Genomic DNA, 107500 nt, shown 5'->3' with positions numbered 1-107500 from the left:
TGAATGAGTAAGAGAGGCAGGTGACACACAAATGTTCCTCTAACTTCTCTGCTCACATTTCCCATACTCACTGTTTGCCTGTTTAAAGGGACATTTCACTCCCAAAAAAGTATATTTGTAAAACACAACAGCTGTTTCCAAAAACATCGCTACAGGTAAGAAGAAAAATATCTTTTTCATTTTGGTGTGAATTGTCCCTTTAACTGTGTCTTCCTATACAATATATAGGCCAACACTGTATGGCCAAAAGTAAGTGGACACCTCTATTCTTGTATGTGCATTCCTTCACACTAGGTCCCATAGTTCCATTGAAAAAAGGCTTAACAAATGTTTTAGTTTCGGAAAGAACTTAACAGAGCATGTCTTGTGATTCTTGCAGTTTATGAAGTTCGAAATCAAATTTCAATAAATTATATACATTTTTATTCATCTATAAAGCTTTGAAAGAGATGCTCCCTCACTATATTTCATGCCTTTTAACTCTTCACTCACATAATCTTGTGACTCATTCGCAGTATAGCTTGTTGTTCCACATTCCCCAAATAAGAACTGAACTAGGACAAATGTTATTTTCTTACAGTGCACCTTATACATGAAATAATCTGCAAAAGAGCTATAACTTGGACACTCTTCCACCATTACTGCTGTTCAAATGCTTTATTTCAGATATTTTTTTAATTGATTGTAAATGTTTTAAATTATACTTCGACACATTACACGTTTGTTATCCTGTATTTTTATTTTTTAGCTATTTACACTGCTGTTATTGTTTGTTATTTTGCTTGAATTTCTTTCTATTTTAATATTATTTGTTTGCTTATTGATTGTTTTTAATGCCTTTGTTCGTGCTCGGCATGAATTGATTTCATGAGTCTTAAATAAAGGTTTGAATGAACAATTAGCATAAAAAATAATGCTGCTTTTAGTATTCAGTTTCATTGTAGAGATTTACTTTGTAGTCTAGTCTAACACTGTTTTGATCCTCGGCCAGTCAAATCAAAACTTCATAATCATGCAGCAGAAGCTACACCATGCTACACTTACACATTCTTCACATTGGAAATGCTACAAATATGCACCAATATAGTCACAAAGTTTTGACATACGTCAGCTTCATGAACCAAAACCATCAACAACGGCCAGGTTTCTGATCATGCACGCCTTTATGTAACTCCTCCACATCCTGTCAGTTCTGCACCAACTCAGCTGAAGGTGAATATACTTTTGTTTCTGGCTGCCTGAACATTGCTGCATTTACAGTATAAATAAACACTGCTGTGTTTACACAAGCTGCTCCATTATTTCTTTGAAACTTTGGCTCGATTTCTTTCAAAAATATGGGAGGAAGGCCCTGAGCAACTTCAAAAGAAATGAACTTTAATTTAGCAAGAACTTTGTAAAAACAAAATTACCTGAACATAGGCAAAACAAGAAAAGTTAAAAAAGAGAAGAAAAATACCTTAAAAAGTGCAAAAATTAAAATATAATTTTTAAAAGAGCTGTGAAATCATTTTAAATATAGAATTGTAAACATAGTAAATAGTACTTTGTACATTTTTCCTTTCTTTGGATAATATCAAATAATCTCCCCAAGGCTAATTTTCAAGTCGTTTTTCTTTTCACCTTTTTTTTCTTCTTAATTTTCAGGACATTTCTTGCCAAGATGCTTATTGCCCTTTCCCCCATGTTTTCAAAAGAAATCAATCCAAATTTCTCAGGTATGCCTGTGAATGCCGTCTGAACGCAGCACAATAAACCTGATGTAGATCCAGGTTTCAAAGGGTTAAGGGTTAAGGAGCTGTTTAGCTGTCCACATACTTTTGGCCATACTGCGAACTGTAAGAAGGGCTTTCTCTTCGTCTTTTTTTCTTCACACCATTCTGTTCTACTTTTGGATTGAATCTAATCGACAGACTGCTCCTCCATCCTCGTCACTGACACCCCTCCATCACCACCTCCATCCTCGCTCCTCTTCCTACGGGCGCTACTTTCAGCACCGGACAGCTCCACGCTCCGCCCACCTCGTGCAGACTGGCAGCGGGAATCAGCCACACACTCCGGTGGGCGACACTTAGGTGGCCTATTAGGGTTTCACTGGGAGGGACGGAACTTCAAGAACAATTTGCACCGCTCCTCGTCATCCTACTCCTCTCACATGGATTTCTCCGGGAAGGAGTAAAAGACGGGAGACCGCGGTTATAAACGTCGCTGCGCGTGAATGGACTGCGGACTGATGAGGAGTCAGTGTGTGTGAGTTAGGAGGCTGGAGGATCAGATAGTGGTGTAAAAAATATCCGGAGAGTGTGTGTTTTTTTGCACAATGCACAGGATGAGAAGTGGACAGATGGTGAGATTTTCAGATTTGTGCTTCTTAAAGTGTTTCTAATCGAGCTGAAGAAAGAGCTTTGATGATGCTCGCCTCACTTTGCCAAGTGGTTTCTTCTCTGTGCCTTTAAAAAGAGAAACGATATGGCTCTCCTGGTCGTCCCGCTGCTCCTGCAAACAGGGCTCGTGCTGGGATCAAACTACGGGTACGTGGAGTGGTCGGATAATGAGCGCGAAGACAAGAACCCACCGGTGTTCAGCACCCAAAACATCAACCGGGAGCCGCCCCACCACCCGACCTTCTCCCCGCTGCCGGCCACCGAGCGCGCCGTGGTGGCGCACAAAATTGAGGAGGACCTGCCGAGGGTGGTGACCGCTTTCCTGCACACCGGGGACTCCTCTGCGCTGAGGCAGGTCAACTGCTCACGGAGGTACGAGCTGAGCAGCCTGCGAGGCGGCCTGCACGTCGCCTCCCACTACTCCCTGCACAGCATCCTGGACACCGTAGCGCACGCCACAAACTTCCTCAACATGATCCTTCAGGCCAACAGGTCCCGGGAGCAGACCGCGCGGAGGGACATACACTGGTACCACGCACTGGTCCAGAGCATCCTCGAGGGGGACCCTAAAATCCACAGAGCGGTGGTGACCTTCCACGCGGACGCGCTGACGCCGGGCCCCCACGTTTTCCTCCAGGCGACCAGGACCGAGAAGGAGGTGGTTCTGCAGGACCTGTCCGGCTCCGCGCACCGGCACCTGAGGAGCAGGAGCCCCGAAGCGGAGTGGTATAATGAGTTTAGGGACGGGAGGAGACCGCACGCGCACAGGAGAGTCCCGGAGACGTCGGGCACCGGGAGTGGGAGCTACCTGCTGGACAAAAACCAGATCAAGTGGTCGGCGCCGTACCTGGAGTGTGAACACGGGGCGTTTGTGCCGTACTGGCTGCTGACCTTGTCTGCGGGCTTCTACGGACTGAAGAGCAACTCTGCACCGGAGTTCAGGTGAGAGGAAGAGTGTATGAAGGAGAGAACATGTTTGGGTTTGGTAAGTCTTGTGAAGGGAGTTTTTGTCCACAAAATGTATTAACATGTACAAGTACTGGCAAGTTTATTTATAAAGCATTATCATACACAAAGGTTATTCAAAGCGCTTTACCAGCAATACAAAAAAAGGATTCAACCCTTTCAAATATGAGAAAATGGCACTGATTTCCCTAAAAACATGGGGAGAAGGCAGAGCAACTTAACAACATGGCTCAAAAATAAGCAAGAAGTTGGTAAAAAGTTAAAGGAAAGTTACCTGAAAAGAGGAGAAAAGGTTTTTTTTTTTTAAGTAAACAAACAAACAAAAAACCCAAAAAACAAGGTGTATATATAGAGATATATATATATCTCTATATATACACACACATATATATTCACCAGGCAGAGCCCCAGGTGCAGGCTGTGCAGAGATGCCCTAGAGGCAGTCCAGCACATAACAGCAGGGGGTATGATGCAGGCATGTACAGCCTACATGGAGTGCCATAACCAAGTGACTAGCATTGTGTACAGAAACACCTCTACCTTCCTGAAATTTCACTGGGGTATACGGTATTTGACGGTGAAAGTGTGCTGTGCCAACACCCCCAGTGAGCGTGTTACTTACTTTCAGCTTTTCAGACTTAAAATATTTAATAGAAACCTACAAATGTGAAGGAAATAATATTCTAATATAGTAATACCTATTGTCATCATTAAACAGAGAAATACAACCTTTTAAATTCAACTTTCTCTCTGTTGCTGAAGACTGACGAGGCTTAATTACTGTATTAACTCATCATAAAACACACTTCATTCAAACTTAAAAGACACAAAATGCCACTGTTAGGTGGTGCATGCTGTGCACTACATACAATGACTTAAATAGAAAGAGGAGTGCCTGTATTTATGACAGTTTTGAAAAACATGCCTTTGGAATTTCTATATACCCTGGTATAGAGTAATATTGCCCACGCCAAATACTTGCACAAATCACAGGCAGAACTCTTATGACATTTTAGGTATCCTTCTGCATCAGCTGATAGTGCTCCATGAGGCCATTATTGTGATGTCAACAAATACACATTGTGGGATGAAGCAGCACAGACCTTATATTCATACAACAGCACATGACAACCAATGACGACTGTCAAGATGGTTCGAATTAGTTCGAAAGTCACGGATGATTAGGTTAAATCAAAAGAGGCACATAGTAAGGTGTAGAAAAAAAAACTTACTTCCCCCAAAGGGGAAGTGAACTCTGGACTCCCTCATGAAAGTCTCTTGTTTGTGGGACCTGTCCACCGCCCCTCCTGTCTGCCCTTTAGGTGCACTCTTGGTCCTTACATTATGTCGTTACCGGCAGTATTATTACTTGATGCTATACTTCAGGGATTCATGCATGTGAGCCGTTCCATCCGGCGGCGATCTCAAGTCATGACGCCTGTGTGCGTAGCATGTGGATGCACCTGGTTGAACGCGGAAGATGGCTTTTTGCGTCATGCTTGTATGCTGAAAGCACTGACAGAACGTACGTGTTTGACAAATTTGGAGTGAGAATGGGCTGGTAATACCAAGCGGCAACCTCAAAGGTTGAAAAATGAAGCCAATGCTGAAGTGCCACAAACTGTAGTTCATCAAATGCCTCCTGAGGCTGTCTCCAAAACAGAGTCAGTCCCCATAGACCACCGTGTTAAAATGCCCAACTTTACAGCATTTTGAGCATATTGGAATACCAGGGGGGATGTGTCCCTGTAGTCATACTGCTTCATAAGTAATAAAAATATAGTCTTATTATCATGAACAGTGGAGCTGAACTAAGTATCCAGCATTTGATTGACAATAACCCTCCCTGAGACTGAATGTAAATATGGATGCTGATGATCTGCAGCCTTGATGCAACAAACAGATGGTGTAAAAAAGGCTTCACAGACATAGGTAGACCTTTCTCATTTAATATGCTCGCCTGTCAAAGCACAGCTGTGCATCTCTGCTGCTGCAGCCTACTATCTAATGATCACTGCAAGCTCAACACTGTGAGTTGTTAGTGAGGGGATCTATACAAGCTGGCATCTGCAGCAGTTAGGCGCTTAAAATCACCCAAAGATCTCATATATCAGGGCTCCGAAAAGATCAATTAAATCATGAATAAACAATGAAAGATCACAAACTGCAATGTGAAGCCAGTGTGAATTTCAGGTGCACCCAACATCCGACAAGTAGAGATGTATCACACACACAAAGACGTTCAATACTATCATCACTCAGCTGGAAACCCGTTATGAAGACATTTTCTCGAATGTTGGAGCCAAAATTTGACTACAAATGCCAAACACACATCTATTTACACCACCAGCAACATATAATTAAACTCTACCCACACCCTTTGAAACCAAATTGGTTTGATTTCTTGAAAGTCATGGGGAGAAGGCAATGAACAATTTAATAAAACATGGCACAAAAACTGTGAAGAAATTACTTAAAAGTTACAAGAAAATGACCTGAAAAAAAGAAAGAAAGAATGAAAGAAAATGACCCAAAAAAGTGCTGAAAATAATAATAAATAAATAATAATAAAATTATTTTTCAGTAAAATAATTAAAACATATATTTCTATTGATTATAAATATTTTTTCACCTAGTTTTTGATAATTTTCACCTTTTACTAATTTCATGCTAATTGTGGGACATTTCCTGTGGTGTGTCCAGATTTTTTTTTTCTACTAATGTGGCCCAAATGGGCACATGCATTAATTAACCATACCATACTATACCGTCTTTAAATACTTACATTGCAGTGTCCTGTTTATAGTTTAGTTTAAAGGATAAATAGACTTATCATGTACAACACAACAGAGTGGCACTTCACAAATGTAAAATGAAGTTTCTATACTTCTACCTTTTTCAAACATTTATTTATGATTTTATAAAGCAGTATAAGAATACAATATTTGTATAAAATTTTTACCAGATGTATCAGGTTATTTGTATGGTATATTATTCAGGCTAGACATTAATCTGGCACATTACTGCCTCTCAGATGTAAGACCGAATTACACTTGTAAAAACAAAAATTCATGTCACTTATCAAACAGCTCAGACTGACTGGGCAGATAGCCCATAATAATGGGATGGCACCTGGGGCGGCCAATCAGATTTCAGGGATGGCCCATGCCCCCTAGATACGCCACTGTTTCTTGCCAAGTTGGTCTTTGCCTTTAACCCCATGTTTTCAAAAGAAATAATACCAATTTGCTAAGGTTTCAGAGGGCTAAACAGGTTTAAAAGGCAACTGAATGCAGCAAAAAAAAAAGAAAGACAAAAATGTTTCAAAGAGTTAACTGCGACTAGAGAGTAAATAGGGTAAATTAATGTGGGTGACATTAAATGTGAAAGATACAGAATTGTAGTTTTCTGTGTCGTGCTGGTGATTTTGGCAGACATCCACCCTGCTGACGTGTCCCTGAGCAAAGTGCTGCATCACCACAGGGACAGTCACTCTCCCGGGTTATGGAGCTTGAGATGTGTCCAGGAGCCGCTCTGGAGTTACCACGAAATCAGTTTGATCAGAATCATCATTCATTTTTAGCTGCCACAGCAAGCTATGAAGTTTCAATTCACTGTAACGGCTCACATTTCTGGCTGTGATGCTCCATTTGTCTCCAAAAATGAGTTATCGTCTGTCTAAGATTGTTGTCTGAGACATCAAACCATCAGTGACGAGGATGTTTAGTTGAGAGAAATAGAGGATCTGCTTGTGCCAGCTGCCCTAAGTGTCTGTTAATGTTATGTTTCATTGAATTAATTCTGCAGAAGAATTCATAATTAATCAACTGACTGCTCGAGCTACGCCAAGAGGCCTTTTGAGAGAGTGTTGAGATGATTGTGACATTTTACAAGTGACTGTGATTTGTGAGAGAAGAAGAAAAGTCAAATATTTTAAGCTAGTGGGTCCCAACTGGTCCAGCCACTGGGTCCAGATTTCTCCTTAGTCATTAGTTCAGGGTCCGCACATAAGAGAAATTACCACATATTCAATGTTATTTCACATACATGGGCTTAAAACATAACTAAATAAAACATTGCTAGAAGACAGAGCAATTTGTTAAAACCAGGGGCATATCCAGGATTTGAGGACATTGGGAGCTTAGCCCAGAGAACATTTTGGCGATTTGTTTTTTTTCTTTTAAATTTAAAAAAAAAAAAAAATAACTTTTTTTTCTTTAAACCTTTTGGCAATATTGTTTATCTTTAATTTTTTGAGTATTTTTTAGACATTGACAGGAGAATTGACAGAGAGGCAGCTCAGGCTTAAACATTAATTAGATAATTAACATAAGCATATTTAGTTTACTCAATAAAAAACAAGGTCTAGACCGGGGGTCAGCAACCTTTGCAATCATTTGACCAAAAATAATTTTTTGAAAACTGTCTGGGGCCGCAAAACATATGTGAGCCTTATAGTTAACGTAACACTGCCTATTAAGTCTAAATAACTCTTTCAACATTATATGTCTAAATAAGTATTTATTGATATGTTTTACAATGGTGTGGCTACTCTACAGTGAGCTACTCATGATTATTTGCTACTTTAACTTTCTAGAGTTGGCAGTTAAAGCAAACAAATATTTAATATTTTAATATTTTTTACACACTGTTAAATTCTCTTTTTTCCTCCGACACTTTACGGTTTGTAGTACATAACTAGCCAACGAGGGCAGGTCGAGACACGCAACATGAGGTTTGGCAAAATTTAGAGGACAAGCCGTCAGGCCATAGATGTATGACACAAATATTAGTTAAGTTTAAGTTAATTATTCAGTGGGTTTTTTAAAAGTGGAAAATGTATTTAGACCTAGAAGAGAAAATAAATAAATAACAATATGAAATTTTATTTCCATGATTTTTGTTTTCTTTTTTTTTTGGATGGCGCCTGGCTTGATGGTTTAAATAGTAAGTTAAAACTGTCATGACTAAAATAGATAAGCAAAGGACTAATTGTGGGGTTTGCCTACCTGCCAACTTGGGTGTCCATTAGGCTAAAAAAATGCAGGCACATGCAGGCTCTTTTCCAGAAAGGCGCCGTATTTTAAGCTCCCTGTTGTCCGTTTCTCTCTTCGCCTTCCTTTTTGCTGCGCCACCGGTCCGCCATTTTTTAATCCATTACGTTCGGTCTTGGCGCCTTCACGGTCACGTGACTCATCATCGTCATCATCACAGGCACGTCGGCAAAGTTTTTTTTATTATTATCAATTAAAGTAACTGCGTGAATTTATTCATATTTCAACACGGATGCTAGCATAAAGTTACGTATTTATTTTATTTTGTATTTTATTATTATTTTTTAAAGAGAAGCAGAGGCTGGATGCTACAGTTGGTGGGGTTTGGAGGACCCCTACCGGCCGGAGGCCTCCGGGCACCGGTGTCTGACTAACAGTCCGCAGGAAGTGAAGCTCAGGTAACACTCACGACAAGTTAAGCGTATTTTAAAGCAACGTTATCGCGTCGTCTGCCGGTCATTCCTCCCCGCAGAGCTACCGGACTGTAAAGGCTAGTAACCGGCTGCGAGCCCGGCTAAAGCTAACCGTGCTAGCCTAACAAAACCGGAAGTCAAATTCGCGAGGCTGGACGGTAAAAAGCAAAAGAAGTCTGATAAACAACCGAAACACGGCCCGCCAGTACTACCGCAACCTGAAAATGATGGAGGAACAACAGGAGAGCAACATGACACAGCCCCCGAATTTAAGGGTAAGCAACATGTATTAGTAATATGATATACTGCATCACTGACTTTGGCTTGGATTGATAAAAGAGCAAAATATTAATACAATGGTGTCATGTCCAAACAGGCCTGGTTATAAACTGCTTTGAATGAGGAGGGCAGTAAGATATGTTAATATGAGTTATTTTTTTATTGAATTGGTTCATGTTGTCAATTTTGTGCCTTTTGGCAGTAATACTCAGTTTACAATAAAAATAAAGTAATTTGCACTGGGAGTTGTTATTCTACTTTTAGTATAGATAAAACGATAGAGTGCTTAAAACAACATCAAAATAGTGGTTGTTTATCAAAAAAGTGACAGTGGAGGGTGCCCTACACACCAGACAGAGGTCCTATATGCCCCCAATGTCTAAAAAATCATAGAAGTGTCCCAAAATCCTAGAAATGTACTAAAATCCTAGAAATGTCTGAAAGACCGAGTAACATCTTAAAGTCCAAGAAGTGTCCTAAAATCCGAGAAATGTTCTTAAATCCTAGAGATGTCCTAAAATCTGAGAAATGCACTAAAATCTGAGAAATGCACTAAAATCGAAGAAACATACCAAATCCTAATAATGTTGAAAAAATCAGAGAAATGCCCTTAAATCTGAGAGATGCCTTAAAATCAGAGAAATGTTCTATAATCTGAGAAATATCCCAAAATACAAGAAACTTCCTAAATCCTAGAATTGTCCTAAAATCCTAGAAATGTTCTAAAATCTGAGAAAAGCTTTAATATCTGAGAAATGTCCCCAAATCCTAGAAACTTCCTGAATCCTAGAAACGTCCCCAAATCCCAGAAATGTCCTGAATCCTAGAAATGTCCCCAAATCCTAGAAACTTACTGAATCCTAGAAATGTCCTAAAATCTGAGAAAAGCCTTAATATCTGAGAAATGTCCTAAAATCCCAGAAATGTCCTAAATCCTAGAAAACAAACACACGCACAAACACAGAAATCCTAAAAGCGACTAAGCTCACATGTGAACAGATTAGATTTTCAAGACATCTGAGAAAATTGCACCTGCAGATGAAGACCATGTCTTATAGTGGAAAGCTCCAGAAAGACACAGTTGAGTGTGTCTTTGACTTTTCCAGCAGCAGTAATGATGTCAGCAGAGGGAGCTGAGAGGGAACATAATAAAAAGCTTGTTCGACCAGACCAGAGTGTTGTACAAACCTCACCCCCTAATTGAATGTAACGATTGGTTGCAGCTTCAGACCGGATGCGTGTTGTTTTCCTCCTCACTCTACTTCTTGTCATTGTGAGTTGTGGTCCGCAACTTTTGCTGCGACTTGTCCCACTCATCTCAGTCGTCTGATGACATTTCTAAAAATAGAGCTGGTCGGCTCCGAACAGAAAAGCATAAGCTAGTGAAGATGATGGAGTCAGTTCCACCATGTCTGCGACTTTCTACCTCAAAGCAAACTCTTTCTCATCTTTTTTCCCTTTCTTACTGTCCTTCAAAGGCACAATTTAAAACTCTCTCTGTGGCCGGTGCAGATAGTTCTGGTGGTGGCTTTTACTACGACACAACAGAGGCCATTCGTTTTTTTCTAAACTGAATCAAAGGAGAAGCAGGTTTTAGTTTCTGTGCTCCCCACCTGTGGAACAAAGTCATAATTCCTAAGGTCTGCTGAAATGGTTAACTCATTTAAATAAGGGCTTAAAACACTTTTTTTTTTTTACTGTGGCTTTCTGATAACAGTTTTTTATTTTTTATTTTTATTTTTTATTTTAATTTCATTGTCTTTAAATGTTTAAATGCAATTTCAATGTTTTCTGTATTTTGCAGATTTCTGCCCCCCTGTAAATCACTTTGATTTGATTTGATTTTAGTTTGATTTGTTTGATTTAGCACATATTGACAATTACAATGTTATACATTTCAAGAAAAGGAGACATGTAGGGGAAACCCAGAAAATCCTCAAAGGGCTTGACAAGTGAGGTTCCCCACAAAACTATAAATCACTGCATACTTCGTCTCTTAACTATGATCAAAAACAATTACAAAATTGTTAATATATATATATATATATATATAGGCTATAATAAAAATAGATAAATAAGAAAGGACAGGCAGATGAGGACAGAAATAATTATTTGAAGACATGAAAAACCTCACATCATATTGGGCTGTTGTAGGATATTTTTCACAGAATGACTTTGTGTCGGCTTATGTCTGAAGGGTGCTTTATAAATACATTTGCCTTGCCTTACAGTAGGTTTGAAGCTGGTGATAAAGATGTCAAAGGTTAATCATTAATTTGTGAAATTACTTGTTTCATTGTCAGGATTTAATCCATTCAGTTCGACAAGCATTTTTTAAGTCTAGAGGAGCTTCATAATTAAATTATCCTCTTTGTTAGCGGTTAATGGATATCAGGCTTTTGAAAGCAAAATTAACTGAAACTGATATCCTTAGGTGGAATAGGTATCACTTTTTTTTTAAAATCACAACCAAAATAATGCTGAGACATCACAATGCAACAACAGATGACACCATCTCTATGGAGACTCAGCCTCCGCTCAGGTCAGATTATGGAGGAACAAAACAGAGCACATAATGCTGCTGACAGTTTTGTACAGCAGGTGGTGGAATGAAAATGAATGACTAATGACTTTTTTTGTGACAAATACGGATTCATTTTAACATGGTCTTAAAGATTAACAACCGTTCCTGACTAAAAATATCGCTAAGCATCTATGCCGACTTTATTTTTGCTCAAAATTTGTGCATTGTGTTACTTTGCATGAGTCCACAGATGGTTCTCAGATGTAACATCTATAGCATCCTTCTGCTGGCTCGACTGATGTCACTGTCTGTCAGCACTTGACCTGTAAACACAGACTGAAACACACACACACACGCACACACACACATGCATTCTGTCACTCAGAGGTATCAGGACCTTCGCCTCCCTCTCTTTCCGCCTGGTTGTGTACTTGCAGAGAGCTGGTGGCCAAAGCCTTTCTCCGTGCGTGTTTGTTCCGCTCCCCAGCAGCCAGATGGGAATAACGGGTGTCAGGCCCATCCACCGAACCACAGAGGGGAGAGAGAGGATGCATGTCAATGTTCAGCTTGTACGATGGGCTGGTGGAGGAAATAAGTAGGAGGGGGTGAATAAAAGAAGACTTAAGCATGTTTTACATGTGCATGTAAGAGATAGAGAGAGCGAGTCAATGCTCGACACAGAAAGCTACACGGCAACAGCTGAAGCGAACTTTTCTCCACTGGTTTAATGCTGATGTTAGAAGGTCGTAGTTTCCGAGTCAGGAGGCCGTTCTTCCGACTTTGTTGTGATCGTGTGGTTTTAGGTTGTAAAGTGGCGATAACATGAAAGCAACAAATAAGGTGGGTTGTATTTTAATGCTAAGAGCATTTAAACAAGAGGTTGTAGCTGTTTCAAAGTTATTTACTTTTTTTAGTCAATTTCAAGTCAAGTCAATTTTGTATGTAAAGCCCACAAATCACAATTTGTCGCCGAGGGCTGTACGACATCCCTCACGTCGACTAAGGAAAAACTCCCCCCAGAAAACCCTTTAAGGGGGAAAAAAGAGGTAGAAACCTCAGGAAGCGTGACTGAGAAGGGATCCCTCGAAAAAATTTAATTTAATTTTTTACATATTATTGTATTTTTTATATATATTTTTATATTGAATTAAGGTTACTCTAAGTGGACAGCAGTTAACATTAATACCATGATACGCTTAACATCTAATCAGAGCTTTATTTCAATTGATCAAACATTGACTTTTGATCGCCTTGTTTACACATTTGTAACATCAAGTCGGCCACTCCTTTTATAAAATAACATTGTTATCAGTGTTAGTATACTTGCCTGGCATGTTTTATAGTTAAACGTTTGCTTGCTTGCTACAGCAAATAGATGCATATACTACAATGTGCAACTACTAAAAGAAAATTATAACTACTAGGAATATCAATTGTTGACACTATTTCCAAGCCTTAAGTCATTTCTGCAGCCCTGAAACGTCACGCAAATGTCACAACTGGGCAACTAAGGTATTATCGAAATTTCCCAATTTCCAACTTGTAATTAGGACTTTTGAGAGCTTGTAACACATAAATATAATATTTCCGAGGAGCACGCTGGTACCTTCCACAGCTTGCCGGCCCTGACCCAAAGTAAGGAGCACGCTGTTAATTAATGCTAATATATTTTGGCTCATTATGAGCTGGTAGCTGGCTTCTAGTGGTCCCGAAAACTCAGTTAAATGAACAAAGAGTGAGGTGGTCAGATACCTCTGGCTTAAAGGGGACGGTGAGCTGGTAACAACTTAAAAGCAAGGCAGCACAAGTCCCAGGTAGTTTTCCTCTGATGCTGTATTGCAGTCACATCCCCGAACAGTATTTAAACTTATTCAGTCCACAGTGTGGATCTGTGTTGGCTCACTGCTGCAGCTGTCTCAGTATATTGAACTGCATCAGTGCCCTGCAGAGGTGTTTGGGGCTGCAAGCAGAGAGAAAACATGAGATTCTTTCTCACCTTAGGTGGGAAAACATCACGTCTGCTGTGTTGAAGAACTCTGGATGTCTAATTATGGTCTTTACCAATATCTTTCTTGGGGTTTTCAAGTATAACAGATATTACTTATGAATAAAATAGTCTTGGCAGCAAATATGGTACATCATAAAATGAAAAGGCAAAACAAAACAAAAACAACAACAAAAACAGCAATAAAATAAATAATAATAAAGCAGAGTTGAAAAACAATTGTACAGAAACTTTGAAGATTACACAGGCTAAAACACTATATAATCATATTTCTATTTGCCCTGACCCCCACTCCCATCTTTGGTTATATTGGTCTTTATCAACATTTTGCTTCAGAAAGTCCATAAAGCCCCCCCCCCCAAATATTTTCAAAAGCTGACAGCTTTTCTTTAATAATATATATTAGTTTTTCCAAAACATGTGTTGATAAATCCTTAATATATTGCTTTATACTCAGTTTATTCACATCGTTCTATCCCATAGCTGTTGCTCTCTTAGCTTGTAAGAGATTCAAGTCTATTAGCACACGGTCATTCTTCCAGGTTGTAAAATCACCTGCATAAATACCCAAGATGCACAAATTTGGCCAACAAGGGACTTTCAGTTATCTGGCTCACCATGAATTACAATCTTTAAAAGTTAAATTGAAACTAGCTTGGGCATATATTGATATTATATAAATATGATGATATGACACTAGATATTGTGTTTTATTTTTTATATTGTAATATTGAAAGTGTTGTCTTTTCCTGCTTTTAAAGGCTGCATTACAGTGGGAGTAGGTGATATATCGGATATACTCGAGGTATCACGGCATGTGTTATATATCAAATGACTATATTGCAAGCATTGAGTATAAATTGTCACATAATTTTTATAAGCCATTGTTGTGACTAGACTGTAAATATTAAGCCACATTTTGCGATGATGGAGTACTACTGCGATTTGCAAATACTATACATATATGAACTGGAGACATGTTAGTTTGTTTCCATCTTACAGTGAATAAATCATCCACTTTTACGGCGCTGCGGTAACAGTCTGAGTGGGAATTGTACTTTTCTGAATTCCTGTGCCTTTACCCTCTTAACCATTATATCCACATTACTGATTATATTCATCTAAAATCTCCCAGTTTAATTATTAGCATATTCTGTGAAAGCAACAATAGTCAGTCAGAGTTGTTATAGTTTTGTATTTTTATTAGTTTTTTTATATTTAATTTTTAATTTTTGTTTTTAATTTGTTTTAGTTTTAAGTTCCAGAATGGGTATTTAAAAAAACAAACAAAAAAAAACATAGTTAAATGAATAATAAAAAGTAAAAACAAATCCTTCATTTCTTTTATGAGAGGCAATTTTTCCTTTATTAAAAAAAGTTAGAAAACTTGATATTGTAGTTTGTCCTCTGGTGACCAAAACAGAACAAAATTTATCTCTCAGTGCATCTTTGATGTCTGGAGAGCAGTAACCTTGTTTAAGTATTTATTGAAATCTCAACCTGCCGTTTCCTTTTTTTTCCTCCACCTGCTTCTCTCTCTCTCTCCTCTCTGTTTCACTCCCATCACTCTTAATTTCTTCCTCGCTTTCAATCTATTTCATTCATTCCTCTCTATTACCACCTTCCCTTTCCGCACTTCGTCCACCCTCGACCTTACCTCCCCTGAGCATCGCTCTTCCTGTTCTTTTTAATTTTCTTCTCTTTCATTCTGTCCGTCTCCCTCTCCGCCTCCTCCTCCTCCCTCTTCTCCATCGCTCCGATTTGCTTAACCCTCATGCAATCTTGTCACCTCTCCCCTTTTCTTTCCCTTTCTCCCATGTCTATCATTTCTACATTACTGACCCCCATCTTTTCTCCTGTCTATCACCTTCCTTTTCCTTCAATCTCACTTCTCTAATATCCTCACAAAATGTGTTTCTTTTCTTCTTCACTTCTCTGTTGTCATTTATCCCCATCTACTAATTCTGCGTCTTACATTTTTACTTAAATTCTTTGCCGCACTCCCTCCTCCTAATTTAATTTTGCCTCCTTATCGTTCCCATCCTTTTATCTCTTCCCTCGCTCTTAACTTTCTCTTGTAATTGCACCATCTTTTCATGTGATTTAACTCTCACTATTTCCTCATCACTCCAACATGTTGCCCCTTATTTTTCTTTCTGTCTTGCAGGGGTGTGGTTCGAGTGGATGTGAACCTGCAGGACGTGGACATTGACCAGTGCTCAACCAGTGGCTGGTTCGCCGGGACTCATCGCTGTAATCTCACCAGTATGGAAGTGAGTCTGCTCTAAAGTACTCGTCATTTAGCCAGGCATGACAGAAAAAAACATCTATATCACTTCAGTTTTCTTCTGTCTTGTCATTCTGGTTCCATGTTGTCATCTTTTCACCCACACACCTTTCAGTCTGATCATTATTTCCTCAAAAATGCAGTGAAACATTGTGATCAAAGCAATTAAATGTGCATCAAGTGGAAGAAATAACAATAGCTATGTAACATCTAAAAGTCAGAACTTAAAAGAGGCATTTGATAAGAGCCCTTTTTGTTGGATATAAGTGTTTTTTTTCTCTCACAGCCAGACTTCTTATTAAAGGGTCCTTGCTGCCTACTCACCGCAAGGCTCTTTGGGCATCAGCTAACTGACCAAAACTGAAGGAGTAAAGTTGTTTTTTGACTCACTCAATATGGCAAAAAAAGTTTGAGCAAAACTAAAGGTTTTTACACATTGGGAGTGTGACAAATAACACTAAAAAGTTAAAATCTTTTATGCATGGGAATATTTCCCATCACAACTATCCACGCCTTCAGTAATGCAAATCTGTGACAGTTGCAACAGGTGTGCTATTGTTGTGATGTGACATCTGTTCAGTGTGATTTGATTTTTATTTTCAGTGCAAAAGCTCAGAAAAATCGTCTGCTTTACAAACAAAAAAAGGTGCGTTTTTAGCAGTGCAGCATACACAATGTCCATGAAAAGCGCTCATGACAAAATCACCAGATCGAAAAACTATAAATTGACGTGTGAAGTAATTGCACACGCACAAAAAAAATGCACCTGGTGTGAAAAGGTCTAAAAGTAGTAGTATTTTCAATCGTATTTTCCCATTTTTTTGTTGAAGTGACTAATGGAGGTCTAGGATTGAGCGAGAAACAGGGTGCAATGTAACCATTCAGGGTATTTGTGCAAGTCCAGCAATTTATGTCAACTAAAAGTTTTAACCACTGACAGGATCAGATTATGTGAGTGTATGTAAACATTATTAAAAAGATCCCCACAGAGATAGACCTTTTTTTTTTTTAAAAAAAAAGAATAAGATCATTTTCATTTTTCCAAAAAGAGCCCTGAAATATCCATTGCCAAACACACCAGGCTCCATTAAAATATATAGTAATTTAAGGGTGTATGAAGCTAGCATATTTTCACATCTAACTGGGTGAATTAAGGGTTTATTTCAACCAAACCAGAGTTGCTGATTGATGGAATAATGGAAAGATAAACCAAGACAGTTTTCGTGAGTTTTATTTTGCTTCTATTGACTTTGAATGAATGGTGTATTGTGATTATAAAATTAGTTTTTATTTGAATGGAATTTTGTTGGTATGGCGATGGCATTTTCAGGGCTGTGTCTGATTCAGACACAATCAATCAGACTGTGATTGATTGTGTCTGAATCAGACTGTAGTGGGGATCAGGGAATTGACAAAGTCGTAAAGATTCATCGTCTGGGAACCATGAACTTCAGTCTAGAGCTTCGTGACAATCAATCCAAAGGATGTTGGGATATTTCACTGGATAAGGGAAAAGTTTTGACCTGCTGATGGCACCAGGCGAAAGGTTGGGGCATCACCAAAGTTAAGATTCATCCTTTGGTTACCATGGATGTTTGTCCCTAGTTTCTAAAGGGTTTTTAAGCCTTGACCAAAACCTGCAGCTTAAGAAACATGTTGGCGCATTTAATATTTTAGCCAATATAATATTCAATTTTATTTATAAAGCCCATTATCACAAATCACAGTAAAAGCCATTTAATACCTCCTTTCTCGTTTATATATATTTTTGGAGCTCCTGGTTTGCCTTTATCTGTATCCCGTTGTTTTCCTCGAGCGCCTGACCTTCTGTTTTCATCTACATTTCAGCATCAAGAGAAACCATCATCTCTTTTTCCAAGTCCCAGGGATTGTTGTCATCATTGTGTGGTAGATTGTGTGAAAACCCCAAAACCTCAGACAGTAGTCCGGTGTGTGCAGACCTCATTGAGTGCCGCAGGGTGTCTGTGATGATGACTGTAGGTGACGGTGGTGGTGTATGTGTCCTCTCCGTGGTGCTTCCACCTGTGTGACCACTGTGATGGAACTGGCAGCAGCCATACATCATGTTTGTATCTATTAAAGCTCCTGTGTGCTGGTTGCATGTGTGTCGGTGTGTGTGTGGGGGCTCGGCTGTGCGTTAGTGTCAGCGCCAAAGCGTTAGTTTTTACGTGATGTATTGCAGGAAGCCTCTCTTTCTTCAGCGGGGGAGAGTGGCTGCTCAGGCTTGCGTGGCATGTCGCTGGCCATGTGATGTATTATAAATGCAGTGTAATGGATTGATGCAAGATGTGGTGAATAATTGACCATGCTCTTTGTCTGTGTGCCCCCCCTTCTCGGCCTGTCATGGAGGGGGACTACAGGGGAAACATGTTCGTCTCCATTTTCGTCTTGATCTGTTGTGTTGGTTTCATTTTTATAAGCAACTCTTTCATGGCTGCTGTCTGGTGAAATCTGAATGGTGCTGATTATAGTGCTGTAGTTCTGGTCTCAGATGTGTGTGTGTGTGTGCAGATGGTGTGTGATGTCTCTGTATTATCATCACAGTGGAGGGCAGAGACAGCCTTTTAGTTACCAAGGCCATTCCAGCCTGTCTGTCCAAGACCACTTTCATGGAAATGCTTTGAATTAGCAGAGTTTCTCCTGTGTGAGTGAATGTGTTTTGGTTCTAATTGAGTACGTTATTATGTACGGAGATTTCTGCAAATGCTCTCCGTGTGAACGTTTGCTCTTGTGCTGTAAATAAAATCAAACCTGAACATGGAACATTTATTAGAGGAGATTTTCAGGGGATCATTACAGAGCTTACCACTCATTACTCTCCTCCTCTGGTGATTCTCTTTCACACACACCATATTTGGCCAGGCGGCAGTCAGTGACTCAGTGCCATCTTGAATCAGCAGTGTTATTTGTCTCAGATGTAGGAAATGTTGGAAGCAGGAATTAAGAAAACAGTATCGAGTTGAAACTCTAAATTATGTTCATTCATTACAGTGTTTTGTTAGAGGGGACAAGTATTGACTGTGAAAATCTATCTGTTTCTCAAAGTGTCATCAATCTTGTCCTTCTGTTCTGTGTATAATTTAATTTAGTAATGAAATCAATCAACCAATCAACAATTGGAATAGAAGTTTCTTGCAGGATGAATGTAGATAGCTGTCCTCTATATGTAAGGTCAGTCTCTTCGGATTTAGCAGCAATAGCAGTTTAACACCACAAACATGAAAAACTGACAACAAGAAAATGCAAAATACTACTAATTTGTACTAGGAAGTTTTCCATTAACCCTCAAATTGTGCAAAATGAAATTGCGAATAAAAAATACACCTAATGGAAACATGTCAGTTTAGGAAAAAAACTCCCGTTTATCCCCAAAAAGTTTTTAAGTCACATGAGGTGATATTTCAGGCAATTTGAAAAAGCCATATATCACAAAACTGCAATGGAGACCCTTTTATAGCTCATATGATGTGCAACACCAGATGTTGGTAATGTAACTTTATTGATGCCAATAGCCACAAAACACAAAAAAGAAGAAGTACAACAAAGTCAAATGACATTTTATAAAACATGTCTCGGTATGTGTGGAGGGAAGAGTGACGGAGATCTTCTTGACTCTTATACCAGACAAAGAAATCACGGCGATATTAGATTGGCTTTAATGAGTGGCTGCAATAGAAATAAACGTGCCAATGTTTTGGAAATCCATCGCTGTGCTTCTTGAAATGTTATTGCCAGAGTCACGTAACATCGCGAGAGAAGTGGCTTAATATCCCTCAATGGAAATGCAGTCAATTGCAATTGTATTTTATCGAAATTTCAAAATATTGCTTAAGTTTTGCTCAAATCTGTAATGGAAACCCAGCTACTGCTACTGCAATGTGAACAACAACAGTTTTGCAACAGCAAAGTAAGAGTTTTAGTGGAGCAAAATGTTTCAGCACATTTTACCTACAAGGAAGTGGCGAGGCATGAGAGCTGATGGTGTTTCAGCCTCTGTAATATCTGCAGACTGTCACTTTAATCACTGTTATATAAAGAGAGATGAGCATCAGTTATTGTGTATGACAGGAAATGATAGAGCTGACATAATGTTGAAAAAGTGAGTGAATCTATTGTAAATATAATTAAATAACAGGCTATAAAGAATTAACACATGGGAATACAGGCAGTTTGTCTGATGATCACAGTGCTCTGTGACATTTCGGTTTAGTTTTAAATTTAGGATGGGAAATGTTCAGTGTCTTGTTTCTTTTTCCCCCTCCGTCATTTGTCCTTTTGTGCTACGTCTCTCTCAATAATTCACCCTTTTCGTTTCTTTTCCCAGCTCGTTCCTACTTGCTGTAATCAATTGCTTATTGCGGTTGTTCAGCCAGCCCATTCCCCACACTTTTGTGTAATACTTTAGGGACTTCACCTCAATTTTCTTGTTGAAATCAAAGTCTGAAAACACTGCAGTCAAGAGCTTCTAGGAAAAAATTATTTGGCTGCTGAAGTAGTATCCCAGTGCACCACACACACAATACTACATTTAGGTAAAACTTTAATAAAAGAAAAACTAGTTTTTTTTTAACTTAATATCACAGACCAAGAAGAAAAGAATTGCCTTTTGTCCCGTAGACCCCATTAAAAAACTGTTCATTTCTAAATCTCACTAAATACATTTTTTGGGAAATGGGCTGTGGAAAGTCAGTGTGAGGCTCATTGCTTTCTCCATTGAGAACAAACACACCCCGAGGCCCTGTCTCTGAGAGACAGATAATAACGAGACAGACTCTAGTAATGTGACGGAGCAGAGTATTACCACAACCACTCACTTCTCATTGTTACTATGCTGTAATGACTCAGTTTGTACTTAAAAAACCTTTATGTTAAAAACGCTGTGTTTTTAAACTCTGTTTATTCTGTATGATGGTGAACAGCTTGTTTTATGTCCCGCCCCTCATTGTAAAGGCGGTTTAATGAAACCTGAGGAGGTTTGGAAATGTCTGGCGATTTTTTCCTTAATTTGTTTATTTCACTTTAATGTAACACCTCTTTATAACTCATCTTTAATGTTATGACCGTAATATATAGGCTTTAATAGGGTTATCAGCTTTATAGGCTAGAAGGCTCCTGCTAAACCAACGAGAATAACGTTATCAACTTATTAAGTGGCGATTGGCGAACTTTACATTTCTTTATCTCTCAACAACACTGCAGTTAACATGTAGGCACAAAAATAAATTGGTTATAGGTAGGATAATATCATGCACAAAAGCTGCTGGAAACGGTGACTGTTCGCTAGAAACACTCACATTTGGGGACACAAATGCTGCTAAAAAAGCAGTGACTGTTTGCTAAAAACGCCCACATTTGGGGACACGAATGCTGCTAGAAATGCTGCAATATGCCGCTAAAAAAACACCTACGTGTGGTGATACAATCACTACTAGAATCACCTCAATGTGTTGCTAAAAACAGACAAGTTTGGGGACACAAACACCACTGGAAACATTGTGATGTGTTGCTAAAAAAAATACTTTTGGTGGCACAATTGCCTCTGGAAATGTTGCAATGTGTTGCTAAAAAAAACACCCATGATTGGGGTCACAAACACCACTGGAAAACTGCGATGTGTCACTAAAAACACCCACATTTGGCAGCACAATATCATCACCAGTTTTTTTTTGGCGACACTTGGTGGCGTTTGTGGCACCAAACCTGTGTGTTTTTGTTGGTGTTTCTCCAGCAGATTTTGAGCCACCAAACCTGAGTGTGTATCACCCACCTGTCCCTTATCTGCGCTTTTTAAACCACCAAACTTGGATGTTTTAAACCAAAATGTGATCTTTTCTTAACCATAATCAAGTGTTTTGTGCCTAAATCTAAATAAACTTTACTAGAGCCTTGTTGAGAAAGTTTCAATGCTACAAAATAATGTACAAATGTAACATAACCCCAGTTCGCATAAACCTTTATGCAGATATTTTGGAGACAAACAGTTTGCTTTTGGGCAGGTAGCACACAGCAGTTTTTATTCTGCATCTGAAAAGTGGGTTGTTGAGAGTTTTTGTGGGAAAAACAAAACAAAACAATGAGCTGTGAGTTTATGTGTATGTTGTCTAGACAGTAATTATGATCAGTCAAGTGGGAAAAATGGTCCCCTTCAGCCTCCTAGTTGTATATCCAACTCATTGTTGTAAATTTCCAACAGCTATGATATTTCCCAGTTGGCAAAGAGAACAACAGAAGTGTCAACAAACCTGTGGCAAAATGGCTGCAAAGCCATCTGTTGTGGTCTAGAGGAAACCTAGACATAACATGCTGTGCGACTCCCCACTCTTCCCAAGAAAAGCCAGTTTCACAGTATGTATCAAAATTCAAAGAAAACAGTTTCAAACTTCAGAGCTGTGCAATGCCCACAACAACAAACAGAAGCTCAGGAGCTAAAACCGTAAACTTCCTGAACAAAAAACAGCATCTGAAGTCTCTAACCTGAGATCGTACCCAAGAACAAGAGAAAAATGTTGAACAGCAAAAACAAAAAAGGCTTCTCACTCCTACCAAACTGCTGTTAGGCACTCCATATTTACAGTGTACAAATTAACAGATCATTAACAAAAATACTAAAATGAATATAACACATCTTAACAAAGTTGCTAAATTCTAAACACAATATCAAACAAATTTGCCGAACATCTTGCTAAGTCTCTAATATCAATACAAAGAACGAGATGCTGGCTTATTGTTGGAATTGGTAGAGGTGAAGGAAGGAAGGTTGCTGTATTTCTGCTGTCAAGTTAGGCAATTTTGGGGTCTTTTAAGACTGACTGGCTAATGGAGCCAGCCTCAAGTGGCTGTTAGAGGAACTGCAGTTTTTGGCACTTACCATTAGCTTCATTTTATATATATATATATAAATGCTTGTTGTGGATTGCCATTTAATACCTTTAAAGAGCTTAGGTCAACTGAAAAATAATTTTGGCGTTAAACCCAAGTTATTTGGTTTCATTAAGGAACCAATATAACCATTTAACTATAAGTCTGTGTTTACATTTCCTGTATATGGATGAGCACCCTTTTTCTCAGCTTCTTCTTCTTGGCCTTTTTTTCTGGTCTGCCCGGATACAGCGAGGCTGTGGAGGAAGGTAGAATGTGTCACCATGAACCAAATACAAGACTTCATGCATTATGGATCGTCAGTCGTAGGGGAAGCATCTTACATAAGAAGCCTCTGCTTATATAATTAGACGAGGACTTGGGAATGATTAGTGTGGGTGATTTGTGACTGGATGCATCTGAGTAGGTTTATATGTTTTTTTTGTTCTTTTTGTGTGCTTTTGAAATGTAAGTAGCCTAAGAATCAATGTTTGTGTGATGTGTTTGCATATGCATGTGTGTGTGTGTGTGTGTTTTCTCTCCGCCCGTCCTGTGAAACGTGCCGCTGGAGATAAAGGGCTTCAAAGGAAGAGCTCTGCTAATGAGTGTAAACTGCTGTGACAGCCAAGGAGGGTTACCCCCTCTGTCTCTCCTCTCGCTCTCTCTCCTCAATCAGCTACACTTCCTCTTCCTGCTCCTTTCCACACGCTCTGTTTCCATGGCTATTTACACCCTCCCAAATCCCTCTAACTATCTTTGGCGATCAATCCTTCCTCATCTCTCTTTTACGCTCTTGTTTTCCATTTTGGCCCTCTCCATCACCCTGACTCCCATCTCTGTCTACATTTTCTTAAAGCCAATTAACTCCTCTGAGAAGGGCAGAAAGACAAGCCAGAAATTATCCTTCCATCTGTCTATATTAAATTACGTTAAATCGTTATCTAAGCTGACCAAGTTATAATTTAAAAATACTCCCCTAACCATTTTCTAATTTACAATAAAAATAAAGTGGTTAACACTGGGAATTGTGATTGTACTTAGTGTACATAAGGTGTCAAAGCACATAATACAGCATCAAAATAGAGCTTGTTTGTCAAAAAAAGTGTCAGTGGAGGATCCCCTGCACCCTAAGCCTCCAATGTCCTAAAATCCTTGAAATGTTATAAAAACCCAGAAAAATCCTAAAACCCTAGAAACGTTCTTAAGTCTGACAAGTGTCCAAAAATTCAAGAAACTTCCCTAAAATACTAGAAACGTCCTGAAATCTGAGAAATGTCCCCAAAAATCCTAGAAACATTCTAAGATCTGAGAAACATCCTAAAATCCTAGATACGTCCTAAAATCCTGTAAATGTCCCAAAATCCTGGAAACCTCAAATCCAAAGAAAATCCTGTAAATGTCTCAAAAATCCCCGAAACACCCTAAAAAGCTAGAAATGTCCTTAAATCCTAGATATCTCCTAAAATCCTGGAAACATCCTAAAATCCAAGAAATATCCCCAAATCTTAGATGTCCTGATACAGGAAAAAAATCTTAAAACGTGCCCAATATCCCTGAAACGTCCCAAAATTCTGAGAAATGTCCTAACGTTCTAGAAACTTCCCAAAATTCCAGAAAGGTCCTAAAATCTGAAATATGTTCTAAAATCCTGAAAATGTCCTAAAATGTTTATCAAAAAAGTACCCTGCAGGCCCGACAGAGGTCCAAGTTAAGCCCCTGATGTCTTAAAATCTAAGAAATGTCCTAAAATCCTGGAAATATCCGAAAGTCAGAGAAATGTTCTTAAATCCAAGAAATGGCCTAAATTTTAGAAATATCTTAAAATCCTACAAACATCCTAAAATCCTAGAAACATCCTACAATCCGAGAAAGGTCCTAAGAGCCTTGAAACATCCTTAAATCCCAGAAACATGCGACTGGCCCCTGGCCCTCTGTCATTTTGCAAAAGTGGCCCCTGAGCAAAGCAAGTAGAGTGCTGCTGCTCTTCACCTTCTTCTGCTCCTCTAAACGCTACATCCTCCTCAGCATGAATCTGTGACCTCTGCATTTATCTGTGCAGCGTGAAAACTCCAAATTTGTGGATGTCTGCAGACACAGAGCGCCATGCCGCAACAGCTGCATTATTTCTAGCTGCAGCTCAGCTACTGTTTATAGTGATGTCTCTCTATTCTGAAAAATTAATTACCTGGACACATGTGGCCCCGCTCTGGCCCGCTGCAAGAAACCAGGCTCTGCAGTCTCGGGCTGTATGGGGTGAAAAAAAAGGGACATAAATTATTTGTTTCTGCCTTACTGTGTGTCTTTTTTGCTGTTCTTATCGTCTCTGGCACATTGCGGAGAAAGAAGAGGATTTAAGCTTCAAAAGTCTTAAAGTCAGTATAAATACTGCATGTAAGGAAAGGGATACCCAACTGAATAAGACACTGAAAAAGCCTGAGCAGAGTGTTAGCAGTAATGGGTGTTTAGGTGGAGGGAATATGCTGGATTTGAGGTTTCTACGAAGATATGTCATTCTGTATTTGTCAGGGAAGCAGACGGTCGCTGTTTTTTTTACCTGCCTTATCTTGGGGGGGGAAAAAAGTTGACTTGAGGAGCAGAGGAGACAGAAAATAACCTGTTCTGCTCCGTCTTTTCCTGTTTCGCTCTCTCCTCTTTCTGTTTTGTTCTGCCAGGGGCTCTCCGTCTCTCCTCGGGGAGTCTGAAGCTCTACAGTTTCAACCGCTTCTGTACACCAATTGGCAATGCATGTGTGTGTTTAAGGTTTTTTTTTCCATCATCAAAGAAACCATTAGTGTTTATATTCAGAGCTGGATTTACAAAAAAGGTCAAACCGAGGTAAATAAACCCTCAATTTAATGAGGTGAGCTTTACTGTACAGCTGTGAAAATGTATATCTACATTCAAAAAGACTTTTCTCATCTGGGGGCGGCGGGAAGCGCACACAACAGAGCATGAATGCACATTGTAAATTAACATAAAGTACCGTATCCAATAAAGCCTATTGCCATCTGGAGTGATCCTATGTGCCGCCATGACTGTGACACTGAGGGCTTTCTTTCCAAATGGGCCCACTCATGCAAAACACCCATGCCTCTGCAAAATGCTTGGTATGAAAGCATCCAGAAAAAGGTGTTCATTATAATTCAGGGTCACTGGTTATTTCTTCATGTAGTGCACAGACACACATACACTGAAGACACGGTCTAGATCAAAGCCGAGCAGCACTATTTACCAGGAGGGGTTTATTACTTGACCTTTGTTATTACAAAAACCACATCAATAATACAACACCACACATAGTTTAGCTTTATGATAGTCACTTGTTCTCAGTACTGGTGCACTGACCATAAACACTTTTTATTAAAAAGGGAATTTTGCAATATATTTTTATTCTTTAATAAAACACTCAGCGGAAAGATACTGCAGGCAAATGTCTCAGCTCTCTTAGTGTCAGTGACTCTTTCAAAGTTCACAGACTTAAACTTTATTAATCTATAATGACAGTAATCTTAGTAGTAATTGTATTATTACCCTGAAAAGACAAAATATTATTGATTTGTATTTAACAACAGATAAAATACCTGCTTTTGGTGGCTTAATCCCAGCAGGAAACATAGTGATGTCTAAGTAAAAATCCATTGCTTTTTGTTGCACTGTCCCAGCTGGAAATACAGGGATGTTTCTGTAAAAAGCAATAGCTTTAGGTGGCACAAAGCCAGAAGAAAACATAGTGATGTGTGTTTTTTGGGCTTTTTTTTAGTAAAATGAAAATCACCTGCTTTTTGTGGTACTATCATGGCAGGAAATATCTTGGTAAAACGCAAACACTTTTGGTGGCACTGTTTGGCGGGAAACACGGCCATGTCTCTGTAAATACAGCTAATTTTGGTGACGCAATTCCATGAAGTAACATAGAAATGTCTCAGTAAAAAAAAAAACAGCCATTTTTTTCGTGGCATTATCTCAGCAGGAGCTGCCGTTATGTTGAAATGATGTGAAACAACCACATTTAGCGGCACAATTCCAGAAATGGCATGATGTCTTGGCACAAATCCGCCACATCTGTCACGATGTTTTGGCAAAAAACAATCTCTCATTGTGAGACTATCCTGACAGAAATTAGAGCAATGTTTTTGTTAACGACAGACACTTTTTGTGGCACTAACCAGACAAAAAACAGCCATGTCTATGTATACACAGCCGCTTTTGGTGGCACAATTCCATCAAGTAACATAATGATAACAATCACTTTTTGGTGGCATTATCCCGGCAGGAACTGCAGTAATGTGTCTTTATAAAACAACCGCATTTGGCTGCACAATACCAGCAGGAAATGGAGGAAATGGTGCGTTGTTTTGGTAAAAATTCACTGCTTTTCATGGCATTGTCTGGGCAGAAATTGCATCAATGTTTTTGTAAATGACAGCCACTTTTCATGGTTCTAGCCTGGCAGGAAATGTAATGATGTCTCGGTAAAAAACGGCTGCTATTCACAGCACTATGCAGGCAGTAAACACAGCAATGACTGGCCAAAAAAATAACTGGTGAAATTAATATCTGAAATATTTCATCAATTTAGCTCATCAAAACTAGTCATGGATAAAAGTGCACAGCCAGGAAAAAAAGTTGTAAAATGTCCTTTTTGTCTGGAGGTACTTTTCAATGTCTTATTTTCAAAGTTTTATGACATTACCGGAGCTATTTTCACTTAGACTTGCAGTCTCACATTTTCCAAAGAAAACCTGGGTCACAAACTCTCGGCATGAAGTCTGAAAGAGATGGCAGAGAAGGGTGACCAGTCAAGTTGTATTTTTTAGACATAAAGCCACAATGAGCTCCATCCATTGTTCAGTATCTCTGGCAACACATTGTAACAGTTCTGCACCAGGTCATTTTTGATCGTCGAGGTTTTCTTCTGCCTCGAGTCCTTTCAGTGAACACTTTGAGATGCAATCTGTCTCCTTTCAAAGCACAAGGCTGAGCCATCACAGTCACCTCTGCCTTATTTCTGAGAGGAGGTTCTTTTTTTTGTTTAGCTCTAAGGTTGTGGTCTTGTTAAATCAGAGGATACTACTGATACACTTTTCAGGAATTCATTGTGGAATGTTTCAATCCTTTTCACATCAGCTTTGGTTTCTGCATTCAGAACCAAACAACAGGGTGGACATGACATTACTGTTAAACAGTTAGATGGTTGAAGTTGTGGGCAATATATTTAATATATTTGATGAATCATGTTCTACCTGAGATATATAAAATGTTCGTTCTCTAAGCCACCGGCATGAGACTGGCTACAGCGTTTCTGTTCTCCCTCTCTTTTACTGCTCTCTGCCTCTCACTGATACACACAAAAAGCGGTGCTTTTGCAGAGCTCCAGACATTGACTATTTCGTTGCATTTTGCAACCATGGTTGCATCAGCAACTATGACTTGCAGATACAATTAATATATGAACTAAAGGTCTGTTTTTTGCAGCTTACAGTAAATACATCCTCACATTTAGCAGTGCCGAGGTAACAGTTTAACTCTGCTAACACTAACATCCATCTGTTGATCAGAAGCATCCAGTCCAAAACAAAAACATCAACACTTCCCGCCTAAGACAAACCAGGTACTTCAAATTAAATGGGTTCTGCTTTGATTTATTAAATTATTACAATACTACTCCATACCCAGGGATATGCGCCACAACCTTATGCAGACCACAGACCTATATGTTGTTGCAGACTTTACCAAATCTGCTTTGTATTGTATGTTTTTAACCACTGTGAAAGAACGAAAAAATAGCGCTTTATTTCTGTAATTCAAGCTGCAATTTCACCTTTGATCACAATTTGTTTTATTTTTATGAAGTATTTTTATACAAAATGGGCATTGGCATTGGGTAAATGAGAGAAAGTGCTTTGGCAGTCATTACCTATGGCAATTCTTAATGCTTATGTGCAATTTTCAGATTGATTTGGTAACCCATTGTGGAGAGAAATGGATGCTGATAGACAGATGGACGGACAGACTTTTCTTATTTTATAGTAGGATTTCATTTAACTTCATTGCAACAGTGCTTTATTTAACCTAATTATTTGGCAACAGCTGCTTTAATGAACTTTATTGCACCTGTTTATGTAATAGTTTTGTATTTGAATAGTCTACATTAGTTTAAAAGAGATTTCAAAATATTAAGATATATATTGTGATTTGTTATATAACCTAAAAGTATTGTGATATCTTTTTAAAGGCATATTGCTGAGCCCTGGATGGTTGTTCTCAGGGTGTATTGCATCGTCCAGATGTTTGGGGAAACAAAATTCTCGCTAAAAATTCTTCCTAAATGAGTGACATTCTTTAAACTTGACTCTTGTAGGTCCCCAAAATGTCAAGTTACAAGGAAATGTGCAAATATAGCCAACAGAAGTGCTGTAGAGGCCCGTAAATTCCTGCTTTCTGGAAAATTCTTTACACTTATTTAACTGTAACAATTTACCATTATAAATATTATCAATGTAAAAATTATATAAAGTAGACAATACTCAGACTGCTTTTTATCAAACGGCAGGTAGTGCATATGCGTTGCAGTATTTTCTGGCAAATCCAGCATATTTCTCCTTTGATCTTTAATTAGGCTGATGATGCATTGTAGCATGAAGTGAGGGAGGCGAGCGGAAGGACAAGGATGCATATAGGATGCAGAGCAGGACAAAGACGGGGAGGGAGGGATGAGGAGTGACAGCGGAGAGGGACAGTCGTTGGGGAGGATTCATCCTCCACAGAAAAACACCATTCACTCTCTAATCTGTTGCCTGCAGCTCAGCGGCTGCCGCGGCCAAATGTAAGAGCCTGTCAAGTCAGCGGCAGCAGTTGGATCTTAATTGAGTGCGGCCTCCCAGTCGAGTCCATGCAGGGAGCTGGGGACCACCCACCCTCATGTCTGTGAGGGAAAACTGAGGGCTCATCTCATCTCTCAAGTCCTAAAATGCCAAGTGAGACGTGCTTTTCACTTATGACATATTTCCCAACACTGTACAGCCAATCAGTGGTAACGTTTTGAACAGTTTTCGCCCTCAGCTAACTGTTATATAAATCACAGCCCTAAATTACTGAATTTACAATCCTATCACCTGCATTTCTTTCAGCTCCCAGTTGAGGAGAAGTCTATAATCACAATACCAGAGTAGTTTACCTGAGCTTTTATAGACGCAAAACCATGATGGGTAAGGTTTCTTTTATCTATGCTGGTGCTGCGGAGCGAAACAAAATGCCTCTTGCGATAAAGGAGATGCAGGACTCCAAAGCCTTTAAGAAAAGGGTCAAACAGAGGCTGCTAGAGAGCATATCCAAATATGATCATGGTCTTTTTGCACATTGAAATCAGGTTTCTTTAAAAATGGATGTATATATATATATATATGTGTGTGTGTGTGTGTGTGTATTGGGTTTTTTTTACTGGTATGTATATCCGTGGGTGGGTTGCTGTGTTTGGATGTGGCATGTTGTGGTCGAGAATTTTCCTCTTGCTGCTTCTTGTGAATATCTTACGTCTCCTTAGACTCAACGATGAGCTGATTGGATTTTGGTGGTCAAAGGTCAAACAGTTAATGTCACTGTGACCTCTCATTCTCGTCAATATGATATCTCAAGAACACGGGGGATTTTCTAAAAATTCTGCGCAAACGTTCACAATAAACTGATTAGATTTTAGTGGTCAAAGGTCAAGGTCACCTGACCTTGCGTCCATCTCATTCTCGTGAATGAATATTTCAAGAAGACCGCGAGTAGGACTGGCCAATGTGCTTTAAAATAATATCACAATATTTTTAGGCTATAGCGCGATACGCAATATATATCTCGATATTTTGAAATCTCCTCCACACTACTGCAAAATATTAAAATACAAAATTAGAAAATGAACAGTTAAAAATTAAGTAGCAACTGCCATAGAATAAAGTTGCATAAACAACTGTCACAATAAAATTTAATAAAATACTGTTAAACAAAGTATAATGTTATATGAAGTACTGTGAACTAAAGTTAAATAATGTATTGTTATAATTAGATAAATCAAAGTGGAACCTATGGAGCTTTGATTTCGGCACAAACATCCATCTGAACTTAAGAATTAACTGAGAACTTGTTTAGATGTGTTTGAAGCATCCGTGTCTCAAGTCTTTACAGACAATTGAAAACTTTAAGTGCAACTTGTGTGGTTCACAGGGCACACAACTGCAAGGTGGTGATTCTAAATTACTGCTGGATTTAACTTCTTGTAAAATAAACTAAGCTAACTGGAAAATTAGGGTTGAGCCAAATACTCGGATGAAATGAGTGTCATAAGTGTGATAATTTACTTCTATCATTCAAATAATGTTTTTATATCAATACTGGCTGATGAAGGAAAATCCTTATGTGGGTTCTGGTGTAAATCCCGCTTTTTACAAGTACAGACAGAGATACATATAATTTAGTTGGTTAATCAGATACAGATACAGAAAAAAAGCTAACGTCCTTTAGGGATGCAGGGAGCCCAGCAGCTGCAGACAGCTCAGCCCTCTCCAGTCACAACCCTGTAACCGCGACAAGCCACCAATCAATAAGCAGCTATATAATCGCAGTTTTTGCCTCTTAAATTGATGGAGAAATTCCAGACAGGCGCAAGTCCAAGGTCTCCTCTCCTCAGACATCCGCTGTTTCAGTGGTTGGTCGTCTTGTGAAACAGCAGCAGGCAGATTCCACACCCAGGGGACAGAGTGATTGTAATGCTTTTAGGGTTTAATGCTTTCAGTGTATTTATAGATCTCTGAGGGACGCAGAGTGCTAGCTCTCTCTCCTTCCCTCCCTCCCTCCTTTTTCCTCCTCTTGCCAACTCCCATCTTGGTGTCGTGTTCGCAGCTTTTTATCAAATTGTACGACGAGAAACCTAAAACAGGTACCACAGGCTGCAGTCCAAACATGAGGGGCCTCGACGTGAAAGTTTCAGATAATTCATTTTTAGGTTTCAGTCTGCGGAACAAGTTGTAATCACTCGCATGTGAAGTATGTTTTTGCACTTTGCGCGATGGTATCAAGAGATATTGTTATGTGGTGCTCTGCTGGGAGCTCTGTGGTTTTCTACTTGTTTGACTGATTAGCAGTTGCTCGCTGGTTTTTATAGGGCTGTTGTTTTAACATTTTACTATTTGTATCATTGAAGATTAATTCCCAAATTTTTTCAAGGGAAAGTCGTTCTTAAAGACTATCTTTAACCCTTTGAAATCTGATAGATTGGCTTTATGTCTTTTAAAAACATTGGAAGGCATAGGGCAAGATTTGACCCCAAAAATAACAAAGACAAAAATAGTTTTAAAAAAAAGTAAAAAAACAAACAAATCAACAAGGAAATGACCTGGAAAAAGTGCTTAAAAATGATAATTTTCTGTAATGCAATTTAAAATATGTTATTATGGTAATTCTAAATAATTATAGTGATTTTCCCTAATTTGTTTTTATTTTTGTATTTTTCTAAATCTACTACTCTTCTTGCATTTGTGGAACATTTCTTACCAAGTTGCTCATCACCTATCTTTCTCATGTTTTTGCAAGTATTTGAACCATTTCCCTAGGTTTTTAAGGTTAAATACTTTTGAAAGGCATCTGAAAGCAGCACAAAAATTATGGCGATCCACATTTCAGAGACACTGTAAATATTTCCACCATAATAAACTTTATTTGAAGAATAATTGGAAGGTATGCCGTATAGTTTGGATATAAGTGTCTCCTTTGGATTCAAAGAGCAGCAGGATCTTTCCAGACTCATCATTTTATAGACATTCATTTATTATAGAAAGAGAAGTCCATCCCAGAAAAGCGAGAATTGACAGTGATTTCTTAAGACCATAATGCAATGCAGCAACTAGACTTTTTAGGTACTGTGCTAATGCGTTAATGCAGTTTTAACCCAAGTGGGTCCACACTTTTGAATCACTTAAACTTTTCAGATTTTTTTTCCACAGTTTGAAAAAAAACATGGTGGTCTGGAAGGTGTAGTTTGGAGTTTTTCAAGTGTGGATGTTTGAGACACTTATCCATAGTCAGTGTATTACATCCAATAGATGGCGGTCAGCACGTCAGTCGAGTAATGCCACAGAAGCTAAGCAACGTGCTGCTGTGGATGCAGGAAGCAGCAAAAATGTACACTGCTAAATTAAGACACACTTAAATATCTCTGTATAACACCAAGTCTTTATAAAATCTGCGATATCTATCTGTCCCGTTAGGAAGTGGAAGCGATTGTGAAATAATTTCATCTGCTTTGGTACAAAGGTGAGAAACAACAGGTAGACAGGAGAGGCAACAAGACAAGACAACTCACAAAAAAGAAATGGGTTTTGCAAAGTTATCAAAGGTCCGTTCAAAACTTTTACAGTTTTCCCTTGACGCAGCGTAACATTTTGATGTCTCGCCATAAAACAGGAAATTGTTGTAACTTCAGTGTACATTGTCCAATTTGCTTGAAACTTCATATGTTTGATAAGAGTCCCACTCTGAACACATCTGTATGACAGTATTCACTAGTCATAATAGCGCCACCTACTGGCAAGAGCAAGTAAGCCCTGAGAGATGATTATCGTTGGATTTGATTTTCATGGTTTGGTCTAATAATTATGTACACCAAGATGACATGGAATTTGTGTCCCCTCCTCTGCCACCGTAATTGCCGCTTGAAGTACTACACCATGTGAAATAGCTCACTCCAGGGTCCAAGCTCGCTGCATGCATTGTCCAACTTTCAAAGTCATGAACGGCCGCTTTAGCCGGTGTCCCATCAGTACCCCGACATACGTGGGGGTGCGAGGGCCCTTTCATCGCTGCTTGGAGCTTTAATTTGATATGAATCTTTTTAACAACCTCTACTGCACTGTTAAATGTTGCCAAATGGCAAGAGCAAAACAACACCACCACCGACAACAACAAAAACCCTGACAACAAAAATTGACTAACAGACTCAACATCAGGCTAACTGATGAAAAATTAAATGGCAATTTAGTCTGTTTTTTCCTTTATGTGTGTGCTTTCATTAAGCTTTCAGGAAAATTGAGCACCTGTGTGGTTTTTTAATGCCTAGACTTTGCTTAATATAATAAGACCAGAGCATATGCATAAACCATCTCAAACTGTTTACATTTGCAACCACATTGTTAAAGTATACCAGGGTATCTTTCACCCCCAGAATTAGCACTTTAATGATATCGTGCCTTTTAAGCAAACAAGGTCTGAGAAAATGCAAAGATCAGGTCTTGGCTCTATAATCAAACATCCTCTGCTCGGGCTGCCCAGCTGAAAAGATAAGTCTTCAGCGCTCTTTGTGATTGACAATGCAACCTTGAGCCCCGTCAGCCGAGTGTTAGAATAAAACGTGAAATTAAAAAGCCCCCACTGCATCCAAAGTAAGGTGCAATTATAAAATACTTTCTCACTTTCAGCCAGCGGTCTGATGAAGGTGATCCATCAAACGGAGACACGTCAAACGAGCGTTTCATAGCCCTTTCATAGTGGCTGAGGGAAAGCGAGGCTGGCCTTGGCACCGCTAAACCCCCTGCCTTTAGATGTGTGTGTGTGTGTGTTGCTGCGTGAGTGTGTGTTTTTTGCTGGAGAAAGCAGCACTGGTGATGGACGACATATGGAGCGGCGTGCAAGTGAGGCAGTTCGGGGGTATTGGGTGACATTAATCTGGTTTTGATGGTCCTTGTCGATCTGCTGTGTGGCGTGCGTGTTTCCTGTATTATACTCGTGGGATCTGCACTTAAACTAGTTCTGAGAGACGAATGAGCTCGAGTAATGTGCTCATGTCAGAAAAGATAACGGGTCTCATTCATAAAACGTGAGCAGAACTAATTCGTGTTTAACATGTTCGCTGAAAGAAATGTACGTGTATTTTAACAAGGAGTCAACCGATATTGTTTTTTAGGGCCGATACTGATACCAATTATTAGTAGTTAATGAGACCGATAACCAGTATTTGGAACCGATTTGCATTTATAATAAAACTGATTTTTTTTTCTGTGTTCAGTGAAAAGTTAGATAAAAAATGAATAAATAAAATAGCTCCCTGAAGTTTTACAAAGTAAAAGGTCCTCTCATGCTTTCTTTGCATGTATTGCAAACTGCCGTCCCTGCTGTTGGCTGAGGGAAATACACACACTTTTTTAGAAATTAATTTTTATAGGCAATCATTAAGATAAAATGCAGACACGTACTGGCTCTGATAATCATCCAGGCCGATAATCTGTTGACCCCTTGTTAATATACGCAATAAATAAACCCTAAAAACAAGACAATTGAAAGACCAGCTAAGACACACCCTGACATTGGCATGCAGAAGATGACATACAAAAGTCCTGCAAGAGTGCTTTGAAACAGCTTAAAGCTTAACTTAAAGCTGCACTCTTTGGTTCCTCGCGGCTGTCAAAGCCTCGAGGAACCAAAGAGTGCAGCTTTAAGTCTTTCTGCAGGAAATTCCACTTATACGCAGCTGTATACATGAAGGCTCGTTTTCCAAACTCCATACGAACCCGAGGTATCGACAGTGAGAACACGCTCTGTGAATGTAGTGCTTGTTATTATTCGGGGTGTTCAAGTCGTGTGCACTTATTTACTTCACACTCTTATTTGCTGTACTTTAAAATGCACCTGGGAAGCGAAAACTGCTTTTGCTGTGATAACGCGGACAGGTTTAATAAATGCAGTGATTGGGATGCACAGAGCCCAATAACGGTGTGAAACAGGCATCATATTTCATCCTTGCCCACCTCAGTGGTCCTGGGTGAGTCTCATCTTAATGAGTCTCAGCTTCCTTTGGACCGAGCCGAAAATACGTTCATAACAAACACCGCTGCTGCGTGTTTATGTCTGTATCAGCCCAGACACTTCATCGACTATCTATCTATCCATCGATCTATCTATCTGTCTGTCTGTCTCACTGTCTGTCTGTCTCACTGTCTTACTGTCTGTCTGTCTTACTGTCTGTCTGTCTCACTGTCTGTCTGTCTCACTGTCTGTCTGTCTTACTGTCTTACTGTCTGTCTGTCTTACTGTCTGTCTCACTGTCTGTCTGTCTCACTGTCTGTCTGTCTTACTGTCTGTCTGTCTGTCTGTCTCACTGTCTGTCTGTCTTACTGTCTGTCTGTCTTACTGTCTGTCTGTCTTACTGTCTGTCTCACTGTCTGTCTGTCTGTCTTACTGTCTGTCTGTCTTACTGTCTGTCTTACTGTCTGTCTGTCTTACTGTCTGTCTGTCTTTCTGTCTGTCTGTCTTACTGTCTGTCTGTCTTACTGTCTGTCTTACTGTCAGTCTGTCTTACTGTCTGTCTTACTGTCTGTCTCACTGTCTGTCTCACTGTCTGTCTGTCTGTCTTACTGTCTGTCTCACTGTCTGTCTGTCTCACTGTCTGTCTGTGTATCTAACTGTCTGTCTGTCTATCATCTATCTATCTGTCTATATGTATATCTATCTGTCTATTTATCTATCTATGTCTGTCGTTCTATCATTCTATCTATATATCTGTCTATCTATCTATCGTTCTATCTATCTATCTCTGTCTATCTGCCTGACTGTCTATCTAACCTTCTATCTACCTGTCTATCTATCTATTGTGCTATTGTTCTATCTATCTATCTGTCTATTGTTCAGTTGTTCTGTCATTCTGTCGTTCTATCAGTCTATCTATTGTTCTATCTATCCAGATGTCTGTCTATTCTTCAATTGCTCTATTTATCTATCTATCTATTGTTCTATCACTCTATTGCTTAGTCTATCTATCTATCATTCTGTCAATCGTTCTGTCTGTCTCATTGTCTATCTATCTATCGTGCTATCGTTCTATCTATCTATCTGCCTACTTTTCTATCCGTCCATCTCATCTCTGGCTCTCAGCAGATGTTGGTAGTTTCAGAGTTGGGCTCAGAGTGTTTTCGGGGCTCTCTGGGAGGCTGAGTTGTCGGCTCACCACCTGCTCCTCCACTCAGAGAGGTGGAAACATCCTGGCCCAGACCCAGACTCATCCTCGTTTGAAGGGATAAAAAAAAAATGATCAGGCTGTAGCTGGAATCGGTGCCCTTCTCCTGTGTTTTGTAGACTTTAATTTCACAGGTATGCTTATCTCCTGAGACAGAATACACACAGATAATACACACACACGCAGATGCACAGGTTTGCTTCAGCCGTGGATGAGCTGCAGCTTGCTGTTTCTGTTTGCTGGGTTCCAGTTCATGTTTTTATGCAAAATGTGGTTTAACAAATGAGAAGGCTTGCATGAAAATTACATATTTTGCTGTGGCATCATCACATATATGCTGTAAATGCAACCCAATCGACAGAAAAAAAAAGAAAAAGGCTATCCACAGCAGTTTAAATGTATTTATTTTATTATATTTTTGCTGTCAAATGATTTATTATAGGATTATAATTATAAATATAGTTTTAAGGACACTTTTAACGATTTCTAAAAATAATTTTCTTATAATCCTTTCCCTTTCCCTTCCCTGACTTAGGGCTACAGTTGAAATTGCGCTAATTCCGGTATATTTACATTGATGCTTACTGCAGATGTGTTGATTATTGTGCACTGTCCTAACTCAATAAACTGAATAAATTAGATTAAATAATCCTTCCATTTTTGAAAACAGTTTTTTTAGGTAATTTTCTTGTCACATTTTACTGATTTCTTGCCATTTGTGTGACTTTTCTTGCCAAGTTGCTTGGTTACTTTTTTACCCCGATGTTAGGGAAAGAAATCAAACCAGTTAATTCAGGTTTCAAAGGGTCAAATAGCTCATGAAAGGTGTCTGAACACAGCACAAGACAGTTTCAAAGGGTTAAAGTCAGTGGGCAAATAAGACTATATGCTAGAGTGCTGATTGGTTTGTATGAGGTGCTTTTGTCGTGGAAATGCAAGAAATATTTCAAAACCCCAATCTGATATGCTCTCACATGTGTTCTCTTGCTTTGTGGTTGATTATGGTATAAATACACAAACTTTACAGTAACTTCACAATGGCTGTAAATGTAATCACAACCCTGATTATCAGCTGTCTTTTTTTTTTACAGTAAACGAGGGTACAAATAAAAGAGGCAGAAAAGTTCAAAATGAATTTATATCTGTTGATACAAAACAGATGAAGCACATAAACAAACGTGACTGCTATTTTTAACACTGTACAAACATTACATTTGTATATTTTCTCCTGCATTTTTTTGTTTTTACCCAAAATAACTTTTACTATCTCCATCCAACACAGATCACATTTCACAAACCTCATAGGAAAAATGCAAAATAAAAAAGTTGAAGTCTCCAAGCTGTTACACTAACATTCCTTCTTCCAAAAAATGGAAACATGCATCATAACTCCCAGGCCTGCCTGTCTTCACTGGTGCAATACTGGAGCAATGATTTACCGCCTCTGTTTATTCTGTCAGCCATTTGCACTTCAGTTCAGACACTTAAACCCTCTTCAGCTCATCCCTCCTGCTGCTGCTTCCCAGTTTAGAGATTTGGGGCTGTTTGTCAGCTTTGAAAAACAACTGATCTGTGCAGAAGTTCAGCGGGAAGCTTTAGTATGAAGTCTTCCACTTGAGAAAAATAAAGACATAAAAATAAATCGTATCAAAAGTGACATGGAGTTAAAGGAGAGCACCACTGAAATGCCAAACTCAGATGTGTTGTACGTTGGATTTATGTTTTTTTTTTCTTAAATGTTTACAGCTTCTGTTGCTTTTAAATGTCACACTAAAGCTCTGCGGGAAAATATCAATATTTATTATATATTTTATATATTATGCTGCAGCAGAAGTGGTGGGTCTGCTATGTTGGGGATATTTTATGGTCAAAATCCGTTTGGTCGGATAAAAGGATTATGTGAGACACCAACCACAACTTCTGTAGTTGGAGTCCGACTGGGGACCTTTTTCGCCTCTCTCTCTGTCATTTCTTGCCATCACTTTAGTGGCGATAAAGGAATAAAAAACTCCCGAATATAAAAATGATATTTTAAATAAATCCTCTTGGTAACATTTTTCATTAGCAGCAGGCTTTTTCTACAAATCTGCACATTCCAGTTGATTGCACCCCCCCCCCAAAAAGCAATCTCATTCTGCTTTTTAAAGAATGTGTTTGACATTTTGAGAACTGCGGTTATTCGCTCTCTTGCCGAGAGTCGGATGAGAAGATAAATATCACTCTCATGTCTGCATGCTAATGCCACATGCATGTCATGTCGTTCGGATGTAATTATGAGCAGCCAAGCTGGACAGCGCGTACAGTGATGGTATCTCACACGGGGTAAAAATGACCACATTAGTATCCACAAATCAGTGCAAAGCCACTATCGCCAGCAGTTACATCAGCACCTATTATGCTCATTTTCAGGTTCATATTTGTAATTTGGGTTTCTGCTAGAACATTAAGGCTATACTACATGCTTTAATAATCTCTAAAACCTGTATTCAACCTCTATCTAAAGCTGCTTTCACATAGAAATAGGCAGACGATAGACAGAAAACGGCATCATTTTAATGGACAAGAGCAGGACGGTATAATTAGATGAGGCCGGCAGTCTTCAAAAGTGAAAATATTTTATTTTTTAGCTGTGTTTTGCAACAGAATTTACACCCAAATGTTGTTTAGTTCCTTCCTTAATATATTTTATTCCATTTTTTGGAAACAATAGGACATCACAATCGCAACCTTGTTTTATTTTACCGTCCTGGAATTATGTCCAATTGTTTGTTAGTCCCGGATTGTCCTGAGGTTGTTTTCTGTCTGTCTGATTTCATGTGAAGCAACATAAAGCTGCGTTTTAGCGCCTGTCTCTTTAAGTCCCCATCCAGAAAACGTCCACTGTGCTCTGATCGGTCACCGTTTTCGGGTCCTGTATATCTCGGCATCTTTGCGCTGTCACTGAAGTCAGGGGAAAAAATGTAAAAGAGTCAAGCTGCACATTTTACAGTGAAAATCACCAAAAAATCTCCTGAACCAAACTCTACACAACTAGACATGCTCTGGCAGGAATATGATCCAAAATGGAGAGAAATTATTAACATGGGCAACCAAGATTTTGGGGAATGGCCCTGATAGAGTTAATGACAGCTGGACTTTTTACTTGCTCTTCCCTTTCTGCCAACACTGTGTGTAAATCCAACTTTAGTATAGTTTGTGGTGAACAAAGTATCCAGATCCTTTACTGAAACTAAAATACTACCACACTGTAAAATTATTCTGTTACAAGTTGAAGTCTTGCATTCAAGATTTTACTCAAGTAAAAGTAAGTATTATCAGGAGCATGTACTTAAAATATTAAAAGTAAATGTATCCAGTCCAGAAGAATCTCAAATGAATACATTAAAAAATAAAACATTTATCCAAAAATAAATTAAAATTGACTTGAATTAAAAAAGTTGCTGATGAATTTGCAGTTAATTCGAGTACAGTTTCAAAGGTACAGTACTTGTACTAAGTATTGGATTCTTTAATTATTAACAAAAAAGGTTTTTCTAAACTTTTCTAATGCAAACTAAAACTTTCAGATAAATGTAGTGAAGTAAAAAGTACAATATTTCCCTTAATGAGGTGTTGTAGAGTAAAAGTATAACATTGCATGAAAACAACAGAATTAAATAAAGTTCAAGTAACTGAATTTTTTACCCTAGTATAATATTTGAGAAAATGTACTTAGTTATATTCCACCACTGTGTGCAACAAGAGGGGCCAGTTAGCTTAGCATAAAGACTTGAAGCCATAGGGAAAAATCAGTCAGGTCCATCAAACAAACTTTATTTGAATAGCACTTTTCATACAAAAAGATAAATAAAATAATTTAAAAAAGAATATTTTACCCGACCCCCCAACCCCACAATCCATTAAGGTTAAAAAATGTGTCATAAAGACGGACTCAGTAAAAAAAACAGCTACCGACGAACTGAGGAAAAGGCAGCATAGCCTAAAACTGTCTTTAGTTTGTCTTACACGCTTGCAAACAAACTGTGAAAATGTCAGTGCACACACTTGAGAATGGCATTCATTTTCTCATCTAACTCTCAGTAAGGAAGGAAATAAACTTTTTTCACAAAAAAATGTCAAACTATCTCTTAAACATGAACTCCGCTTTGAATAACAGAAAAATAAAAACATCAGCGAGTATCATATAAGTAAATATAGTCCTGCAGTTCTCCACAGCAACCGTCCCCCGAGGAAATATACTGTTTTTACTGTACGCATGCAACGTAATCCACTATTTATGAATGTTCATGTCAAATTTATTGCAGCTTTATTTTAGTACAGGGATATGTGCATTCACATGAGGGTACAGAATCCACACTGGTGCCTGTGTGTGAGTGTCGCTGAGTGTGTTTTCGCTCCAGATGGCACATAAGCCCGTGTAGCTCCCACAGTTCTCCACGCAAGCTGGAATTATGCAGACGCTCTTAAATTCTGCAAACAACCCTTAATTCTTAATTTAGATATTAATTAGTTTCCCTGTTGCTTGGCAAAGCCCCGTGATTTCCCCTGACACCACGCATGTTTATAACTGGGGCGTCATCTGCTGCACGCTGCAGAAGAGCAGGATGTAGGAGACTCAATAACATGATTGAAACAAGTTCATTAGCTCTGTGATTTCAGTGATACACGGAGAGTAAATCACTTTGTTACATCATTCTCCGCTGGTAAACTGTTGTAATCCCACTGTTGGGTCCCAAGAATCATCCAGATCTTGACAATGTTTTCCTCCAAATGCAAATATTTACTCAAGAGGCATTTTGAAGCGTAATGTAGAGCCAGGAATGTTAAATTATTAATGAATGCGTGAAGAGAACAATCAGCACAATCAGTGTTTATGTCTTTGCAGCTGCTATGATTTCGACCTTGTGTTTACTTGACGTCCATTGTGGTTCGTTTTCATTTGTGGATGATATAATTGGCTGTCTTTATGACTGTAAATCTGCAAATATCAATTTTTTTTTATTAATCTGCAGAGTATTTTCTTGAATTTGGACTGTAAAATTTCAGAAAATAGTGCATATCCAAGAGCCTAATGTGACTTCCTCAGATATTAAATTTGCTATGATAACTAAATCGTAGATTTTTCTTTGTAACAATGGACCTCATGCAAGATACAAACAAAGTACATTTACTCAACTACTATACTAAAGTACAAATTGGAAGTACATTTATTTGAGTATTTTAATGTCATGTCACTTTATGCGTCTACTCCACTGCACTTCAGAGGAAAGTATTATACACCATTACAATGCTTTGATAACTGAAGTAAAATGAAAATAGGTAAAATATACAAGGGCTGTTGAAATGTTTATATGAATTGCCACATTTTCAATTTTACCTCACAAAATGTGAACATGTAGGCTTAGCACACATACAAAAAAGCATTTCAAAATAAAGGCTCTGTGCCTAAAATTTACTGTAATTTAAAATAAAGTGTGTTTTTTACATACTTGACACATTCATGAGTCACTTGTGGCACATTCAGAACAGACCAATGACCCAGTTTTGGACTGTGACCCACCTGTTGGGAACCACTAGTTAGGGAGTGTTGCCTTTGCAAAAATGTAACTTACAATATGGGATTCATCAATCAGCACTCCAGGATAAAAGCAAGTTTGTTTCAGCTCCAGACGAAACATTAAAAATTAAGACAGAATATAAGAAAATTTCAAGAGAATGTTGCTGCACGAGGCCCGTTGTTGCAGACCTTTGTAGCCTAAAACACTTTGTTGTTTCTGTGTCTTGTGATATTTATACCACAAAGGGTTTCATCATTTCACTCCCACTTGCTCTTGGATTCAAGAAGCAAAACAAAGCTGCGTTGTCTGATTCACCCGATCATCCCCCTCCATCCCGTTGTTGCACATTTTACATATAATTTCCTCTTCAGATTCTCACTTTTGCCCCCATGCAGCTAACGCTTGTGATATTCTTGTTGATAACAACCAACTCTGGTTTTTCTGTCTCTGCATTTTGTCTCCTAGTGCACTCCCATCGTCGGCCATGGATTTGTATTGGACAAGTACAAGTGCCAGTGCAGGAGAGGATTCTACCATCCAAGCCGAGTGGCCCTCAATGGCTTTAAAAGTAGGTTACAAGTCCCTCTGTGGTATAAAAATACATATTGCAGTGAGCAGTCAGATCAAAACTTTGAATTTTTCAAAAGCAAGCTTTTGGGATTTCGGAAAGAAAAAAAAACATCTTTTCTTTTTTTTTTAGCTGACAGCCACACATTTTGTTTGAAATACTTGTTATGCCTTTGAATGGGTGTCCTGGGGCCTGCAAGGTTATAAAATTCAAGCTTCAGTCAAAGGATTTTGTGACTGTTCTTATTGTGGAAATACTATATTTCTATTCTGAGCTCTGGTGGGAGCCACAGGTGGCGTCTGAATCACAGACCTGTTGGATCAAAAGGTGGCTGTTCAGACAGCGAACACATGTTGGTGGAAAAAACTTGAATAAAAGATTACTCACCCTTTAATTAAATGTTCACTGAGCCCCGAAACCCTCAGTTCTTGTTGCTACACCTGTCAAGCTTTCAGTCCTCATGGCGCACAAAGGCTGATTTGAAATTCTTGCAAATTATTTTGTCTTCTGAAATGACGTATGTCCCTTGCAGGCTTTGCCAGCTGCAGCTAGCTAGCCTAAGCTAATGCTATGGGCTAAAACCAGGCCTTTGATAACAACATCAGGGCCCTAAAAAATGACTTGTCTAACCATCATGGTTTGATCCATTTGATCCAGGTACATTTCAAAAGTCTGGAAGAGCGGCAAGATTATGTAATTTTATCCCCTTGCAAGTTAGCAGAGCGCTTAACCGGAAGTTAGCCGCTCGATAGCACTCGGCTGCTTTTAATCACGAGTGCCCTTGCTCTGTGGATGTTTGGTTTCATGCGCCACTAAACAGTTTCAGAGGAACTGACAAGGCTGACCAGTCTGATCTCAAACATCAAATCAGGGCTGATCAAGGCATTTTTTGACAGATCAGGATTGTAATTATTTAGCATATAGAGCGACCCGATCCTTTGTTTTGTGTCAGCGGTCACACAGGTGGTTTATTTTCATGCACAGCAGCACAAAGTGCACCATTCGTCCGCTCTCTTCTCTCCGTTTCTCTCCTCTGTTAAAATCCATGTGTATGTAAGAGCAGCTGCTGAGCCCCGACTACAGTGAAACACCATACACCACAAACAAAATAGTAGTATGAGACTTTATATTTACGTTATTTTAAGTTTCGCCTTTTAGCGCATGGTGTTTCTCCACCCGGTTCTGAGAGGAGACAGAAGCAGTGCCGACTTTACTACAACCACACTGACCACTGCAAGTATGTGAGCTCTGCAAACAAAAAGCCAACATGGCTCATTTATTAATGAAACATAATCCACCCAAAAGATATGAGGACAACGAAAATAAATGATCAGTGGAATACAGGTCATTCAGGTAATAAAACACAACAAAATACTCTCTGAAAGGGACAGACAGTCCCCTGAGACAGGCAAAAAAGATTAAAGGAAGGCTTTATCATTTTATAATTTATTTTGTAAAATGATTATAATAATAGTCATAATAATAACAATAATAGGCTAATGGATTGCAGTACTATTCATTTATACGTATTGTCAAGCTCCGGCTATATATTGGACTGATTTAAATAACTTTTAAGAAGCCTCCTCAAAGTGTCCACTATGTAACTGTATTATCTAGAAAAATAGAAGTATCAGATAGGAGCTCGGTATCAGCAGATACTTCAGTGACTCTGATCGGAGGCAGAAAAACGTGAGCGGGACAACCCCACAATTAATGAGACCCAGCCACGAATGCTGCATCCAGGTGTCTTAATACATCCATGGCTAAAACTTTGAAACAGTAATGCATTACTTTACATGATTACTCCCTGTAGAAAGTAATTAGTTGCAATATTTGTTTCATTACTTTTGCTTCTCTGGTGACATCACCTGAGATGCATTGTCACGTAATTGCAAGTTAACAATAATATAACGTTTAACTTTGCATATGCTCTCATATCAGCACAAAACAAGGAGAATAAAGATGAAATTGAACTACATCGATACATCAAACACACATTAATGAAAATATTAATTCCCTCAAAATAATAAACCAATAGGCTTAAATAAAATGATATGAGACGAGCCTTTCTGACACCGTTAGATGGCAACAGACTCGACAGACTCATTTTCCATTATTATTTGTTTTGTATTCAGATGTTCGACACGATGAGGCTAAAAACTTAAAAATCTGTACATGTACGCATATCTTGGCTTTGGACCTTTCCTCCATTGATGTTTCTCCTACCACCCTTGCGATTTTTCAAGCATATCCTTAACTTTACCTTCCTGCTCGTGCTCTGGATTTGAATGCCAGTTTTCTGACACCTTGACTGAAAGCGCTGCAGTGTCCTCGGGCGGAAAGCTTGGCCCTGATGAGCGAGATAATCAAGCAACTGCGGTGGTTTTCATCCCTGACTCCAACAATACAGCACCCCGAGGGGGATGATATGCTAAGCTGGAGCTTTCTTGTAATGCAGCGTGATGAGGCCTGCAGTCAAACGGCTCAGCCTGTGAAGAGACTCATCTTCCAAACCCCCGCGCAGACCCCGTCATTAAAAATCTCTGCGGCTCAGATTGGGTCGCAGTAGCTGGCGACCCTGATTTCCCCCCCTGGAACCCTTGTGTTCCTCCTCCTGTATCCCCGAAAAACAGACCAGACTGGAGACAGATTTTGTATTGTTCCCTAGCAACAGGCCAAAAGGACAGATATCAAAGGGGAGGAAGGATGGAGGGAGAAAAACACAGCATGTAATAACAAATGACTTATTGTGAAATGTGCAGGAGAGCACCATGAAACATGACATTTGATTTGAATGTCACAATCACATCTTAAAACAGTCATCTTGATAGCTGTGGCAACCCATTAACAACATAGATTGAAAGATAGCTTGCTCAAATTGAAATTGCGAATATAAAAGAATTTATTTACAAAAAACTCCCATTTATCGTGAAAATGTTTTTACACTATTTCAGGTGAAACTGAAAAAGCCATATTTCGTAAAACTGTGATGGAAACACTTTTTTCCGCTTCTGTGGTGCTATTTATTTCAAGACATCGGGAAAGACAGTGAGCAACTTAGTGAGAAATGTTTCACAAATTGCAAGAAACTTATATTTGGAAAATTATTTTGTTGTTTTTAGGCAAAGGAAAAATGTCCAGGGAAAAAAAACTATATAATTACCAAAATTACATATTTAAATTTATGTTACAAAATGTTTAGAATTTTGTATTATTGTAATTCTTATTCTTTTTTACTGTCTTTTTCATGTTTTATTTTCAGGTATTTTCAGGTAATCTTCTTTCATTGCTCATTGCATTCTTACTATGGTTTTGAAAGAAATCAAGCCAATTTGCTCAGGTTTAATGTATGTGATGTATATGTTTTCCGTTGCATTTTAACTTAAGTGGCTAAATGAGACTACAGAGCGTCATCACACCGAGCCACACCGAAGGCGGTTTTGGCGAACCTGAATCATGTAGCGGCAGTGTTGTTAATGTATCGCCCAACATTTGCTTTTTACATGAACTTGAGAATGTATTTCAGCTTCAGAAATCCTTGAAGTGGTGTTCATTTCTGAATACTCTCTTGCTAAGTTAAATCTGTAAGCATCATGAACTTGTGTTTGCAACAGACCTTATTGTGTGCCGTGATCCAAAATCCAATTTAAATATCCCACCGGCTTTTTCACCAGGGTGAAGCTAACATCCATGTCGGCCTACAAAAAATGTATCCATTAAACATGAGCTGAATTCAGGTGAAGAAAAACCTTATTTTATATTTAATCATAGATGTGTACAATAACAGGAATGCAGCACAACACTGAAGTAAAAGCAGCTCTTTTTATATAAATATTAAATTGCAATAAAAATATTTTGTCCTCCCACAAAATTAATTATCATGATAAATAATTATGATCTCAATACTGAGCAAAAAAATCAGGGTTGTAACTTTGGGCATAAACATGCAGCTGTAGTAACAGTCTGAGCTGTCTGACCTTAAAACAAGCGTTTCTGTGCAGAGCTATCCTCCAGCTTGCAGCGCTCTGCACCTCATTAAAATCCCGGACTCTGACCAGGTCGCCGGAGCTAATAGCCAACTCTGCATGCTGAGCTAAGCCAGAGGTTTCCTTCTTGGGATAATTATTTTTTCACTTCTGCCTTTGTGATTCTGGCAGTTTACAGTACAAAACCAACTTTCTATGTTGAGCTCCAAGTAAGAAGATCAACCCATAAGGTACACCTGAGGTTTACAAAAGTTGTCCTATAAAATACTTGTTAATACTTACTTTGTGTTGTTCTGCTGTCTCAGGGGTTGGGGTTAATTGAAAGCTAAAGTCAGGCCATACATCCACAGAGTTTTTCCTTTTTTTAGTTTATTTTCACACAGTTATAAACCACATAAAATCCAGATAAATAAAAAACAAAAAAGTGCATCAGGTGAGGCCAAGAACTGACGACATGTTCCAAACAAAAAGCTCCTAAATGATCATTAGGATCATAATCATCAGAACACACAAAGTGTAAAGTAAAAATGAAATATCTATGTACATACATCCAGAAATAATTAAACATCATGAATTAAATGTAATATATATTTCTAAAGATGATGAATTCTCTGTAACGTGTACTTTATCATTTCATATCTGCGATATCTGAGGGAATACTGGTCATGTTTTGTTTTTAAAACGGAAGATGAAGCTGATCAACCTGTCCAGTATAATATGAATGAATCTGTGAATTAAATATAAAGAAATTGCTAAAGTATGATAGTGTAGAAGATGGTAAAAACATGTATTTATATATACATTTACAACTACAGTTAACTATTAGAAGATGTGCAACTACATTTGCGCAGAAAAAAGCATCAGAACAAAACCAAAGCAGCAGCTTAAAAGACTTACAATGACTGGAAACTTGTTTTGCGATTAGAAACTCTTAAAGATCACTCCTGATAGGTAATCTGATGGCGGTGCTGCCTGCACGATGAAACAACTGACCCCAAACAGAGAAGAGAGGAAACACTGTGAACTAGATGTTTGAAACCGAGTAAAGAAATTAAAGAGTCACTGGGTTTCTTTTTCTCTTTCAGTCCTTTTCTTTTTTCCTCTCTCAGTTCATTGAGACAATAATATTGACCATCAGAAGTTGAATTACAGAGCAGTCTGTGTGCTTGGATGTGTGAAAGCACACCAGTTAGCCCCTCTAACACTCACACAGACAGTCCTGAAGTAAACTAATAAACTATTTAGATATGCACAGGTCTGAATAGATTTTTTATGCAACAATATTTGGCTGTTGGCTAAAACTTGATAGTCAATATTCATGCATTTGAGAATCGTCCGTCTCAAAAGTGCATTCAGAATGGGCCAAGGGAGCATTTTAGATGTTTTATCAAGAGATTTTTTATTTAAAGCAATTCTCACATGTTAATTTACTAACCTCCTGATCCCTCAACTATTGATTTCCACCCAGCCAGACCATGCCGTCACACAGCTGAGGGGGTTTTTACATCAGGGACCCGGGCTCTGAGATCTAAGTACACTTGACCACAAAGTCCACTTTAAATTGATTAGTGTGAACACTGTGTGCAACACCCAGACACGATACGTCGCTCCGGGTCCTGGTCTATTTTAAAAGGTACTCCTGAATACAGTTCATGTGTACACGGGGACGTTTTGCATCAGCAGCTGTTGCAAAACACAAAAGTGGACTGCTATTTAATGCCAAGTAGAGTTGAAAAGGAATTTCTCAATGCCGCCGGTGTCCTCCGAAATCTGCATATCCTCTGAACTGCATGGTCATGGCAGATAAAGTAGGAAGGCAGGCGAGAGGGTTCTTCTTGACATTGTCTCCAAAGTGTAAACAACAGTAGGCGTAATCCAAAGGTCGACTCCATTGTTTGGGCTTGATCTTGCTCTTTTCTACTCTGTAGCAACAATAAGCAAATGTCATGTAGATGATGACGTAAGTCCAGTATGTAGTGACATAACTCATGTGAAAGCTGAGAGGCAGGTAGAGTGGAGAGGTGGGCAGTCATACTCAGGCACTGTACGAATCAATCCTCAAAACATCCTCACACTCAGTTTAGTCTTTTATATTTCTATTTTTTTGAGGTGGGGTTTTAATGCAAATCATGTATTATTATTTCATGTATTCAGGTTCATGGTTAAAATATTTTGTCTGCAGCTGAACTTGTAGATAAATGTATTCATAACATATATAGTGCATTACATAGCATGTAACAAAATAAATACTTAAAAAATGAACAAACAAACAAAAAATAAAGTAAATTTTAAAAATCCAAAAAAATTAAAGGAAAAAAATCCACCAAAATTAAAAAGAAAAAAAAAATCCAACAAAATAAAAAAATTTAAAAAAAAGTTTAAATGGCAGCAGAAAAAAATATTGTTGTGGAAAATGAAACAGACCAAACAATCTCTTTACAGTCTCTAGTACAAAACATCTGAATAGGAAATCTATTACAAATACAAACACAGATTTCTTTTTTTTAAATACATAGTAGAATTATATCAAACCCCCCCCCACACACACACACACACACACACACACAAAAAAAAAAAAGATAATGGAGTCTCATACAATGGTTCATGTGATGTTTAACAAGTTTAGTCATTATGAAATGTCATGTCATGTTAGGCACTTAACGTCAAGTTACGTTGCTTTGGAAAAAAAACGTGGGAAAAACATGGTGAGGACGTACCTTAAAATAAAATCTATGAGCATCAGTCTCTGAGGGGCAAAGTCCTGTGTTTGTTTGACCCATTCACCACCCAAACCTGCCTCATTATGCAAACTTTTGCCCTTTACTACTTCCGTATTTACTTCCACCAGAGCATTCATCAGCAGCCTAATTGTGAATGTCAGTGAATAAATACCAGAGAAGATAAACAGCTTCTCTGGTATTTACAGCAGAAAAAAAACACAGGACAGTGAGAGTCTGGATCACATTCATTTGTTTTCACGGTCACCTCCTCCCCTTATTTTCTAAACTCTTAAACACAGAGAGACAAACTGGACAGACAAAACCACTTTGTGTGAATTCTTACATAAGTGAATGCATGACTGCTTGATAAATTGTGTGTAATGTCTGTTATTATGCCTATAAATGTACCAGTCGATTCCTTTTTCACTTGTTTAACCATCACCCCGGTACATTTAGCGCATTCTTCTGCAATCAGGCTCCACTGAAGCACTGTGCAACCTCAGCACTGTGTCTGCATACTGTATGAGCTCTGCAATGGACAGAGGAATTACATGCTGTAAGAAGAGCTGCATGAGTGTGTGTGTTTGTGTGTGGCAGAAATGGAGGATTCGACTCCAGCGGGCATATTGTGGAATGAAAAATTATACAATATGTTTGCATCGCCGGCCTTTTTTTTTTCCTTCATGTTATTGATTCAATTTGGGTTTCTAATGCGCTAAACAGAACACATCCAGTCATGCTAATGTGAACACTGTGAAATTAGATATTAGACAAAGTAATTCAGGGACAGATTTGATGAACCACAAACCTAAGTGTGCCACATGCTGGTATAACAACAATTAACGCAGACCGGAGTGATGAAGAGAGCGGTGTCACACTATTTTATCCTCCCCTCCTTCATTATTCCCTCATCTGCCTAATTAAAGGCTGTGTTCGTGTAATTATCAGCCCCAAGGCTTTGTGATTTATTGGATTGATGATTTCTACTCCTTCAAATTGATTAACTGAGCATTTAATGAGAAGTCAGTGTGTGACAGCTAAACCAAATTAATTACATTGATAATCCTTGAAAACTCTACAGTAAATCAGACGTGTATTCTGAGTTGTGATTAAATTTCATCAGTTAGAAGAGTACAAATACTTGAGCTCTGCAATAACTTACTCTATGTGAACTAAAGTGCTCTCGTGTCCTCAGGTAAGGAGCAGGGCACCGTCAGAGAAGAGACGTCCGACGTGTCCAATAAGTGCCTGCCGTGCCGCGAGGGCTGCCCCTACTGCCGGGACGACACGCCCTGCCTGGTGCAGGAGGACGGCGTCCTGCGGCTCGCTGTGGCCTCCTTCCAGGGTCTGTGCATGGTGCTGGACCTGGCCAGCATGGTGGTGGTCTATCACTTCAGGAGGAAGAAGGTGAGAGGAGCGCACAGAGGTCACTGTGTGCTGGATACAAAGCAAATGCTGATGATTTAAACAGAAGCTGCAGTAATTTTACACATTACCTTAAAGGAATGCCTCACCCACAAAATGATCATTTGTGGCTGAACCTTTGAAACGTGAGCATATTGGTTTGACTTCTGTCAAAAACACTGTAAAAAAAAATTAAATATATCTAAAAGTAGCTTTAAAAAAAGACCAAATCATTAGAAAATGATCAAATAACTAGGGAAAAAAACAAGAAACTTTTATAATTATAATAATATTATAGTTATATTAAGTTTTGGGCCATTTCTTTTTCAGTTACCCATTTCTTTCTTTCTTCTTTGCCGAGTATTTGGTTTAGATAAATGGTCACATATTGTGATTTAGTACCTTTTTTCTCTTGCAAAATAAGGGAAAACTAATAAGATAGAAGTTACGTTTTTTTACTCAGTTTGCCTCACTTAAATAGTTTTTTGCTGCAAAAAGTATCTCGTGGACTGAAAAAGCAAATTATTTTATTGTTCTCATACATTTTATTTGTATTTGCAATATTAATAATTTATACACACACACACACACACACACACACACACACACACACATACACACACACACCTAGTTTCAACGGTGAAAGAAAAATAAAATAAAATAAAATGAAAAAGAAAAACGTTGAACTGAAGTAAAAGAGGGCCACATTTAACAACAGCAGAACTATTTCAAAGCATGACTTTACAAATTGTCACAGAACTCGCGCAATATAATGGTCTCATTTATCCGGTTGTGTGCTCAGTACTTCACAAACGTGCATTTTTTGCTAAAATTTTACTGTTTTAAACACTTTCACATCAGCAGTCTCACACACAGAGGAGTAACATGCACTCAAGTGTTGAGAAGGTTTCAGCAAAAATGCATTTTGCAGTAGTTGATATAATTTTAGTTTGGACTGGAAGATCTTATGACCCAAATTCATCAACAATAATCTCCATTTAATAGATTTTTATTTTATTGTGGAGGCATGCAAACAAAATAAAAGTTTTCTTCACAAATTCAGCGTGACACAGAGTGAGTAATCGATAAAGGTATTGTCATTTTGTGGGTGAAGTATTCCCTTAAGGTTTACTAATCATAAGTTGTACCGCTGAGCCTGTAAAAATGGTGATATAATGTCTTGTCTAATGGCTGTGGAAGGAGATTTAAGACAGTTTTGTGACAAAAAGTATACAATTGAAATTTGGGAATGTGGATTTTGCAGTATGGGACATCTACCAGGTAAAAAGTCACATGGCATTACAAATTTAAACATGCATCTCCTGTAGTGGTGCGAGCTCCTGTGTGGCTCTTGTGGATTCGTAGTTCACCTATGACCTTGTGTAGGTGAACATTCAGTCCATAGAAACACTTACTGGCTGTTTGGAATCGTAAAGGCCATTATTCACTCACAATAGTTCAATATTACATCACAGTTTGCAATCACTCTACTCAAATTTTAATTTTTGACCCACATTATAACCATGATATCACATCTTTAGTACAAGAATGGGAAACTAATCTGACCATACCCTAACAAAGAGCCAATAATGAGATGCATTATGGGAACCGTAGGACCCAAAGTTTTCAGAGCTTGACCCATACAAAGCAATAAAAGTCATAATATCTCACCCTATGCTGCTTTGATTATTTGAGCTTTTTTTTCCCCTGTAATTCTCGAATCCCCAAACTTTATACCAATGCATTACTAAATCCAAAGAGCACTTTTAAATACCAACAGTAGCTGGAAAAAACCTCTCTCACTGTAAAATATGTGTTGCCATTAACCTGGAAGAAGGCGGAGGGTCATAGGTGAAAGCTGAGATTAATGACAGTGACAGCCATTGTGCGGCGGCTCACCCACACTCCCTGCTCCTCCGCCGCTGCTTGAACGGTGCCAGAAGCATTACAGACAATCCAACATTAAACCAGACTTAATTACAGATGAAAGGCAAACAATCCCTCCATGCACCGGCTCACGCAGTAAATGGTGGTAAAATTAGACAAGTTTCAGCAGTTCTATTTCACACAGGGTTGCACTCCAACAAAAGGCTTCGTGGATTTAACACTCTTACTGGCTTTCAGTGTGTTAGAGAAGCAAGCTGGATACATGCACGTTAATTCTCTGTATATCTGTGTTAGAAAATTTATATTATTTAATATCAAGCTTTTTACAAGGGCTACTGTTAATATTTTAAAGGGACAGTTCACCCCTAAATCAAAATACATATTTTTCCTCTTACTTGTAGTTTAGTTTGTGTTAATTTATTTGCACACAATTAAAAACTGCATTAAATCCAGATGAATAAAAATTTATAAAATGCATCAGTAGAGGTCAGGAAGCTAAAGGTTTGTGCTACATTCCTGCTAATTAGGAAATCTTTGCAATGACAGTGCAGAGAGGTCAAGATTATTTTAACGCAGCCAGTGGGGACTGTAATGGAGCATAGCTTCACTTTCTGCCATAAAAAAAAACAATAACAGCTTTGAAACCAAAATACTTTCAGAAATATGATTTAAAATCTGGGAGAAATTTACAACACTGGCAACCAAGTTCACATGCTTCCCTGCAGCTTCATGAAGCCGTGTGGGCTACGAAGTGTTAACACTTGCAGACATAAAAAAGACATAAAATAATTCATAATAATTCATCTGAATTCAGAGCATCCTCTATGGATACATCTTCACCGCTGTATAATTTTTCTACAGCAGTCACGGTACAGTGACACTCTTGGGTCTCGTATGTATGAGTTGAAGTTGCCTAAGAACGGAGATTCACTGAGGTGACGTTTGTGATATTATTCTTCAAGGCCTTCGTGCATTCATCGTTTTGCAGTTTGCAGGTTAATTGTGTTGTTTTGTGGCGCACACACAAGTCTGATGCACTGCTTTGCATATGATTTGTTCTCTCCAAAACCTGAAAAACTTTAAAACAACCAATGATTAATGCTGCCTTCACATGCTTTTCAGAAATAGTCGTAATTACAACATGCACGCATTCAGGTGCTCTAGTCATAACAAAGGAACAAAGATGGACGCTAGAAGTAAAACGGTTGTTTTTTTCGTGATTGTTTTACTTCAGAACGAATCACATAGAATGCACATCAGGTAGATGTAGATGACGTTTTAATTCATTTATAAGCATAAATAACATTAAAATGAGCTAATATTTGCTTAACTAGTTACCTTTATGTCCCTTTTGTCTCAGCTAGCTACTAGGCAGATTGATTGATTGATTTCTTGTATTTTCGTGTCATGCACACAAAGTGCCCAAACATCATAGGTTCGTAAGACACCAAAATTACAGTTGTAGTAGTCAAATAATTCATTGCATTTCATTTCATTACAAAGATTACAGATTACTTTACAACAAAAAAGGTTCCCTTCTTGAAGCAACTCCAGTTTTTCATATTCATCTAACCAAGTGAAATCAGCAGAATCTAAAACAAAGCAAAAAATGAACATCATTCTCAGTATCACCCAAGTCATACAACAAAATAATGAAATTTATTCCTTATTTTTTCCTAATTTTCCCTTCTCCTACTTACAACTTTGGAGGGCCGTTCATGGGCTCCTAACTTGTAAATCTGATATTTCCGAGGAGGATGTGAGTGCATTATGTGATTGAACACATGATTTTGCATTTTGCTCGTCTGTACTTCAGGAACATTAAGTAAGTTTTTCACAGTCGGCTGCTGCAGGGTGCACATGTAACGGACAGCTCCCCCCAAAGTGGAGGCTGGAGGGAGCGCTGAATTTGATATGCAGCATATTAAAATGTCAATATCGCAGCCTATCATGGTCATTTGATTGTGGGAAGCCAAAAAAGCCATTGTGATTAAAAATTGATTAATTATGCAGCCCTACATGAAGCTCCACTACTTTGAAGGCGGACATCTCTACGGTCGATATCTCCAACACTCAGCACACCAAAACAATCTAGATTGATAAATAGCACTACAGGTAAGAAACGAAATATGTATTTTTAATTTTGGGGTGAACTATCCCTTTAAGACCAATTAAAGCCAATCCATCTCATCCTTTGTAGTACTTTCCTTAATGAACATTGAGATAATCAACCCACAATTGCACCTGAGCCCTCGATATGAATCCTCACAGATTTGCAGCAAAGTGGTTGGATAATTTCCACTCAGCTAATAGAATAAAGTGAAATAAATATGAGATCCTTGCTGTGTAGGATAATTACAACCCCTCCTCAGGCAAAGTTCAGTCGAATCTTTCCCGGTGTGCTATTTATAGACATCGTGTTGTTGCCTCAAAATCTCCTACATCTCTTCAGTTCACAAGAAATGTCCCCGGAGCCCTTTGAATTTACATAAAAAACATAGAAAATCCTCCAGGAGGTAATGCGGGTAATTAAATCCAACCCAGAAAAGGTGCTGCCGTCACTTATATTCTTGTTTTGGGGGAAGGTAAAACATTAGTGCGTATATTTATATATATTCAGCTCCTCTTTGTGTTTGTTTGCTTTGAAAGGAGCACTGATTTATTGTTTGCGTTTGTTTTCTCCTCACAGTTTTCAGTTTAAACAAACTGTGATGTCGGATTTACAGCAGCAGCATTTGATGCATTATTTTTGACACAATGCCAAAGATGAGAAACGACTTTTAACCGGTGGTACAGACCATCATTTTTCAACTGTCCTCGATACACAAACACATACATCACTTTATTCTTGTTGCTGATTGATTGATTGATTGATTGATGTTTCTCTCTCATCAACAGAGCATCCGCACATCTGGTCTCGTTCTGCTGGAAGCCATCTTGATTGGGGCGTTACTGCTCTACTTTCCGGTAAGTCTGCCGTCTAATCTTAAACGACACCAACAATTTGCTCATTTAGTCTTTTACTTCTTCAGTTTCTGCTTTCTTCACGTTAAAGTTATAATCTTTTAACCCTTTAATTCCAAGTAAATTGGCTTAATTTCTTTCAAAAACGTAGAAAAAAAGGCAAGGAGCAAAACAACAAGAAATTACCTCCAAAATAGCAAGAAATTAGTGAAAAATTAAAAGAAATGTATCTGAAATTATCAAAAAATAAATAAATAAAAATAATACAATTCATATAATAATAATAATAATAATAATAATAATAATAATAATATGGAAACTAATAATATAATTATTATTATTATTATGAAATGACCTGAAAAAGTGCTAAAATAATAAAGATAATAAATAAATATATGGAATATATCGATTTTAAATGCCTTGTAGGTAAAACTTTTACGTTGTAAACTAGAACCTCCTAATGTCGATTTAAACGACTCTTTCTCAGGTGAGGAGAACGCAAAGATTCTTATTTTCAGGTGATTATACAAGAAAGAAAACAGACTTATTATATTGTATTTCATTTCTGCAAATATTTCTCCCTAAATCCTACACACTGGAACTTTAAGGATTGTACGTTAAAACAATGGGGGGGGATTAATTCAATTCTAAATTTTACAGAGAAACTGATGTCTTAACTTCTTGTTAAAAAGAGATTCCAGCTCCCTTTGTCCATTATAAAACACATTAGCATGTAAATAAGGCAGTAAACTGTGTCTCCTGATTCCTTCAGTTGCAGTTAGATGCTGTTATAGTACTGTACTTCTGATCATTGTCTGCACAAAAACAAAGAGCTCGACTTCACAGTCAGCGTGCATGTACAGTGCGAGTGTGTCTTATTGTGCGAGTGCGTTTGGCAGCCTCTCCGCCGTCTGTGCGTGTGAGCGAGTCCAGGTGGGAAAGTGCCAGCGTGCATTGTATAGGTGTGTATTTACACTTGCGCACGCGGCCCACAGTGCACCTGGGGTGCTGCGTCAGAATCCCATCTTTAGCAGGGAAACAGATGGAAGAAACCGGAGCACCATATAACAGGGAGATCAGATGTAACCGGGGAATTCGCTCCCTTCAAATACTTGCACAGACTGCCAACCGCGAGCCACTGCTCTGCTCAAACACAAGGCCTGATGGCTGGATGTTGGCCATTTTTAAGGAAGGGAAAAAAAAACAATCTGTTGAGGAGAAAAAGCATCAGAGCGTTCGGCTGACTTCTCAGGATAAAGGTTTTTGTTCTTATTCTGAAGTTACTGGAGTGTTACTGTGAGAAATACATTTGCATTAGAATAGAAAGGCTCGGTGGTTTTGGTGCAGCTGATAAAGGGCTGCAGGTGTCGTAGGTTTGTCCTTATGTGACCACACTTTGCATATATTTCTGCTGTGATGCTCAAAAATGGATTTTGCATCCACCCTCTTCCCCCATTCACCCCAAGGATAACTCAAGCACCAAAAATAGCTCCCCAAAAATATCCTGCCACTCTCTTATGTGCACAAGAGAGGGTCTCCTCCTCCCTTTGCTCTGCTGTATCTCCATCTTTCTGTTGCTGCATCTCTCAGCACCTCGCCCGCCTGCCCCCCCCCTCCTCTGTGTTTTCCTTTCATTACCCCCTCTGCGTGTTTTCTCGCCGTCTCACCTTTGTGTCTGCCTCCTCTCCCGCATTCTTAACGTTTGTTGGCGCTGCCGTTTTCGTTGTTGCTGCCACCACAAGCCTCCTCAGCTAAGCTTGGCGCAGCTGCTCCGCTCTGGTGCTCGATGCATTTTTAAACAGTCCATCAAGTTCTAGCACAACTTGTTTTAAAAATACATCTGCTGATTAATTGATGGAGGAGGCATGGGAGGTTGGACGCAAACCAGGAGGGCCACCTTCTCTTCTGGGCGATATAAAAATGTGACTTTTATTGTGCAGTCCCCGCTGACTTTGTAGTCCACATGGGTAGCACTGCAGAAAGGGTGTGTTTGTGTCTGCTTGTCTTCTCTGTGTATGTTTCAGAGTGTTTAAAGGCAGCATGGAGTGGTTTTAAATCCTCGCATTTTCCTGCGACTGTGGTGCATGTGCATTTGTGCATGGATTTGCATTCATGTATGTGGGTGTAGGAAACAGAGTGGCCTACTTTTACCTCTTGTTTGTGGAGGTGATTTATTGTTTTGGTCCGTCATGAGGACCAGAGAGCTGTAAAGCGAGATGTTTGCTCACGAGGAAAAGAGATGAAAGTGCCAGGGAGGACGTTAATCCTAAACACAGGTCAACATGAGAGTGAGACATGCATTTCTCCTTATTCCTCTTTAGTTTGTAAGAAGCAAATATTGCAAAACTTGAAAAATACAGGTGCATCTAAAAAAACATATCGTGAAAAAGTTAATTTTTCTTCATAATTCAATTCAAAAGGTAAACTTTCACATATTTTATATTCATTACATGTACATGACAAAAAGATAAAAAGACAGAGAATGAAAGTGTTGGGCGAATTTATTGAAACGTTTGGCCACATTTGGTCTTTCTCTTGTTCTCTTTATCTGTTCAAATCACTTTTTTTCTTTGTGTATTCGTCTGCTCCATTGTGCTCTTTTCCCACCAAAATTTGGGCCAATACAGATGTTTTTTTGGTTTTTTTTGGTCATTTATTCCCCTTTTGTGCTAGGTAGGAACACAAAGAAATCTTTATTTTTTAAAAATATCCCAAAGATTTAAAGTCATTCAGCCATTTATTAGACTAGCTGTGTTAGAAACCGTTACCTATCACGGAAATAGTGCACTATATAGTGTGTTCGCCATTTTTTAGTAGTGTTTGAATTGTCAGCGTTTAATTTTATCCACTTTTTAGTGCACTATGAAATACCCACAATGCATGGCAAATTTAAGTGTACATATGATGTACCCCATATTTTACTCCCGTATACCTCAATGCAATGCGATAACCGAAATGTCGGTTATTCCCTGTTTAGTTCCCTATTTAATACACACCAGAGTGAGTGAGTGAGGGAAAATTATGACTACCTCTTTTTTAGGTCTGTTTTCTCTTCAGTCTCTTTTTCAAACGTCAGTGCTGATTATGGCTGTAACGATGCATCTCAAAGCAGTTAAAAATCAATAAAAACTATGTGAGATTCAAATCGGTGAAATGAAAAATGAACCGCGATACTCTTTTTGAACAGCAGAGAGCGTAATCCACTCATGCCTTTTGCTTGTTCAGTGTCCTACATCCTGTCCGAGACCTCGCCAACGTGAGTAAGACGAAGCAAAGGCCCCGCGACAGGCGATATTGGAACAGAAGATGCATCCTTCAGTTTCAAATCGAAAGTGTGTCGGCATTTGAGTGTCCTTAAGTCAGAAAGAAATAGAGGTGAGAAGACAACACAGAACTTTAACACGATTCGTACAGCTAACATGATGCAGCATCAGGGGCTGAGGTCCCGCCCCGCCTACGTACGTTACTCCTGAACGACGACTACATGACAAGCGCATTTACAACCCTGCTCGCCCAAACAAGTACAAGAGCCAAAGAGAGAGCCCAGCTTAGCGCCCACGAGTGGGACATGGCCAACTTAGTTCTTCAAACTCGGCCTCCCTGCTTTCCCCTCTAAAGCAAACCTTTCCACATCAGACACCTCTGTCTCAAGTGAAGTTTGTTTTTTTTTAATAGCAGGGGACATTGTAGATGTCCAGAAATGCATTCATTGAATAGTTTGTATTTTGCATTTATACTGTACCTCAGAAATAATAAAGGATTCTTTAATTTGATATGGAAAAGAAGAGAAAACGCAGCTTTCAGTGTAATTTTTGTTTGAAATAATTAACAGAATATTTTTCAGTCCTAATTTTTCTGTAATCTCATTTTGTATTTAAAAAAAAACTTGAGAAAATCGTATCGTGAGCCCAGTATCGTGAGTCGAGTGAATCGTTAAGAATAATCTGAGCGCTGCTGGGACGGAGACAAACTTTGTGGCCGAGTTGACGAGGACAAGTTAACAACGATGTTTGTTGTGTTTCCATCAGTGCCAATTGACAGCTGAGCCGATTATAACCTGCTGCGGAGTCATTTGTCCCTGGAGAGGACATCCCTCCCCTCCCAATAAATGGGAGGTTGGCTCATACGGTATCTGGTGTGTTTGGAAACACTGACGTGTAAAAATTGCTGGAGGGAGATGCACACAGATACACACTATTGGTATTAAAGCTGTGAGTCAGACTGCCTCCCACAAAATCCCTTTAATTTAGAAAATGTGACTTCGTCTGGATTCATTCTGGGTAGCAATTTCTTTCCAAAATTGATACATAAAAAGAAAGTCTCTCTTATAATACCATATACCAACTAATTTATCAGATCCTCCTGAGCTGCATCAGTGGCTCTCAGTTGGCGGCGGAGCATTAAAGAGGAACAGCTATAATTCCTGTTCTCGGGTATAAAATGGACTCGGCTGCCCGCTCTCTCATGACCAGCATACCAATGACGGACTTTGGCAGCGCGAGGTTTTGATGAGGATTGTGGATGGAAGAAAACTGTTGCTTCACCTTTGTGTGACACATTTCTTAATCAGGAGGAGCGAGAGACGGACAGACGGCTGGAAACGGGAACGTTGTGACAGTTTAATTGCACACTGAGCCACGTTTTGACAGGATGGGTGAAAATGATCCTGTCAGTGTTAGATTACACAAACAAACACGGAAAATTAGGATCATTAAAGCAGGAGACAGATTTTATATTGCTGTCATAATGTCTTTTGACTATTTACCCTGCGCTTCTGGAGGTCGCGCAGAGTGTAAACTGTTACACACTAGTTTCTCTTTTCTTTTTAGGCAGACTGTTGGAGCCGCAGGGTTGGCTGGTTTCTTGGGTTTTCTGCAGATGTTTTGCTTCTTTTCTGGGGAAAAGAGGTTACAGGTTCTGTTGTTGCTTAAGCTTAATTACTCCGGATAGCTGCTGTCTCTTGAACGCATGGTAAGAGTGAATCACTGTGCTGTTCTCCTCTGGGATGCGTTTACGCTGCGTCTATAATGATACACAATACTCTGAGGACATGTGGTTAACTGTAACCTCCACTAGATGGATTTTTGTAAAGCAAACATTCAACAATATAAAATCCCACTATAATAGAGTGGTGAAGGGATGTCGTATTTTTGTAGGCCAACGAGGAAGTTAGCACTTGTTCCCGCATCAAAAACCTTATGGGATTTTTTAATGGGATGTCCGATTATCACCAAAAATAAGCTCTGTGACGAACACACTTTTATGACGCTTACACATTTTGTTCAGCGTGATAATCTTCACAGATTGTTACGACAATCGGCTCAAATGCAGCAACATAGGAGGAGGATGCAAAAAGAAAACATTTATTTACAAAAAGGTCAAATAAAAATGATAATACCAAACACAACAAAAAGATGTCCTGGAGAGAGTGAGCAGGTCATGCAGCCACTGATATAAACTCTGTTCACAGCTGCTCTCGATCAGTGCAGTTAGGCACTGATCACTAATGATCTGCACCTGAAACACAGAGGGAGGCACACACGCGCGCGCACACACACGCTCACAGGTGAGGCATGTCAGGACAATAATACATTAATAAACAATGCAAAACACAATGGCATGTAACCCCCCCCCCATCGGCCACAACATTGTCACGCCCCTTTTTTGCGACGGATGTTTTGCGCATCAGCTGTTGCGCCACTTTTGTGCGTTTTGAAGCGTAAATGAAATCGCTAGAAGCAAAAAGCTGTTGTTAGGCTACACACGGACTACATCGTGGTCGCACAACTTAAGTCAGCACCCAAATCCTTCAACTTGTGATTTGATTTACACAATCAACAAATACTATAAACAGATAAATCTACACAGTTTCTGTGGCCGCTTTGATGGTGTCTAACGTCCCTTTTTCATGGTAAAACTAAAGGCAAATTTCCACATTTGTGCGACATCCGGTTTTTGTAAAAAATTAAATAAAATGATATAGGAAGTAGAAACAGAAACAGACTAAAATGTATAAATAAATAGCCAATATATAAATAAAATTCAAATAAAACCAAACTGAAAATGTAGATGTTGAGTTTGCTTTTAAGAATATAAAGTAGCATCAGTATTATGTTTGTTCATGAGATGACTTCCATGTGGAAAAATGGTCTGAGGTTTTCAGCAGCCTGTGATCATCAAGGTTAAAAGTCCCCGTGTATGTTTTGTGTGAACTGAAGCGGAGCACATTTTAAACTCAGGAAGGAGTCGTCCTTTAACATCCTGGATGGTGTGTATCCAGCAGGTGAGTGAGGGAGCAGCTTCTCTTTGCTCCGGTGGAAACGAGCGCAGTCACTGCACCGGATCTCCAGCTCCACTCGGGTCGCTGGAGATTTGACATGTGGCGCCGTGCCAGTGTGCAAATGAAAGCTGTGATCTTTACAGCGAGGGATGTGAGACCCCGTCCTCTGTCGCAGCCTCGTTTTTAATGGTAATAGGTGCGAATAAGCACACCAAGGCTGACATTTTATATGCCAAATATTCTGTTTTATTCCAAACACGACAACCTGGGCTGCAAACGCAAACGCCGCGCGCTGTAAATACAAATTACCATAATCATACTGGGGATGTTTGCTAAATACCACCATGAGAACTCGCTCTTCAAACTCACAAATCTAATGTGTTCAGGCAGCTGACATGTGAACAACATACAGTCAGGAGAAGTCGGCGGGAGCTCTGGAGGCGGAGGATATCTGCGAGGCCAAATCTGCCTCCAGCTCTGCTCCTCACATGTTCGTGTCTGATTCCTCCTGTGTGTGCATGTGAGAGGCGTGTGACACCAGAGGGATATTTATATTTATATATATAATCAGTGTGTGTCGGTGTGAAGGCTAACGCCGCTGCTCCGCTCCACAGGTGATGATCCTGTACTTCCATCCCAGCGTGTTTCGCTGTGTCCTCCTGAGGTGGGTCCGCCTGCTGGGTTTCGCCGTCATGTACGGCACCGTCATCCTCAAGCTGTACAGGTACTGTCACACCACAAAAACCGGAGTCACAACCGTCATGTGATACTCCTCTCATGTTGTGTTCACGCCCTAGTAACCCTTTGGACTCCGTTTAATGTTACACACACTCTTATAGCTCTGCACATAAAATGCATTTTTCACAATCAGGCTTTAAAAATATTATACATTAATATGATTTTCTTCTTTCAGTGACTTAATTTTCTAACCAACATCAGTCCTAATCATAAATATCAAATATTCATTAATTTTCAGAATTTTAACCCATTAAATGCAAAGTTTTGCCTTGATGCTACTATCGTTTTAGGTGAAAAAAAATGCAAAAAAATGCAAAAAAAATCAATTATTTTCAATATACTACATGCAAAGTAGATTTTTTTTAAATACCACAGCCTAGGATATGTCTGAGATTAGCAGCAACATTGATTTTTAGACCTCTCCTCTCCTTTTCCTCTCCTCGTCTCTTCTCTAATCTCCTCCTCTCCTCCCCTCCTCCTCTCCTCTCCTCGTCTTGTCTCTTCTCTCCCCTCCTCTCCTCTTCCTGTCCTCCTCCTCTCCTCGTCTCTTCTCTAATCTTCCTCTCCTCTCCTCTGTTCTCTTCTCTGATTTCCTCACCTCCTACCTTCCCTCCTTTCCTTTCTTTCTATCTCCTCTCCTCTCCTATCCTCTTCCTGCTCCTCTCCTCTGCTCTTCTCTCCTCCTCTCCTCTCCTCTCCTCTCCTCTCCTCTCCTCTCCTCTCTTCTTCTCTCCTCTCCTACCCTCTTCCTCTCCTCTCCCTTTCCTCTCCTCTCCTCTTCCTCTTCCTCTCCCTCTCCTCTCCTCTCCTCTCCTTGCTGATTTCCTCACCTCCTACCTGCCCTCCTTTCCTTTCTTTCTGTCTCCTCTCCTCTCCTCTCCTCTCCTCTCTCCTCTCCTTTGAGTTAGTCTTTCTCAGTTTCAATAATTCAGCTCCCTCTCAGTCTGCGCTCACACACATGTACACAGCCAATAAGCACATTTGAATTTCACATCAGGTTTCAGTCTATCTGCTCTCGCCTGCCCGAAGTATCTATTCACACGCACTCTCACTTCCTGCTCTTCAGCTCCGAGCGAGTGTTGCCGATACGGTAGAAGCGGGTCAAAGGCCGGCCAGAGTGTTCCCTTGGCAAAATTACCAATTAGATTTTTTCCCGCACTCGCTGGGTGTGAAGTGTGCCCAAGGGCCAAGCTCTTACAGCCCGGTCTCGCTGAATATATCAGAGATAAGATAGATTTGTCACAGTCTGGTCGGAGAAGAGCAGATGAGCACAGAGCAGAGACGTAAGCAAACAGAGAGGAAGTCTGCATTGGTAATTTTTATATACAGGGTTTATACAGTCCTGAAAAACCTGGAAAAGTCATGAATTTTGTAAATAGCAGTTAAATGCACCCTGAAAGTTTTGGAAAAGTCACAGAATTTTGTTTCACAATCCTGTGTTATAACACATGATGTGTTCAAAGACCATCAAAAATGTGAAAATCCAACAATAATTTCTGTTTTTACAGTCTCTGGCTGTGATGAATGGTGTTATTTTTGGTGATTTTCAAGGGAAATATCCCTTCCAAAGCTGCCGCCCTGCGGGTTTGGAAGTTTTGGCATGCTTTCTTTAAAACTCACCAAATATTTTTAAAGAGGAAAAAGAATCATCAAGTTTTTAATGAAAATTTAAAAAAATAATGATAACAATTTTCTTTAAAAATCCTCAATCCTTAAAGAAATGTTTAAAAAAAATATCAATAATTATAACTGGAAAAAAATCACCAAATTTGTTTTTATTTAAAAGTCACCAAAAAATGTTCATGAAAAAAACAAAAATGAAAATGTTTTTCTTTAAAAATTGCTTAAACTTTTTAAGAAAAAAAAAAGAAAATGTGCCTTCCAATCCAGTGAACCCGAGGGGTTTAGAGGGCATTTTTCTTTAAAAATCAGCCATAAAATAACTATAAAATACAGCCATTTAAAGTTTTATGTCCTTCCCCTACTGCCAAAATAAAAAACATAATTCCCCCCAGTGCTTCAAAAATTCAACTTTTTGCACCACCCTACTTTATAAATAACAAACAGTCCTTACATAATGTTTAAATAATTACTTCTAATACTGTCTTGCATTCATTGTTTTTTAAGATCAGTTATACTTATACTTAAAAACTATTATATATTAATGATAAAGAAGTGGTAAGGAGTATCGATGGTCGTTTCAGAGAATTTCAAATTTGCCTCACAGTCATGGAAAAGTTGGTAATGATGTTGGTAATGTATGATTTCTGTCTGTAACAGCTTTCTCTGTCCACACGCAGCTCTCCTCACCCAGCATCAGATCGCTCTAAAACTATTCTGGCTGATGTGTTGCATTTTTAATTCCCTTTACAGAGGCGGTATTGTCTTGTGTGCACGCAGCGAAGATACTGTACTGTGCAGCTTATAAATAAACTGCCTCTGCATGCATTCAGTCCTATTCATTGGACTGAATCCAAACTGAAAAACTAAAAAACTGACACCCATAAAAAACTCTTGAGTTGTTAAAATGTCAAAAGCAGAATAACCTTGTTCTCCTCTCAGACGGGTTCCTGCCCCTCGTTTATTTCCTCTCTCAGCACAGGAGACATTACCACATGAATTCAACCAACATGAATGATTGAAACAACAGAGCCTTTTCCTCTCTGATCCTCTTAATTCAAGTGAGCATGTTAGTGAGAGCAGCAGCCGGGGGCGTGAGCTGCCAATCGCAGCGGGAGCATCTCTCACTCACCTGCGCTGCTCATCATGATCTCACCCAGCTGTCTCGAGCGCTCAGCCTCCTGCTGTCCTCTCTCTGCTCCCTCTCTCAGGGTGTTAAAGGTGTTCCTGTCCCGCACGGCCCAGAGGACGCCTTACATGACCAGCTGGCGGGTGCTGCGGCTGCTGGTGGTGATCCTGCTGGTGGTGCTGTGGTTCCTGGTGGCCTGGACGTCCGCCGTGTGCCAGAACCCCGAGCTGAGCCGCGCCCTGATAGCCGCGGGCCTCACCCCGGAGGGGCTGCAGTTCAGCATGTGCCTGCTGGATCGATGGGACTACATGATGGCTGTCGGTAAGTGTGTGTGTGTGTGTGTGTGTGTGTGTGTGTGTGTGTGTGTGTGTGTGTGTGTGTGTGTGTGTGTGTGTGTTCTCTGTGTTTACAGAATAAGAAACAAGTGTTTTGATTCTAGTTTCTACTTAAAGGGATAGTTCACCACAAAATCAACACATTTTTCCTCTTACCTGTAGTGCTGTTTATCACACTTGCCTTTTCTCCAATATAATTGAAAATAGATGGCACTAGAGTTTGCACTTTGACCTGATGAAGATCTAAGAAGGATCAACATGTCTTGAAAAAAATAGTGTGGCATGAATTAAGTGTGCAGTTGTTATTTTTTTCCCCTAATGTACACTGGTTTTTTTTTTATAGCCTTGCATCTACGTGATGTATGTACAACTACCCTCCTTCAAAAAACAATCGATTTTCACCTGAATTTTTAGATATACATTTAAGACTCTAAATTACATACTAGCTTGGCTAGTTTTTGGTGGTTTGGGTTCCCAGAGGCTTTAACGTCTTGAGGCTCTAGTGAAAGTGTGGTCACAGTAGGTGGGTTTCCACGACAGATTTGCAGATATTTTCGAGATGTCGATAAAACAAAATTGCGAGATGACTGCAGTTCCCCTGACTGAGGTTATGCAACTTCTCCTCTTGCAATAAAATTCCAAGTATGGCGATGGATGCTTAAAACATTAGCAGGTTTATTTCTGTTGCAGCCGCCACACCAGCCGTCATTATTTCCAATCGAGTGCGACTTAAGCTCCTTTTATGTGGGAGCCGCCACGTATGAGGGATTGCTGGGAGGTGATAGTTCACGATTTCACAGAGGCATTGTGGATTCAAAACTTCTGGATGATCCACTCAGCTTTTGAAGAGTTATGTGATGCAATAACACGTCTTGTAGCTCCTGCTGCGTCATGCCTGAGGGAGCCAGCTCCTGCAGACGAGCGTATAGCCATAGCATCCTGTGATGTATAAAAGCCAAAAAAGTGTTTCCATTGCAGTTTTGAAAAATATGGCTTTTTCAGATTGCCTGAAATACCACCTCATGGGAGCATAAAAACTTTTTGTGAGTTTTTTCGAAATTGACATGTTTCCATTAGGTGTATTTTATTGTCGCAATTTCAATCTGTGCAGTTCGAGGGTTAATGGGAACCAGCTGACGGATACAGGATGGCAAAAAGAAATCACAGAACTGAGTTTTCAACAGCTGCACCATATCTGACTCATTTGTTTTTGACAGTGCAGACCTTTCCGATGCTTGATAGAAGCTGATGGCATTGACAGCAAATAGATTGCACATAAATAAAAGGGACTGTTTGAAGTCTTTAAACTGCATCTTGAAATTTGCAGCGAGTCTTAAGCACAATGCGTCCATTGTAGTTGAAGTGACAAATCATGTCAGACAGAAATAAATAGGTACGGGCCGGTGAATCTCGTATAAATGTGATAAACTCCTCTTCTTTGACGGGTTTCGTGTTGAAGATAAATAGAGCCACCGCTTTAAGGGAGGCATAAAACCCTCCACAACACTCCGCCCGCTCAGCAGAAGACATTATTGTGCCGTAATAGTCCTGTTTATTCAGTGGCCTGCCCTCCAAGCAGCACTTTTAAGAACCCCTGCTCTGAACTGGAGGTTAAATGGATGCAGTTGTGAATTTTGATGATAGCGTCCATTGTTTGATTCACCTCTCTCTCCCTGATGGGGTTTGCTCACACAGTTTAATGGATGGTGCTGGGCATAAAAGTAACAATGGGATGCTCTGATAAACAAGATGGAGTACTCTGCTCGTACAGTGTGTTGGGCTGCCACCAGCATTAAAGCAGAACACCTCCAGAGGGCAGGAGGTGCCACCAAGTCTCTGAGTTATTTCTACAGCGCTTCACCTCAAGTGTTGTCCTTAAGGACTCTCCAAAGGACAACCTCATCTAGTTTAACTGGACGATAATCTATCACAGAATAAAATAAGAATAATAGAGAAGGCGGTGACTTGCCACAATCTGTAGGCTTTATTAAACTCAAGTGAAACAAATTGCTTCACTAAATAACTTTTAATGTAAATTTGTTGCATTTTTTCCTACTGCAACTTTACCCCACCTTTCTTTTGATTCCCTGCTGCAGGAATTTAAACCTGCAATCCCCTTTTCTGGCAAAAACACTGTTGACACGTGCACTTGTTCATATGTTATAGTTCGCCATAGTTGATTTAATAAAGCAAAACCACCTGCACAGTGTTTTATTTTGAAAATTGACAGGATTCGCTGCCATTGTGTCTGTGACTTCCTGCGAGCCTCTCCCTCGCTGCGGCTTCAGTGTATGATTTTCGCGCTAAAATGGTTGATAAATTGTTTTGAGCATCACACAATCGAGGCAAAATGACTCAATTAACCATCAGGGTTTAATCCAGGCACTTTGGAAAATCTCGAAAAACGATTATTTTTTAAACCTAACCAGTTGATAACTTTTACTGTTTCAGTTCCCTGACCGTAGTCAGCGAGCACAGCGGAGATTTGTTTACCTCCAGAGCTGAAGTAACTTCGGGGTTAACTTCCTTTACTTAAACCAGCAGCAACACGTTTGCTCCACTTGATCTTGAGAAGCAGCAGCATTTATTGACCGTAACTTGTGATTTAAACCGCACATTTGCTGCTAGGCAAAGACGCGTTTTTCTGCTCTGCTCCGTATACTCTGATGCATTCACTGATAATCAAGCACTCTAATGCTTTTGCTCAAGAACTCACACATAAACACACTGCCCTGTCTCTAAAAGCTCATTCGCACTGCACAAAAAACCTGCTAACATCTGGATTGTTAATGCAATCAGAAGGCATGTGATCGGCATTCACACCCCAGTCAAAAAAATCTGCAGTCGAGCTCCAGTCGGCATTTATGGGAACACAATTCCCGGGTAAACACGGTCATTTTAGCTCCCCGGCCAGTGAGATGCAATAACGTGCCGTCAATAATTACTGTCCGTGTCCACCTAAACAGCTAAAACACAGATCCAAATACATCTGCAGTTTGAAAGAGAGACTGAATAAGTAAGAGATATATAAAGAAAATAAACCGCTGAAAAGTTTTCAAAGACCTCTGTTCCTGCTGCTCTTCACCTGTTCTCCTGCCTGTCTGTCATGTCGCATGGATACACCAAAAATACAACCCACACACACACACACACACACACACACACACACACACACACACACACACACACACACACACACACACACTTACCGACAGCTGACAGAAAGACAGACTGGTGTGGTGTTAACTGGCAGTGTGAATGCAGTCTTTAAGGAGTTTATCCATGTTTGAAAGCTAATTTTGGTGAGAAAGCTGACGAAGGCACAGAGTACTAGCCAATCAGAGGCAGAGTAGGGTGGGTCATGATTTCTGCCTCCTAAGGGGAAAAAATACAGGGTACTGTGGCGTCCTACGCAAACCTCGCAAATGTTTTGGCCCTGTGGTGCACATTGTAGGGAAAACACTGCCCCTGGTACGGGCCGTAGCTGCTGCAGTAGTGAGCCAGTCATATGAAAGCATTAAACTTTTTTTTTTTTTACCATATTTATCAGCTATTGTTTGACAGGAGAAGTTATGATACTACTTAGTTTTGAGTCATCTCAGTTGATAGGTATTGAGTAGCAACACCCAGCTCCTCTGTCACGCTAACAGGCATTAACTGTGGTTGTTTTGGTGCGAAGTTTTAGGTTTTGTCCCTCATGTGTCTGGTGAGAACCCAGAGGGCCGTGTGTGTGTGTGTGTGTGTGTGTGTGTGTGTGTGTGTGTGTGTGTGTGTGTGTGTGTGTGTGTGTGTGTGTGTGTGTGCGTGCGAGTGTGTGTGTGTGTGTGTGTGTGTGTGTGTGTGTGTGTGTGTGTGTGTGTGTGTGTGTGTGTGTGTGTGTGTGTTACAGTAGCTTCCTAATGACAGACTCTTGAAGCAGGAGGCAGTGATGGGCACCTCACTGAAGCCAGTCTGACAGCAGGGGAGACTAATCCTGTTTGGAAAGAGGCAAAGGATGGCTCCCTAAGAGAAGCTCGGTCTGCCTCTGAAAACTGACGGACAGGCAGACACAGAGAGAGAGAGAGAGAGAGAGAGACAGAAGTGGCAGTGAAAAAAGAAGAGTGCAGCCTGTGAAGTATGAAGCTCGGAGGGATGTGGGAAACGATGCAGAGAGAGTTTTCCACCAGCTGGGGAGGGAGGGAGGACTTGAGAGGAAGAGAAGAAGAAGAAGAAGAAGAGGGAGGACAGCTAAGGACACTCTGGAGAGGCGACAGAGGAGCGCTGCATCTTCAGAGGAAGTGACGGCATGTTTGTGCCGTGACAGCTTCCCACAAACGCAGTAAATGGGATGAAACACGTAGAACACAGCAGTCCCTGAGTTTTGAGTTTTTTACATCCGTGCGTGTCGGTGTGGATTTGTGTGTGCGCTCAAGACGAAATAGAAAACGAGGGATCCCCGCTGTTCGCTGTGACAGCCAGTGAGAACACGTTGGTGTGTCGAGGCTACACTGAAGGACAGGAAGCTCCCTGCGAAGCTGCCGAGGAGGATTTCAACAGAGCATGTCATGCTTGTGAAAATTAATCTAATTGCTTTTTTTGTGTGTTTTTGCTTGTTTTGTTATAATGCTGACAAAGGAACACATGTTGGTCTGAAAAAAAAGAAATAAATCATCCCATTTTGTCTGGAAACACAAAACAAAGCAGAGTTGAACCAAAACAGTATTGACAATGTCAACAATAAGCATTTCATTTGAATCCGCAATTAATCTGCGTTAGTGGGAATTGTTATCCTTTCCCTCTTGCAAGCAGCTCTCCATGCATCCTGATTCAAGGGCTAAGTACCAAGTAATTAGTGATGATTTATAGACGAGGCCCATTCATGAATATTAATGGACTGTAATCACCGTAAAGACTTTATGGGCTCATATGCCAACACAGTCCTTGGCAGGGTTCTTGGAGCTCTTTGCTGTCTGCAAACATAACAACAAGCTCATATAGCTCGATTTGACTTGGAGATGCTCATTTGGAATTTTTATACGCAGTGTTGTAACAACTGAAAGGATTTTTAATCTGAAAACATGAAACTTTTTTCCAGTAAAAGAGGCATCATCTCTTTGTTCAAAGAGGGGCTCCCAAAGGGTTCTTCCTGAAGGGCTGAGGTTCAGCCCAAAACCAGTTGCTATTTTTGAACATTTTTTTAACTGTTCTTTGTAAAACTAAAAGTTCCATTAAAGAAGTGTTTCATTGCTGGAAAGATGGTTATCTCATGAAATTAGGCTGTCTCTCAATATAAAGACACAGATACTTTTAAAATTGGTGATACATGACCAGAGAAAACAGAGAAAAGGCGATGTTTTTGCCCAAAATGTAGAAAACCTTCAACTACCAGAGTGTACTGCATCGAACCGGACCAATAAACTCTCCCTCTGACGGGTGACATAAGGACCCATCAGTCACCCGCTAGTTTTTAACTAGCTGAGAGCTTCTGTAAGATTCTTGTCACTTATCAATCATTATAAGTCACATTTATAATGGTTTATGACCATCATAAATGATATAGTGCATCATTATGTGTGTTTATGAATGTAGTCATAAAGTATTATGAGTGCATTATAATTCACTATGAATGCTGTCCATGTGCAATAGCTATATATATTTGTTTGTACATATTTTTCTTTTCTTTTTTTTCTAGTTTTATATTTTTCTCGACTGTTGAGTTGTTGCACCTTGTAATTTTATGTGCTATTTTTGCACCTTGTTTTTTTACTATTCAATATTTTTATATTTGTAATTATTTTTTAAAGTACCTCATAGTATCTTATCTTATCTTACAATGCATTATAGATGTGTTCTTCATAGAAAGTGTTAACAAAGATTTTAATAAGCACCTTTATTTATAAGAGTGTACACCAAATTTAAATTCAATTAGATTTGCTTCAAGACATAATTTCACACCTCCAAAATGCAGTGACCCTAAAGGAATCCTCTTCATAACAGCCAAGATAATTAATATTGATTTTTTTTTGCAGTTCTTTAAAATGTCATTATACCGGTGAGATGATAATGAGCTCTCTGTGCACATATATTGCACAGTATATGAACAAAATACATCTTCCCTGTGAACAGCAGGCGGGCCGTGTGACCTTGGTGCGATTAGACGATAGCAGGAGAGGTGTCATCTCACTGTTGGGGAAGCAGCTGCCTCACTCTGGGAAAACACCACAAACACAAGGAACTGTTGCTAAATTTGGAGCTGCTTAATTTGAATCTACATTATTGCCGTGAGCGCTACCAGCAGCCGGCGTCAAAGCGGGGTCAAAGATGGAGGAACAACTTCTTCCAACTTCTTGTTTGTGTTGATTAACTGCGTACTTCCTCAGTGACTCTGCATCTCAGTTTTGCAGATTTTCAGTATGAGTCAGAGCAACAGTGCTGCTCTCATTTAGCATGTAAATAAAACAGAGACGAATTCAATGCTCAGAGGAATAGCTCAACATTTGGGGGGATAGATATCTTTCTGAGACTGAGATGAGGAGATTGATGCCACTTTGATGTCTGTGCGAAGCTGGAGCCTGGAGGTGATTAGCTTAGCATAAAGACTGTAAACATGTGGGAACGACTAGCCTGGCTCCATCCAGAGGTCAAACTGCCTACCAGCACCATTAAAGCTCACTTTTTAAAGTCGAAATAAACTTATAACTAAGTGTTGATTACACAATTTAGTGGCTGTAGAACAATCAGTGTGTAGTTTGGTTCCCTATAAGCCTCGTTTCACTATTCGGTTCTGTCTGACAGTGGTGGGACCAAGTCATTGATTTTCAAGTCACAAGAAAGTCTCAAGTCTTTTAGTGCTTAGGTCCTGAGTCAAGACAGACAAGTTCCAAGTCAAGTCCCAAGGTCTAAACTCTGAGTTTCAAGTCTAAAACATGTCATAACGCGCTCGTCACCAAATATAATGCTATTTTAACATGAAAAAAATGTGTATTTATTTGTTCAAAAAAAGCTTAATTTTGATTGATTGATTTTTGGTCTCAAGAGAGACCTGAGTACACGATAAAAAACATAAAACAATCAGAATACATCAGAATACCAGTAAAGAAAATAATATATATATTTTTAAAAAATCATAAATTATCATAAAGCAATGTAAAACAACAACAAGTCAATTAAAACAAGTTAAAAACCAGAAAGTCTAAACTTTCGGCACAAAAGATGTCAACCATTGCTGAGCCAACACAGGAAGAGGATAGGGCTTTTGTTTTCCAGGTAGCTATCAGTTATCAGTTTCCAAAGAATATCAGTGTCATTCTTTGCTATTGTCACTATAACCAGCAGTAACAGCAGATGTGGGAACAACCAAGGTAACAGTGAAAAACACAGTGCAGTGTGTCCTGTCTTGTTGATAGTTGCTACGCTTGGAGGGAAAATGGACTCAAAAATTGACTTTAACGTCTGTCTCATTTGTTAAATCCATACAGAAAGTTATAATAAACAATTAAAAGCAAAGTTCAGAGCCTTCTTGTCACAGTCTGGTACCATCGTCGTGCCTGTACAGAGCCCTGCAGTAAACTAAGTGCCTACCAACTGCTTTTTTGTTTGCTGGGCAGATATTTTCATTTGTACATTGCCATTGTGTATGAATTAAACAAAGGAGATACAGATTTTTAATTATTGAGCTTTAATGGTGCTAGTGGGTGTTTTTTGTAAGTTTGGAGAGAGCCAGGCTAGCTGTGTCCCCCAGCTTCCCGTCTTTATGCAACGCTAAACAAATCGCCTCCCAGCTCACTCAGAGACACGATAGTGTTATCGATCCTCTCATCTCACCCTCAGAAAGAAAACAAATTAGTGCGTTTTCTTAAAAAGTTTAATGTTAAAACTTTAGATTGAGTTTGAAAAAAGACACAAGTTTACAGCCTCAGTGGAGGCATTTTATACTACAAAAAAAAATACTACTTTATGGATTTTATAGGCTTGTCCCAGCTTGAGGGGTATACAGAGACTTATTTAAAGACCTAATTATTAAAATTAAATTAAACACAAGAAAGACTTTAAATCAGTCCTCTCGTTGTGATCTTTTTTTCTTTCTTTTGTTTAGCGGAGTTCCTGTTCCTGCTGTGGGGGGTGTACCTCTGCTACGCTGTCCGCACCGTGCCCTCGGCCTTCCACGAGCCACGTTACATGGCGGTGGCCATCTACAATGAGCTCCTCATATCGGCCATCTTCCACATCATCAGGTGGGTGAGGAAAACGAGGTGAAACAGAGTCGAGAGGGTGTGAAAGGTAAAAGATGTGTGGTCAGAAGTGATTCGGCTAAATTGTATTGTATGCTGACTGAGAGAGGGGACAGGAAAAGACATAATAGAGACCTGAGACGGAGCTAAGACTGTGAAACGATGAAATCCTCTCTGTGACAGTAATGAGGAAGTAGTGTGAACGGTGGCACGGGGCTCAGACGACTTCTCCGCTTCTTGCTGCACGAGCTGTTGTTTAATCAAAATCATAGGAATATTTGCGTGTTAGTGCGGGGCTTTACAAGAGCTGAACATGTCAGATGAAAGGCAGCGAGTTCACCCGCCTCCTTCATCAGGGAAATGAACAGTGTCAGCAGAGCGCCTGGGTGAGCCAGTGCAAAGGAGGTTAATAAAAAATGTCTTCCCTGGCAGAAACGCAGCACAGATTTACTGTGCCGGATCCCCAAAATAAACTCCTGTAACTGACTGTATGCCTTTCTGTCACAGGTGGTGAATAACGTTTCGTACTCAGACAACCTTTCAGTGTGTTTTTGTTTGTGTAGTCGTCATAGCTTGTGAGGATAGTGGAGCATTTAGCAGCTAAACAGCCACTTAATATTTAGCCTAGGAGTTGGTGGAGACCAAAAATAGAGCTAAAAGGAGACTAAATATCAGCCTTAACGTTAATTTGACAATCAAGTATTTTCAGCCCGTTCTCAATCTGAACTCTTCAAATATGTTTGCTCTGTCAGTGCTTTTTGGCGTACGAGTGTGATGCCAAAAGCCACTTTTCACATCCAACGGGAACACCGCCATACATCGTTATATGAGAACATACTCAGACAGAACCGGTAGTGCCGTTATTGTAGGCCGCAGACAGCCGGACAGCACAGGGTGCGTCCACATGCAACTGGCATGGGTGATGTCACTTGACAGAACCGGTCACATGGGCATAAAACCCTAAAGCACAGCGTCAGATAATAATGCTGCCGTAATGACATAATATAAGGACTGCGAGTGTGCTTACAGGGCAGGTAGGTGTGGATGGGTCTCACAAACAACTGATTTTCATGTGGGAGTCTGAAGTTCACTTCCCGTTTCGATGTGTGTTTTTTGTGTGCCTTGTTTGCCTAAACCTAACCATATTGTCAGTCTGCATTAGTATGAGGGATTTTTGGGAGGTGATAGTCCACAATTTCACGGAGGAATTGTTAATTGAAAACTTGCAGATGATCCACTCAACTTTTTAAGTAAGGAGTTATGTGGTGCAACAACAGCTCCTGTAGCTCCTGCTGCATTTTTAATTTAATTTAATGCGATTATTTGCTCTTACAATGCAACATATCATGATTATTATAGATAGGTTATATTACAACATGCATTGCAGTTTTTTAGAAAAGCTGATGTCAGAGTAGGAATTTTTGGCCGCAATAATCACAAAAACAAGCCCGAGAATTCCTGGAGGGACTGACTGGTGGGTAGAAATATGATTCAAAATGAAAGATAATGGTCCCACATTTCTGCAAGATGTATAATTAGGCAACTGTTTGCCAATACTTTTTCCATGACAAAAATGAAATGTGATAAAAACCCAATTTTGTGTTTTGAGCTTTTTTAGCCCAAAAAGATTATATTCATCTGCTGCCATTGTTTTCCATCATGTGTCATGTCTTACACAAAACAATGCAGCAACAGCCTGGGCTACAAAGTTTTACAAGTTTAGTTTGTCTCAAGATTAAGCTCATTGTCTTAAACATTTTTTGGATGCACTCGTTTTATCACACATCTGAAAACTTTTGTCAGATGCTTTGCAAAGGAGACCTGAGGCTGCTTTGATGAATGTGATTTTTCTACCTTCAGGCAGCTTTTTCATGTTTGTGCTGCAAGAAAATCAGCTTGCAGAGACTTGAAACATGATTGAAATGCACAATACATCCTTTCATGTGTCTTACAGTACATGTAAATCTTATAGTCATGTTTGGTAGTAACACAGATGAGGTGTTTGGAAAAAGAAAAACTTAATTGTTTAGCATTAAATGCATGTGGGAGATTTGGAAGAATGCATTACTGCCTCACCTGTGAATGATATTGTAAACGATTGAATCATGGTGTTGAACTGTAAAATCCGATTCGACTCTGAATTCTGAAAACTCTGCTTTCCTATGTGCCTGGAAGGAGCTTATTTACAGTTAAAGCTGTTTTTTAATGTGCCCATGTCTGAATGTGGGTTTTGACTGAGTTGAAAAAACACAAACTGGCGGTAGTACAAATTTTTAAAAGACTCCTAAAGCAACGAATACTTTGTCAGTCCTGTTGCAGCGGGAATAAAACCGGTCAGGTGTTTTTTTAAGTCCGCCCGCAGGCGCCTGGGGCAAAAAATTCCATTTGTCACACTTTCGCCGATAAAACTGTTGGTGATTGAATATTCTTTCATTTTGGCAGTGGCCTATTGTGCTCAGTTGGATAAAAAGAAAAAGATCACATTCTTTTAATCTGTTGAGAAACTGAAAAGTCCGATGGGTACACCTTCATCAGTGCTGCGAAACTGTTATAAATCAAGCTGTTCTCGCTTGCTGAGGGAAAAAAAAGAGAGGCATTTCTTTGGTGAGCTGACAGAGTCGGTCTGCCGCTGCGGCCCAGAGATAAGGCTGGACTTGTGTGTGTGTGTGTGTGTGTGTGTGTGTGTGTGCACTCGCGCATATATATAACAGGGAACATACTCATCGTTACACAGTCACCAACAGGGAACGGCAAAACTAACAGGGGACATTTTTTAAGTCCCCACTTGGACATGCTCTAAATCATCATAAAATCATGTGTTATGGCCACTGGTGAAATTTTTCAGATTTTGCCAAGAGGGGACCAAAGTGTGTGTGAGTGTTTATATCCATATTCAGAGCTCTCCCTCCTGGTTGGAGCTGGTATTTGAACGACCCATTCACACATCGCCGCTTTTAACACTCCTTCTCCCCAGCATCCTTTCAGACTGCAGATGTGCCGTTAAACAGGCTTTAGTAATGTTAATGTGGGTGACATGAAGGCCACAGAATGTAATGTATCAAATATGATACAAATAGCATGATAGGGTTAATAAAGACACCAGTCTCCTGAAACGTGATTTGTTATTAGTCTTTGCATTAAAATTCAAGGCTTGGCTTTAGGTGATTTCATAAGTTTTAAGCTCTATACTGTAATAAAATAAAGGGCTACCCAGAAGGCCGGAGAGAAATCAGTATTTTAGAGCCTTAAAAAAAGCAAGAAAACTATAATCCAAGCAGAATAAACCTTTACATAAAATGATCAGCAGTAAGATTTTTTCTTTTTAGGTTTAATTATGTAAAATGATGTAACATCAGACCTTGACTAGACCTTTTAAAGTTGTTCAGTCCTGACGATACTGACCTGACCAGTTTTCACGCAGCACTGAATGTCAATCAGTTTTTCAATATACTTCAATATACACTCTCAGTCTGTACTCATAGAAATGTAATTTGTTTGTGGGTGCACATTATAGAAAACATGTCCAAACATAGGATAATGCAACATGAGTCCACTGTTGGCTGGTACATAATGACAATTAGTTCCCTCTTGGATAGCATGGAGACGTTCACACTCCACCATGTAAAAGAATAAATAAAATGAGATAGATAAGACTTACACAAAAGAAAGAATCTCACCTAAATAATTCAAAATTATTCCTCAACTATGATTACAATGACTGTGATTATTATAATTATAACTAATATTTTATAACAAACTATAAAGGCTCAGTTTAGTGGATGGCTTAACCATCTAGCTTGACACTGTTTTACACGGCTTCCCAGAGGGCAAGGAAATATTTTAAAATCCAAAGAAAGGAGAAACAACAATAACAATAACAATAATAATAATAATAATAATAATAATAATAATAATAATAATAATAATAATGGTAGGGAAGAAAATGTGGAGAGAAAATACAGCAAGATCTTTACTAATTTTAATGAATTGCTTAAATTAGTTTATTATCAGAATTTAACTTAACCTTGAGATTAGCTCAATCCTCCAAAACTCCCTTTGAGTTTTTAGATGCACTAGAAGCACTAGATTTCTGTCAATCTTACAATGTACATATGTTTTTTTTCTCTATAATCACAGGAATGCATTTTATTTGCTGATCTACTCTACAGGCAAAAGAGGTCCACACTTGTGTAGTATAAAGCAACAGAGGTCCATAGTTGGCTGGTACATAATGACACAAGTTACTTGTAAATATATCTAAACTAAATCATGTAATTTTTTTTGCTTCTAAAAGGATCTGTAAGTATGTATTTTTGTAACTGAATATAAAGGCTCAGCCGTTGTGGATGTCTTTACCATTTTATAGCTTGACACTGTGTTTAAAAAGGGGGCTACCCCAGTCCATTCTCATTGTTAACTTTTCAAATACATTCCCTCTGTCAGTGCTTTTGGCATACCTGCATCAATCTGGATCATGGCAGGATGATGTGAGATGAGAACATAGCCGGACAGAGCCAGCGGCATTGTTATTATACGTCAGTAGACAGCCAGACAGCACGAGGCACATCTGCATACATCTTGCGTGGCTAGCATCACTTGAGAATATGGATGGACGTACTCAAAACTTCCATTTAACAGTTTTTACAAGCAAAAAAAATGCCATGCAAGTTTTAGGTTTTATTTTTGAGGATTTAAAGTTTTTTTTTCTATTGGGAAAAGAATATTAAAACAAAAATGTTATTTTTTTTTTTAAAAAAGGAATAAAGTTTCATCATCATTGAATGATGCCTTTTCAGAGCCAATATTTGCATAAAATGAAGCAAATAATTTAAAATAGCTTTGCTGGTCCAAAGTCTTCTTTGTAAAACATCAGAGCCACTCAGAAATACTTAGAGGGCAACTGAGGAACTGAGTGGATTAGTTGTGGGCAGACATACAGTGAAAATCAGATTTTAACCGGTTTAAATAGTTAAGAATTCTGTATAGTTGCAGTGATTTGACAAAATTGCAGGGTCTCCAGAATTCACAGGAATCAGCTGAATTTGGCATTTATTGTTATGGTTGAAATCCAATGTATGTGTGCCCATCTATAGAATCCATTTTATTTGTCGCTCCATATTACAAAAAAGAGGTCCACACTTGAGTTGTATAAAGTGACATGAGTCCACTGTTGGCTGGTATATAATGACACAAGTTCCATCTTAGATATATAGTATAGAGTGACATTCCCATTTCAACATGGATAAATGACAAGAATAGGAATAGGAAAAAAGAAGTTAGATGCATTATTGTTCAAAAGAAATAATCTTACAAAATGTAATAATAAAATTATTTATTTTTTTAGGAAATTGGAGATAGAAATATCATTTTAGTTTTTTCAGCATATTGCTTTTTGAATCGTGCACATGAATAAGTTTTTGAGTTGCTGTTTAAGAGTGTGCTCCTTTTACCTTGTGTTGAAAAACACATTGACAACCCATCATGATATAAATGACTAGAGCAATCTTTTAATGGTATTTATAATATGGGAGGTTTTGTGAGCAATCAGTTTGTCTCAGTTACAGGGATAAGCAGTTAGAGGAATGATTAACCTCTGAAACCCTCTGTTCAACTGCTGAGATGAACTATATATCAAAATTCTATAGGTTTTTGGCTGTACTTTTGGCTGTACTTTAACTTTAAATTCTAAAAAAAGGAAAGTCAGTCCACACTTTGTCCTCCCTCTGGCCTGTACAAAATGACACTTCTTGTTTTGTTTTGTTTTGTTTTTATATTTTCTCCAATGTTTTAAATTAATCTTAAATCTGCATTAGACAGACAAAATTGTATATACACATTACTAGATCTCAAGAAAAACCAAAACAACTACAACTACTAAAACAACTAAAGAAAATATAAACAGCCAACAATACAAAAACTGCAGAACTAGGATCAAAATAGGATTCACTTTCAAGTAAAAAATAAAAAAAATAACGCTGAGAGATTTGGATTGGATTGTCTGCTGTGTACGACCTTTAAAGTCTTCTGCTGTAGGAGAGGGAACTGAGAGTTTTTAAATGGGTGTACTGGCATGCAAAATTACCAGCACATTTATGGATTGTGTCTTTAACAGAGGCTGACTACTCATTTTGTATTGGATTAAATGATTTGCCATCTCTCTGTGTGCATGCTGCAGTGACCAGAGGGACTTATTATTATTCAACACAGTTTTGGTTTATAAGGAAGAATTTCAAATTCCTTAAAGGGTTTTTAGTTTATGATGTAAGCATTAAACAATCCTCCACATTGACTGAGTGGAGTGTCCAGCACCCATGTGCCTTTTAAGGTTGCCTCTGAGAAATGAGTGACTTGGAGAGGGTGAGGGGTCAGCGTGTGCAGCTCTGTGCCAGGCCTTGATTCTCTGCAGTGTGGGGGTTGGTTTCTTTGTTGTTGACGATGGTCAATAGGCCATTCCACATTAAGCTTCAGAGATGCTAATTTATATTAGCTAGAATGTTACATCCAACTCTGACTGCCTGAGACATGGGTCTGTCCCTGTCCTGGGTTAAGCAAGTGGCACACAGTGCTTATTTTAGCTGGTACAACATCTCTGGATTATTGGGAAGAACATCCTAAAAGTTTTACAGATTGGGCATATAATTCTCCACTCAAATTCCCACTAGCTTGAATACCGATACAAAAGTTGTACTTTTTTTTACTGGATAGTTAAATATTTGAACATATTTAATCACCTAATAATTACATGAATTTCATGGCAAACCATTGTGATGTTACATAGTTTATTGTGCCAAGTTAACATTTAATTGTTCTAATCATAATAAAAGGTTTGGTTTCAACTATAGGAGTAAAACAAAACTAAAGAGTAAGAGTGATCGCCTGATCATCATGTTAAACATATTCAGGAAACAGAAATAAAATGTCAGAATGCAACATTGAGCCAAAGAGAAAAACATGGTGGATTATTGTAGTTTTGTAACATAGGTTTTGTTATTGATCTGTAAATGTTGAATTTATGTAGTCCATTTTTCACCTCCTGAACCCTTTTCATTTGAGCTGCAGTGATATAAATTTAAAAGGTTTGGTCATAAATCAGTTTGAACTTATATATGAAAATAAATAGTTTTCTAACCTATAAAACATTTAATGGGGGCAAACGGTATGCATGCTTAACACAGCGCTGAGAAACAAAGCATTTTTAAGTGACTGTAAGATTTAAAACAGCAAATGCAACTTTAAAATGGCCTCCCAAATAATATGTCAAGATCCACTACATGGTATTTTTTAACAGTTTAACAATATACCATCAGTAGTGTATCAGTGTATCAGCGTACCATCAGTAGTTGCAATTTATTTATTAGTTATCAAGTAGTATTGACAAAAGTATAATTAACAGTCAGTTAACAGCCAGCTTAGGAAAGATGACACTGACATGTAAAATTACCAGCACATTTATGGAGCGAAATGCATCCCTAAAGGAGGTTAAATATTCATTTGTTTGTGAAAAAATTGTTGTTCATCTCTAAGATGTTAAACATTTGATTCAGTGGTGCTCTGCATTATTAAGTAAGCAATCACATGGTGTTATAGATATATTGTTAGATTTATGAGCCTTCAGTTGATGAAGCTGACAAAAATATGTAATTTCTCTACACTGAAGAGGTGGAGTGACCAGCACCCATATGATTCTCAGATCCTAACTTTGAATGTTGAACAGTGGAGACTGCTGCCACTGAGAAGTGAGTGACCTGCAGTGAGTGAGGGGTTTGACTCTGTGCAAGTGAGTCTGTGAAAATCTGTCAGGCCTTGATTCCCTGCAGTGGGGGATGGTTTCTTCTAGTTGATGTGGTCGCGCATGACACATTGAGCTATGGGTTGCTAACTTCTCATATCCAAGATGCTGTATCTGATTTAGACTGACTGAAACGTGGCTTATTCCCCATCCTGGAGTTTAACAAGTAGCACACACTGCTTATCTTGGTTAGTACAACATCCCTGGATTATTGGGAAGAACACCCTGAAATTGTACGGAGTAGGCATACAATTCTCCACTTTAATTCCCATTTTAAATACTGTTTTTTTTTTTCAAAACTTGTACTATTATGGATATTTAAGTAGTTGAACATATTCAGTTACCTAATGATTACATCTGTTATTTCATGACATACCATTTGATGTTGCACAGGTTATTGCCTCAAGTTTACATTTCATTATTCTAATTATAATAAAAGGTTCTGTTTTAACTAAAGAGGTAAACAATACTACAGAATTAGATACTCTGTAAAGCATCTACAAACATTATTTAGATAGTTAAAATGTTGTCAATGGTTATTGATTGTGGAGTAAAACTAATTTGGCCCTTTTAAATGTTTTATAGGTGAGCTACATAAAGAGTACATGTTTGTGTCCTGATTGTGGATTATCATTTTAAACACATATATGAACAGAAAGTCAATGTTGACATGCAACTTTGAGCCAAAGATAAATGTAGTGGGTTATTGTTGTAACCTATTAAAATTTAATGAAGGGCAAACGTGTATGTATACTTTACAAAGTGCTTAGAAAAGACATTATTTATTAAGTGACTCAAAAGATTGAAATAGCAACTGCAACTTTATAATGGTCTTCCAAATAGTATTTCAAGATCTGCTACATGGTATTTGTTAACAGTTTAACAGTTTATTACCATTAGCAGTTGCAACTTTATAGAAACCATCCAAACAATGTTTATAAACAGTTTTCAAAAACCAACTATTAATAGTTAACAAAGTGTTATAAATATTTGGTCTATCTATCCAAGAGATATTTATATTGTATAATTTACTTTTTTGTTTTACAAAGGTTTACAAATTAGTTGGAAACCGTTAATACTTAGTTTATGTATTTATACAAGACTGTATAAGTCTTGGTATTTGACTAATAAAATAACAATCTATAACATTACTTATAATGGGTAAAGTTAATTAGTTATCATTTCTTCATTGGTTATCAAGGAGTATTGACAAAAGTATAATTAACAGTCAGTTAACAAATTATTAATGATGCCTATAATACAGTATTGCCAGCTTCAGAAAGATGATACCGACACGTAAAATTACCACATTTATGGAGTAAGAAGCATCCCTAAAGGCGAGTATTCATATGTGTGAAAAAATGTTATTCATCTCTGTATGATCTATGTACATTTGATTCAGTGGCTTTTGTGCATTCTTTTAGAAAGCAATCTGTCTTTATTACATTCACACACAGTTTTATAGATATATTTTATATTTACTTGGCCTTCAGTTGATGAAGTGGACAAAATATGTAATTTCTTCTACACTGAAGAGGTGGAGTGACCAGCACCCATATGATTCTCAGATCCTAACTTTGAGTGTTGAACAGTGGAGACTGCTGCCACTGAGAAGTGAGTGACCTGCAGTGGGTGAGGGGTTTGATTCTCTGCAAGTCAGCCTGTGAAAATCTGTCAGGCCTTGATTCCCTGCAGTGGGGATGGTTTCTTCTAGCTGACGATGGTCATGGGTCGTGGAGGACATTACACATTGGGCTTCAGGGTTGCTTACTTCTCATATCCTAGATGTTGTATCTGACTGAAACATGGCTTTTTCCTCTTCCTGTGTTAAACAAGTGGATGTTGGGTAAGATAATGTTAAACTGTAAAGAGTAGAAATACAAGCAGAATTCCACATTTGTCGTCAATTGCACAATTGACTACAAGCTATTCAATAAAAGGAGTTAAACATGTGAAGAAACATCTGCTGGGAAGTGACATAATAACCACATGTATGTAATATCACTGAAATAATTGAAAGGTAATTATTTATTAAGTGGCCCTCTAAAGCAGTAGGGCATCTTGGCTCAGTGGCTCTGTTTGTCTGAATTTTTAACGAATGTATCAGAAACACATTAACATTTGTTAAACTTTAAGTGCTAAAGAGTTGTTTCAGTTGACAACACTGGAATGTAAAGACCTGTAAAAGCTGAGTGTCAATGTAAACTTATTTTAGCAATCTCACATGCCTTCATGCACACTCTCTGTGTCAGCCGCAGTGACAATGCTTGCATACCAGCCCTGTATTTGCCAACTAATTTACAACTCTATGTGTTACCAACTATAGTTATCAAAACAACCAAAAATAGATATAACAATAATAAAACTTAGTTCTGGTTGCAATAAAGCCTCTTTGAATGGGGTCAACAGAAGATAACTAGTGAAGGCCCATTCATAGATGTGTATCCTGCTGTGATGATTTTGAGATGAGGTGTTGGTGGCTCATCACCATTTCAATGCCCATCAAAAACACTAACATACCAGTTAAACTTTAAGTGCTAAAGAAAGGTTTTAGTTCACAATACTGGAATTTAAAGTCCTGTAAAGCTGAGTGTCATTGTGAACTTATCGTATTATTATATTATTTATTATGTGCCTTTCACTTCATGCACACTCTTTGTGCACTGTGACAATGCTGCATGCCAGTGTGTGTAGTATATGTTATAGACTGTAGTTTAAAAAACAAACATCTTTGAATGGGGTCTAGATTAGATAATGCTAAAATACACTTACAAACACAGGTGTTTCATCCATCACTAAAAAACTATTCATTTTGAACACAATGGAACACATTACAAAACAAGATATTTGGTGTTCAAATCCATTACCTATCATAATAGCATGAAAAGATTCAGAGAACCTTGAGAAATACATAAAAGAGACAAGGCTAAAAACCAAAAATGAATGGCCATGACCTTTGAACCATAAAGCTGCACTGCATTAAATACCAACATGACTGAAGGATATCACAAATGAGCTCGGGGGACACTAAAACCACTGACAGTGGACACAGTTTATCACTGTATCTATAAATGCAAATTAAGACTTAACTATGCAAAGTGAAAGCCAGATATCAACAAAATCCAGAAACACTGCCAACTTCCCGGACCTGAGCTCATCTGTCACGCCACAGTGAATATTAAGACAAGTTATAATTGTGTTCACATTATAGCCTTTATTTTAAAAAGCTACAATGGCAACATTTCTGGTGCCAATTTACTAAACAATGAGAAGCTTTACTGAATAGATACATTAGATATTTTTCTCTTTACAAAATGCACCTTTCTATTTCTTTTTCATTAATCTATGGTGGAGTGTGAATATCACTCTGTCCTATCCAAAAGGGAACTTGTGTCATTATGTACCAGCCAACTTGGGACCACCGTCAGCTATTCTATATGTGTGGCCCTTTTTTCTGTAATGTTGATCAACAAAGAAAATGCATTCTTATGCATATAAATTGAAAGCACGCACATACATTGTAAAAGAGATCCTGTGCTTGTAATAACTCTTAATGGGAATTTCCAGTAAAAGTCTGATAATAAATCTATTTTTATGATTAATCAGCAAATACTGTTGCTGACCTTTATATCGCTTTTGGTCCTTTCTGGGAAACCCTTCATTGTAAAGGTGAACATCTAAAGTAGGAATTCCAGTATGTTTTTTCCATGGCCAAGGGATCAGCCAGTATGTGTGATATCTCTGATCTAGACACTAGAGAAAGAAGTCTCAGACTTGTAATGTCATGAAGTAAAAGTCTGAGCTGCTCCTTCTGCTCATCGAGAGCCTAATTTTGGGGACCAACAGAATGTTTGTTATCCCTTAAACCCAAATGAACTTTATTATATTGGTGTTGTCAGTTCTGTAACAGAAAATGTTCCCATATACTTATAACATTGTTCTGGCTGTTCTCAGTGTCATCTAGAAAATCTTTCACAATTTCATATCAATGGAGCAACTCTACACTTTATATCACATGACATCACAAGCACTCCAGTTTTTGGATATGGGAGCGAGTTGCCCATGTTTACTAATGCTTTTTAGACTGCCTTAGATCATAGAAATAATATGTATGTATTTTAGAAATGGGCATAATTTCCCATTAATACAGTATCAAGCCATAAAAGGTTAAGCCAGCCACTAAAGTTGAGCCTTTATATTCTGTTACACAAACATACTAACAAATCATATTTGAAGAAGAAATGTAACATTATTCAGATGAGATTTTTTTCACAAGTATTATTAAATATTTTTGTATGTGCTTTACATGGTTGAGTGTGAACGCGTCCTCCGTGCTATCTAAGAAGGAACTTGGACATTATGTACCAGCCAACAGTGGACTCATGTCATTATATCCTACTCAAGGTGGACCTTCTTCTGAAATGTGCACCAACAAACAAGTTGCATTTCTTTAAGTACAGACTGAGAACACAAGTATATTGAAACAGCTTGATTGACATTCACTACTTGTGAAAACTGGTCAGGTAAGTATTTGGAAATTGAACAATTTTAAAGGTCAAGTCAAAGTTTGATGTTACATAATTTTAATTTAAAACTCCTTTTTAGTTTTCTTACAAAAGGAAATGGAGTGTGGACATTTTTTTTCTTTTTTAGAGTGCAAAGTTCAAAGAGTACAAACAGAAGTCGACTTATGAAGGCCCATTCATAGATGTGTATCCTGTTGTGATGGTTTTGAGATGAGTTGTTGGTGGCTCCGTCACCATTTCAATGCCCATCAAAAACACTAACATACCAGTTAAACTTTATGCTAAAGAAAAGTTTCAGTTTACAATACTGGAATGTAAAGTCCTGTAAAGCTGAGTGTCATTGTGAACTTATCGTAACATTTATTATGTGCCTTTTCACTTCACGCACACTCTCTGTGCACTGTGACAATGCTGCATGCCAGTGTGTGTGTAGTATGTGTTACAGACTGTATTCATTAAAAAAACAAACATCGTGGAATGGGGTCTAGATTAGATAATGCTAAAATACACTAACAAACACAGGTGTTTCATCCATCACTGAAAAACTATTGTGAACACAAAGGAATACATTACAAAAACAAGATATTTGCTGTTCAAATCCATTAACTATCTGCCATAATAGCATGAAAAGATTTAGAGAACCTTGAGAAATCTCTGCATAAAAGGGACAAGGCTAAAAACCAAAATGAATGGCCATGACCTTTTGACCCATAAAGCTGCACTGCATTAAATACCAACATGATATCACAAAATGAGCTTGGGGACACTGAAAACCACTGACAGTGAACACAGTTCATCACTGCATCTATAAATGCAATTTAAGACTCTATTATGCTAAGTGAAAGCTAGATTCAACAAAATCCAGAAGCGCCACTGACTTCTCTGGACCTGAGCTCATCTGTCATGTCACAGTTTGATTTCTTTCTTTTGGAAGCAAACAGCTTTTAAGGTCTAGTCACAGACTTGTGTTAAATCATTTTATAGTGATTAATTAATTAAAATAAATATATTATTTATTAAAATAAGTAATTATATTGTTGATCATTTTATGTATAATGTTACTCGCTTATAGATTTATTTTTCTGAATTTTTGGTGATACATTGTTTGTTTTAATTGGTCTGGTCTAAATATACATTTATATATATATTTATATATATATTCATATATAAAAAACAAAGACAACAATAAAGTTATTAACAGTAAATAGTAAGATAAAACTGAATTCACAGGATTATGGGAGCCTTCTTTAAAAGATATACTTTGCTTTGGCAAGTATTATTTCTGTAATATTTATTATCACAAAAAATGTTGATATATTGCAAGCAATAAAGTTTACATACCCATTTTTAAAGATACAAATGAAGTTTTAGTGAAAAAGAAGCACTCTATAGGTGAGAGAACCAGGATAAACCAGTTTGACTGCAGTATATGGATGTCCCCCCTTTGATAGGCAGACGTCGCTCAAGGCTTCAGGTCCCCTCTTGGCAATTTCTTTTAAAAATTGTAAAAATCACATTTGCAGTAATATTGTGAAAGAAGACCTCAAAAGTAAATTTTCAATTCTAGTTTTGTATTTTTAAAATGACTGCTAATAAAGGTTCCCTCTTGGATAGTACACTTAGATAGTCCCCTATTATTCATGTTCGCATGTATGTGTGTGTGTGTGTGTGTGTGTGTGTGTGTGTGTGTGTGTGTGTGTGTATGTGTCGTAGGGTTGATGAAAACACGCACACACACTGTGATTTTGGATATCCAATGTGAATTATGAATGTGAATGTGATTAGTGGGAGTGATGACAAAGGACCAACAACCTCTCAGCCACCTTGGTGGATCTTTGACAAACAATGAGAAAACATCTCTCACACAGACATCCTTGTGCTTCTGTCTTTGTGGGGACCTTCATTGATATAAAGCATCCCGTAGCCCCTTACTCTAACCTTAACCTAAAGAGACCAAAGTGACATCAAACAATTAGTGGCAACAAAGGCCGACTGTTGCATTGCCTCGTGTCGCCTGTCTCCCAGCCAAAAAGTGGCCTCTGAACACACTGCAAACACTACAGCCAAAAGCCAGCGAGCATGTACGTTTTGCATATGCATGAGCATATGTAACGCTCTATACCAGCAGGCAGTAGTAGTCTGTATCCATCATGAAAAAGAAATATTAAAACTGAAAGATCAACAGAACAAATCCAAGATGCTACTTAACCGTTTAGCACGAGCAAATAATAAGACAGTTACAAACTGTTTTAGCTAAAGAGCTCAATAGCTAAAAAAGAGTAAATTAAAAAAACAACTTATAACTAGTTTAATAACTTTTTTATTTTTTTTTTTATCTCACACACTCTTGACTTTAGCCACTTGTTGTCTTTTCTTTAGGGCTGTACCCGAATTACAGAATTATATCAGTCAAATTGAATTTGGCTGTTTATTATGAATATTTGGCTATGTGTTCCTTTTTTTCTAACATATAGAGTTTAAAAGTATGATCAATGCTCAATGGGACAATCAGTAAGACATTGAAATTAATGTGACATAGTAGCCAAGCCAACCATCCTAATGATGAGCGACAACATTTTTTTGCAGACACTAGATATCAAACAAAAGCCAGAGACTGTGTCATATTTAGTTGCTGTGAGCTATAAATTCATTACTTCTCAGCAGGAGGCAGAAGATCTTGTTAACTTGGAGCCTGACCACCGAATCTTCTCTTTTTACAGGCAGCTGCCTTCATGACCGCTGCTGTTTGTAGCAAAGAGCAGCGTGAAAGCTGCTCACTCTGCAAATAAATTTGCAGGCCAGAATGTTCCCAGAAGTACACTACAAACAACCAAAAACAAAAAAAAGTCTCCTCAACTTGAAGCGATCTCAGCCAACTGAGGGGACTCTGACTTATGATTTGAACCTCAGACTTTCAGGGACCCTACTTTCCTCTCTCATGTTTCTCTTCTCGTGCACTGAGCTGAACTTGAACATGAGGATAACTAATGTCGTGTGTGGGACACACCATCAAAACACCAAGGCGCCAGACACTCATCAACAGCCCGATATTAACCAAGTGCCAACCCCAGGCTTGGTGTTTCAGGGTCCTAATTCTAACCTGAACCTCAAAACCTAATCTTAACCCTCAAACAGCCCTATGAAGAAGTGAGGACTGACCAAAATGTCCCCACTTGAGTAAAAAATGTGTTGTGGTCCTCACTATGTGGCAAACACAAGTACTCACACACAGAGATTCACACATATACACTGGAGCATTTTGGCACAGAGGAATCTTTTCACTGATTTTGCACAATATAACCCTCAGCTTGTTACTTCCTAATGATTGCATTGATTTATCTGTCATGGTGTCTGGATTTTGCCAAAATGCAGCCGCTCATCAAAGCCCACTTAGGCTTTTGTGTACTTTTTTGTGTACACGTTCTGCAGCAATAATTGGAGCGATTATTACCTGTGCTGCTGTTCCTGAATACAATACAAACTGTGATTCAAAAGTGCTACAATAATGGGAATGATGACAAATGTTTAAAAGAAACCAGCAGCTACTAAAGTTGCTGCTGTGAGCTTTGACATAGATTCTGCTCATGTCTGGATTGACTCAGTGGTGACAGAAATGGGACACGATTCCTTTGTGCAAAATTATTTGATTTGGTGTTTTGCTGATGTTCGCAGAAAACAACATCTTTGCTTGGGTCTTTAAACTTTTTTCTTTAATATGCGGCACTCTTTTTTTAAACGATGTGACAAATTGCTATGAAATTAAAAAATATCAGCAACAGATGGTTTAAATGAAATGAAATAATGAATAAGGTGAAGCAGAAGCAAATGGATGATTAATGATTAAATAATGATTGGAAAAACGCAATAGTTTTTTGTTTTTTTTATGTTTCAAAAGGGGACACATGCTTAATCCTCTGCCTACCAGAGTGTGTCAAGAAGCTTTCAGGCTGATAGACGGTGAACAAACTATAAATCAAACTTTAACATAACAGCAATATAGTTAATTTTAAAGTCATCAGTCAGTGAGGAATGTACAAAATCACACCAGTCTATATTCTACATTAAGTTTCATTATACAATCATCTGGGATAATCTTTTTGGAGGATATGTATACAATATTTTCACTTTAAAGAATCCAGGTATCAAGGGCTATCCACACCAATCACTAATAACCATTACCATAATGATTATGATAACGATGTGAGCATACACAATGATAGACAATAACGTTCTGTAAACAGTGGCGCAGAGAACGCGCTACGCACTCCGCTAAAAATGGATGTTGATGAGCTGCTACTGTTGTATATTTTGAGGAGGTTGAGGAGAAACAGAAAACTAGACAGATATAGATTCACAAAATTTTCCAGACAACAGGAAATGGGAGAATTAAACACTATTACAAGAATAGCCGTTAAAGTCCGTGATTAAGTGATTATACCAAGCTAAAGGTTGTTCCTAAATCCTAACTGACAACAATTAGCTACAATTAAGAAGTCAATATTGTTAGCTCTCCTGAAACTTCATTTTGTAGAAAAATGGCCCTGAAATGTACTGATGACACCCAGATTGAACACTTTAAATTCAGAGGATTTAGATCTAAATTCAAAGTTTGTTATGTAGCTTATAAATCATAATTTTAAGGTGGTGTCTAGGATTTATTTCTTTCATCTTCATCTCCTGATTGCAGTTAACACCACCATCTTCTGGCCAGAGTCTGGTACAGTCAGGAGGACTTATCAATTATTGATAACTAAATTCACAGGGATAAAAAAAATAGTCCCCAGCTTCATACATGTTTTTCAACATGAAAACAGACATTTTGTGGTGCAAATTAGATGTGAGAATCTATGTTAGAAGTGATGTCTAAATAAGATGATGGGCTGTTAGTATTTGTATCGTTCATGAAATTGCTCCCCATTTTGGTTGTTGTTGTAGATGTAGCGTGGACTCCACCGTTTTTGTTTTTTTTAAAGTATGGTTATAGTTTTCGTTCTTGGTGTGGACGGTTCTTAACTCAAGGAAAATTGCCACTATGACGAGGCTGTAAAGCTGTTTTTCGGAGTGATGACGTCCTGTAGTCTGATTTATTTGTTAGCAAATGCCATTTATTAAGCAACATTAAAGCTTAAGAGTTCACAGGGAGGTATTTATTTTCAGCCAAAGACCCCTTTTCATTCAAAAAAACCCATTGACTTTAGAACATGGGAACCAGGATTAATAAAAGGATAACTCATTTCCGGGTTTTAGGACTCTTTCCTGCAACACTTTATACTACACATAATATACATAAAAATACATTTATACATAAAAATAAAACAAAATGACAATAACAAAAAGGATGATAACTTAAACTCAACAAATAGATTCAAATAAGCAACAAGAAATGTTCGAAAAGAAGAAGAAGGAGGTATAAGGTTATTATTTCCTACCACTTCTTAGCTAATCAGTTATTTCTGAACTTCATCTCTAACATATATGCATACACCTGCATATTTACACACACACATTCTCAAATACATACACACACATATCATATACATACATGAACATACACACCGTTTTATCCTACTGAATCTACACATATAGCCTACACATACATTCATATTCATAAATATTAAACATAATATGTGTACATACATACGTGTTTGAACCTGCATACAACCAAACACACAATATACAGCTTTTAAACAGTAAACAGTATTGGCTGTTTGTACTAACAAGGGGAAGGACATTCTTCTAAAAACATGTTTTGTATTCTAAGGTAAATTTTGGCAGCCACCTGTGACTCTACAGTGTGAAGCAGGTCTATTCAAAGTGCATCTTGCCTCAGCACAAAATAACTACATGTCACTCACAACTAAGCGTGGGTGAAGAAATCCTTCACAACCTTTAGATGGAGCAGTGTATTGGTTCCAATAAACTGCTACTTTTATAATTTACCCTTCGTTTTGCCTTTTATGTTTCTGTTTACAGGTTTCGAAGTGGAGAGTGCTTCAGGGTTGTACATTTTGTTCTCGTCCACACAAAGGCTGCTTTTAATGTGCCTGAGCGTATCTCATGAACATACCAAGTGCTCTGTTTACCTGTCTTTCAAATATTAACTTTAATAAAGTGCTGGTAAATGAACAGATGTTTGTCTTCTCTGCAGGTTCTCCTTGGTGCCGGGGCTGCACCCTGACTGGATGCTCATGTTGTTCTTTGCTCACACTCATCTGACTGTGACTGTGACTCTGGGCCTGCTGCTCGTTCCAAAGGTAACACATCATACCTGTGGGTCATGAACCGTGTTGGTCATTAGTTTACTAGACTGTCAATGAGTGGCCTTTTATGTGAACCCTGGAAACCAGTGGAGAAAACTACCAGACTGTGCCGAAGGAGATAATTAAGCCCCATCTTAACGAGCTGCAACACGAAAATGCTACAATGGATGCATAGGTATTATACCTAATTGTGTAATATACAATAATATATCAGTTGCAAGGGTCATATACTGCTTACTTTAAGTATTTATAGTTAATGTTATGAATATATATATTTATTATAACTTTTACACTTTTATCAGTATAATTTGCTGATTATACCTCTGAATTGTTACTAGAAGTAACATTTGAGTAGATTTTGAACGCAGTAAATCTACTTGTAATTGAGTATTTTTAAATTTTGTATGTATACTGAAGAAAAGGATCTGAATACTTTCTTTACTCTTAACAAATAGAGGCAAACAAAGTGGCCAACTGTCACGTTATTTCAGGTGCAACGACTGACACACAGCCCCTCAAAGCTTTGATTAATTGCAAATATTTGTCAATGAAGCTTTGATGCTCCCAAACAGGCATTCAGGATGCAAATTTGCGAATCCTAGGATAGCGAAGGAATGGTCCACCTCGCTCTGCCTTACTAATCTCGTGATTGGCTTACCCTGTTGTTCTTACCCCAACTAATCCCACTCTTCCTGCTGAACCTCGCCAATCCAATGAGTACTATCCGCAAACTGCATATGAAGATGGACAACCACTTACCTCCACTATGCTTAGGTGAAGCTAAAATATCCCGCATACAACCGTTGCCATCTTGCACTGGTGATGTCATTCAGGGCCGGAGTCTGCGCAGTAAGCAGTGGAGGAGTTCCCGCCAAAACACCCGTCCGACCAATCGGTAGCAACCCCATTGAACACGAGCACACGGATTAACTGCCACAGCTGTCAATCATGGTGGAAAATCCCCTTTTTCTGGAATTGAATAACTCATTAAAACCAAAATTATCATAAAAACAAACACATGAACAAACATCAGGGTGATGAGAACTGCCTTCAGTGACAAAAACCATCTTTACGAAGACTTTATTTGGTGTACTTTGAGTTTTTAGTTTGAGCTATGTCCAATTGAACTAATATGGAGGGGCGGGCTTTATGAACTATACTGCAGACAGACACCAGGGGTCAACCAAGAAAAAAAAAGTTACACTTTGGGGAAGCTGTCATGTTGTTCATCTTTATATTCAGTCTTTGGTAGTATTTAGTCATAGGGAGAGTGAGCAAGGTTAGGTCATTCCTGTCATAGGATTTGCAAATTTGCATTCAGGACAGCCCTAGAAAGGTGGTTGTTTTTAACCAAGACATCACTGGATTTTCTGCTGGGATTGTGACACCAAAACCAGATATTTTAGACCAAAACATAATTTTTCTTAAACAACCAAATGTTTCTTTTTGCCTTAAGATGTAAAGAAGCATAACATAACTACTACATAATAATGTGCAAATGTAATGTATGCGTGGTTTGCAGAAATGTGCAATGCCATCATGTATTCTGGTGACTGGGTTAAATGAAGGTTACATTGAGTACAGAGAGTTCTCCATAATGACCACTGCTGTACTGTAGCTTGTGCACACAACAGTCCATTAATCATCTTAAGTTCATTTGATATTAGCAATGTAGAACACACACAGATGCACGCAGCCACATTTGCTACCATTACCTTAAACTCGTTCAAACTGGGTTAGTGCTCTCTGTAATTTAGCTAAGCACTCCCGCGGGTGTCTTTATGTGCAATCTCTCAAGTCTGATGGAAAACATTTAATTCTCCTGCTGTGTAAGAAATGCAGTACACCATCAGCACTCTCCGTTCCTTCATTCTTTCTTAATTAGGCACCTCAGAAGTGCGAGTCAGTCGAGAACACTGGGATAATTAAGCACAATGGGAGGACGTTAATCTCACACAGCGTCTGTTCCTCAATCCGGAATAAATATTTGCTTTCTCTGTGTTTCCAGATTTGTTTTTTAAGCTAAATAATACAGCCATGAAAAGTCAAAATCACTTCTCAGTTTAATGTGTTATTGTAATGACGCAACCTCGTCTCACCTTTTGTTTCTCTCCAAGTAAGGAGGAGATTAGTGCCGGAGAAAACTAAGCTGCATAAATTTGAATTTATTAGATGCAGTTTGTGCAGTTGCATTGAATTTAACAATTTCATGACACCTTTTTCGGAGGGTAACATACACTTGAGTGTATTTACTAGGCTCTTAATTGTGATATCAGATCCTTTTAAGGAAAAAAATGTTTCTACTGCTGGGTTTGACCTTGTTTGCTCTGTTGAAGGTGTACCTGTTGTTTCATGATGCCCATTTTAATAAGACTCTTGGAAAGTCAACAGATGGAGAATTAACAATACTTTGAATTGGAGTTAAACAAATATTTAGTGATAATAATTGAATGCAGCAAATAAGTAATATAGAAAAATATAAATCTCCTAGAGCTCTCATTTTTTCCTATTTTGCAGTACATTTTTATGCCCTTACGCCAGCGACAGCTGTAGACGAAAGCATTATGTTTTTGGGTTGTTCCTCCATCTGTCCATATGTTCGTCTGTTCCATTCTTCCATTCACGGTATTTCAAGAGCTCATTGAGGGAATTTCTTTAATTTGGCACAAACGTCCACTTGGATTCAACAATGAATGATTAAGATTTTGGTGGTAAAGGTCAAGTTATTAGTGTGTTAGTTGTGAGCTGTTTTGTCTCATTCTCATTAATGCAATATCTCATGAACATGTTGAAGGATTGTTTTTCAAATTTAGCACAAACATTCACTCAAACTCAAGAGTAAATGAATTAGATTTTGGTGGTCAAAGGTCAAGGTCACTGTGACTTTGGACCTGTCTCATTCTCATAAATACAATTTCTCAGGAACACCTCGAGGAAATGTTTTCGAATTTGGCACAAACATCCACTTGGACATAATGATGAACTATTTCGATTTCGATGGTTAAAGGTCAAGGTCACTGTAACCTTGCATCCATCTCATTCTCATGAACGCAACATTTTAAGACAGCTTTGAGATAATTTCCTTAAATTTGGCACAAACGTTCTCTTGGACACATGAATGAACTGATTCGAATTTGGTGGTTAAAGGTCACTGTGACCTCAAAAAACATGTTTTTGGCCAAAACTCAAGAATTCCAACGCTAATTATGACAAAATTTCACACAAACATCTGATAGGATATGATGATGACGTGATGACATTTAGTATCAAAACGGTCAACTTCACTGTGACATTATAATCAGACATCAGCAAAAACACTTTTCTGGCCATTATTCAACCTCATATCTCAGGAACAGAACAGAGGAGATATTTGGTCAGATACTGAATTTGTGACACTAATCTTGGGTGCCCATCTTGAGACTTTGCTGATTGTGGAGATCTTCTGTGCTGCTCGGGGGGAGACGTGTGCGAAACATTGGATTTAAACTGTAAGTGAAACTGCACTGGTGCACGGAGGTATCTGTGGTTTTTGGCAGTCATTTGTATAACAAACTCTTTCATGTGCAGGAAAGTAACTTTTCATAAGATCTATATCAGTAAATATTTTGCTGCAAGAAAATGTTTTTCACCTCCAGTGACCCCTTTATCCAAAATATTCATTCTGTCATACAGTAAATCTAATCAGAGGCATCCTGTGAGTCAGAGTAATGTTGTTTGAGAAACTACATTTCCAGTTTTACATCTTTTTCTCACTCTTCCAGCAGACTTGGCGATGCCATTCTTTAACATTTGCTGTCCATCTGTCTCAGTTTCTGTCCAAAGGGACTCAGGCCAGGGACGATATTGCCACCGAGGCCTATGAGGAGGAACTGGACATGGGGAGGTCCGGCTCCTACCTCAACAGCAGCATTACCTCGGCCTGGAGCGAGCACAGCTTGGACCCCGAAGACATACGGGTAAAATAACATTTGACATCATGGCAAGATGAAATTATTCAAGAGCTGCAGTACATTTAAAGTCTTCTTTCATTTTTAGGATGAGTTGAAGAAGTTGTACGCCCAGCTGGAAGTCTACAAATGCAAGAAGATGCTCGCCAACAACCCTCACCTACAGAAGAAGCGCAACTCCAAGAAAGGCCTGGGTCGCTCCCTGATGAAACGGATAACGGAGATCCCAGAGACCATGCACATACACCGGCAGTGCAGTCGTGAGGACGGCAGCGAGCACGGTAGCAACCGCAGCACCCTGAGGAGAAACCCATTTGAGCCAAGTCACCATGGTAACATAACCTATTTAATCTGAGCATGCTGATAACAGCAGCATAGACATGAAGATCATTTCTCTCAGAGTTTCAGAATTTAGCACTGAGTTGTTAGATTAGTTTAGGCCAGCAGGTTTTTCTGTCTAAAATGACCGTTTTTCAAGACTGAGGTTTTATTGTAAAACTCTTTTTTAAACTTTTCTACAAAAATATAGACCAGATCACATATAATAATAATAATAACTTCCGTGTAGATAAACTTTGCATCACGTGAGGCCACATGTAATTTAATAGCAAAGCAGCAAAACAAAGCAAAACAGCTGAGCAAACGAGGACAAGAACAGCTGACATATTGAGAGAAAATGGTTCAATCTTCTCATGTTTGGGTGTACCAGGTCAAAAAAAAAAAAAGAGTGGACCCTTAGCCGACCCTTGAACTCTGACACATGATGACTTAAATGTCATAATCACACCGGCTGTCAACTTTGTCATGACAACAATGTCCAACAGGGAAACAATTAAATTTAAGTCTTAATCTCAGGCCGGGATCACTGAAACAATCTCCAAATAAGATTCTAAAAAACTAACAATTTATTGATAAATATAAAACTTTTTTTTCAAAGTTGGAAAAGTGCACTTGATTACATTTTATTATTGCATTCCTAATATGAGGTGTGGGCTGGGCCCAGATTGACTTGCTGTCCGATCTGGATTTGGACCGGAGTCCGGACTTTAAGAACATCTGACATATATTTTATGAGTCTGGACAGATGTATCTGTAAACTGCAGCTTGGGTTAGTGATGGCATACAACCACAAGGCGGTAATTCTGATTGTTTGAATGTCTCAGGAAAACCTCGAGATGACTCCCTGAAGAACAAAGTCATGGGCTTGAAGAAGTCGCTCAGCTACGATCATGTCTGTGACCAGGAGGAGGAAACTGGGAGCCAAACTGGCTCAACTGCAGGGGACAAAATGACTCCTGTTGGAGGTGGTGGTGAGGGGTCTCTCCTGGGTTCCCTGATTGGTCGGAAACATACAAAGAAGCAGCTGGAACCAGCCGCAACCCCACCGAGACTTGAACCAGCTGAGTCCACCGAGTCTGTCCCACTGTTCTGGAAATCAGCCAGCGCTCACAACTTAACGCACGAGAAGAAACCCGTCCACCTGCGGACCTCCATCATGCAGAAGTCTCTGAGTGTGATTGCGAGCGCCAAGGAGAAGATGCCCGGGCTGACCAACAAGACGCAGAGCGTGGAGGACGCCAGTAAGAAAGGTCTGAAGGGACAGGAGGAGAGGATGCTTTCTGAGGTGGATGAGACGCCTGAGCATTACCCCAAAATGATCATTAGCCAGTCAGTGGAGTACTCCAAGACCCCCATGAAGATGGGCATCATGAAACAACAGGTACGCTTTTAAATATTTACATTTCAACTCCAATGCTGCCTACACATGCTCCTTGGAAATGTCATATTTACCATATTTGCAAGTTACGAGCACATGAGCGGCCCTCCAAAGTTCTAATTACAAGTGGCAAATTGGAAAATTTCGATGATACCCGAGTTGTGACCTTTGCGTGATTATTCAGGGTGGCAGAAATGGCAGTAAGCATGAAAAAGGTGTCAACAGTTGATGGTAAAAAAAATTTCTATTTCATTATTTTGTTCCTAGTAGCTATCATTTACTTTTAGTATTGCACATTTTAGTTTATGCATCTATTAGCTGAAGCAAGCAAACAAACTTAACTATAAAGCATGCCAGGCGAGTACACAAACATTGATAACGTTATTTTATAACACGAGTTGCCGACTACATCTTTCTCCTCCATTGTTGTTGCTTTTAAGCACTTGTACATGTAAGATAGCTGGTCTTTGTGGAATACTGTTCGTACCACGTCTCCCACTCTGTGATTGGTTGGCTGGTTAAAAAGAGACAATGAAGAGCTCAGTGTTTTACCCAAAAAGTTGAAAATTTTTCAATTCTCGGCAACCAAAAAAAAAAAAAAAAACAAAACCTGCAGCAAAAGACTCTGTGTAAATATGCAGCACTCTCTTTGCAAAGAATAAACAAAATACACTGGCTTCAGGAAAAAATGCTTTTATCGTTTCGACAAGTCAAAGTGGAGCTGTCGCTGCAGTTGCACTTGTTGCCATCTTCCATGTGTTATTGTTCTTTCATGCTGGTAAATGCTCGTCTTTCTTTGGCATTAAACTGCAGACTAGACCACTTGTAGGCGTTTATGGTTCCCCATGAGATCCGGAAGAATTGCATCCCTGATACCTACAGTGCTGGAGAAAAAGTAAAAGTAATCCTGTCAGGTTTTACGAATTTTGGCTTCAGCTTGCTACAGTACTGTTGCTTCTCGTGTAGGGATGAAGTGGATACTGGTTTCTTAGGAAAACCGTGGTAATATTCTTGACGATTTGTATTACCATTTAAGACTTTAATTATGATTTAAGCCATGTTTGATTTCCGTCCTTTGTAAATAAAAACTGTCCAGCATAAACCAAAGTTAGTAACAGTCTCCCAGACGCAGGCTCAGCCTGCAGCGTGGGTTTGTTTTGTTATTCCCTTGTTTACAGAGTGGGCGTGCAGCAGTAAAAACACAGACACGAGGAGTTTTAAGACAGGCTATCTTTAATGTTAATTTATGCACATTGATATGGTTGTAATATCTTTACATAAGATATGGGTTATGTTTTCATTTTAATGGTTACCAGTATACATCAAAAAGTGCACAGCTGATTTGATTTTTGGTTTTTAGATTTGATTTGATTTGATGAGATTTCATGAGATTATGAAAAAAAGGGGGGGGAGTGTTTTTTGGGAGTTTAATTAATTTCAGAGTGTGTATCAGAACCTCTTGGACCTTTGTCAGCACATTTAAACAATACTGCCATAACACTGATAACCATGAGAATTTTGGTCACTATAAACAGGATTATGATACCATTTCATCTGTATTCCCTCAACATGCCTCATTAAAAATAAGTCATTTAATTAAAAAATCCCCTTCAGATGTGTGCTTAACTTAAATAGTAGTTTTAAACTCAAACTCTTAACTTGAGCTCCAGTTACCAGCTTCGTCTGGATGGAGGTCCTCCTGTGAAGAGCAACACATCTTATTACTCTGGAGGAGGATAAAGAGACTGATGTGACTGAGGACAAGGGGTGGATAATAATCCCCCACCTGGATTTTAGACCAGGGTGGAAGCTGATAAATCAACGAGGAGTACCATAAGCATCCCATTAGGACTTCCTTAAGCGGCTCGGCTGTTGGAACGTCTGGCCTTCGAGTCTTTAAACCAGCAATTATTGCTGGTGTAAAGACGCAAAGGCCAGACTGAATGGATTTTTTGGGTCACTTAAGGACAGCAAAACAAACTGTAAATACCATAATTACTGCAATGCAGTACTAGAATCGTGATCCATATTTCATCAGCGCTGCCTAGTTTGACAGCGTGACCGCAGTTCACGAGCAGTGATTGACAGAGAGTCGTTGGCTCCGATTGGTTGTTTTTGTGACTCTTTTGGATGCCATTAGGAGCGTAATCAGGAGGCACGGGAGCATAATGGTTTGGATTTAATGTCCTGTTTCTATTTTGAATTCTTGTAGATTTGGTGCCTTTTGAGTTCTTTACATTTATGAATGTAATATTTTCCATCCAAATAAATAGAATCAAAATAAAACACAGCAAGTGACCGACAGATTTGATATTTTCTTGCTTGATTTCAACAGGTGAGCGGCAGCCAGCCATCCATTTGCTCCGAGACCGGCAGGAACCTGTATGACGTGTCCGAGGTTTGTCCTTGGGAGATGGAGGAACCTCAGACTCCCTCTGAAGTGAAGACCCAGAAACATGTTTCCATCGCTCCTGGAGAAACCACCACAGGCCGGCGAGGCAGCAGCAGCTCTGGAATCAGTAAAGGCAGCCGATCCCAGCAGAGGCAGAAAGCGGGACAGTCTCCTTCGAACAGACGTCGCTCCAAAGATAAAGGAGGAGAAAGGGAGGAAGGAAGGGAGGCGCGGAAATCTCGGCCACCCAGGTCACCTCTCCCTCTCAAGCCAGACGTCTGTCCGTGGGAGTTCGACGAGCAGCCCATGCTGGGAGGAGATTCGGATTCAATTTCCCCAGACAGGATCAGGCGTAAGAAAAGCGTCACGCCCACCGATGGAAAACCCAAAGGGCTCCACTCGGACCACTCCAAGTCCACGGGGAGCCTTTTGCAGCCTCCCTCGCTGATGGTGGAGATCTGTCCGTGGGATTACACCAGCCCACCTTCGCCTAAGCAGGAGAAGTCGTGCAACAGCCCCACCGCGCACAAGAAGAAGCGGAAAGGCTCCTGCTCGTCCAACCACAAAGCCGAGAAGGAGAAAGCGCGGGAGAAAAGCAAAGAGAGGCGGAGCTCCTCCAGTAAGCCGGCGTCAGAGAGGAGACGCGTGAGCCAGTCGTCAGAGTGCAGTGGTCCGGTTTCTGAGCGGCGGAGAAGCTCCACCAGAGACCCAGAGCTGATGGAGATGAGGAGGGAGACCGAGTCCTCACACACCAGCTTTGCTCAGACTAAAAAATCACCAGAGAAGAAGAAAGAGAGCTCTCTGAGTACTAGTTACAAACCCGCGGTCATCAGCGCGCCGAAGGTGGCCGATGTTTGCCCCTGGGACTTTCAGGAGCAGGACTCTGGGGGGAGGGCATGATGACTGGTGTGAGGATTTTTTTGTATTCACAGACTGACGGCACAGAAGACGAACGAACGATAAAGATGTAACACTGCATTTGATAAGAATGTTTTTCTCAAGGTGAAAAAAAGATTTTGCAAAGAGAACATTTATCCTGCTGTCCACTGATGCGATCCAAACCGTCGGAGAAATAGAAAACATCTCGTCGTTACATTGCAGAGAACGCAACCTTGAAGTCACTTTAGAGGAATTTTTAGTCTGCACTTTTGCTTGCACATTTGTCAAACTTACATCGTATGTATGTTTTATCACATTGACTACATGAAAGTAATTTAAAAATGAATCATACCTGTATTTACCAGCAGATCAGACAATCATTTGTCACAAACAAGGTCAAGGCTACGAGTGGAGTTGGATCTATGCTGGTTTTGTCGGTCCGGTCTGGTGTTTGAGCTTAAACTGGTTTAATTTTATGCAAACTGTCTGAACCAGCGTTTTTCTTTATGACATTTTCTAACAAATTGAAAAGTAGCCTACATCAGCAACCTGTGCCAATAGTGATAAATCCAGCTCGTGTTGCAATAGTAATAAAAAATATGACAAGGTGATTAACACATTGTCCATTACAAATGGACTAACGGAGCCACTAATGTCTGACAAGCATGTCTTATTTACTGGCCAGTTGAGATAGAATTTCAGTAGAGGTGGGAGTCATGTTTGTTTGCGTAAAAGTTTGAGTTTTTTGAAGTCACAAGATGAGACATGGCAGAGTTAGTCTCTCAAGAAAACAAAAAGTGCCCAAATATGGCAACATTTTGGATTTGCAGTCGACAAGAGAGGTGTCGTAACTGGCTTCAAATGACACTGAGCTGAACTTTTGTCGGTCGTCGATTTTATTTATTCCTGTCGCTTGCTTTGAAAGCGTCACGGTAGACGAGAAATGTCTGAATTGTGAAGTTGAAATGCGGAGTTATCTATGCGATAAGTTTAAGAAAAACACACACATACAGACGTTGAACATTAGATGCTGGAATCGGCACACTAGACTTTGCTTTCATTAATTTTTGATTACATTACCACTAAAGGGACGTTTTGAGCTTCACGCACGTCTGATTTAGAGCGTGGAGCTCCAAACGTCACCCCAGTGGTAATTTTATTAAATATTTATGGGAACATAGTCTAATGTGCAGACTTTAGTTTTTGGTCTCTTGAATTATCTGTACAATAGACACCTTTTTTCACCAAAATGTAAATGAGGCGTCAGCTGGCTGGTAGGAGATCACCAGGGAGCTGCACATTTCTGGTAAATAATGATCGCTAATAATAATCCGCCTGCTGTTGATTACGTTGTATGTCATTTCCAGTAAATATCACAATACATAAAAAGAGCTTTCTGTTTAAAAAAGTAACATTACAAATGAAGGAAGAGAGCAAGTACTCATCCATCTTTTTAAAGGTTACATCTCTCTTCTGATCTCAAGTGCACAGCTGATATTTACTGCTTTGTTTACATGACAAACAATCATGCCTGCAACTGCAAAGTGCATATTTAATTGACTCTGTGTGAATAGCTCCAATGTTACTCGATGCAATGTAATGAATGCTCGCTTGCTGTTAGGACACAGTATGATTATGTTCCATTCAGGAGCTGAATCAAGCTCAACACCTGGTAAAATTCGGTGTACTGATCCAGTCCTGTGTTTGGTTTAGTCCTCTGAAACTGGAGCAAACTGGCTTAATTTCTGTCAAAAACATCGAAAGAAGGCAATGAGCATCTTAATAAGAAATTATCCAGAAATTAGCAAGAAATTAGTAAAAATCTATAAGAAATTTAGCTGAAATTAGCACAGAAAGGAAAAGAAAAGTAAAAGAACAATAACAGGAAATTACCTGAAAAAAACCTGATGAAATTGATTAACAACAACAACAATAATAATAATATTTTTGTCAATAATTTTAAATATATAATCATAACAGTTTTCTTGATATTTTCCCAAGTTATGTACTAATTTAACAAAAGTCATTTATTTAATTTGATTATCTAAATATCAAACATCATATATAAAAACATTTACCTATTTTTAGTTACAATTTTTGATTTTTTTCTCTCCTTCTCTCTCTATCTCTCTTTTAAAAAAACATAATTTTCAGGTTGTGTTATTTTCACGCTTTATCAAAATCTGGCTTGTCGCCTTTTGTTCATGTGTTTGACAGAAATCAAACTGATCTGCTCAGATTTTAAAGGTTTAAATGCTTGTGAAAGACATCTGAATACAGTACCAGAAAAAATGCTGCCAGTTAATATCAAACTGGTTTGGACATTTTTACATCGGCCCAACTCTAGCTTGGAGCTGCTTGAATATTAATGCGTTTCACTGTTACGCTGATGATACTCTGCATTACGCAGTAAGCCAGCAGAGACTAACTGCATCAGATGCTGATGATGAAAACAAGCAGGCGGCAGGGAAAACAGGCTGAAGGGAAAAATAGGATGTGAGCTCTGAGAAGCAGGACCAAAGCCCCAGACACAGATGTGATGCCTTAGCTTTAGGCCAAATGCATAATTCATGGCACAAAAATGATGTGTTTGATTAGTGAAACATGGGAATAACAAACGATTGTAGTACGGCTTCATTTTCCAAATGGGAAAAACGGTATATGTTTCAGTAAAAATACTCTGTATACAGGATGTATTTTTCTAAAACGCCATTGCATGTGGCATCCAAAATGTTCATTGGTTACCTTGTACACAGATATGACAGTGGAACTTTTGATGTTGCTTATGGTATTTGTCTCCTCGTGTACCATGTGATGCTTTTGAAATGATGTGCATTGCCATCAATAATGTACATACACATTTCAAATGGCTTGCAGTACAGTTGCGCAGTACTAAAATATCCATGAGGCTCTCCCTTCTGTTGATATTTATTTACTGTTTACTTGACATTCATGCTCTGGATGTCCCGTCTCAAAAGAGGCTGCAGCGTTTCCACATGTCTAAAAGAAATCTTTCAGGGCCCAAATCGAGCCTGACGAGGGTGGATGATGTGAATAATGCATTTTTTTTCAGTCACTTATTCGCCCATTTTGCATCTGCTTGAATGCACCTTCTTTCAAATTTTTGCACATATTCAATCGCTAAAACCACGACTATGCATGACCAAAGCTTTTTTTTTTCGCTAACAGAAGATGAGTAATTTAGCACGTCAACATCATCTCCAACAACAGTCAGCCTTTCTGTCCTGTGATCAGCCTCCCACCAACGACACCTGATGAAACGCAGTCGCACACGGTAGTCGGTTCAGCTTCATTACGGCTGTGTGTGCATGACAGTGACAATACAGGAGTAATGTTACACTCAAATTCACCAGGAGGCATAAAAAAAGCATTGATGAACTGCTTAAAGGATAACTTTTGTATTTTTTAACCTGGATTCTGTTTTTATATGTTTTGCTGTCTAAATTAATCGCAAAAGGAACAACTTTTGAAATTGGTCCATTATTGAGGAGAAGAAACGGGCTGCGATGTAACCACTCAGGGCAGTTGTGCACCTTCAGTATACGTCCACTAAAAGTGCTTGTTTTGCTGCTGACAGGCTCAGGTTGTTTATTATAGGTGTCTGACTGCTTATGGGAGGATTCCTACAGAGATAGACACCAGGTCTTTTTTGTTTAACCAGAAACGGGCCCAAAATTGTTGACCGATATCTGCAGCGTTAGTTTGCTGTTGGTGCACCGAGGCAGCCGAGTCTGCACACCATTGGACTGTCATTATGGCGACAGATAGGCCTGATCTGGGAGATCTGTCCATTCAGATAATCACTCATTTTATCATCAGAAAACACGCTCCGTTCAAAGTCGACGGAAAAAAATAAAACACGCACAAACCATCTGAGTTGATCTTTCCACTGTTCGAACAATGACATCTCTAGTTGTTTGATGTAAACTCTTAATTCACTCAGTTAGGTGTGAAGATATCCTGGCTCTATACACGAAAAAAAAATACTTTTCATTTATCCCCTGAAACCTGAGTAAAATCAATTTGATTTTTTTTCCAAAAAAAGAGCAATTCAACAATAAATTACCCAAAAATTGCAAAAAATAAATTAACAAACAATAAACAAACACAGAAATGACCTGGTAAATAAAATCATTTCTCTCTCTCTTTCTCCTATTTTTAAATGTGATGTATTTTCAGGCGTTTTTTCATATCACCTTATGCCAATTTCTTGCAATTTACTCATTGCCTTTCCCATGTTTTTGAAGAGATTTAAACCTTTTTGTTCTGGCTCCAAAGTTTTAAATACTTAAAAACAGCATTTGAATGCATCACAAGAAAAACGGATGTCCATACAGGTTTTAAAGGGTTAAAGGTAGATTGGTTTGTGGGAAGTGATTTTCAGGGTTTCTGGTTAAACAAAGAGAATCGTGCTCTTTGATTAAGAGCTCTGTCTCTGTCACTTAAAACAACAACGTAAACCAAAAACACAGAAAAAAGGCACGTACGCTGACGCTGTGAACACGCTCTGAGTGGTTACATCGCAGCCTAGTTTGCAGCTGCTGGCTGCAGCTCTCTCACTCAATATTTTCCCATTATTCACCTTGACATAAAAACATGGGAAAATGGAGTCCAGGTTGAAAAAAACCGTTCATCCTGTGAAGAGAGGACTGAGGAGCATGTGGGATTTTCAAATATAGATGTCAGATGTTTTCATGTATTTATCAAGAACTTCCTGTGGGAAAAAAAAATCTATTTTGCTCATCAAGCATTCATAAAATCTATAAAGTGTTGATGAATAAACATGACCCACCACTCTAACGTTCACACGTTTGTTTTTTCAGATGGTTTTCGGCTGTTTGAATTGGAATGTTGTAACTTGCCCACTAAATGTATTTTATGCTTGTTATACTGTAAAGTGTTGCTCCAAAACGTTACAAAATGCTGTAGCATCCACGCAGGAGTATTTATATTGTACATTCATATTGTGTTGCATGTACATACAGTAAATACCCTGATCTCAGTTCTGGATTAAATCTTTCTATAAAAGCCTAGCACGCTTTTAGGACTGTGTACTTCTTTGTTCTGTTTAACATTTGTTTGTTTGTGGTTTTAAATGCTGAAATTTACAAGAGAAATATAAATAAGCATAAAAGCAAAACATTACAACCTGTTCAAAAATACTCTTAAAATACAAACTTTTATTTTAACCTACTACTATTAAGGTAAAATATCTATTTATTTATCACTATGCAGCATATACTGTATTCTTTTAACCCTAAAATATGTACTTCTTTCTGCAGTATTTTCAGTTCATCTAAATACATTTTAGTTCTCTGTAAATTAGCAGTAATTCTGCCGTCTGTGTAACACTGCCACCATGTGGAGACTGAGACCCTTCATGTTCATTTTAGACATTTTTGGAAGAAAACAAAGTACATTTGCTCAAGTATTGTATCTTAGGTATTTGTACTAGTATTTTATGGTACTTTCTACTTTTACTCCATGGCATTTTTAGAGGGAAATGTTGCAATTTTCAGCTCCACTACTAGTTTAGCTACTTTTTGGATTCAGTAAATAAAAGAAAAATAAAAACATTGAAGTTGCAGAGGACTTTTATTTTTACTTTAAATTGAAGACATTTACAAAAAAAAGGAAAGGTACAAATTGATGCCTAAAAAATCACCAGAATGAAGTCACATGTTTGTCGTAGAAACACCCCCTCTTAGCTTGTTTTCAAACTTTGGCAAATGGGCTTGATTTCTTTCTAAAACACGGGAGCATGGTAATGAGCAACTTAAGAAATGACCCAAAAG

The 107500-nt window shown here is 38.8% G+C and overlaps 1 protein-coding gene across 1 annotated transcript; it reads left to right on the top strand.

Annotated features, from left to right (window-relative positions):
- The first annotated feature begins 2105 nt into the window (after window positions 1-2105).
- Window positions 2106-106738, top strand: gpr158b (G protein-coupled receptor 158b). Its single transcript, XM_088085862.1, has 13 exons — window positions 2106-3326; window positions 15793-15898; window positions 42799-42901; window positions 50803-51014; window positions 55797-55865; window positions 62757-62866; window positions 65712-65950; window positions 74039-74177; window positions 92638-92743; window positions 96559-96705; window positions 96785-97028; window positions 97860-98416; window positions 100749-106738. Exons 1-13 carry the CDS (start codon window positions 2470-2472, stop codon window positions 101703-101705), a joined length of 3846 nt encoding a protein of 1281 aa, XP_087941988.1. The 5' UTR covers window positions 2106-2469; the 3' UTR covers window positions 101706-106738.
- The last annotated feature ends 762 nt before the right edge of the window (window positions 106739-107500 follow it).

Source organism: Plectropomus leopardus, chromosome 12, assembly GCF_026936395.1.
Source record: "Plectropomus leopardus strain MGB_pleo_1.0 chromosome 12, ASM2693639v1, whole genome shotgun sequence".
Taxonomy (NCBI): Eukaryota; Metazoa; Chordata; class Actinopteri; order Perciformes; family Serranidae; genus Plectropomus; species Plectropomus leopardus.
The sequence above is the reverse complement of the archived record's forward strand: the minus strand, read 5'-3'. Positions and strand labels throughout refer to the sequence as shown.

Excerpts from the sequence above, each read along its gene's own strand:
- gpr158b (XM_088085862.1), top strand. The coding sequence starts at position 2,470 with ATGGCTCTCCTGGTCGTCCCGCTGCTCCTGCAAACAGGGCTCGTGCTG. Across the intron at positions 74,178-92,637 it reads GCCATCTTCCACATCATCAG|GTTCTCCTTGGTGCCGGGGC; the intron begins GTGGGTGAGGAA and ends TCTTCTCTGCAG. Across the intron at positions 97,029-97,859 it reads ATTTGAGCCAAGTCACCATG|GAAAACCTCGAGATGACTCC; the intron begins GTAACATAACCT and ends TGAATGTCTCAG.